The 142421-nt window shown below is 43.5% G+C and overlaps 6 protein-coding genes across 7 annotated transcripts; 1 reads left to right on the forward strand and 5 right to left on the reverse strand.

Moving 5' to 3' along the window:
- Nucleotides 1–204: 204 nt before the first annotated feature.
- On the forward strand, nt 205–34133 carry Taf15 (TATA-box binding protein associated factor 15). Its single transcript, XM_059271356.1, has 16 exons — nt 205–330; nt 8952–8991; nt 11677–11728; nt 11847–11931; nt 12014–12116; nt 14278–14468; nt 16123–16243; nt 24426–24460; nt 25057–25089; nt 26502–26611; nt 28571–28700; nt 29961–30053; nt 31721–31802; nt 31908–31996; nt 32119–32668; nt 33807–34133. Exons 1-16 carry the CDS (start codon nt 324–326, stop codon nt 33844–33846), a joined length of 1761 nt encoding a protein of 586 aa, XP_059127339.1. The 5' UTR covers nt 205–323; the 3' UTR covers nt 33847–34133.
- Nucleotides 34134–39175: 5042 nt separating this feature from the next.
- On the reverse strand, nt 39176–49859 carry Heatr9 (HEAT repeat containing 9). 2 transcript variants are annotated; one of them, XM_059271358.1, is made up of 15 exons: nt 49642–49859; nt 48363–48412; nt 46730–46911; nt 46323–46449; nt 46078–46134; nt 45815–45871; nt 44736–44793; nt 44232–44362; nt 42607–42789; nt 42125–42214; nt 41908–42027; nt 40726–40799; nt 40269–40320; nt 39835–39921; nt 39176–39623 (listed from the first exon to the last, which is right to left on the reverse strand). In XM_059271358.1, the coding sequence occupies exons 1-15, from the start codon at nt 49727–49729 to the stop codon at nt 39255–39257; spliced, it is 1725 nt and encodes a 574-aa protein (XP_059127341.1). In that variant the 5' UTR covers nt 49730–49859; the 3' UTR covers nt 39176–39254. The 2 variants fall into 2 exon arrangements, with proteins under 2 accessions (XP_059127341.1, XP_059127342.1); XM_059271359.1 differs by lacking the exon at nt 39835–39921.
- Nucleotides 49860–54571: 4712 nt separating this feature from the next.
- Ccl5 (C-C motif chemokine ligand 5) lies at nt 54572–60773 on the reverse strand. The gene is made up of 3 exons (XM_059269584.1): nt 60652–60773; nt 59209–59320; nt 54572–55039 (listed from the first exon to the last, which is right to left on the reverse strand). Exons 1-3 carry the CDS (start codon nt 60725–60727, stop codon nt 54952–54954), a joined length of 276 nt encoding a protein of 91 aa, XP_059125567.1. The 5' UTR covers nt 60728–60773; the 3' UTR covers nt 54572–54951.
- Nucleotides 60774–98896: 38123 nt separating this feature from the next.
- On the reverse strand, nt 98897–102468 carry Ccl16 (C-C motif chemokine ligand 16). The gene is made up of 3 exons (XM_059269928.1): nt 102399–102468; nt 99400–99520; nt 98897–99008 (listed from the first exon to the last, which is right to left on the reverse strand). Exons 1-3 carry the CDS (start codon nt 102466–102468, stop codon nt 98897–98899), a joined length of 303 nt encoding a protein of 100 aa, XP_059125911.1.
- Nucleotides 102469–112152: 9684 nt separating this feature from the next.
- LOC131917060 (C-C motif chemokine 9-like) lies at nt 112153–115369 on the reverse strand. The gene is made up of 4 exons (XM_059270698.1): nt 115294–115369; nt 113135–113197; nt 112587–112695; nt 112153–112267 (listed from the first exon to the last, which is right to left on the reverse strand). The coding sequence occupies exons 1-4, from the start codon at nt 115367–115369 to the stop codon at nt 112153–112155; spliced, it is 363 nt and encodes a 120-aa protein (XP_059126681.1).
- A 3688-nt stretch (nt 115370–119057) lies between these two features.
- Nucleotides 119058–124550, reverse strand: LOC131916276 (C-C motif chemokine 6-like). The gene is made up of 4 exons (XM_059269585.1): nt 124391–124550; nt 120602–120664; nt 120181–120289; nt 119058–119849 (listed from the first exon to the last, which is right to left on the reverse strand). Exons 1-4 carry the CDS (start codon nt 124464–124466, stop codon nt 119735–119737), a joined length of 363 nt encoding a protein of 120 aa, XP_059125568.1. The 5' UTR covers nt 124467–124550; the 3' UTR covers nt 119058–119734.
- Between the last annotated feature and the right edge of the window lie 17871 nt (nt 124551–142421).

A 142421-nucleotide genomic window follows, 5' to 3' on the forward strand; every position in this document is an offset into this window, starting at 1 on the left:
GCGGGCCCGGGCTCCCTCCCCTCCCCGAGCCCCACGAGGGCATTGGTACTTTCCTTTCTCAGTTCCCTCTCAATAATGGTACGGTCGCGGAGGGGAGACCCGGGAGGGACTCCGGGGTCGGCGGACTGGAGTTGGCGTGGAGCCACCCCTCCGGCTCCGGCGCGGTGGTATCGCCCGGCGGGCGCTGATTGGCTGCCGCGGTCCCGCAGTCGGCCTCGGCCCGCCGCGCCGCCCTCAGACCAGCTCCGGCAGCCGCGCCGCCTGGCCTTTCGTTTGCCTTGTTCTCCGCGGGCCGTGGGGGCTCCGCGCCGCGGCTGTTAGTCATGTCGGGTAGGTGACTCCTCCAGCGAGCAGCGGTAGCGGCGAGAAGGGGTCCGGCGGGTTCGGGCCGTCTTCCCGCCCACCGGAGGGCGGCGAGGGCTAGCCTCCCGGCCCCAGGGAGGCTCGGGGGGGGGGGGGGGCGGCCGCGTCGCCGCCATGTTGGAGCGGAGGCACACGCACGCTCCCAACGCTCTCTGGCTACACATCCCGGCGGCGGGAGCGCTCTGGAGCTCTTGTCTTTTCTTGACCCTGCCCTTGGAACCCGAGGAGACTGTGCAGCTCCCCGGGGAGCGGGGTGTGTGTGTGTGTGTGTGTGTGTGAGTTGGGGAGGGGGGCGGAGGCCCGTCCACACCATCGTAAGGGCGGGGGAAGCCGAGATCTGAGCATCAGCCTGAGGACTGGGGCTTCTGGTCCTCCGCTCCGCCTCAGATCTCTCAGCGAGGCCCCTGGCCGGTCGTCTCGCCGCCTCGTTCCTCAGCTTCCCCATCCGAGAAGTGGAGCTGGGCCTTCCTGACTCACCCATTCATCAGGTGGGGGTCTTGGGCTCTGGGAGCCCTTTTCAAAGCACGTTGCCTTACACGAAATCGCACTTCACAGGTCATTCCCTCTGCTGTAACCACCGGGATTGATTGGGGTTGGGGGTGTTTGTGTACTCGGTTTTCACCTTTGTACTCCCTCCTCTACTTGTTAATCTCCTGAGCTTAAAAGCGAGCCTTGACAGTTACTGATGAGCACTATGAGGTCTTCGTGGCATTTCCCTTGAAACAGAGACCAGAGGAAAGACGGCGTCTTCCTCTAAGTGATATTTATAGAGGCCACTGATGTGTGGAAGAGAGGCATTTACCCCTCCCGGATTGGATCCTGTTAAACCAGAATTAAAAAGTCCTCTTGATTCTAACAGTTCCAGTCGATCACACAGGGTCCTTTATTGGGCTACGTTTACAGGTGGCAAAGACAGACCCAGATATCCACTTGATCTTAGAAGCCAGCATGAGTTTGTACTTTACTTCCGAGAGAAGCATTGCCTAAAGCCATATGGCTGAGATGAAATACGCCTTTTGGTAATTTTACATTTACTTATCTATTGGAGACAGGGTCTCATTATGTATCCTTGGCTGGACTGGAACTCGATATGTAGATCAGGCTGGCCTCGAACTCACGGATCCACCTGCCCCTGCCTCTCAAGTGCTGGAATTAAAGGCATGAACCACTACATCTGCCAGTTTTACACTTCTGTTAATTGAAACACCTTTTAAAAGGGTTTCCCTAGTCTACCCGGTGTGTGTGAGTGTGATCAGAGCAGAAACAATTGGAGAAGATTGCAAATGAGCAAGAAAGACTGGGCAAGGGAATGATAATCTTTCCTTAGATTAGCATTGATACTAAGGAGCTCGAAAGCTCTGGGGAGCAGTGATGGAAAAGGCTAAGCTGCATTGAAGTTAGCTCTTCAAATTCTGTTTTAATTCTTTTTCAAGCAAGGGACTATTCCAAAGTAGACATTGGTATGTCTTCTACCAGGTATATAATTTGTCATGATATCTGATAAAGTTCCAGAAAAATATGTACAAATGCTTCCTTAGGAAGGGTTTGTGTTGGTTAACTATGACTGTAAAAAATATTAAAGTGCTACCCTCATGTATGTATTTACCAAAATCCAGTGCAAGCAATGATCAGTAAAAACTTGGGATCGTTTGGAGAGGGTCTTCCAGTGTATCTCCAGGCTAGCCTTGAATTCATCATCCTTAACCAGCCTTCTGAGTGGAATTACAGGCTTGCTGCACCTTGTCCAAATGGTGTTGGTTTTTAATGTAATTATTCATATAAGACAATGACATTTTTATAGGACTGGGTAGTTTCAATTTAGAATTTAAGTTTAGAGGCTTAAGTTAAAATCTTTTAAGTTCTTTTTAGTGTTATATTCAACTTGTTTTATGATATTTGTATAAAATATTTTGACTTTTGTATAAAAGTAATGCTTTTGACTTGTTTTTTAGTGCATGTTTAAATTAATAAACTTAACAGAATAAATCCCCCCCTAAGCAACTAGTATCATTAATAAGTTACATTCTTTAAACATTCCAGACTACACTTAGAAATTTAATTGACTCAACTAATCCATATGCTTGCCGGGTCAGACTTACAAACCTATTAAAATATAAGCATTTGGGCTGGAATTAATGCTTAGCACACACAAAACTTAAGGATTTGATCCCCTGCATCAGGGGAAAGAGAGGGATACATAGCATTTTGTCAATAAGTCAAAGTTATTGTCAGTCTGACATTCAAGAATTTGCAAAAGTAAATTACCAGAGCTTGTGAGTTAAAATCATGAGTAAAATACTAGTTATGTATAAAATAAAGTTAAGCTATTTCTCATTTTGGCAATTAGGACAGATCAAGATATCTTATCCTCTATATACACCTCAAAAAAATGAGCAAAAATTTGGGGACCCATGGTAAAAGTGAAGTGAAGCCAGTATGATATGCATAGAGCTATTTAGGCAGTTATCCTACAGAGTGTAGGTCTTGTGTAGAGTGGTTTTATTATCTAAGGATGGGTGATGAAACCTTGGACTGTTAGCCAGATAATGGAAACTGAAACCCTTATAAATCTTGGATTTACAGATTATAGATTTGAAGGACTGTGTCCTTCAGTGAAGAAATGAACAAAGGAAAAAATCTTAGTGTAAGCCATAACGAGGAAGCTTAGACACAGCATAATCTTAGAAGTTGTAACCTGGAACCTCTTACTTCCTTTTAGGTACTCATTTAGCCTTTAGGAAACCATAAAATGATTTAACATAAAAATAAAAATCTGGGCTGATTAACATTTTTGGGTTCCTGGTTTAAAAAAATAATAAAAACAATGAAAAACTGGAGGAATTCTCACAGCATAGATCACAAAGAATCTGAGGAAATCCAAACCTTTCAAAGGTGAGTTCATGGTAAAAACTGTACACTAGGGACAGGTGTCAAAATGAGTCAAATGACAAACTGGATTAGAGCAAATGTTTTTAGGTTGAAGATTAAAAACCTAAAAGAATGACTCAACTTTAAGGCCAACATATTATGTGGAAAGGCCACATAGATTTGAAAAAGGAATAAAATATAATTTTAAAAAACTGCATTAATGTGTGGGTGTGTACCTGTGAAAGTCAGGACAAAGGAATTCTTTGCTTTCACCATGTAGGTACAAGATGTTAGACTCAGGTTGTCAAGCTTATGTCAGGCATTTTTACCTACTGAGCCATCTCACCCTTCCCCTCCCCAAAAGTGGGAAAAATGAAATTACAAATCTAGCAGAATTATAAATGTAGTTGTCTGTCTTTCAAAACTCAGAAGGAGGCCGGGCGGTGGTGGCGCACGCCTTTAATCCCAGCACTCGGGAGGCAGAGCCAGGCGGATCTCTGTGAGTTCGAGGCCAGCCTGGGCTACCAAGAGAGTTCCAGGAAAAGGCGCAACGCTACACAGAGAAACCCTGTCTCGAAAAACCAAAAAAAAAAAAAAAAAAAACTCAGAAGGATAGAGATGAGATGAAAATGAAAGTTGTTGGGTATGGTGGTACATACCTCTCATCAGCACTCAGGAAGCTGAGTTGGGAAGAGCTCCAGTTTTAAACCGGAGTGAGCAACATAGGAAATTCTTGACTTAAATTTTGTTTAGAGAAGTTGAATTGTTTTTTGTTTGTTTTGTTTTTGAGACAGGGCCTCATTAGCTCTAGATGGCCAGGAGCTCAGAGATCTACCAGCTCCTGAGTGTTGGGATTAAAGGCGGACAAGCCCAATGAGTTGTAATTTTTAATCAAGCATTAGTTTCAAATATGATGCCTAAAAATAATTTCAAGTAATCTATAAAATTACAGATTATAATTTAATAACCCATAAAAACAATTTTAAGAGTGGCCCTGGAGCTGTGGCTACTGCTCTTGGCACAGAGAACCAGGGTTGGTTACCAGCACCTACATCTTAAAGCCCACAATTACCTGGTATCTCCAGCTCTAAAGCATCCTATCCCCTTTTCTGTCTTGCATGCATGTGTGCATACTCTTTCACACATATACACATAAATCTTTTTTAAAAGTTTTAAGAGAATAATGTTTAGAAGGAAAATAACCAATGACCTTGAGTTTCCTACCAAATAACCTGGCACATAGTCATACTGATCTTTGCTAAAAGAATTAATGTGTAGAAAGGAAAAGGAATAAAAATTGCAAAGAAAATGAAGGTGAAGATTTTGATTGACATTAAGATAGTAAAATCTAGATGTTTTAGTGGAGGTTGTTAATTTTGAATTTTGTCAGGAAAATATGCAAAAATTTAGTTATAAGGCCATGGAAATAAAATGTAAATAAAGCAATAGTAAGAATGTGGCTAAAGAAAATGAAAGTAGTAAAGGAGTTAAAAAGAAAAAAAAAACTATGATAGAAAATTCTAATTTGTCAGGTACAAGTAAAAATTAGCAGGAAAAAACAGCCCACCTAAAGCACAAAGGTGTTCATAGTGCTAAAAAAAATTACTTTGGTAAATGCTGTTCAGAAATAATACACGTTAAATACATTGGAGGTAAGATGGAAAGAGTAACCAGGTAAACATCAGATGAAATATCATGTACTTGAAGCTAGTGTATATGATCCTTAAAGGATGAAATATCATGTACTTGAAGCTAGTGTATATGATCCTTAAAGGAAATTCATAAGCCAGGATTTGTGGCTCCTGCCTACAATTCCAACACTTGGGCCATAAGTTGGACATACCTGGTTGCCTTGGAGTTACTGTTGCTGTGGTGAAACACCATGACTAAAGCAACTTGAGGAGGAAAGGATTTGTTTGGCTTACACTTCATGTCTGTTCATCACAGAAGTCAGGACAGGAACTCAAACAAGACAGGAACCTGGAGGCAGGAGCTGATGCGGAGGCCAAGGAGGAGTGCTATGTATTGGCTTGCTCAGACTGCTTTCTTAAAGAACCCAGGACCACCAGCCCAGGGATGGCACCATCTACAATGGACTGGGCCCTTCCCCATCAACCAATAATTTAAAAAGTGTCCTGCAGCTGGATCTTAGGGAGAACTCCAATCTTTCTCAATTGAGGTTCCTTCCTTTGAGATGACTGTGTCAAGTTGACATAAAATTATCCAGGACAAATGACCACTTGTCAGTTTGACACAAACATTGCAGTCTAGCCACAGCCTTTCCTTTCTCGTTCATCCCCAAGATCACACATTAACATCACCATCACACTATAAAACATTTTATAAACTTTAAAAGTCCCATAGTTCTTTACAAATTCAAACACTTAAAATTCAGTATCTTTAGAAGTCTAAAGTCTTTTAAAACCTAAAATCTCTTTAAAAATTCAGTCTCTTTACTGTGGGCTTCTATAAAATAAAAAAATGCTTTTTTCAAGAGGGAGAAACCAAGGCAGTTATAGTCTGAACACAGCAAAACCAAACTCCAACTGTAAATAACTCAGTATTCAATATCTGGGATCCACTCACAATCTTCTGGACTCTTCCAAAGGGCTTGGGTCACTTCTCTGGCTCCGCCCTCTTAGCACATACAGCTTGTTGTCCAGGCTCCAGCTGACTGCTCCACTGCTGCTGCTGTTCTTGGTGGTCAACACATGGTAGTGGCATTTCACTGCAATTGGGCTGCACTTTCGCCAGTAGCCTGTCCTGGGCTCTTTATGGTGCCAAGCTTCAGCTTCTCTTCATGACCCCTTCATTCTTGGCGATCCAACTGGTACTAAGGCTGCGCTTTCACCACTGGCCTCTCACAGTGCCAAGCCTCAGTTATTCTATATGACCCCTTCATGCCTTCAAAACCAGTACCACCTGGAAGCTACCAGCTTCTAGGCCACTTTCTGTGCATTAACTCTTGGGAACCTCTTTCTAGTTGGTCTTTTAATCATCACAAATTTCTTAGGTGACCAGCATCAGTTGTCCCAGTAAAGGAAAGGTTTTACTTTAGTGGTTCAGCTCACACAAAAGATCCGGCAGAGTCTTTGTTTCCCCCAGCAGCTTCCCAAGCCAGGCCTCTGTTGTCTGAATTGCCCTCAATATAATTATCTTCCAAGGTCCTGAAGAACAGCTCACTGAGCTCTTAACACTCAGTGGCTTTTCTAGTTCAAAGTTCCAAAGTCCTTCCACAATCCCAAAAAGACATGGTCAGGTCTGTCACAGCAATACCCCACTGTCCTGGTATGAATTTGTCATAGGGTTACTATGGCTGTGATGATGGCCAAAGCAACTTGGGGACGGTTTATTTGGCTACTGTCATCGAAGGAAGTCAGGACAGGTACGCAAACAGGGCAGGCAGCTCCTGGAGGCAGGAACTGATGAAGAGGCCATGGAGAGGTGCTGCTTACTGGTTTGTTTCCCATGGCTTGCTCAAATTGCTTGCTTTATAGAATCCAAGACCACCACCCACAAATGGGTGGGTCCTCCCCTGTCAATCACCAATTAAGAAAATGCCTTATAGCTGGATCTTAGGGAGGCATTTTCTCAATTGAAGTTCCCTCCTTTCAGATGATTCTAGCTTGTGTCAAGTTGACATAAAATAGCCAGTACACTGGTACACTTTGGTAATTTAGAAGCACTTCTAAATAATGAATAAGTCCAGACACAAGTCTTAAGTGTCAGGTAATCTTAACAAGGACTTACTTGCTGCCCTAAATGGCATTTATAAACTGATTTAAAAAAAAAAAACAAACAAAATAACACCTGTATTTTTATTAATGAAGTAGATATTTTCTGGTGACTGCTTATTTGTGTATCTTTAAGTTTTAATTCAGCTGAAGTCGAATTTGTAGTTTCAGAAGACTAATTACTTAGGCTAAAGTTAAGGATGTAACTACTAGATTTTCAGAGAAGGTCAGAAGATTTAAATGCTATATACTTAAATAGTTTTGTCTGAACCAAAAGGAAACATTGAGGTATTAGACTGTCCATAGAGGAATACATGTATCTTCGAAGTATTTAAATTTTAACACCCCCCCCCCCCCCCAATCTTTTTTGACTCTGATTTGGGTGGCTTTCTTTTGCTTCTTGATAGGTACATCTGTTCTCTTTATGGTCCAGGTAGATTCTGTTCTTTTCCTGTTTTCCTTTGGTTGCTAGCTGCAACTCTTAGCAGTTATGGAAATAGCTGTGGCATGTAAGGTAGTTCCCTCTCCTCCCCCATTTTATGTAGCCTGTGTCCTTCATAGAAATAATTTATCGGATTTCATTTAGTAATCTTAGGGATTTTAAAAGAAACGTCATATTTTAGATATTTGGAGTAGAATGGTGACAAATTTAATGTTACCTCTTTAAAACTGTAGTGATGTAGTTTTATATGATAACTTGATATAAATTGACTAAAAAGGAAGCTATCGATTTTACTTGAATTGTTCATTAAAGAGTTTAAGATTAGGTAAGATTGGTCATGTGGTCAATTTGACACTCCTATTTTGTAGTTGTAATATTTTACATAACATGTATCTTATTCATCACAAATTAAGGCTGTTCGTTTGACATTAATATAAACCTAAAGGGTAGAGCCTTCTCAACAATTTTTGGTGTAACTTACACTGTGAACTACAGAAGTTTATAGTCTATCCTCTTCTGCCCCCTTTACTTGACATGTTTATTTAGACGTTTTTCTAAGGTAGTTTTTGTTGGTAAAATGCAGGCTAGAAGGTGGGTATCATTGCTGGTTTATATGTCACCAATTGGCTAATTGCTTGAAAGTTTGGTAAAATCAACAGCTTTTCTTAGCAAGTCTTAGGAGACTCTTATTGATACTGACAGCCACAGTAGTCCAATACAGAAGAACGGTGTGTGGTAATGATAGTGAGTGTGATTCTGTAGATTAATCATGTCAGAGTGCATGTTTCTTCCTTTTTTGGCCCTGATTAGTTTAAACACGTACTTTTTTTTGGTTTGCTTTTATTAATGTAAAGATACATAAATGTAGCTTGAGCTTCTGAAGGGTGGGTTTTTGTTTTTTCCTTTGGAGTAGGGTCTCACTAGTCCATCCAGCCTGGTCTGGAAGTTTATGTACCTATCCTAGGCTGGTCTTGCTTCTGGCAATCCTTTTTGCCTTAGTTTGACAAGTGCTGGGTTTACAGGCATGAGCAACTACACCTGGTTGAGTTTTTTGTTTTGTTTTTAAATGATGGATTTTCACTGATGGCATATTTGTTCCCTTTCTTGCGACCACCAGCACGTACTTGTATGTAGAATAGTGGTTTAACAATGTTGTTACTTTAAAAAAAAAAAGTAGTTATTGTTTAAAAAAATATTGTGTATGTCTCCCCATACACAGATTTAATTTCTAGGTTTTCTTTTTATTTTATTTTTATTTTTTATTTTATTTTATTTTATTTTTTTTGAGACAGGGCCTCACTGTAGCTCTGGCTGGCTTAGAACTCACTATGTAAACTAGACTGGCCTTGAACTCATAGAAATCTGCCTGCCTCTGCCTTCTGAGTGCTGGAATTAAAGGTGTGTACCACCATGCCTAGCTTCTAGTTTTTCTTAATGTAATTTTTGACAGTTTCTAGCTATATTTTCATTTGTATAAACTAAAGTTAGTTTTAGGGGAAAGCATAATTTTAAATATGATTTAAAATTCTTTTTATGTGTTTTAGATTCTGGAAGTTACAGTCAGTCTGGGGGTGAGCAGCAAAGGTAAAGTATACATATGTTTTCATAATATAATGAAAGGCTGAAACTGAGAAAAATAATACAATTTTCTCTCTAAAATTTGCTGTCTGGATGTCTTAAGATAATAAGGCTAGATGTGGTAGTTCAGGCTTATAATCCCAGCACTCAGGAGCTTGAGGTAGGAGGACCGTCAGAAATTTAAGGCCAGCCTGGGCTACATAAAAAGACCCTATCTCTTAAAAGATTTGGGGGTGGGGTATAAATAAATAATTAAAGCTTGTTAATTCTTCCCCTTTAAAGTAGTCTGTTTAATAAATATATGCCTTGAAGATAAAGACAAAAACCCCCTAGGTATTGTAAAGATTTTTTTCTTTAGAAATTTTCTTTAGAAATTAAGAGAATTTAAGAATTTTTTAAAAATTTTGTTATTTTTTGATTGTATATCTGCATGTGGATATGTGCACATGAGTACCAGTGCCTCTTGAGGTAAGAGGGTCAGATCCCCTGGAGTTGTAGTTACAGACTTTTGTGATCTAAGTAATGTGGGTGCTGGGAGTTGAACCCAGGTCCACTGGAAGAGCAGGCAGTGCTCCTAACCTGAGCCATCCCTCTACCTATAGAATTTCTTAAAACTCACATCAAACAAGTTCTTAGAAAAAGCATTTTACTTTTTGATGATATATAATATGCTAATGTGATTTTAAAAATAATTTATATGGGTATTCTGTCTGCATGAATGTCTTGTGTATCATGTACATGCAGTGTCCATGGAGGCCAGAAGAGGGTGTTGGTGGTGAGCCAATATGTGAATGATGGCAATCAAACTCAGGTCATCTGGAAGAGCAGCAAATGCTCTTAACCATTGAGCCATCTCTCCAGCCCCTAGAGCATATTTTCTCCCTCCCTCCTTCCCTCCCTCTCTTCCTCCCTCCCTCCCTCCCTCCCTCCCTCCCTCCCTCCCTCCCTCTCTCCCTCTCTCCCTTCCTTCTTTCTTTCCTCCCTCCCTTCCTTCCTTCCTTAATTTTTTTTTTTTTGATTAAACCATTTATTTGAACAACAAGGACAACTGAACCTTACTGTCCTCGAGGCCAGTTAGCAGCCTCCAGTTCCAGCAGAGCTTGAGCCAGAAAACAGCACTGCACATTAAGGAAGAACCAGAGCTAGAGCAGATTTTCTTGAATCACTATGGTACAGTGTTTTGCAGTTCTTAAAAGTCCTAATATGCATCACGTATATCTATATGATGGTGGGCTGTTCTTGTTTTTGCTTACCAGAAGTGACGGCTTTCAACCTAACACTACAACTATTAGAGGCTCAATGTGAGATATTAAGAAGCATATCAGAAACAAAATTGATATGACTTTATTCCTGTAAGATTGTGCCAGCCTCTTAGTAGGTACCTGGCAAGTGTTTCTTTATTGCTTGTATTTTTAAAAGTTATGGGATTCTGAAAAAAAAAAAAATTTCAAGAATTTTAGTATTTGATTGCTCTAAAATAAAACGTTTTGAAGATACTTTTCTTTGGGTATTAAAGAGCCATATATTCAAAGAGTTAGTTTTTTGACTTGCTAGTACTTACATGATATAATTTTTAAAAGTTAAGTCTTAGGAAGGTACATTTATTCAATAACACAATGCATATTTATCAAACCACATGGCAGTTTTGATACAATATAATTTCATTCTCTGTTGGTACTTTGGATATACATATGCCTCTAATTACTGAAGCATTTAAACTAGACTTTTGTTCCATATTGTGCCTTTTCTGGGAAGTTAAAGACATTCAGTTCAAACAAATAGTATGAAGAAATTAATCTGTTCAAATACAGCTTTAAAAGCATTAAAAGTTACATTTTTAAACCAGGCATGGTAGCACATGCCTTTAATCCCAGCACTCGGGGATCTCTGAATTGGAGGCCAGTCTGGTCTATAGAGTGAGGACAGCCAGAGAAACCCTGTCTCAAAAAACAAACAAAAAAGTTACCTTTTTACTCTTTTAGATAATTACTATGGGTTTTACCATGCAGTTTTTGGAAATAGCATATTCTTAGGAGTGATTGGTTATTTTTGTTTGGAGACAGGATCTTACTGTGTAGCTTTGGCAAGCTTGAAACTTGCTATGTAGACCAGGCTAGTCTCAAACTCACAGAGGTCTGCCTGCTTCTGTCTTGTGAATGCTAGGATTAAAGGCCTGGGCCACCATGTGGTCATCAGAATGGTTATTTGTATAAACATTTTTTAGCTACAAACAACTGTATAGGCTTTTTAAGTATTAGTAATCTATGTATCTGATATTAAATAAAAACCTGTTCATGGAATAATGCTGTTCATTGCCTTTCTCTGTTTTGTTATTTATCCCAAAGCATAATTTTCTTAGTTTTGTAGCTCTGATGAAATATTATTTGTGAGAAATTTTACAGCATCACCTTGATATGAAGTTCAAGAGGTCTGGGAATGACTTCATTATGTCTTTAGTTGTAGGTCGTCAATTTGAATTCTAAGAGACGGCAGAATTGTTTAAATATAAATAGTCTTTTGAGTCACTCACTATGAACAACTGAAAAAATAACTTTTTATAACCAGTAGCCAGAAAACAGTTCAGATGTAAGCAGGACAAACACTTAAGTTTTGTTGAAGGCAGAGTTTTCATTTAAGCTTTTCAATTTCTTTAAGCATATGTCTTTCAAGCATTACAATTTTCTTTTACAGTTATTCTTCCTATGGAAATCAAGGCAGTCAAGGCTATGGACAAACATCACAAGTAGGTTGAAAAATCAGTTTTCCCTATAAATAGTTATTTTATTTAATAAGTAATAAAATTTATACATAGTTATTTTGTCTAGTAAGTAATAAAGTTTGAGTGTTTACCTGAATTTCAGAGCTATTCTGGCTATGGGCAAACGACTGATTCTTCGTATGGACAAAACTATGGTGGTTACTCCAGTTATGGACAAAATCAATCAGGTTGGACTGGTTTGTTAAATTGCTATTTTAGAGAGTCAGGAATCAGAGCCCTCACTAAATAGTATTCTTATCTAATTTTTAGGTTATTCACAGTCCTATGGTAGTTATGAGAATCAAAAGCAGAGCTCATATGGCCAGCAATCATATAATAACCAGGGACAACAAAACACGGAATCATCAGGAGGGTAAGGAAACAGCAAATTATTAAAATTGTGTTGGGCAGGCCTGCTTTGTATTTCCATTTAATTATTTTGTAGTGCTGGTAATAGAACCCAGGGCTTTGCATACGCTGCATACATACTCTACCACTGAGCTGGGTGTCCAAATCCTTCATTTTGTTTTTGTGCCACTTGGATGCATTACCTTTTAAAAATATATAGTTTTCAGTACAATCTAATATACAAGGATCCATGACTCCAGATGGGTAAACAAGTCCCATTCAGTGTCTGGTGTTCATGTCTTCACACAGCTTTTGTTTTCCCCAAGGCCTCAGTTTAAGCTGAGTCTGCACACTGATGTCCTCACCCATGCACCTCACAACCTCACTGCTTGATTCTATATAACAGGGCAACAGTGGCCTGTGCATTACATTCATCATGTGCCTGTCCTATTCTGTGCTCAGACTAAGTGATTTTATCCTTTCCAGTGGAGACTGCCCTCTGCACACAGATATCTGCAGCAGTCCTTCTTTGCCTATTGATTCTAAGTGGGTGCTATTCTTGAAACCTTAGGGTCCTGTGTACTCCCATATCAGTGTCTAACCGTTCTTGATGAGGCAGATAGAAATAAAGTACATTTCTATTTAAAATGATGAAATGTGTACTCTCCCTTTACATAAGTCATGGAATAAAAGTTATATATTTGAAAAAGTGTAAGGGGGTACATGGAGAACTTTGGAGGAAATGATGTACTTACATTAATATAAAAATTAAAAATTACTATAATAAAAATATATTTTAGATACATTTATTTTGATTTATGAGTATTATGTGTATCTGGGTACCGTGTATGTGCTTGGTGCCCACAGAGGCCAGAGGCCAGAAGAGGGCATCTAGAAGTGGAGTTGCAAATAGTTGTGAGCCACCATGTGGGTGTTAGGAATTGACTCTGGGTCCTGTGCAAAAACAAGTGCTCTCAAACACTGAGTTATCTCTCTAGCCCTCCCTCCCCTTTTTCGTTTGGAATAGTGTTTCACTATTACAATAGTGAATGGCCTAAAACTATGTAGGCCGCTATAAAATAGAAGTGAATAACTACAAGTATTATTTCATAGTGGAGTTTTTATTGTGCTCTGTTTGGTGGACTAATTCCACATTCCCTAATGTAATTGGTCCCCAGACACCACTATGAACCAACACTAGTAGTTATTCCTATTTTATAGAGGTGAAGAAGGTTAAAAGAACCAGAGCCTGAGGCCTCCAGTTGTTTCTGGCAGGAGTGACAGAAGTACTTTAGATGAAATTTAAATGGCACTGGGGAAAGAGGTGAAATCATTGGTCTTAAAGTTGCAAAAGTGCTCTAAAAAGTAGAAAGTACATATGTAAGGAGTAATATCTGAAAGTCATGCTGCATTAGGAAGATACTTTAAGCCTTATTGATAAGTTTAATCATAAGGGAAATGCTTTTATAAAGGCTGTGTGCTTGAAAGCATGAAATAAATGTAAAGCAAAGAGCAATGTTTAAAGTAGAGTTAGTGTTCAAACTATAGCTTTGTGGTGCTTTGTGTTGGGAATCGGAATAGATTGTTGTGGTATTCTGCAGAATTAGGTGTGACGGTTAAGAATTGAGACAGTTCTCCTCCTTACCCCCCTTATTGAGACCCATGTTTACTTAACCCAGGTTAGCCTTAAGGGCATGATGCTCCTGTCTCCCCAGTACCCAAAGAACAGGTTACAAATACAGAAGACATGATGTAGAAAGGAAGTGACATTGAGCCTTTCAGTATAACTAAAAAGAGAACTCAATCACTTAATGTCCTTATTTGCTAAAGAATCATACATATCACTGTATTTTGGTAGTATTTTACTTTTTTCTTTTAACTCAAGAAAGTAAAAACTAGTTATTTTGTTAATAATAATTAAAAGGGCTTGTTTTTGTTGTTGTTTTTCCCCAGTGTAGTGCAACAACCTCTCTTCTCCCCTTTGGCATCTTTTTAGTGATAGTGAAATTGTTTTTGGAGGGTGTTGCATTGATGAATTTTCATAGATTGAAGAACCAGATAATTACTGAGAGCATAGCACTAGACACTTCTGAGGTCTAGCTGACTAGGCCTTTTATATTAGTATTCTTGCACTTGCTACAGTAAACACAATTGTGTAACGTCTTACGTTCTTGATTTCTGTTTAGCCAAGGTGGAAGAGCACCTTCGTATGGCCAGTCTGACTATGGTCAGCAAGATTCCTATGACCAGCAGTCAGGCTATGATCAGCATCAAGGCTCATATGATGAGCAGTCAAATTATCAGCAACATGATTCCTATAATCAAAACCAGCAGTCTTACCATTCACAAAGGGAAAACTATAGCCACCACACACAAGGTAAGATTATAATGGCCTCTTAACTTTTTCTTTATTCCTTCACAAAATTGTTCATTGAGTTTGGTTTTACTCCTAGGATTTTACTTGTTGATAAAAATTTGGGATGACTGGACATAGTTTTGACCATCAAAACTATTACTTCTTTTTTTTTTTTAAAGCTTCCTGGAGATTGTTAGAAGGTTGTGTGACTTTTTGTTTACTGATTATATTTCCTTTGTTGTCTTAAACTCTGAGCATTTGACAATGCTTTTGTTGTCAGTTCTTTTTTTTCCATTCTTTTTTTTTTCTAGAAGGGTTTCTCTGTGTAACCACCTTGGCTGTCCTGGAACTCACTCTGTATACTAGGCTGGCCTCAAACTCACAGAGTTCCGCCTGCCTCTGCCTCCCAAGTGCTGGGATTAAAGGTGTGCACCACTACCACCCATTTTAATAATTTTTTAAGATTTATTTATTTTATATATATGATGCTCTATCTGCACGTACGCCTGCATGCCAGAAGAGGGCATCAGATTTCATTATAGATGGCTGTGAGCCACCATGTGGTTGCTGGGAATTGAATTCAGGACCTCTGGAAGAACAGACAGTGCTCTTAACCCCAGAGCCATCTCTCCAGCCCCAGTTGTCAGTTCTTTTGGTGATGGTATACTTGATTGGAAAGTTGTCCTATGCTAGCCTTCTCTAATCTCATGTAAGAAGGAACAGTCATTAATTTCTTTTGTTCCATAGCACTTTATATATATTACTGATACATAGGACTCAGACCACACCATGAAACTTGGTGACTTTTCCCCTTTGTAATGCCTTTATTGTTTAGATAGGACTTGGCTCCAAGTAAGTGGTCATTAAACATTTTTGCTGGGGAAAAAAATTATTTTGGTGGTGCTAGGAATTGAATCCGAGGGCTTTTGTATATGTTAGGTAAACATTTCATCACTGAGCTATGGCACGGGCCATATTGATAATAGAGTGAATGAGTAAAAGCAGGTAGTCATTTCCTGACTATCTGTCTGCTCAGTTTGAAAGTATATGGTGGCTGTGGTTATGCCTGACCTATGCTTGATTTACATTGTTTTGTTTTTTGTTTTTTGAGACAGGGTTTCTCTGTGTAGCTTTGGAGCCTGTCCTCGATCTCGCTCTGTAGACCAGGCTGGCCTCGAACTCACAGAGATACTCCTGGCTCTGCCTCCCGAGTGCTGGGATTAAAGGTGTGCACCATCACTGCCTGGCTCTTGATTTACATTTAATGTGTTTGAGGTGAAAAAATAGAATTAGAGTTCTGTCTTTAAGTTATTAAAATTCTTGAATTCGAAGTTTCTAGTTTAGCTTAAATTATTCCATTTGCTTTCAGATTTTGTAGTAAAATATAATCTGATGTAGATATAATTCTCAAGCACATTTCCAGAATGTTGTATGAGGCTTGCATTTTGGTGTATTTGTGTTCTTCCCTGAAGGACATACTATGTGGCTTAAGGCAACATTTAATTAGAAATGACAGTAGTTGCTTGGTGTGGTATATGTCATCCTATATGGGAGTTAGACAGAATTACTTAAGTTGAAGAATTCAAGATCAGTCTAATGTAGGGAGATGTTTGTTGCAACAACATAAAGAAATGAAGTGACAGTATTTTTGTGTGTTGTATTTTCCTTTTTATAGATGACCGTCGTGATGTGAGTAGGTATGGAGAAGATAATAGAGGATATGGCGGGTCACAGGGAGGAGGTAGAGGGCGTGGGGGATATGACAAGGATGGAAGAGGTCCTATGACAGGATCAAGGTAAGTATTTAGATACAGATGCCTTTATTTTCTCTCCTTCTCTTAGTGGTTTCCTTATTTTATTCTGGTACTTACTTTAGTTGAAGAGGCTTTCAGAGATTATGTTGTAGAAAAAAGAACAAATTAACTCTATTTTGAAATCTTTATATGTCATAAATCACTTCAGAAGAGGCTATGTTGATAGTATTTTATATGGTGTATGTTAATTTAAATACTATTAAAGCTCCTTACCATGGTTATGATTCGATTAAATTACTTGATTGGTTTTCCTGCTGGAGCTAGATTAAAACTCCTTTAAAAGATAACTCTGGAAACCAAAGTGTCTTAACAATGAAAAGTAAGTTAATCTGTATGGAAAACAGAGTTCCCTTGGGCAGGGAAAGTATTAGGCAGTAGCAGAGTATAAAGATAGATAGACATGTAAGAAAGCTTTAATGAGCCGGCTGTGGTGGCGCACGCCTTTAATCCCAGCGCTTGGGAGGCAGAGCCAGGCGGATATCTGTGAGTTCAAGGCCAGCCTGGGCTACAGAGTGAGTTCCAGGAAAGGCACAAAGCTACACAGAGAAACCCTGTCTCAAAAAACCAAAAAAAAAAAAAAGCTTTAATGTATGTCTCTCTTTAAACATAATTATTGAAATAATTAGTATATCACATAATGTTCTGTAATTTTTCTGATTGTAGCTGTAGTGTAGGAAGCCTTCAATTTAGCTTTTCTCATTGCCATTTTAAATTATTAATGTTGATTTCATGTTTACAACATAGGTTATAAAAGCTGATTTTAGCATAAATTTTTAAATGTATCATTGGTCTTGAAAATGGAATGAAAAACCAATGATGAAATTTGTAAATTGTAAATTTGTGAAATACACAGGCTTTAAAATAATTTATGTTTACTGGGAATTGAAATTGTCAGTGGCCTGATATTTAATGATATGTCAGTAGCAGTTCAGTCCTGTCCTTAGGGACTAAATGTCCCTTAAGGTGACATGAAAAAACAACTTATATATACTCTTAGTTCAAGTGAGCCACAAATTTGCTTTTATGTCTGTTTTTAATATAGTCTTTAATATTATGGGAATTCCAAAGTTAGATAATTTTGAAAATTGTTCTAAGAGACATTAAAGGCTTTTTAAAAAATTGACATTAGTTTTTGTGTTTGGTAGTCATTCACTTTACCAAGATAAATGATATTTATGTGTCTTCATTATCAAAAGAGCAGTCTGTCACCATCATTTATTAATTGTATATAAATTAACAGTGTAAAGTGAAATGGTACTTACATTTTACCTGGGAGCCTGTCTCCAACCTAAAACTGAATCCCTGAGATAACAAATGCTAGATACTTAATTTTCCAATGGAGTTGTTTTAGCTAACTGGCTATCTGGAATGCTATAAATGTTACATGTGTCATAAGTTTAATTTTCTGCATAAGGAAGTTACAATCTAATAGATTTTCTATTAAAACTGTGACTATATAATTGAACAATGGAATCCCACTTTTTAGGAGGAAGGGAATGGGTAGGGAGTTGATAAATAACATTTTAATTTGTGAATGAGCACCCAGCTTAGAACCACAGGGTTGAAAGGATGTTGAAAAATTCTTTCCTGCTGAGGGAAAAGGACCTTAAACAGCCTGAGTCGTCCCCCCACTCCCCCACCCTTTTTTTTTTAAAGCAACAAAACTTCCTTGGCAATATATTTGAGTATAATTTGTAGCTCAGATACTAATTGATGAGCTAAGTTTTTATTTTTAAATCTCTCTATACATAGAAACTATACAAAGAGCCTGTGTAGAAACCTGGTGTATATTAGGTTAGAATGATGCTGATCTTGTAAAAGTGATAGAGTTTTTTAGTAGTGACTGCTTCCTCTTCCCCCAGTAAAGTAGTTATTCACATAAAGCCTGTTTAGAAATCTGGGTGGCTATTACTCTTTGGATTGAGATGGCAAAGTTTTGGGTTTTTTGGGGGCTGGGTGGGGGGTTTTTGTTTTCTGTTGTTATTGTTGTTAAAGGTAAGATGGTAAATGTTTACCTCTTCAGACTTGCCCTTAGAGCACCAAAGTAGGCATAAATGAGTGTAAACAAACCAGACTTGTTCTAATAAAACTTCATTTAAGAATACTGAAATTAGAATTCTGGGCTGGGTGTTGTGGTGCATGTCTTTAATCCTAGGACTCTGTAAGTTCAAGGCCAACTTGGTCTACATAGAGTTCCAGAACTACTGTCTCTCAAAAAAATAAAAAATGAAAGTTCATATAATTTTCATGTGCTACCACATCTTGATGTGCCCTTTAGTTTATTTCTTAGGGTGCAGCATTGTGAATTTGACTATAAACGTCCAGTTACAAATGTTCTCTCTTGCTCTTAAAAAAGAGCACTTGGTTTTGTGCTAAAATACCAAAATACACAGGAATTTTAATTAGTCTTCAACACCACTATTTGTGTTTCTAATTATCTTAGTAGGTTGAAATTTTTATCTGTGGGGGTGTACAAGGGTAGAGGGACACAACGATTTGAAGATTACCTGGCATTAATTAGATTTATCATCTTTAAAGAAGGATCATAGTTTGAGGGTGAGGTTTGAATATGTGGTAAAGAATGGCATGTTCTTATTCTGTGATTGGTTGGCTAGAGGAAGACTTCAAACCAAAAAAGAAGCCATTGACATAATTTGAAGAGAGATATGTGAAGTTTATAGGGACTACAGGGAAAGGTCTCTTCATTGAAAAGCAATTGTTGCAAAGAGTACTAGTTTTCTTATTGTCCTCTGACATTGATAACTTAGTAGGCTAGAAGCTAAAATAAAAGTGTCTCAGGACCTTTTTTTTTTTAATTTTATTTATTTATTTATTTATTTATTTATTTATTTATTTATTTTTAGCATTGATTACTATCTAGCATAATACCTTTTTTTCTTTGTATGTGGTGAAGTTAAGTGTTTCAGGCTCTTATGGGTAAATTTCAAAGTTGTTCTGAAATTTTGAGTAGTTTCTCCCTTTTGCAAGAGAATTTTAGTTAGCTCCCTTAAAAAATGTGTATGTCCATCTAGGTATGATGGCACATGCCTTTAATCCCAGCACCTGGGAGGCAAAGGTAGATGGATCTCTTGAGTTCCGGGGCAGCTGGGACTACATAGAACCTGTCTCAAACAAAATATGTATGTGTATTGAGTTATAGGTATATATAGCTCAGTGGTAAAGTGCTTGCCAAATGGTTAAAAATGTTGGATTCTAGCCTGCTGAGGTTGTATACACCTTTAATCCCAGGCAGAGGCAGGTGAATCTCTATGAGTTCGAGGCCAGCCTTGTCAACAGAGTGAGTTCTGGGATAGCCAGGGCCACACAGAGAAACCTTGTTTGGAAAAACCAACCGACCGACCAACCAATTAATAAATAAATAAGTAAAAGTTGTCTTTATTCCCAGCACTTGGGTGTGATGGAGAGTATATATGGTCTAGCTGCGGTCTAGAACAGCACTTACTCCATAGGAAACAATGTGAATCATAAATTTGAACTATGCATGTAGTTTTAAATTTTCTAGTAGCTTCATTGAAAAGAAAACAGAAAGCCCAGAGCTGGCTCTCTTGGGTTCAGTTTCCAGGTCTGCAAAAGAAACGAAACATAGAAATAATATCGGTGAAATCAGTTTTAATAATATACTTTATTTAACCCAGTACATCTAAAATATTCCATCATAGATAAGCTATGATTCTAGAACTAGAAATTAATTTCACTTTTGACATTTAGAGCTCATTGCAGTTGAGTCTACCTACATTTAAACACTCATGCAGATATTAACTATATATTGGGCATTGCAGCTCTACAAAGAGAAGATGCTTGTCTTCTTGAAGTTAATTGATAAATCTTGATTCTGAAAGCCTTTTTGCCACACACACATCTATGACATAGAGGGAAGTCAAACAGACTATTAAGAATGATGTTCAAATTGATTGAATCATTCACTTATGATATTGTTGGTCTTTTCCTCCTAGTCCCAAAATATGTACTCTGGATTTATTAGTATGAAAACTCAGGCACAGTGCAAGGTTTTTAATTCTTTTATTGCTTTTTAACTGTCCCTTTTTTCTCTCTAAGTGAGTTTTCTAAGATAAAAGATTGCTGCGGCCTAATTCATGTCTAAGCCCAACTACTTGGGAGGTAAACGCAGAAGAATCAGAGCTTGAGCTTTAGACTGGATAACTTAGCAACATTGCTCTGGGTTCATTTCCTAAGATTGAAAAGATGGTGGTGTAGTAGTATTCCTGCCTCATTCTGTGACTTCCTAGGAATTTTAGGAACAGGTAGTTGTTGGGTTTTTTGTTGTTTTTTGTTTTTAATTATAAATTGAGAGCTTAATGTGATGGCTTGTGTTTTTATTAGTCTCAGTACTTGGGAGCACTGTCATGAGTTGGAGGCCAGCTTGGGCTCCCTTGTACTAGGATGACCAGAGTTATATAAGATAGGAAACTCTGTCTTCAAACAAACACAAGCCCCTAAAACAAAAACTTAAGCGGGCTTGGTGGCAAATGCCTTTAATCCCAGCACTCGGGAGGCAGAGGTAGTCGGATTTCTGAGTTCTAGCCTGGCCTGGTTTACAGAGCAAGTTCCAGGACAGCCAGGGATGTTACACAGAGAAACGTTGTCTTGGGGGTGGGGGGTGCGCACAAAAATTTTTTTTTTTTAACTTTTTATTTTATATGTATGGGTATTCTTCCTGCATTTATGTCTGTACACTGCATGCATGCATTGCCCATGAAGGCCAGAAGAGGGTGTTGGATCCACTAGGACTAGAGTTCCAGACAGCTGTGAGCCATGTGGGTGCTGGGAATTGAATATGGATTCTCTGGAAGAGCAGCTGGTGCTCTCAACCACTGAACCATCTTTCCAGTCCCCAGGTTTTCTTTTCTGTTGAATTTGTCTTTTCTAAATATATGATGCTATCCCATTGAAACCTCCACAGTCTACCCTAGAGTATTCTTTTCATGGTGGTTTTGAATTTGGAAGACCCATGTCTTTAAGTTTCCTTATGTAAGGATACTCAGACAATTAAGTTGAAGATGCATATGTCTCTTAAGTATTTACACTGTTTTACCTTAAAATGGTCTTGGGTAATTCTTTATGTGCACATGTTTGCTTCTATTGCTGGGATTGAAAACAAATTTGCAGCGTCTTGACTCAGCTGTTGAAATACTTTTCTGTCTTAATTTCCTTATGAGACCTTAATATGTGGAAGAAAGAACTTTGTAACTTAACAGCAAGTTTGAAAGAAACATTTGTCACAGGAATATCTTCCTTAGTACTAATGAATACTCCCTGAAGTCTTATTTCTGGAGTTAATACCATAAATCTCTTAATAAAGGGAATGTAATATAATTAATACAAAATTTAATATAATTAATATAAAATTTAAAATAATATAATAAGAGAATAGTTGAATGTTATTTGAATGTAAACATTTAGATCAGTACTTCTCAGATTTAAATATGCATATGAACTACCCAGAGCTCTTAATGAAATGCAAATTATCATTGTATGGAGCCTGAGAGCCTGAGTTTTTCTGAGACACTCTTAAACTATTTTTATGCTGTGCTTCCCTTTGAATAGTAAGGATGTAGAACCGAGTTTTGTAAAGAAAGAAACTCAATGTTTTTATATATCCTTTTAGAGGATGTACCTTTAAAAATTTTTTCTATTTGTATTTATCTGTGTAAATATTTGCCATATGGGGTGTCTGTAGACAGAAGAGGGTATTAGATTCTCGGGAGCTACAGTTATAGGCTGTTATATGCAACCGCTGAACATATGTGCTGGGAAACTGAACTTGGGTCTTCTGAAAGTAGCTCTTAACCACTGAGTCATCTCTATCTTTTGTTGTTGTTCAGCCAGGCCACATAATGACACACACCTTTAATCTCATCACTTAGGAGTCAGAGGCAGGTAGATCTCTGACTTTGAGGCCAGCCTGGTCTATAGAGTGAATTCCAGGATAGCCAGGGCTATGTAGAGAGACCCTGTCTCAAAAACAACCACCACCACTAAAATTCTTTAAAGTTATATTGTTGGCCAGCATGGAAATGAGTCTGCCTTATATATAAAATTGCATATTTTCCTTTCATTGTGGGTGAGATCAGCAGTTTTGTTGACAACAAAGCATTTAGGATTTATCTTATGAACACATAGCTTCTAGTTTCTTGCCTTCATCTTAAACACCTTAACCTCCTAAAATGGGCATGATGGCACACACCTGTGATCTCAGAGCTGGGAAGAGAGGGCTTGAAGATCCTAGGGCTGAGTTGCCAGCCAGTCTAGCTGATCCATGAGCTTCAGGTTCAGTGAAAAAATCCTATCTCAGATTATAAAGTGAAGAATGGTAGAAGACTCCTTATAGACGGATGGCCTCCACAGGCAGGCACAGTTGTACATGCCCATACATGTATGCACCATAGACGAGAAAATAAAGAAATTAAACATCATACAATTTTTAAGAAAAGTGGGCTTGATATTTTCAGTAATTCTTCTTGTCTGTCATTGGGATTCTGAGGTTCATCTTTAAGGGAACCTTGGAGTATAGCTTAACAGTAGACCACCTACTTAAACAAGCATGAGGCCCTAAGGTCAATCCCCAGTACTTCAAAAGAAGGGGGACTTTTTTCTCAATAGCTTAACCTGAGCTTTATTGGGTTCCTCATGTCGATTGCACTTGAGGAGGAAGCAGAAGTATGAAGAATACTCAAGGTCATCTTTATCTACATAGCAAATTCAGGACCATCATTAAGACCCTGTCTCAAAATGAAAATGACTAGCTTCTCTTTTTTACAGAGGTGGCAATGATATACCTGTCATTTAAAGTACAGGGAAGACTTAGGTACTGTGTTGAAATAGTGATTTTAAATACAAAGCTGTGTCTGTGAAGGACTTCAGTTTAATATTGTCTCCATAGCCTTGAACTAGCCTTATTCTCCTGCTATAAAGGTTTTCTGGACTTTACACAATTTAAAAGCAAATTAAAACACATGTGTCTGTACCTAAGTTGATTACAAGGCAAAATATCTTTATGTCAGGATAATAAAATATGAAAGAGAAAGCTTTCTCGTTTAGCCAGTAGTTTTCATTGGATGATTCAGAAAAGCCATCTGGAGTTGGGTAATTACTAGAGCAGAAGTTTGTAAGCAGATCTCTTCTAGCATCATGAGAAGATGAGCAACGAATCAGATTCCTGAAATTTTTGTGTGATTTCTTTATCAGCACCTATGTTTTAGAAATACTATGTATTTCAGTCAAGAGAAACAGACATTTATGGGATAAGGAGAATTTCTTTTTGTTTGTTTGTTTTGTTTTACTTTCTTAATTAGTATGAGCTGCTTAGATTTGTTACATAAAGCTGTGTGTACAAGGACCATTGACTTAACTGACACTCTAACTTGCCAAATAAAGTCATTCTGTGGGCAGCTGCAGTGTTGGAGCATTTGCATTGTTTAACATATTCTTGTTGCTTTGATACTTAGAGCATTTGGCAACTTGAACCTCAGCTGTGGTATGAAAAGATCTTATATTGCAATGGATAATGGAGAAGAGCAGTTTTGAGTTTTTAGTCCTCATTTTATAAATTAATTTATTAATTTTCTTTAAAATTTCAAATACTAAGACTGCTTTCATTCAGGCTCATTTTTGTTTAAATTTATGTATCACTTTAAAGAAGTTCATCTCATACAACCTATAATTTAATATCACAGCAGAATCTATACTCAGGTTTTTACATCTCCTGTTATGCTATCAAAGCTTAACTTGCTTTTTATTCCTCTGGTCTTTTAGCTTTTTCCCCATATTTCAAAAATACCCCTTGGGAAGGAAAACTTGCTCTAATTTCACATTCATCATGCTGTGCCTCCAGCTTTTTAATTTACGGTTTGAGTAGTAACCTTTTGGCTTGAGGTTTGGAAGTTGTTTTTTTTTAACATAAAAAGTATATTATAGTAAATGTGAAAAGGCAACTTGTAGAAATAAATCCTTGAGAAAACACTTAGATTGAATCATTGAACTCTGAAATGGAATTTACTGGAAAGTTAGTGGTGCTACTATTTTCCTAGGCACTCTACTTGTGACATTAAGTGTAGATTGAGCCCAGGGCTCAGCACATTAGAGACTTAAGGAAGAAATCATTTCTTCAATTTTTCCTCTGCAGTGGTGGTGACCGCGGTGGCTTCAAAAATTTTGGTGGTAAGTGCTGAGTATCCCAAAATGTTTCAGTGGAAATGCTATATAAATCTAAAAGCCACCAATATCCCGCAGATGCAGTCTAAGCCCTTTCTTACTCTATTGAGGCTGGTGTGTTGTGTGCATTACAAAATACTCTGTATACACGTTTATTTCAAAGTAAATATTAAAAGCCAAAACTGATCTCAAATAGTCCAATGGGTTTTCTGCTGCACAGTGCATTTGCATGAAAGAGTCTGACCAATGAATGAGGATTTCACTGGGTTTTGACAGTAGGTTTTTTCATTTATAAAGGTAGCTGACATGGTGTTTTTAAATTATTAGGGGTTTCGAATCAGCCTTTACAATCAGTTCTTGACAAAAGTGATATTAGAATAATGACAGAAGTGGCGGGTGCCGTCTTGGACAAGATTAAGGAAATGTTGACATTCATCTCGATTTCTTAAACTTTTAATAATAAAATTTATGTAGTTATTTTATAAACCTGTGATGGTTGACTTTGAAGGATTTGGAAGTATTGACTTTACATACTTGGATATTACCATCTTTTAATTTCAAATGAGTTGCCTTAGACAGCCTTTTCTTTTCTTCTCTCTTAGGTCACAGGGATTATGGACCCAGACCAGATGCTGGTAAGATTCTTGATAGTTTAGTTTTGCAGTTACATAATGTCAGTTTTCCACTTCTGAAAGAGGAATATGTGTTTGGAGGAGTAAATACTAAAGGGAGATTTAATGTAATTTAATGGTGCTACCATATTAGGGCAATTTGATTTCTTAAAAAAAAATACCAAAATATAAAAATTCAGGAGGTCTGATTAGAAAGCTTGCTAGAGAAATTGCTGGGTTTGTGCTTTCCTCTATTGTGCTTTTTCTTATCTGAAGAAACATTCGAATTTTTGCTGTTATTAGTATTAATGCAGTCCAACTTAAGAGAAGTTTGCTATCGTAGCAACATAGAGGTTAAAAAAAAAAGATATGTTGAAAAAACTCTTTCAGCTGGGCAGTGGTGATGCTTGCCTTAATACCAGCATTTGGAGGCAGAGGCAGGCAGATCTCTGAGTTTGTAATCAGCCTGGGCTATAGAGCAAGTTCCAGAAAAACCAGGGCTACACAGAGAAACCCTGTCTCAAAAAAAACCAAAAAATAATAAAATAATAATAATAATAGTAATAAAATAAAAAGTTCTTACATTAGATCAGTAATTTTAGTAGGCATAAGAAATTTAAGTTCATGCATAAGAGAATTGTCTTTCTCTGGGTGGAAGGCACTAATTTTATGTGGCTTTTCATTTTTAGATGAATTCAAGGCTGTAGATTTGCTTTTGGAGCCTTTTGAAAGTTATGGTTTAGAGGTTAAAATCTATTTGAGTAAAAAATATTTAATATATATTGAAATCAGAACTTTTGTTTTTATTAAGATGCCAAAGTATTCTATATGGATGGCAATTTCTGAATTATCCCTTGATGGACTGAATTTTTATACAACTTTCTTACTTTGTTGTACTAATCCAAAAGTGTGCGTGTAAGGTAAGGTGTGTGTACCAGGTGCTCTTACCTTCTGATATATACAAGGCTTTTTGCAGTGAATGGGAAACCAGCAATTCTGCTTGGCTAGCTGACTTGAGAGTCAAGTGTCCAATTTGGGGGAATTTTGTACTAGAAAGCCTTTTAAAAGCATTAGTCAGTCATATGACTGTATATGATTAAAAGTTCTTCAGAGAAAGGTATGCTAATTAACTTTCTTCATCTCTTCATGAGCTGTAGTACTGGATCTGAAGAGCGATACTGTTAACATCTCCCTTCATTGGTCTATATGTATTTCAAAGTGTAACCTGCATTTTATCTGAAGTTTTGTTGTAAGAATTGATCTTCCATACAACTACTGTAAATACTTTGCATGTTTATATAAGATTTCATTTTGGTCCTTCTATTTGGGGCTTAGAAGCAATACAATACTAGTCAATAAATGGTTTTGATTACTGAACAGGAGTAGTAAAACCAAGGAATATGTACATGAAATTGATCGTAATTTTTTCCCCTTAGATTCAGAGTCTGATAATTCAGATAACAACACAATCTTTGTGCAAGGACTTGGGGAGGGTGTGTCTACAGATCAAGTGGGAGAATTCTTTAAGCAAATAGGAATTATCAAGGTAAGTAAAAAGTGTCACGCTGAAGATTTCATAATTACTAATATTCTAATTAAGATACATGCATTACATTGTGTATACTGAAGTAAGCATTATCTAAATCCTGTAATGCATGTGCTACCTCATGTCTATAGGCCTTTGCTAAGTGTCTTATTTAGGTTTCTATTACTGTGATAGACTATTCTGACCAAAAGAAACTTGGGGAGGAGAGGGTTTATTTTATTTGGCATATCACAGTCCATCATTGAAAGAAGTCAGGGCAGGAACTGAAGTAGGAACCGTGGAGGAACACTGCTTACTTGCTTGTTCCCCATGGGTGGTTTGCTCAGCCTGCTTTCTTACACCGCCCAGGACCACCTGCTCAGAGGTGGCAACTCCTTCAGTGGGCTGAGCCTTCCCACATCAGTCATCAACCAGTCTGATGGAAGCATTTTCTCAATTGCAGTTCCTTTTCCCAGATGATTTTAGCTAGAGTCAAGTTTACAAAACACAAACAAACAAACAGAAAACCTAAAGAGCACACTAAGTACATTTTATTTCTTGCTCATGTTTATCTTTCTACCTGTGCTTAAGCTTCATTCCCGGATTCTGAAATGCCAATATATGCAAACTAAAGTTATTAATAACAACTTTTTATGCTTAATGTCTGTACTGCATTAATCCATTCTCTTGTATTTGGTTTGTTGTTGTTGTTCACTTAATTGTCACTTAGTTTCATGCATGTACCTCTTATCTTGAACTGAAAAGCAGCCTTTAGAGCAGGGTTAAGTACTTGTTTGTGTTCATTATTCCTTGTTTTGGTTGTTGGTGAAATTACTCATTTTTTTTTCTTGTTGAGGAATTACTGATTTTTTTGTTTGTTTGCTTGTTTGTTTGTTGTTTTTTTTTTTTTAATTTAAACATGAAACACTCACACAAGTTCAGAGCTTTTCTTTGTTGTTTGAGATAGGGGTTCTCATTGTGCCCAGGCTAGCTTCAGACTCACAACCTATCTGCCTTAGCCTCCTGAGTACTGGGATTAGAGGTGCAAGACACCATTGCTGGCCACACATTTTTAATAAAGTAGAATTCTATTTTCTGCCCTCATCCCAGCCAAAGCCCAATGTATTCCTTAATAATAATGTTGATTTTATTGAAAGATTCTTCCTGTTTTTACAAAATATGCGTTCTTTTATGAAACATTATCCACATTTGATTTTTATGGGCTTAACTAAATTGCACATAAACAGCATACTATTTTTTAGGGTTTGGGAGTAGTTGGGTTTTTTGTTTGTTTTTTTGTTTGTTTTTGTTTTGTTTTGTGGAAGTGGGGTCCAGACCCTCACCTGTGCTAGCCCTTACAAGATTTTTTTTTTTTTTTTTTTTTGTTGTTGTTGTTATTGTTGTTGTAAAGTTCTGGCTGTTGTGGAACTCACTAGGTAGACCAAGCTGACCTTAAACTCTTAAGATCAACCTTGCCTCTGTCTCCAAAGTACTGGGATTGAAGGCATGTACCACCATGACCAGCCCCTTACAAAATTTTTATAGTTTGTTTTTCACTTACTGTAGCATGGAAAGTTTTCATTAACCACACCTACAGATAACTTCATTTTTATATTAGGTATATAATATTTTGTAGTATAGATGTGTGGATGCCTTTTTAAAAATCTTTACCTGGCTTGAGAGATGGCTCAGCTGTGAAGATCGTGTACTGTTCTTCCAGAGGACCTGAGTTCAGTTTTCAGCACCCTTGTTGGGCTGCTTACCCCTCCTGAAATTTCAGCGATAGGGAATTGGACGGTTTTGGTTTCTGAAGGGACTTGAACTCATATGCACACCACATACATACATACATACATACATACATACATATATACAAATAATTAAAAATAATCTTTGAAAAAAAAAATCTACCTGAATGATTCATGATCACTTATTCCTGAAATACAACATCAATTTGGTCATTTTTTTTTTTTTTCTTAGACTAACAAAAAGACTGGAAAACCAATGATAAATCTTTACACAGACAAAGACACGGGAAAGCCAAAAGGGGAAGCAACAGTATCATTTGATGACCCTCCATCAGCTAAGGCGGCCATTGATTGGTTTGATGGTATGCTTCATTCCTGTATTTAAAATTACATATGTGTATGGGTGTTTTGCCTGCATGTATGTCTGTGCTTACAGACATTTGCTCAGCTGGTGCAATTCTTTGGAGGCCCAAAGAGTTATATCACATCCCCTGGAAATGGAGGTATAGATGGTTGTGAGCTGCCATGTGGGTGCTGGGAATCAAACAAGGGTCCTAGAGGAGTAGCCAGTGCTCCTAACTGCTGAATATTTCTCTAGCTCCATTCATATATACTTCAGAAGTGTTTTCCTAATCTGAAAGTGAAAACATATTCTGTGAGATCATGGTTATTTTCCAGTTTAATAGCGATCAAGAATACAAGTGTGTGCTTTTACATGCTTATAAAAATGAGATGAATAGTTCATGTCTTTGCTTGCTCAGAGTGTTCCCTTAATCTTAACCTTGCACATTAATTCTAACCCTGATACAGGTATAGAAAATTGGCTTAGTTGACATCTGCCAGCTAGGCACTTTGTTCAAAACATGCTACAAACTTCCCAAACAGTGCCACAAACTGAGGACCAAGTATTCAAACATGATCCTGTTGTGGACAATTTTACATTCAAATCTGAACCTCAATCTTGTCCGCCTCCCTTCCCCAGTTTGTTTATTTTAAATTATAAACACACTAGGAAGCCCATATTCATGCATATGTGTGGATATATATAGTTAACTACATGTGTATGCACATGTACATACACCAATTCCCTTTAAGAAATAAATTAGGTCTTTATATAAAATATTAAACAGGAATTAGGAATATAGCTCAGTGCTATGTAGAGTATTTGCATTAGGCCTTGGGTTCAGTCTTCAACACTGGAAAACAAATTTTTGCCTGCATTTACTATTAAAAATATTAGATGTTTTTCTTTGTGTTTTAGCTTATGGGGAGATCTGTTCTTGTGTAGATTATGGGTTATATTTAGCACTATTGTGGAACATGGAACAGTAGTGTATTTGAGTTTCTGTGGGGATGTGTTTATTATTCTTCTGAAACTAAGCCAAGACAGTCTTATTATTTTGTCGGGAGGTAGAGGTATGATGTGGCATTGTAGCATTTATTTAAAATGCTCTCCTTTTCCCTTCTTCCTTTCCCTCCTTTTCCTTTTGGAAAAGGGGTCTTATTGTCTAGCTGAAGCTGAGACCTCAAAATCTCAGTGATCCTCTTGCTTCAGCCTGTTGAGTGTTGAGATTATAGGTGTGTACCACCTTGCTCAGCCTCAGAACTGTTTTTCTTCTTAGGAAAAGAATTCCATGGAAACATCATTAAAGTGTCATTTGCTACCAGAAGGCCTGAATTCATGAGAGGTGGTGGAAGTGGAGGTGGACGACGAGGTAGGATATTTACATTGATTCTCAGCATCGTGTAAATAAATAAAAAGGCCCAAATGCTCTACATTGGATTTGTGTCTATTCTGTCCTTGCTTGCATGGAATTACTTGCTTCCCTTTTTTATTTAAAAAAAATTATTTATATATTTTATGTATATAAGTGCTCTGTCTGCATGTCAGAAGAGGGCATCAGATCCCATTATAAGTGGTTGTGAGCCATCATGTGGTTGCTGGGACTTGAACTCAGGACTTCTGGAAGAGCAGCCAGTGCTCTTAACCACTGAGCCATCTCTCCAGCCCCATAAATTAAAAAAAATTTTTTTTTTTTTTAAATTTTGGTTTTTTCAAGACAAGGTTTCTCTGTGTAGCTTGGCTGTCCTGGAACTTACTCTGTAGACCAGGCTGGCCTCAACTCAAAGATCCACCTGCCTCTGACACTCTGCCACCTTGCACCCCCAATTAGGATTAAAGGTGTGTACTACCACCACACACGCCTGGCTTTTGGCTTTTGCATGAATGGTTTGCTTGCATGTATGTATATGCACCATGTGAATGCCTAGTGCACAAGGATGCCAGAAGGGGCCGTTGGATCCCTTAGAACTGGAGTTACAGATGGTTGTGAGCCATCATATGGATGCTGGCAGTCAAACCTTGGTCTTCTGCAAGAGCATCTAGTGCTTTTAACCACTGAGGTATCTCCCCAAGCCTGCCTTTTATCTTAAAATGAGGATGTTCCAGTAGTTAAGAAAGTGGTAGGAAAGGTTGTAGAAATGCCTTTGCAACGCTCTACAGCTGTGGTAAAGGACCTCTGGAACAATTATTTTTATTTTTTTTTTTTAATTTTTATTTTGCAATACAATTCAGTTCTACATATCAGCCACAGATTCCCTTGTTCTTATAAGTACCGCGCGCTAACCGATTGCGCCACTGGAGCTCCTGGAACAATTATTTAATTGAACCTACTTAGGTAGTTGATCTAACTTTTTTTTTTTTTTTTTTTAAGATTTATTTATTTATTTATTAGGTATATAGTGTTCTGACTGCATGTGTCCCTGCCTGCCAGAAGAGGGCAACAGATCTCATTATAGATGGCTGTGAGCCAACATGTGGGTGCCGGGAATTGAACTCAGGACCTCTGGAAGAGCAGCCAGTGCTCTTAACCTCTGAGCCATCTCTCCAGCCCTGATCTAACTTTTTAAAAGCAGTTCCTTGTGTGGGCACATGCATGCTGTGGTACACAAACTCAGTTTTTCAGGCTTAGAGCAAGTCCTGTGCCTGCTGAGTCACGCTGCCAGAGCTGACCCAGTTTTTAAGCTCCCCAGTGCAGCTTCTTAAGTTTTTTTAAAAATTGGGTCCATTTCCTCAACTTTGGAATTTACTACATATAACTGAAATTCTCAAACTATGTTGACTATTATGAAAAGTAGACTTTGAAGGGTTTTTACTGTAGTGTTTATATTGTGGTGTTTACCAGGGCCATTCTTAACATTTGCTGCATTTCTTAAGTGAAACCTCCAAGAATTAGTCTTGCTGTACTGGAAATCCATTTTGAAGGGGTCTGTCCAGGTATTAATGGGCACTTTATTCTTTTATTTCTTTCATCTGATGTTCTTTCTGTCTATTGTTAATGTCTGCTGCTGATTTTTCACTTCTACTTTATTCCCCCTCCAGGCCGTGGAGGCTATAGAGGCCGTGGAGGTTTTCAGGGGCGAGGTGGAGACCCCAAGAATGGGGACTGGGTTTGCCCTAATCCGTAAGTATGCCATTTATTTTGGTGGGTGTAGAGATATAGTTGGAGGGTATAAGGAATGATTCTGGGTTTATTGGAGACTTAGGAACATTTATTTCCCTTCTTTAGGTCATGTGGAAATATGAATTTTGCTCGAAGGAATTCCTGCAATCAGTGCAATGAGCCTAGACCAGAGGACTCTCGTCCCTCAGGGGGAGGTAGGCCAGCTTTTTCTTTAGGTAGTCCTTTAACAGCATGTATAAGGTGCTTGTCTTCTAACTAGCATTGGGGAGGCTTTGCATTAATACTGGCCTTATTGGTTTGTAATTTTACCTTGCAGATTTCCGGGGGAGAGGCTACGGTGGAGAAAGGGGCTACAGAGGTCGTGGGGGCAGAGGTGGAGACCGAGGTGGCTATGGTGGAGACAGAAGTGGGGGAGGTTATGGTGGAGACAGAAGTGGGGGTAGCTATGGTGCAGATAGAAGTGGGGGTGGTTATGGTGGAGACAGAAGTGGCGGGGGCTATGGTGGGGATAGAGGAGGTGGCTACGGTGGAGATAGAGGTGGCGGCTACGGTGGAGATAGAGGAGGTGGCTATGGAGGAGACCGAGGTGGTTATGGTGGAGACCGAGGGGGTGGCTATGGAGATCGAGGTGGCTATGGAGGTGATCGAGGAGGCTATGGAGGTGATCGAGGAGGCTATGGAGGAGACCGAAGCCGGGGGGGCTATGGAGGAGACCGAGGTGGTGGTGGCGGCGGCAGCAGTGGAGGCTACGGTGGAGACCGAAGTGGAGGCTACGGTGGAGACCGAAGTGGTGGTGGCTATGGAGGAGACCGAGGTGGGGGTTATGGAGGAGACCGAGGTGGCTATGGAGGCAAAATGGGAGGAAGGTGAGTACTCAAATGTACTTGTGATCTTTTTGCCTCAATGTTTCTAGGTTTTAGGGTTCAAGCCATTTTTGTTTTGGTTTGTTTTTTCCCTTCTTTAATCCTATTGATATCTTTCAGGAAAATGTTTAGTTCCTTGTTTAATAATTTAAAATTTTGGTTTTATTTTGTAAATTAATAAATTGGTTTTCTCATGGCTAAAGAAAATTGGGATGAAGAGATAACTTGATAATATTTAAATTAAGAGTATCATGGAGGATTTTCAACCCCTGCACTTGTTCCTTATACAAGTTTCTCTATTTGCTGTAGATAGTATAAGCTAATGAGAATTAGTTAGTATAGTACTTACATATTGTAGTGTCAAGATGCCTGGCTTCTGCTCCTCATCTTAATGTGACCTTAGACAAGTTATATAACCCTTTAGAGCATCAGTAGCCTCATCTGTACAATGGAGCAAATAATAACTAATTTGTAGAGTTTTATGAGATTATAACGGTTGCTTGCCCTTAGAAAGCATTATGTAATTGTTAGATATTACTAATAGCCTAGTTCTCATAAACTTGTGTGGCAAATACTATAGAGTGTCTTTATACAACTTTAGTTCTGGTCCCTGTGTCAGTCTCCTAACAGTCAGACATTTAGTAACTTTTCTGAGATCACGTACATAGTAAGTGACAGAACTCATACATGAAATGTGAATTTTAAAAGTTTGCTTATTCCATTGTGCCACGGATCTGTGGCATAGTAGATACTAGGATAGTTGGCATAGTAGATATCTGGAAGTATTTACAGTGGTTTTGTTAGTCCTTTGTCTAGGCAGAAAATTATTAGAGTTGATGGATAGCAAAGCCTCTTTAGGAAACTTTGTTAAGTCTTAAAGTGATGAATTAGATTTATTAAGAATAATTTTTTGAGTTTGAGGCCAGCCTGGTTTACGTAGTGAGTTCCAGGGCAGCTGAGGCTATATAGAGACCTTGTCTCAAAAAAGGAATACTTTCTTGGGATACAGAAGTAAGGTGTAGTGCCAGATTTTATAAAAAGTATCTAGCTGGTACAGGTCACCAGCACTCTAAAGAAATATCTGATGTTCCATTGGTAAAAAACCTAGAATTTAGTTTGGGTCTTTATTTTTCATCCCTAGAAACGACTACAGAAATGATCAGCGCAACCGACCGTACTGATGACTGTTTGGAAAATCCCTTTGTCTCTGACATGGTCCGTAGTGGAATTGTCAAGAGTTTGCCTGCTGCTTTCCTCATGGCCTCTTGGGTAGTGAAATTGACATTTGGGTTTTTATTGGGTGGGAGGGCTGGGGACAGTTTTCCTTTTAGAAATGTCCATTGAAATTTTCCCCTTTAGTTTCCCCCCTTCTCTTTCCTAACCCTTAAAGCTAAGTGCGTTGTAAAATATTGCCAAAATGGAAAGTGTTTTGTAATACTGCAATAAAAGCTGCTTGTTTTTTTGTGGACATTGAGTACATTGTTTATCATACTTTGGACTCAGTTACAGCAGACTAACCCTACAGAATTAAAAAACCACTATTACCTAAATAAATTTAAATATAACTTATTTCCAACTATTAGTTATTGAGCTCCTGCTTTGTTTAGAAGTGGTTCTCTGGGATGACTTAGAGTCAGAATCACCTGAGGAATTTGTCTTAAAACTTAGCAAGTGCTGAATAGAATATTTGATCTTCCAATTCACCTTCTTCTTAGTCTTCCTAACCTAATGTCTTTACCAGCACACCCAGGTCAGATCAGATCAAAACTTAGAATTTCTTGATTTCTAACTTACATCCTGTACATATGCAGGCCATTTTGATTCTACCTTCAAAATATACACTACAACTATATATACTCTGGACAGTTCTGATAACAAGCTATATTTGTCTCTTTATGACAGTTGTAATAGTGTGTTCACAAGTCTCCCTACACAGCTAAATGATTAAAGATATAAGTTATAATACTGTATGTCAGTATTTTTTAAAACTTTCAGTGACTTTACTTTTTTTAATGTTTATTTAATTTTATGTGTATATGTCTACACTACATGTACAGAGGAGCCTGTGGAAATCCAAAGAGGGCTTTGGATCCCCTGGAACTTGAGTTTTGTGAGCTGCTATGTGGATGCTGGGAACCACACCCAGGTCTTGTACAAGAACAGTGAGCACTCTTTACTGCTGAGCCATCTCTCTCCAGCCCTCTTTGAATTGCTTTATATTCTATATTGCTATATATTGCTGTATATTTAGGCTATAACCTAAATTCCTCTCCCTAAATTACAAGATCCAACAGAATTTGTCTTTCTCACCAATCTCATACTGCAATGTCCACTCATGCTTATTGTTAACCACAGTGATCATCCCTCTTTTTTGAGGGGTGGCAATACTGAACCTAAGAGATTATTCATGTTGAGCAAGCATTCTTAACACATCTCAACCTTTGGCCTATAATTCTTGGTCATACCAAATAGGCTTCTGCTTCAGTGTCTTTGCACATCTTTGTGTAGTGTTTTCAGATACTATATGGCCTACTCTTTTTTTAATACTGCGTTAGATTATAGTCTACCATTTTCTTCCTTGTTTTTCCTGGCCATTTTATCTAAAATACTGCCCCTTCTTAGTCATTTGCACATCACCTTTTGTAACATCTTCATTATACATAATTGCAATTTATGAACCAATCAATAAGTGGGAGTTGAGAGAATAGATACAATTATGCTGCGGTGGTGGCACACGCCTTTAATCTCAGCACTTGGGAGGCAGAGGCAGGCGGATCTCTGTGAGTTCGAGGCCAGCCTGGTCTACAAAGCGAGTTCCAGGAAAGGCACAAAGCTACATAGAGAAACCCTGTCTCGAAAAACCAAAAAAAAACCCAAAAAACATTTAAAGCTGCCTAGAGCAGTTGTTTTCCATGTTAGCTGTTAAAAAAAAAACTAGAAATTTTTGAAAATAAAGATATCTAGACTTTATTACAAACATATCTGAATGAAGCCTGGCCATTTTTAAAAGCACCCAAGGTAACTAGTTTGGGCAAAACAGTATGTAGGGAGAGGAGTTTAGGACAACTCAGACACACATTTAAAAGATGAGTAGAGAGCCGGGCAGCAGTGGCGCACGCCTTTAATCCCAGCACTCAGGAGGCCGAGCCAGGCGGATCTCTGTGAGTTCCAGGAAAAGGCTCCAAAGCTACACAGAAACTATCTCAAAAAACCAGGGGGGAAAAAAAAGGTGAGTAAAAGAGGATCCTGAAACTAGGGAATAACCTGTGTGGCTAATGGGGCCTTTTTTCACCTCTTGTGCTTTCTTTCTAGCTTCATAGCCTATACCAATACTCACTCTCACTTACATACATTGTGAACTTGTACCTACATATGAGAAAGAACATAATTTTTGTCTGAGTTAATATAATACTGGGAAAAGTGAATTTCAAGATGTGAAAACCTGATATGTGTGGTGGTGCGTCTAATCCTAGCACTTGGGAGGCTGAGGCAGGAGGTCATAAGTTCAGAGCCAGCCTGGGCTACATATAGTATAAAATTCTTTCTGAAGATGATAGTATTGAGGCTGGAAAGATGTTAGTTCAGCCCTGAAGATCACTTGCTGCTTTTCCAGAGAACCAAGTTCAGTTCCCAGTACCCAACCTCAGGTGGTTTACAACCACCTCTTAACTCCAGCTTCAAGGGATCTGATACCCTCTTCTGGGTTCCACAGATACCCTCACACACTGGTATTCATTTACACACAAAAAAGTAAAAAATACAGTAATGCTCTGGATTACATATTCTCACCACCCCCTTGTTTTTTAGACAAGATCTTTCAATGTAACTCAAGTTAGTCTGAACTCTTCCCTTTCCTTAGCCTCGAAAGTGCTGGGTTTATAGGCATATATCCTGACACATCCCTGATATCTATCTGCTCATTGGAAGCTAATAATAGCCCTTCTGCACACCAAATCCTGACAGCTAAATGTGTGCAGACATTGCCAGATGCCCTGGGGGCAGAGTTGCCCTTTTTGGGAATTACTGTCTTAGTAAAAGTTTTGGTAGAGAATTGAATTCTGAATGCAAAGTAAAATAGGATAATTATAGAGAGACACCCCCCAACAGTGTGGCACAATGTTCAAAGACAGTAAAGATGTTTTTTCCTTGGCTGTTCTTGTAGTTTTTGGATGAACGAGCAATGTAATTCTTATTTCCCTGGGTTTCAACAGCCTCCAGACACAACCATTTTGTTATTAACTATATTGTTTAAGCTTTCAACTAGTGTAAAACCCTGCCCAGATCCCCAACCCCTTTTTCCTGTATTTATGGTGTCTTAGGAGTCATGTCTTATATTACTCAACCAGATAAGCGGTCTCTGCATGGTAACATCTTGATCCTAATTTCACCCATCCTCAGAAGAAGAATTGATAGCACTGAGCATAAATGGCTTCACACAGCACCTACCATCTGGGTCTGTCACCAGTGTGTCCGAGCCTTCCCATTAGCTCCGCTCAGAGTCCCAAGATGCCTACTCAACCATCACAGTCTATTAGAACTGATACTAGGACATCAAAATGCCACACACCCCTCTGTAACAAATCTTTGAAATGGGATCTCTGCATGCTCCCTAATAGCAAATAAAGGCTATCTACAAGCTCCACTTCTTCAAACATTGTCATCTCTTTGCTTATCTGAAATCTTGTCTTGATATAACCACTTGCCAAAGCTCTCAGATGTTGATCATTTATTCTTTGTATTGTCACCACCATACTGCATTAAAAAAAAAAAATCAGTGTTTCTCTGCCAGGCTGTGGTGGCACACACCTTTAATCCCAGCACTCGGGAGGTAGAGACAGTCAGGTCTCTGTGAGTCCGAGGCCAGCCTGGTCTACAGAATGAGTTTCAGGACAGCCAAGGCTACACAGAGAAACCTTGTCATTGTTTCTCTGAAGGTCCCACACTGCAGCCAGCTACACTACCTTCAACTCCCTCATTTTTTCTCCCTCCTTTTTCTTTGACCACTTGTTTTCTTTATTGCTGTAGATAGCTCAGGCTAGCATTAAACTCAGTATCTATAGGGCTGTAGATACGGTTCAGTGGTTAAAAGCCTTGTTGCTCTTGCAAAGGACCTGGCTTTGGTTAAATCATAAAACAACTATGTACAACAGACTGACCTCGAACCTACTGTTCTCCTGGTAACCTCCCAAATGCTGGGATTATGGATATACACCACCATACCTGGCAACTTTTTAATATGGTTTTAGCTTGTTGAGATTGGTGGAGTAGGTCTTGTTGACAAAGAGCAATCCAAATGTCAATAGAAATAAGAGAAAAACTAAGGCAATTTTACAGAGTTAACAGGGTCTTTTAAGTGAATGATGGTGAGGTAGGTAGGCAGCAGAAAGTTTGATTGACTGAAGCTGAGTATCAATCAGCACTAGTCTGGGATACATAGCTGGATGCTGTCTCAAAAATATTCTTTTCGAGATTTTTTTTTTTTAAAGGCTCAGCCTGACAGCTTGGATGCCTGGGATCCATATGGTGTATGGGGAGAACTGACTTTTCCAAGTTCAGCTATGGTGTGTGGATTCATATACATACACGTATAGGTACTCACGAATGAATGAATAAAATTTAAAAGTTAAAATTCTCACCATTTTAGAGAGATGAATGAGGTTGGGGCAAAGTTAGTAAGAAAATGATCTGAGAAGCGAACTTCCCAGCATCTTCTCCTTACTTTCTTTTGGCAGAGGCCCAACTCTAGTTTTGTTGCCAGATTCTGGGCACTAACAAGGGACTTGATTTAGGGAAGTGTCCTACTTTTTTTTTTTTTTCCAAGACAGGGTTTCTCTGTGTAGTTTTGGTGCCTGTCCTGGATCTCGCTCTGTAGACCAGGCTGGCCTCGAACTCACAGAATTCCGCGTGGCTCTGCCTCCAGAGTGCTGTGATTAAAGGCATGCGCCACCACCGCCCGGCTCTTTTTTTTTTTTTTTTTTTTTTTTTTTTAAATTATTATCAACTTGACACAGTCTTAGTCTCCTGGGAAAAGGAAACTTCAATTAAGGCATTATTACCTAGATCTGATTGGACTGTGGGGATGTCTGTGGGGGAATTATGTGGATTCCAAATTGATATAGAAGGGCCCATTTCACTGTGGGTGGTATCATCCCAGGGACATGTAAGAAAGCTGGCTAAGCATAAGCCTGCAGGTAATGTTCCTGCATAGTTCATGCCTTCAAGCTCCTGCCTTTAAATTCCTGCTCTGACTTCCCTCACTGATGGACTGTGACCTGGAAGTATAAGCCAAACAAATCCTTCCCTCCCCAGAGTTGTTTCTGGTCATGGTATTTGTCATAGCAAGAGAAGGAAGCTAGAACAAGAGGAAAGCGTAGCCACAGAGGAAGAACTTTTGGCTCTGCCCTTCCCTTCTTGCTCTGATGAAAGGAAATGACTGCATAGAAAGAACACTCAACCACAGGAAGGCGTCTGTCTGTTCCAGTGCAGCCTCAGCAATAGTGCTTTAGAAGCTAGGTAAAGCAACAAGTATTTATTCATGGAAGAGAAAACAAGAGTTATCAGGAAACCATCCTGAAGGAGACAATAGGAATTAGGCCCAAAAAACAAACTTATTTTGAGGCCTCACCATGTTCCGGAGTTGTTCCCTGATTTTTGGCTCCCAAGGGCCTGTGGCTTCTGGCCTTTGCTTTCTTGGTTTGGAGAAATAGAATGAAAAAGCAGGCGCCTCTTCCTTTTTGCCTAGCTTGTTGCACGTCTTTGCGATGAACAAGGGGCTCAGCTTAGCACTCCGAAAGTCTTTGATACATAAGTCATCTAGGCTCTCAGGCTCCTTCCAGCGGAACCTTGTAGGCTCTACCTTTGAGGCCTTCGGTATGTCATACACAAAGAAAACTTTATTCTGCAGCTTATTTTGGATCCAGGGGTGGCTTGAGGCCCAAACAAGTAGTGTTTCTTGTATCTGCATGGAAACAAAGACCCTGGAGTTGGCTCACTGTGGGCTGGGGCTGGGAAAGGAGGTAGCACCTGAGTGGAAATTCTAAGACATGGTTACTATGGCCCCAAGGAATTAAGCCAAGGGACAGTGTCTAAGGACTTTTGCCCCAATTCCCCACTGTTGACTGCACAAATAGGAAGATGAATGGGAGGGGTTTGTGACAGGAATGACTTACACTCTTCTTCACAGCCTGGGTCTCTTCTGCATCTAGCATGTCCAGCAGCAAGTGGAACACCTGCTGATTACGGATCCCCAGGGCACCCTGGGCGGAGAATGAATAAATCTGCCTAAGTAGCCAACCCCAGAAAGGGGAGATGCCCATTCTTTCCCATCTTACTCCTTTGAGATGACTCTATGACCTACAGAGAGATATGGTTTCCCTTTCCTTGGCTTTGGGGATTTAGTTCCCATTATCAGCAAGTCAAGACCTTTTCTGTAATACCTGTTAGCATCCTTCAAGGCTTGAACCTTCAATAGAACTAGAATTCTAAAGTAAATAACCTTCCCAAACCACAGTTCTTTCTTATCCTCAGTAACTGACAAGCCATTTTCTCCCCCACCATCATCAATACACATCAAGTATTAAGTCAGAAAAAATAGCCTGCTTACCAAAGAGATGATTGCTTCCTGGCGGTCACTGGCATCTGGGCTCATCAGTTGCCTGTGTAGAAGGGAGTATGTTGTTCAGTTATAGGAAAGGGAGAGTGAAAGGGAGGCGGTTACATCGCAAGCCCGGAGTGAGTCGGGCGTGATGAGTGCTGCTAATTTCCTTTCCCTCTCTTGTTTCTCAGATCAGAAGCTGCGGGGGGACAGATAGTGTAGTTTGCCATGAATCACTAACATGATGATCAGGGTTTGATCGTCACCACAACTGTTGGCCTTTCGAAACTTCCCTTGGGGTTATGGTACAGTTTTATAGTAACCCTGAGTGATATTACTACCTTTTTTTAAAAAAAAAATAAAAAACCAGATAAAAGCCTAGAGTCAGAGTGGCCTGCCCAGAAGTACAGATAAGGTTTTCAGCCAACCCTTCTGTTGCCTTCTGGCCCTATCTAGTCCAACTCACGCCTCCATCAGTTTCATTATTAAAGGCTTCATCTTGAGAACTTCTGCTGTTTCCGACACAGCCTGCCTCATTGCCTGCAGAGTGGGACAACAGAAAGAGAATGGAGGCTGTACCATTGCAGTACTTCATACACCGCTATTAATTCAACACTCAGTTTTTGTTACAAAAGGCATCTGCCTTGAGCAACTGCATGGGCAAAGGACAAGCCAACAGGCAATTACAGTACTCTGAAAGGTGCACATAGGATTTCCTTATTCAGTTTTGGGTTCTGGGATGTCTTCCTGGAGGAAGCGATGCTTCGGCTTGTCGTTGAAGGAGGAGCGGAAGGATGGAGTGGAGGGGGGGTAGGGCTTCAGGGGCAAATCGGGATATAGCCACCCTAAGCACAGCTGGTATGTGGCTCTGAGCAGGGTGGTGCACACCTGGAGCCTCAGCACTTGGGAGGCAGAGGGAGGAGGACTCTGAGTTTGAGGCCAGCGACAATGAGTCTTCAAAGAATCAAGGCCTGGAGACATAGCTCAGTGGCAGAGCATTTGTCTACCATACACAGGGGCCTGGGTTTGATCCTTGGCACTGGAGGGAACAAACTGAAGAGGCCAGTAGGGCTTGAGACGGGACACAAAGTAAGTGAGGGCGCTGGAAACCACTGAGAAGTTTCGTGAAGAGGAGAGACAATCTCCATCTTAGAACAGTGGAAATGCTGCACTTCCATCAAGTAAAATGCAATGGGTGTGGGAAAGGCAGGACTGAGTCTGGTGACTTGGGGAAGCTCCCCCTAGGAGGTGCTATATGGACCATCCTTGCTTGTCACATCTCATGTTTGCCCACAGGGTCCTCACACTTGTTATGTAGCTGAAACTGGCTTTGAATTCCTGATCATCCTGTTCTACCGTCCAAGTGCTAGGATTATGGTTGTGTACTACCACACTGGGCTTGGAATAGTCTGGAAAAAGTAATAGCATTGCCATAGGAAGAAAGGAGAAGAAATGAATACAGGAAGCAGTTTGGGTGGCATTTTTGTACTGAGGAACTGCTTGACCAGACAAGGTAGATTAAAAACATGGACTACATGAGAGGAATAGGGGAAAACCAGTGTGACACTAGGGTGTGGGGTTTGTTGGAAACCACCATCTCCAGAGAAGAAAAAGGAGACAGATTTGGGCCTGAGAGCTATGGTCTCACTAGGAAAGGTTCGTTGTGTATCTTCCTCTTGAGCAGGTCAAATGTGAGTTCCTCCAGCCCCTGTGCCTGGATCTTTTCCAGCCCAATGGTCTTGAGCATCTGGGTAGCTTCAAAGCGGTCCTAAGGGAAGGGACAGGGAGGTGTGAAAGATGATATATATTTTTCCCATCCTCCCACTGTCCTCTTCTAGTGCTAAGGCAGGTAGCCTAGAGCTTACGTCAAGGACGTCAGAGTGTAGTTGTTGCAGAATGGCCCTGGTGACCGCAGCTGAGTGAACATTCATCATCTTGACCAGCATCCTGAGTGCCTGTGAAGGATGGGATGGCAGCAGGGTACCGTGTACCCAGAGGTGTGTTGATAGCCAAGCAGACTTTAGGGCTGGGCCTAGAAGTCACTGGAGAACCGGGAGAGGGTGCTTCTTTCTGCCCCTTGGCCTTTGGAGTAAGAGTACAAGTGGGTGTGTGCACACATAGATGAACACTCATACCAATTATGTGTACAAGTGGTACAAATGTGCACACTTATTTGCCCATGTGTCCCCATAGTCATATATTTACATATTAATAGACACACAGAGAGCTGTGCTGTGCCCCGAGCTGAAGCTTGTTTTCTTTGGGATGTGATGGTAGGCCCATACTCCACCCGAGACAACACTGACCACTGTTTTCCAAGCACTTCCTGGCTTCCTGCCTCTCGTACCTTCATCCTCTGAGGCATGGGCCCTTGGCCCAGACATAGCAGCAAGAACTCTCGGACCATGCTGTTACCGGGCCTCAGGAAACCCAAGCACAGGGCTGCCTCCAAGGACACTTCATTCCATGACTTGTCTATCAGCTTCTGCAGCACAGGCACCAGCTTTTCCTCATTTCCAATTTCAGGCCTCTGAAAGGGAAACGGTATTGAACCGAGCAGCAGGGGGCGCTATGTCTCCATTAATTTCATGTTTTCTTTTTTGAGATAGGACCTCATTTTATAGGTGAGCCCAAATTCAGGATCTTCTTGCCTCAGTCTCACAAGACCTGGGATTTCGGGCACATGCTGCCATCCCTGGCTCAGGCTTCATGTTTTCTAGAATATTGCTTTGGGCTATTTTTCTCTAAACTAAGCCGAAGGCGGTCACATGGTGTTTGCACTCTTTCCCTTACTTTTTGCTGTTGCCTGCTCTCTCCTAAGCCACAACTCTTTAGAGTGGACATTTTTCCTTTTTTCTTTCTTTTTTGAGACAGCATTTCTCTGTGTAGCCCTGGCTGTCCTGGAACTCACTCTGTAGACCAGGCTGACCTCGAACTCACAGAGATCTGCCCATTAGGAGTGAACTTTTTGAAATGCAAATTACATTTTGGTTAATACTTTTAATAGTCCCTTATATAGAGTAAGAACCCAGGTACTTAAAAAGTCCGCAAAGCCACATACGGTCTGGTCTGTTAACTGCTTTGAGTAGACCTTCACTTCCTGTTGCTTTTCCTATTCTGATTCCACTGAACACCACTGGCTTTTCTTGATGATCCTTGACCATGCCAACGCTGTTCCTGCCTTTGTGCTGACTAGTCTTTCTGCCTGGGACACCTTCTCTCAGGTATCTGTAAAGCATCTTGGTGTCTTGCTCAAACGCACTGTTCATATTGGACCTTCTCTGTTCATATTGGACTTTCTCTGTCTACCATGTCTGCCACAGCCCATCCTCATCCCTACTTGGCAGTGTTGGTGCTCCTTCCTTTCTCCCACCACACCTGTGACCTCTAACATACTATATACTTTCATAATTAAATGATTTTGTGAGTCCCACAACAAAGGCAGGGTGCTTTGCCTTTTTTTTTTTTATTGTTTGTTTGCTTTTTGATGATCCCAAGGGATCCACAGTGCCTGGCACATGGTAACTGTTTAATATGTATTTGCTGAATAAATGGATGAGTAATGGATTCTTTTTCACATGAAGCGCTGTTGGAATGAGAGGATGAGGGCTGTAAAGGGGGAATAAGTGAGAGCCGTATCACTGGACTCCCTTGGTTTCTGTTCCTTCCTGACAGAAAAGCTTGCATCAATGGGCTGCTTTAAACGTGATGGTAACGACGGTTTCCACTTAAAGAGCACAGGCAGGCTGGTTTCTTATAGAATCTCATTCAATCCGTTCAGCTTTGCAGAGCTTGTCTAGCTGTGAGTATGTCAGCCTATACTTTTGTTCAGCCTTAGAGGGAACTCCACAAGGACAGTGTCTTCTATTAAATCTAAGAGTTAGGCTACCTTCCTCTGGACTCAAGTCCCAGCCCAAATCACCAGTTACCTTGACCTTCTCTGCCCCAGTTACAGATTCTCTTCCCAGTCACCTTGCTATTAGGCACAGCAGCCCAGGAGTTCAGAGCGACTCGTAGCCCCACCAGGGCCTCTCTTTTTTTACTCTCATTTTGTCCTGTCAGCTGTTTGATGAAAGCGTGGATCACAGCCTTGTCCAAGCAACCTGGACAGGGAGGGTGCTGAGGTCAGGCCAGGGCCTCCAGGATTTCTCCTCTTTGTAAGGACCCATTTAATGCCAATTTACTCTTAAGACAGGCGGTCCAAGTACTGGTTTCCAAGAGTGTTACCCACTGTATCAGAGAGCTGGCTAAGCATGAATGCAACTTGTAGAGCCTTCCCTGTCCCTCTCTCAAATCTGTTTTCCCTTTGCATCCTAACTTCTCTCTGCCCAACAGTACCTAGTAAGGTAGTTCCCAGACCGTGCAGAATGCTAGGTTGGAGTAGGGTCATACCCACTTCCCTGCCACCCACACCCATAGAAGAAAGTGGCTGCACTTTTATACCTCCCCAACTCCCTACAAAGCGTAAGAACATACCTAGGATGGCCAGGGCTCTATAGGCCTCATCCTTCACTTTTGCTGAACCAGTTCGGGCCTGATTTAAGAAGGAAATAGTGAGAACATACCCAAAAGGGATGGATTATTAAAGCTTTAAGGATTGTGTCAGTGTAACTTCTACAAAGCAGAAATCAGAGAACTAGTGGTTTGTTCCTGCTCACAAAGAGCACCCAGGCAGGATGGTGCAATGGGAGCAGCACCGAGCCAGGGAGTCAGCTTCTGTGCACATCTCTGTGTGGTGTCTCGTAGTCACTTGGCTTGGGCAAGCACCTGGATTCTCAGAGCTTCTGTTTGTGAGACACTATTCACTTTTCTGAGAGTTCCGTGAGATTGTAGGTGTGACTATAAAGAATAATTAGGGCTCAGGCTGGGTGTGGTGACTCATGCCTGTAATTCCAACACTTTGGTCGGGAGGCAGGAGGATTGCCCATGAGTTCCAAGCCTGGGCAACAGAGTAAAACTCTGTCTCCAACAAATAACAACAACACAACTGGCCACCGTCAGTAATGAAAGCAGGGATGCTTAGCTTAACGTATGTAAGCCAGGAGTGATGTTTTAAGTCAGGATGAACTCAGTCCCAGGGTGGTGTATGTTTCCATGTGTGGTGATAGAACTCAAGGGCCTGGTATATGCTAGCCAAGGCTTTACTACTGAGCTCCCTGCTCGGTCCTTAGTGTTTCAAGACCGAGTCTTGCTATGCAGCCCAGGCTTGAACTCATGTAGCTCAAGCTCTCATGGAACATACAGTCTTCCCGCCTCCACCCCCTGAGTGCTAGGATTACAGGCATGAGCTGCTAAGCCTGGCTGCAACTCCAGTTCTTTTCTGGCTTTTTAGTCCAAAATATTTTCATAAACAAGGAGGATCTTCAGATTCCCACTCTCCTCAAGCTGCAGTCTAAAGAGGCCACAGGCACAAGATGGGGACTTCACCACACAACAATGGACCTGACCTTTCCTGGTACTTCAGGAAGCCTTATCTTGTGCCCATGCTCCCACCTTCTATAGACCTCAGACCCTCTTTCCTCTTTCCCTGAATTCCATGCAGCCCCCAGACTCACCACCTGCCACAGTGCTTCTAAGACAAACTTGTTATTGATGCCCAGGGTCCCTAAAGCCTGCAGGAAGAGGGATGGAGAGAAGAAAAAAAAAAAGAACTTGGACACCAGCTCAAGAGTTATTGTCTTCTGGACACCACTGGAATTTATACCTGGGGTGTCCCCCGCCCCCCCCCCCCACCATCCACCTCTAGCTGCTTTTTTCCCCTTTCCATCTCAGTTACCACCCCTGGACGCTGCCCTCCCATCCCCTTGCTGCTTCTCACATAGGCTGCATAGCGCTGTTCATCCTCTCTTGGAGATTTCAGGCTGTTTGTGAGCTCCTGCTCATCCAAGGTGGGCCAGTTGAATAGAAGAAAAAAGCAGAACTCCAAATTGAAAGGTGTCCAGGCAACTGTATCCCCATTCTCCCTTCCCTCCATTTGGCGGAGGACGACTCAGGGCTGACGGGTAGGTAAAGGGATCCACAGGAGAGGAGTGTCCACAGTCCTTGTCCCGCCACTGTCCTGACCTTTAGTCTTTGCCACTTCAGGTGGTCCTTGGTGGGATCTAACGGTCCTGTCACCAACTTAGGCTGTAAAGTCAGCTTGGTGATAGAGACACGAAGGTTTTTTATTTGGGCACTGTCTTTGAAGTACCTGTATGAGAAATTGCACAGACAGCCATGGTCCCTTTCTTCCTCCCCTCTTCAGGTCCCAACTGTAGCTGTGCCACAGAGTCTCAGAGAAGAGACCAGAGAGAAAGACTGATGTCAAAGAGGACTCAGTGATACCCATTTGATGGAGTTGCCCTTCTAGAACCCCAGGCTTCTCTCTAGCACCCCACTTGTCCCACTCTGGCCCAACCCATCCTGATTCTTCCTCTCTTTTCCTGGAGGCATTGTACGGTGTGAAGAATGGGGAGATGGGCAAAGCACACCTTGGGAGCTTCCTCCTTTTCCAAAACAAATTCTTTGACTCTCGTTCCTTGCGTTGATCAAACAGGGTGCGCCAGTGTATGAAGATATCAGGGTTCTTATCACGGAAGCAAGGAGTTGAGTTTGGCCTGCTTGGATGCACCCTCCAGCGCTCTGGACTTGGGGGGAATGCTTCCTTTGGCATCTGGTGGGGAGAGAAAGTGGCAGAGCCTTCAGAGGGCTCTCCTAGGCCGTTACTGGAGTGCTAGGGCCAGAGAAGGGCTATTGGAGGGAGGAAAAGGAAACATGAGAGATAGCACTTTAAGCCTCTCATCTAGGCTGGGGCCACAGCTACCATGTCCCCCATTATATGGCTTAGGGAAGTTACTTCATTCTACCAAGGCCTCAGCCTTCTCTGTAAAATGAGTCTAATTACTTGTTCTGTTCCTCTCCCAACATAGTCATGAAGCTCAGACACACTCTAGATCTTGAACAGATTTGTGGTTTTTTTTTTAAAGAGATTTGTAAATTGATCTGAGTTAACAATTTGAATCAGCTACTGCTTATTCAGACATGAGCACCTACCGTATGTTACATAGTTCTCCACCTCCATGAATTTCATAGGCTACTTGAGAAAACAGGCTTCCTTCAAGTACTCTTTTTTTTTTCCCCCAAAGATTTATTTATTATGTATATAGTGTTCTGCCTGCATGTATCCCTGCACGCCAGAAGAGGGAACCAGATCTCATTACAGATGGGTGGAAGCCACCAACCACATGGTTGCTGGGAATTGAACTCAGAACTTCTGGAAGAGCAGCCAGTGCTCTTAACCTCTGAGCCATCTCTCCAGCCCTCAAATTCTCTCTTAGCTGTGTGGCTACTCTGCTGCGTGTGTTGCTGAGACCACATGTAGGGCCTTATGCGTGTTAGCTCCCAAGCCTTTAACTGCGTGGTACGGTTCTGACTGTAGCAGAAGGGTTCGTGTGGGCCAGTGGTTTTCGGAGGATCTGGCCACGATCCAGCCATCTTCCAGACTTTTCTATCTTTACAACAGATCTCCCTGGGCAGTAGGGAACAATGGGTTTCAGCCAGGAGCTCCCAATGTAGTGACTGATAGGAACTTAAGGGTTTTCTGTGATTATCATGACTTCAAATCATGGAATGTTGACTTGTAGAAATAGTGTTTCTTTGTTTAGCAAAGCACAAATAAAGAACTTCAAAAGGCTGTCAGCTTAAATTTGGATTTCAGGTAATGAATAAAATATTTAGGACATTTATATATTTTTTAAAAAGTCCCTTGCATTTGTTTATGGGATATTGAAATTTAATTGGGCAGTGTGTGTTTTATCTGGCAACCTCAGGTAAGGATTGCTGCATTAGCAAAATGATTCCTTTTAGCAAGCACTCTGCATAGCCCAGGCCTTACAGACTTTGTCTCATTAGAAACTCTACACAAGGGGGCAGGCACTGTTGACCTGTAATGAGGAGACTCTGAAGGCTCACTCAGAGAAGGAAAGTAACTTGCCCAAGATCACACAGCATTAATGGCAGACCCACAGGGGAATGTCAGTAGTTCTGTGAGCTAGCTTGACTTGGGAGGGAGTTTGGTGCCCTTCCTACTTTGACACAGCTCCTAAGGTAGCAAAAGCTACTTACCTTGTAACAGGACAAAGGCAGGTGAATGGGAGCCATGGCTCTTCTGTATTCTGGCAGGAGGAGCAAGGATATATGTGTGGTACAGATAAGACAGTAGTTTTAAAAGGCGTTCATTTGTTCTGCAGTTAGTAAATACTAGCACTAGGTATCTCCCCAGGACCCAGGGTGGCACTTCTGCTCAGTGCTCTGTAGGCTTCCTGTTTCTGTGCCCGAGAGCCTCTCAGAAATGGTCAGGAACTTCATTTCAACCAGATCCCCAGGTGCCTTCCATGTCATTGACATTTAAGGAACACAGGACTAGTGGAGTGTTGTCAACCCTGGTTGCATATCAGAATTATTGGAATGCTAGTTGAACATGCCTAGGCCCTGTATCAGACTAATCTGAGTCAGATTTGTGGTGATACAGCCTAGGCATTTTGGGGAAGCTCTCCTGGAGATCCAAAAATCAGTTAAAGGTGATAACTGTTGGTCTCATTCACTTTCTCAAATGTGAATGTGCAATAAACTCATCTGTTAAACTCAGCATGTTAAAACCCAGATTTCTGGGACTCATTCTCCTAGTATCTGATTCTCTAGGCTTTGATCTGATCATTCTGGGACATTTTGAGAACCACTGGTCTAGCATTTGAGGTAGAAATTCTGGTCTGTAGTGATTTACAAAGGGAAACTAATGTGGAAATACACACGGGCAGTATGGCTGAGAGGCACCCGAGGGGCTGAGGATGAGATATTTATCTCCTAGAGAAGATGATCCAGACCAAGGCTTGCATATAAGCAAGAGTTAGCCAGGTGGTGGTGGCGCACACCTTTAAACGAAGCACTCAGGAGGCAGAGGCAGTTGGATCTCTGAATTTGAGGCCAGTCTGGTCTACAGAGCGAGTTCCGGGACAGCCAGGGCTACACAGAGAAACCCTGTCTCGAAAAATAAAAAAAAAAAAAAAAAAAAAAAAAGCTCATCAGAAAAGTCAGGGGTAAGAGCAGGGGACTTCGGGGAGATGTTATGCAGAGAGCTGGAGGTGTGAGAGTTGGTGCGCAGAGCAAGGCACAGGCATGGGAGAAGCTGGGGACACACAGGTGTCCCGACTTGAGATAATCCAGTAAATCCTACTGAAGAGAGACGATGCAGGGCTGTGGGGAGCCATCAACTGTTCAAAGGCTCGCCCTGGCCTTTCCCATGGATTTGCTAAACCCAGTGCCAGTGTCTGGGGTAGGGTCTGGGTAGCTAGCTTTGCTTTCTCAGGCCCCGCCCCTGGCTCCAGGCTTCCCATCCCTTCCTCACTTTTGTTCCTGTTTCGATATTCCAGCCATGGGTAGTTGAACATTGGCTTGGGGATTTGAGAGAAATTGTCCTGTATTTCGTGGCCCATCGTGTTTGGTGTAGGCCAGAGGTGAGCTAGGACAGCCAAACACTCAAGGATGTGAAGCCAAGGGGGCACAGCTTGACACGGCCCTTCTTCCTCGAGCGCAAGAGAAAACAGGGAGGCACTGGGACTTCCAAGCGCTAGGCAACCAGGTTGCTATGGAAACAGAACCCATTTCCATTGCTGAGCCCCACTGCCGGCCTCTGTTGGCCTGCTGGCTGAGCTGCTCACTAAATTTCATTTCCCTAGGCAGAAAAGTGGCAAAGCCACACATGTCTGCTCGACTCCCGTGACTTTGGTGGGGCCACAAAGTGTTTGTGAACCACCAAGCTCAAGTCAGCCCATGTTAGGGGCAGGAGTTGTTCACAGGATTGGTCATCAGGAAAACGACAGGGATAGAGAAAGCTCTTTTAAACGCATCCCTCCCTGCTGGTAGGAGGTTGTGTGGTAACTGTACGGTAAAAGGGCCAGCCAAAGAAACACACCCTGACCAGAGCCAAAGAAACACTTGGGCCCTGAAACCAGAGCCAAAGAAACACACCCTGACCCTGAGATCAGAAGCCAATTCACTGACCCTAAAACCAGAGCCTAAAGGTTAAAAAGGGCCAGTGAAAGAAAAACACCTTGGCTCTGAAACCAGAGCCAAAGAAACACACTCTGCTCCTGACTAACTTTGCACAAAAACCAACCCATCCCTGAGCACAAAACCAACCAACCCCTAAGCACGAGATCCAGCCAGTCCCTGAGCTTGTCCAAACTCAGGGATTGAAATCTGACCAATTCTCACCCTGAAAATTTTCACCCTGGAAAAACTCCACCCCTAAGAAGCCCTAGATAAGCCCTGTCTGTGCCTGTTGAGTTGGCTGCCGCCTTTTCCCACCCTGGCAGAGGCAGCCACTCTCCTGGATTCCCCCCTCCCAATAAATCACACAGATGACAAGTAACAATGTCGGTTGGAGCCAGAGCAGAGCAGAGCAGAGCAGAGCAGAGGGAACAGAACTGTAACACTTTTGCTAGGGAAATGTTCCCCTAGCAGAGCAGAGTTGTTAAACTCCAGGGGATCTGAGCAAAGCTGTAACAGTTCTGCTGGGCCAACCCTCTCCTGCACAGGTAGAGTTGTGACGTTGGGGAAACCTTTCCCTGGAGCAGAACTGTAAGCTGCTGTGCTTACAGTGACTTTGTGGTATTCCTTGGCTCCCATCCAAGCTGCAACATTTACAGTAAGGAGCTGCTGTTCAGATCTCTTCTGATTGTTTATGTAGTTCCATCTACCTTGTCACCTTTTCCCTTCCTTCCTACCTGACTCAGACCTTTCAAATCCACAGCAATGCTACGTCATTTCTGCAGGCTTTCCTCCCCAAGCTCCCTTCCCTACCTGACTCTGATGTAATCCCTTTCTTATTCCACCCCAGTGTCTAACAGTACTGGCATGTAGTAGGTCAATGTGCAGCAGGAAGCCTACTGTGTGTCTTTTCTTTTCTGGTGCTGTGATTGAAATGCTCTGACAAAGGCAACTTAAGGGTGAAAGGGTTTATTTTATTTCATAGTTCAGGTTACACTCCATTATGACAGGGAAGTCACAGCAGCCTGTCAGTCACAGTGAGAACACTTTGTGCTCACCACACTTTCTTCATTCAGTCCAGGGCCCGACCCATGTGATGGTGCTGCCCACATTAAATGAAGATCTTCCCATGACTTATAAACTGACCAAGGGGCTGGAGAGGTAGCTCATCAGTTAAGATCATTAGTTGGGTTTGGTTCCCAACACCTACATGGCAACTCACAATGGTCTCTAAGAACACACATGGTGCACAGGCATGCAGGTAAACACTCACACACATAAAATAAATATAATTTTTAAATTTATGTTTAAAAAAAGAAAAAGAGAAATCCCTTCCAGGTATGGCCAGTGGCTTAGTTGATTCCAGGCTCATTCTGGGTTTCTCTGTGTAACAGCTCTTTATGTCCTGGAACTCGCTTTGTAGACCAGGCTGGCCTCAAACTCACAGAGACCCTTCTTCCTCTGCCTCCAAAGTGCTGGGATTAAAGGCATGTGGCACTACCACCAGGTCAGACCCATTGAGTCTTGACGACCAAGTTAAGGTTAGCACTTGATGCTCTTGCAGAAGACCTGAAGTTCAATTCCCAGCACACTCATGGTGGCTGACAACCGTCTATTCCCCCAGTTACAAGGGATCCAGCAGGCACACATGTGGTGAACATACATGCATGCTCGCAAAACATTCATACACATAAAATGGAATAAACAAATCTAAAAAATTAAAAATATGGATCATTGAGTCATCAGACTTAATGTAAGTAAACTGACATGATATGCTTTTATGTGCTACACAGATGAAGATAACATTACTCAAATGGAATTCCTACCAAAATTACTTCATCTAAGTCTAATTATAAGGAAATAAGCAAATTTAAATGATAAAATACAATCTAAACATCTAAACAATTTCAGGACCAAAAAAAAAAAAAAAAGTTGGTCAGGTGATGTAGCACACACTTGTAATCCCAACCTGGAAGTTCAAGGCCAGTCTGGGCTATGTACTGAGATCCTGACTCAATAAACAAATGGTTGGGTGCTGTGGGATGGTCTGTATTTCAAATGTGTTGCTAATTAGTCAATAAATAAAACACTGATTGGCCATTGGCTAGGCAGGAAGTGTAGGTGGGACAAGGAGGAGAATAAAGCTGGGAAGTGGAAGGCTGAGTCAGAGAGACACTGCCAGCCACCACAATGAGAAACAGCTTGTGAAGATGCCGGTAAGCCACGAGCCATGTGGCAAGGTATAGATTAATGGAAATGGATTAATTTAAGCTGTAAGAACAGTTAGCAAGAAGCCTGCCACGGCCATACAGTTTGTAACCAATATAAGTCTCTGTGTTTACTTGGTTGGGTCTGAGTGGCTATGGGACTGGCAGGAGAGAGATTTGTCCTGACTGTGGGCCAGGCAGGAAAACTCTAGCTACAGTTGGGCTTGGTGGGTCAGCTGTGTAAGCTCAGCACTGGAGATGGAGGGGATTATGAGTTCCAGGCCGCCCTAGTCACATAGGGAGTTCCAGGCAATTTAGGGCTACATAGGAAACCTTCCCTCCCTCTCCCCCGCCCCACAAAGCCAAAAAAGTGTGTTAAAGAACACTAAAAAGGCCAGGCATTGTAGTGCATGCCTTTAATCCCAGCACTCAAAAGGCAGAGGCAGGTGGTCAGGCCACCCTGATTTACATACCAGTTCCAGGCAGTAAGGGCCATACAGTGAGATCTTGGGTTTTTTTTTTTTTTTTTTTTTTTTAAATAATACTAAAAGGTTATTCCACTAAATACAGTGCATGTACTGAATTAGATCCCCCCACCCCCACCCGACCCACACAAGGTTTCTCTGTGTAGCCCCAGCTGTCTCAGCACTCCATCTGTAGACCAGGCTGTCCTCGAACTCAGAGAGAGATCTGCCTGCTTCTGCCTCCCAAGTACTGGGATTAAAAGTGTGTGCCACCACTGCCTGGCCTGAATTAGATTCTTAATTTAAAAAAAATAGCTGTAGAGGGCATTATTGAGATGGTGGGAGGGTGTGATCATTAATATTTGATGGTTGTGTTTTAGAAAATAATAGTGTCATTAAGTTTCCTGTGTTTTGCACTTTGTGGTTATATAAAATGTTCTTGTTATTAGTAGATAATACTGAAACCCTCAGAGGTATAGTGGTATTGCATATACAGCTTCAAATGGCTCAGAAAACAAAAAAGTATATACCAGAGGAAAAGGGAGAATTTTAAAAATTTGTTTATAAATTTTTGTGCTTAAAAAAATTGTAAATTGAATATGGGGAAAACATATACACATTTGTATTAGATCTAGTGGGTTTAGAAACTTTTAAAACTTGTTTTCCTTTTGTTTGTGGCGCTTTGGGCAAATTCCATCTTACCATGAGTTTTACTAAGTGTTGAGCTTGTGAGATGGCTCTGTGAGTAAAGTTGTTTGCTGCACAAGCCTGGTTACCTGGTTACCCCTGGACCCCACAAGAAGATGAAAAGAGAAGATGGAACCCACTCACATGTACGCCATGGCACATATGTCCGTTCCCCCAATCCTGTGTGTGTGTGTGTGTGTGTGTGTGTGTGTGTCTGTGTGTCTGTGTGTCTGTGTGTCTGTGTATCTGTCTGTCTCACACACATAATTTAAAAATGAAAACAGTTTTGTACTGTAAACAGATCTATATTAGTGCCCACCCTAAGGTTATAAAGTGAAAGAGGGTGATGAACGTGAGGGGCTGAGCCAATGCTTGGCACATAGTGCTCAGCTAATGTTAGCTACAACTATGACTACTACATCTGTTACCTATATGTGTTCACCTGAAGGGACCCATCGATGGGAAAGATGCTGGTACAGTTGGTACAGTTATCAAAAACCTTATCTAAAATAACGTAGGCCTCTGAAATTGTCCTTAAGTCCTATTCTAGGGACAATAATAGTGTTAGAGGAACCCACTGGAGATAAGGTATGGGTCAGGCCAAGGTAGAAGGGTCAGTCAGTCAAGCCTGAGGAAGCAGGAAGGTGTTGTGGCAGGGATCCAGATAAACCCTTGGAGACATATAGGTTGTACATGATGATACTCAGATTCCCACCCTAGTAGGTAAGTCCCTGGTTATTTCAACAGCTTTGCCTATCTATGCTCGATTTTCAGAGGCTGTTGGCTCCCAGCCCTGCCAACTACACAGGCCATACCTCCTCAATTTGATGTTGATATGAGGTGTGTGCCTAGATCTCCGCATGCCTCATACTTGTAGGGAAGAGGGTTCCTTAGGAAGAAAATCAAATCAGAAGCCAGCTTTGTCCTTGCATCAGAAATTTTAATGAAACGCTGATTTCTTGGGTTTGCTGTGCAGAGCCTGTGAGGGCCTGGCATGTGAGCATTTGTATGTGGGGTTTCCATTTTCCTTCTTTTCCTGAGAGATACTTGGACTTCTTTTCTGGTCCCAAAACCAAGCTGAGAAGCCTGAAGCTCAGAGTCTGGAGCCCTCCTGTTGTCATGGGGCGGGGCCTCAGTAGACCTCCAGGCTCTAGGAGAGGACGCTGTTAGAATCTCTATGGTATGGTAGCATCTCTGCACCCCTAGGAATGAGTGGGAGCAGGGGGTTGCTGAGCGGCAAGCAGGTTAGCACTAGAGTGAGCAGTGACGGGTAAGTTATACAGAAGCAGGCTCAAGAAGGCCTCTCTTCTACTTCATCTCCAAATAGTTGATGTATTCCTGAACCCACTTCTTCTTTGGGTTGGCACACACTTGACGGTTCCTTCGGGTGACAAAGCTGTAGGAGAGAAAAAGAGGTGGACAGTGGGGCGGCTTTTGGTGTCAGGAAACTGAAAAGCATACAGGGAAATGGTTATGGGAGTTGGGGAGGGCTTTTTCGTAGCTCAGGACTGTTCTCTTCCTTTTAGAAGACATTTCTTTTTCTGTTGGAATTAAAGGCACTAAGCTACAGGCAGAGTTTCATTCATGTTAATTCCCTACACACACACATACACACACACACACACACACACACACACACACACAAATCTGGAACTCAGCACTCAGCATTGAGCAGGGCAAGCACTGGCCTTTTCTTGGCCCCTTCCCTTGCTCCAGGCCTTAGGCTGAGTGCCGAATTCAAAGAAGTGGAGTATTGGTTGGATTTAAATCAGAACCTGAGTTGAGGAAATTAGGAGGGAACCCTAAGACTGGCTAGTCGCTCTTCTCAGCACTCCCAGCCTGTAGCTAGGGCTCCAAAGACCAGGATAACAACCCCTGCAGTCAGGATTGATCCGGCTTCCTCCTTTGTGTAGTGTGTGATACCAAAGAACAAGTCATCTTGGCTAAGTCTCCCCTCCCTCCCTCCCTCCATTTTTGGGGCCCTTTGCTCAGCTGACTTCCCTTTCTACCTGTCCCTTCAGAGCAGGTGTCCTCAAAGACACTGTCCCTTTTGAGTTCTCGTCTTTCCAGCTCTGGCCCCAGGCCTGGCATATAGTTGATGCTTGGTGAACACTTACTGGATGAATAAGTGGATGAATGAATTACATTCATTCCTAACACACACACACACACACACACACACACACACACACACACACACACACAATTTAGAAACAGGTTGATACTTCTTTATACCCATTTTGTGCTAGGGAATGGTCTAAGGACTATTATTCTCTCTGTGACCTAGAGAAAATAGTGCCTTAATTACCCTCTTTTGGAACTACCTCAGAGAGGCTGAGGGGCCCCAGTTGACCAAGGGCCATAACTAAGATTCTAACATGGCAGCTCTGTAGCCAGGGGTGGCCAAGACAAGGTGGCCTAGCCTCTTTTTATTGGCAGTCCCTGGACTCTCTCCTCAGCCCTTGGCTTGCACTCCACCCGACATCTCCACAGACAGTCTCCTAAAACTTTGCTTGGTTCTTCCCTCTTTACAGTTTCCCCTCTAGACCTGTGTTGTGGAATGTTACTTTAACTAGGTAAAGACGTGTTACATTTGTTTGTGCTGTGGACTATTACTCTAACTATGTAAAGGTGTGTTACATTTGTTTCTGCTGCATGTGTTTAATTATGTAAAGATGTGCTGCATTTGTTTCACCTTGCCTGCCTGAGGCACCTGATTGGTCTAATAAAGAGCTGAATGGCCAATAGCTGGGCAGAGAAAGGACAGGTGGGGCGGGGGGAGGGGGAGAAAAGAAGTGGGGCGGGGGGGGAGGGGGAGAAAAGAAGAGAAATCTAGGCTTGAGGGAGAAGAAGGAGGAGGAGGAGGAGAGAACAAGGGAGAAAGAGGGACACACCCGGGGCCAGAAGCGAGGCAGCTGCCGGACAGACAGACAGACAGACAGACAGGAGAAGCATTGAAAGTAAGGTGTATACAGAAGGAAAGAAAGGTTAAAAAGCCCCAAGGCAAAATGTAGATGAAGAGAAACAGGTTAAGTTATAAGAGCTAGTGGGACACGCATAAGATATGGCTGAGCATTCATAACTAATAAAAAGTCTCCGTGTCTTGATTTGGGAGCTGGTTGGTGGCCCAAAAGAAAAAGCCTGTGACAGACCTGTACACCTGCACACCTCTCCATCTCTGCATCAAAACCTCAGCATCGTCCTTATCTCTTGCTCCTCACCATAAATCTCTTACCCTGGCTGATTCAGCCTCCAAAGCTCCCGACTCTTATTTCTTCTTGCCTCTGGGTACCACTCAGCCTACGATACCTTCAACAGCCTCTTATCTAGATCCCTTCTTCCTAGGCTTTCCCTGTCCCAGGCCATTTTACTCTTGCCAGCTCTGTTTTTCTTCAGTTTTCTGAGACTCAAGGTGCTCTCTGCTCTCCTGCCCATGTCCATATAAACCAAAGTAGAAGCCTGTGAACATGTTCTGGGATACACCCCATCCTCCATACACACTTCTCCTAATCTCTCCACTCATAGCATCTTTTACAGTCATCACCTCTGAATCGCCTCCCTTACCCTTGAAGACACAACCCCTCCTCCCTTTCAGTAATGATTTAGAGGGTGCTTTCGTCATTCTCTGTCCCACGTATCACTCTTACTAAATAAAATCTCCATAGCTGAGGATGGCAATTTTATTCATCTCTGCCTGCTCATAATAGGTGCTTAAGGGATGGTTTTAAAAAATACTAATTTTTAGAGCTAAATTTAGTAATGCTAAATTTAGTAATGCTAAATTTAGTAATGAAGTATTAATATTATTCTTTCAGTAATTCACCAGGACCCAAGTTCATCTTTGCCAGGGTCACAAAAATCTTTGGGTTGGGGCTGGAGAAATGGCTCAGCGGTTAAGAGCACTGGCTGCTCTTCTAGAGGTGCTGAGTTCAATTCCCAGGAACCACATGGTGGCTCACAACCATCTATAATGAGATCTGGTGCCCTCTTCTGGCATTCAGGAGTACATGCAGGCAGAACACTGTATACTAAATAAATAAATAAATCTTTAAAAAAGTTTTTTTGGAGCCGGGTGGTGATGGTGTGCTTGCCTTTAATCCTAGCACTCGGGAGGCAGAGCCAGGCTGATCTCTGAGAGTTTGAGGCCAGCCTGGTCTACAGAGCGAGATCCAGGACAGGCACCAAAGCTACATGGAGAAACCCTGTCTCGAAAAAAACCAAACCAAACCAAACCAAACCAAACAAAAAAAGTGTTTTGTTTTTTTAATTAACACCCTTCAATCTTTTATTGTCCCATTTTCTTCTTTTACTTTTGGATTTATTTTCTGTGTATATTTCATCTGCATATATGTATATATGTATGTGTACCATATGTGTTCCTGGTGCCTGAGGAGATCAGAAGAGAGGGCACTGGATCCCCTGAACTGGAGTTGCAGATAATTGTGAACCATCATGAGAGTGCTGGGAATTGAACCTGGATCCTCTGCAAGAGCAGCGAGTGCTCTTACCCGCTGAGCCATGTCTATAGCCCTCCATTTTCATTCTGTAAATCATTAGCATCTTACATTTCTTAAGCTACTGTCACTAATCACTTTGTTTTGTGGCAGGAAGAGGGAGCCCCAGAGACAGACAGACTCCATTCCTCTTTTACTGTGCAGCATTGAGCAAGTCAGCAAACGCCTCTGGAAATCAGTTTCATTACGTGGAGATACTTGTGCATACTGGTCAGGGCTATGCGTGATTTAGAGACAGCTCAATAGACATTTCACCCCAGTAAGTACTCCCTGTGTGGTGGGGATTATTATATTTCCCCAAATCTGTCCATATGCGTACTGAAGGCTGAATCTCATTATAACTTCTTAAATGGATAGGATTTTAGATTTTATTTACTTGATTGAAATTAGGGCCCTGACCTTGACCCATCCTGATCTTGACTCATCCTGTCCTTGACCCTGCCTAGTTCTTCAGAGGATTAGCTGAGCTGGATCGGGTGTGAAATATGGAAACTTTGGGCTCTTAACTGGAGAGGAATGATGGAGTGGATTCTTCTCCCAGACGTTTCAGCCTGTGCTCAAATAAGAGCTGCGCCAGCAAAAGTTGGTGTCCTAGGAACTGTGTTTGTCAGGGTAGGAAGGATCCTCTAAGGCAGTGGTTCTCAGTCTTCCCAATGCTGCAACCCTTTAATACAGTTCCTCCTGTTGTGGTGACCACCCCCCCAACCATAAAATTATTTTTGTTGCTACTTCATGACTGTAATTTTGCTACTGTTATGAATCATAGTGTAAATATTTTTGGAGACAGAGGTTTGCCAAAGGGTCATGGCCCACAGACTGAGAACCACTGCTCTAAAGATACTGTGTCTAGTTCTTTTTACGTTACAGTTGGGGACTCTGAGCTGGAGATGAGGAGCCATGGCTCTTTGAGGAGCTGAGGGGGTGAGTGGGGCGTGATAGAGTACACTCTTCGAGAAAGATCATGGCAGGGCTACAGTCAGGGCATGGTGGGGGTGGGGTGCGGTGGTGGCTTCTATACCCCAAAGAGGAACCCATGGGGGCTAAGACTCACACGACTGCAGAGTTGGAACACTTGCTGCTGGTGTAGAAATACTCCTTGACGTGGGCACGAGGCAGAGCAAGGGAGAGGTAGGAAAAGCAGCAGGGAGTGGTGTCTGAGCCATCTGGGAGAAGGAAGAGAAGAAGGAGAGCTTTTTATTAATTGCCAGTTACACTGGGCACTGTACTGGGCCCTTCACATGATTATCTCCAAAGCAGTGTCTGTTGTCATCCATCTTGGCAGAAATGGAGGCTCAGAAGACACCGTGGCTGCAGTGAGGATTTGAACAGATGCTTGAAAGGATCTGTCCAAACCCATGTGGTCCTGGAGTCAAGCTTGTGCTTTGCCCTCTGTACCACAACCCCTGCTGGGATCCTTCTCTGCTCTGGGCCCTCTGCCTTGTTCTTTCAGCTCCCCTAGTGGAGTCAAAGCTTAGTTTCTTTGATGCGTAAAATAAGATCTAGGGAAGCACCCAAGGCCAAGGTTTTATAACTTGGCATTCTAAATAGGGCCTGAAAGTGCCTCTAGCATCCTGGGGCCTGGCTGGGCTGCAGTGAAGGTCCCCGGAACAGAGAAGCTCTCGGTGGTCACGTCATTCAAGACGCCACTAAGCGGCACACTTGTCATCCCCACAGCAGAGCTGTGCTGCTTGTCTTCCCAGCCAGATAGGACTGGTTGTAGTATCAGTTTCCACACTCTAGCAGTGTGCGCCCTTAGACAAGAATCCCTCTGCTTGGGCCTCTGCTTCCCACCGTAAGTCAAGAACAGCCACTGAGCCGGGCAGTGGTGGTGCACGCCTTTAATCCCAGCACTCGGGAGGCAGAGCCAGGTGGATCTCTGTGAGTTCGAGGCCAGCCTGGGCTACCAAGTGAGTTCCAGGAAAGGCGCAAAGCTACACAGAGAGACCCTGTCTTGAAAAACAAAACAAAACAAAACAAAACAAAAGAACAGCCACTGAAAGACTAGTTGTATCAAATAGGATGGCTCAAGTCAAGGAATTTGCATGATGCCCAGCCTGTATTGGCACTTAGTTCTCTTTCTTTCTGTTTTTTTTTTTTAAAGCCCTATTTCTTTTCTATCTATGAAATGAGAGACTATCACACCTCAGGCACTTTAAAAATTATTAGACATTTCTTAGAAGCTATGCTGGTGACAGATATGAGTCAGTCATTTTTCAAAGTCAGCTTGAGCTACCCTACCTTACAGTATGCCCAGCACCGGTTCACACTTAGGGAGTACCTGCAGAGTTCATAGTGTAGACTTTAGAGACACAGAAACGTTCATCAGGGGGTCCTGCCATAATGTGGCTTAGCAATTTAGCAGGGATGGCAGGATCTCAGTGTCAATGAAATATAGAAATGTGCATGGGGTTGAAGCAGTACACATACTATGACTGAAAAGAGAGGGAGGATGGGGTGGGCATCTAGACAAGGGGTGAAGGTGGTCAGAACTCACGTGGGGAGGCAGATGCAGGAGCGCAGAGGGTGGCAGCAGTGAGGATGACCGTGAGAGCAGCTGCGGAGATCTTCATGGTACCCGGGGCAGAGGCTACAGGAGACACAGCATCCGTTGTCTCAGGATCCTCTGCAAGGATGCTCTGCAGCTCAGGCAGACCTTTTAAAGGGAGGCAGGGCAGCAGAGGAAGTGCCCCCCTCCCCTGGACTGGGGGAGTTTCCACAACAGACACCAAACACTAGCTGCTGTCATAAATGAAAATACACAAAATGGAAAAGAAAAGTGAAATCACCTTCAGAAGTGAATGACTCTGCCTCTACTACCCTACAGTCCAAGGATGACTTATTAGCTTCCTCTGGCCAAGCACAGTGGGGCATGAAAAATCCCTTCCTCTGCTGCATCCTCAGATCTTCTTTCCCAAGCAGGCCCTCCCCAGATAGCAGGGAGCTGCTGCCTTAAGGCAAATGAGGGTCAGTTAAGTTAAGGTCAAGACCTACTGATCTTCACTTGGCAACTTTCCAAGTTCTAGCTGGAGCTTGATTTTTGTCTTTCTGTTTTGTCCATGGAAGGATATTTGTCATGGTCACACTATATCAGAAACATAGAACACACTTGTGCCTTTCTACAATGTCAGGCTTTATTGATAACAGTAAGTTAACAAAGGATAGTGGATTTGTTGACAGTAATTTGCCAAGTAATTCTGATTCCCTTGATAACCAGGTAGATATAGAGGTATCTACTGTGTGATCTGAGAGTTAATATTAGTAATTAAGGAAGGAATAAAAGAATCTGTGTCCTGTCTGTCCATCTATTATCTATCTATCATAGCTATCTTTATCATCTATATATCTATCATCTATCTATCTAGGAGCTAGGGGAACTGATAGAGAATCCCATAGGTTGCAAAAGAGTCTCTATGGGATTAAAGATTAAAAACTTTTGAGATCTGCTGGAGGTGCCTACTGCAGAATCAAGCTTCAGGATCACAACTCAGAGCAAACCTCAGAGGCTAGTCCCAGCTAGACTCTGGAGCAAAATGTAAGAACATGGATGCTGTAGAAGTGAAAAGGGAGACTAGGTCCAGATGGACAATGGACAAGCAATGAATGGCAGGTCCAGGTAAGTGAACTAGTGGATGGTAATTCCAGTAGGCCACGGCACAGTGGGAATGGATCTGAGCTCAAGTTCTGGGACAGTCTGCAATTCTCTGCCTGTCAGTCCTTTGCCACACATACCATGTGGCCCGATGACAGGCTGGTGGAGGCTGTCACCCTCATGTTAGGTGTTCTGAAGCCAGCTGTCCTGTGTCTCACTTTGGTCCTATATCTGTAAGTCTAACTGGTCATTAAAGAATGGGGACTCCTTGAACCACGGGGTTAGAGGTAGGACCTCACTCCATTCCAAAGGATTTGGTGCATCATCAATTCAGAATTAGGGAAAATTTAGCCAGGGGATGGGGGCTGAAATTGGTTTCTGAATAAGAGATAAATATTTATCAGCAGTGACCAAACTGAATATTGAAAAGAGTAACCACATATTGAAAACACTCTTTCTTTTCTCTCCTCTCCCTCTCCTCTCTCCCTCTCCTCTCTCTCTCTCTCTCTCTCTCTCTCTCTCTCTCTCTCTCTCTCTCTCTCCTCTCTCTCTCCTCTCTCTCTCCTCTCTCTCTCTCTCATTCCTTTTCATTTTTCTTTTTGAGGCAAACATCTTCTTTCTATGCAACCATGGCTGGACTAAACTTTTTATATGGACGAGGCTGGGCTTGAACTTACAGTAATCCTCCTGCCTGTGCCTCCCGAACACTGGGATTTACAAATGTGTACTACCACATCCACCTTGTAGTCCCAACACTTGGGAGGCTGAGGCAGGAGGATCCTGAATTTGAGCCTCTGAGGGGGTTGGTTCAAGTTTAAGGAGGTTAAGTGTGCAGCTTATGGCCATAACTTGCAATGATAGATCTCACTGAATTAGTGACCACTTTCTACCGCCCTTCATTGTTTCTAGAGAAATCCAGCAGCTCTTGTTAAGGCTCTGAGATGAAGCAGAAGGGAGACAGACAACACATATGTAAATATAAACTCCCCAGTTGTGAACCACCTCTGCTCTGCCTTGTCTCTTGTCTTTTGTGTTGAGAAAGAAAGTGCTCACACTGTGATTCAGGTTGACCTTAAACTTCTCCATTCTCTACAGTGCTGGGATTACAGACTTGTCTCTTAATTCTGTGTGCATAGGATCTTTTACAAATTTATTTTCTTTTATGTGTATGTGTGTGTGCCTGCTGACAAGTATGTACACATACAGTGTACATACTGACAAGTATGTGTACCATGTGTGTTCAGTGCCCTTGGAGGCTGGAAGAGGGTGTAGGATCCCCTGGAAGTGGAGTTACAGGCAGTTGTGAGCTGTCCCATGTAGGTGCTGGGAATCAAACCCAGGCCCTCTGTAAGAGCAGCCAGTGCTGTTAACCGCTGAGCCATCTCTCTAGTCCTGAGCACAGTATCTTATCATGTTTGTCTTCTGTATCCTTCCCCTTCTTTTCAGTGAATGTTTTGGATAGGATAGGTACTAAATCAGCAGTGAGTCTTAATCATTTCTATGGCACATCCACTAAGTACCTGGGCTGCCTAGAGCTGAAAATCCAGATCTCTTATTTATTTTCCATTTTTTAAAAAATAAAACAATGTACATTTATGGTGTATTATGAAGTTTTGACATGGTGACATGTTTACAGCAGACATATGAACACACTTGTCTCCTCATACAACCACCGCTTTGTATTTATGTGGTGTGAGCATCTGAAATCTCTCAGCAAATTTCCAGCACCAGACATGGTGTGACCAACTGCGGTCGCCACGCTGGGGTTTAGATCTGCAGACGTATTCACCCTGGATGGCTGCAGCTTTGTGTACCCCCGGAACCCCATCCCTCCATGCCTCCACCTCCCTGCCCTTTATAACCTCAGATCTACTCCTTGTTTCCTAAGGCTGCACATATTCGTGAAGCCATGCAGCAGACAGTTCTCCCTGTCCGCTCTCTGTTGCTTATTAGTGACTTTGAGCAACTTGCTATTTCCTTTGGTTCTCAGTCTCTTCCTCTGTGAATTGAGAAACTGCACAGAATCCATGTTGGTTACTCAAGCCATTTAAGATATGATGAAAGCTGTGATCTTTTTTTTTTTTTTTTTAATTTTTAGAGACCTGGACAGACATATTTGCGGGCTTCTGAGTCATTGGTGCCAGCTCTTATCAACCCTCACACCTTCAGTGTGTGTTTACAGATGCCTCTCTGATAGGCACACAGTCCTCCAGCCATGGGCTACCCATCCCCCTGGCCTGGCCTGGTCTTGATTTTGTTTTTCTTCTCTCATTGACTCTTTTCCCAAGCTGAGCTGGCTTTCAGCCCAGTCACACTGATGTTATGAAGCCAGTGGCAGCCAAAGAAAATGAAACCCCATTTCACACGAATTTCAGGGCTTTAGTCAGATTTTGGGGTTTCCCCATGACTGTGTGGGTCAGTGTTTGGCTCTTCTGGCCATCCCTGTCAAGTATTCAAAGCAGGGAACATCTAGTTTCTAGGCATCTGGGCTCCCAGGAAAGCCAGAAGCAAAGCCATATGCAAATTGGAGCGTGCTTTTTTTTTTTTTTTTTTTTTTGGTTTTTCGAGACAGGGTTTCTCTGTGTAGCTTTGCGCCTTTCCTGGAACTCACTTGGTAGCCCAGGCTGGCCTCGAACTCACAGAGATCCGCCTGGCTCTGCCTCCCGAGTGCTGGGATTAAAGGCGTGCGCCACCACCACCCGGCTGGAGCGTGCTTCTTGATTGGATTCCTTTTTCCTTCCTTACATCTGGGACAGCAAGTTGCTGGCTCAGGCCTTCTGCTTCCTGAGGGCCCTGTTGGACAAGGTGCTCCAGTGGTGAAGGCATCGGTCCTTACCCCTGTCTCTAAGGCCTGCTCTCATAACAGCTCCAACCGCATTCAGACTCGAGGCTTGCAGCCTAGCTCCGCCAGCTCTTCTCACCTTCACCACACAGGACAGTGGCTCTCAACAGCCTCGTGCTTTCTGCAGCTGGAGACCACATGTGGTGTGTTTGTTGACGAGAACTGTGCCCGGGTCATAGAGGAGCCCTGACAAGCAAGGGCCGTGGGTCCCAGGCCAGGGTGGTGGAGAACATGCGTTCTTCCAAAATTGCTTATCAACAGATAACTTTAGGTCCTCCTCTTCCATGAGAGGAGTGCATTTTCATTGTTTTCTTCTGCACGTTGCTTCGAGAATTCCCTTTCTGGTTTCATACCCCTGGTGAAATTCTTTATTCTTTACGCTTCAGGAAAGTTTATTGCGAGAGCACAGCCCCTCAGTTCTGCCGCCCCTCCCCTCCAGAAGGAAGTCTGCTGGAGCAAGGCAGCCTTGAATTTGAAATCAGGTAGCACTTGCTGCCTCTGTACCTTTTGTTACAACTACTCTTTGGTTTTTCTTATGGAAACTATGCTAAGAACACCCAGTCCTAGGATACCCAGGGTGACCAAATGGAGGCAGTCAGGAAATGCCCTATTTCTGGCTCTCAGTGGATACTTAGAAACCCAGTCCCCAAACCTCTAAGCTCCAACATCTCTTTCCTTACTGTTCTCTCCTTCCCAATAAAGAGTTCATGTCAGTTGAGACGTTGGAGGCACAGGGTGAGAAGTGGAGAGCAGAAAGTGATGCCTTATTAACTCCAAGTCCCAGGCTAGACCTTTAAATCAGCTCCAAGACTCAGGCTAGACCACCCTTGAATGATTATTCAACCTAGGAAGAAACCAGCCCTGAATACTCGGCCTGTAGGCCCTGACTCTTCTTCCTTCCTGGCTGCCCCGCCTCCACAGTCCAGCACACAGACCACTTTTAGACAGTTTGACAGACAGGCTTATAAAGGAAATGACAAAAGTTCCTAGGTTCTGTTCCTTTTTTGATCTGGCCCCGGAAAGTCCCTTGTTCCTTATGACTTTCTTCCAGGCTCACAGATGGGCATCTCTGATTCCTGGTTTTTCCATGCTGCCTCCCCTTCTCCCCATTGCCCACCCACCCCTCAGCACTGAAGTCTTGAGAGTCTTCTACCCTCAGAACCTCCCTAGGTCTGTAGTGTTAGGAATGCCAGGGTGGGTAGGGAAGTCCCCTTGGGGAATTTCATCAAGTTGTAGTTTGGAAATTCTACAGTTTAGTCATTTTTTCCTAAACATCCACTTTGGATGAGAGGCGAGCAAGGGACCCGGATGTAGGAGGCATAGATTTTGGTCCCAGTTGAGTGCTAAACCTAGCTGTGAGATTTGGCAAAGCTTTTGTGAATCTTGGTTTCTTCAGCAGAGAAGTAGAGGTGTAATGGTACCACCCTGAGGCCCTTTCCTTCTCATTTGAAAAATAAAATAGTGGGTGATTTCTAGTGCATTGGAGTGATTTAGAACTGGATGCTCATTCCCATAAAGTCAGCACATAGTATTCCTCCTGTGGGTGAGGCTGGAAGGTTTCTTTGCACCTTCATTTTCTGGGGCCTGGAGACTCACTGTACAACTCAGCTTATGTACCCCTTCCACAGGCAGTTCTGTATTCCTCTGCTGTGGGATGGTCTGTATGTCAAGTGTGTTGCTGATTGGTCAATAAATAAATCACTGATTAGCCAGTGGCCAGGCAGGAAGTATAGGCGGGACAAGGAGGAGAATAAAGCTGGGAAGTGGAAGGCTGAGTCAGAGACACTGCCAGCTGCCATGATGACAAACAGCATGTGAAGATGCTGGTAAGCCACGAGCCACGTGGCAACTTATAGATTAATAGAAGTGGGTTAATTCAAGATAGAAGAAGTAGATAACAAGAAGCCTGCCACGGCCATACAGTTTGTAAGCAATATAAGTCTCTGTGTTTACTTGGTTGGGTCTGAGCAGCTGTGGGACTGGCGGGTGACAAAGATTTGTCCTGACTGGGGGCAAGGCAGGAAAACTCTAGCTACATTCCTCCATTTACCCATTGTGCCACTCAGTCACTCCCCCACTCCCAGCCTCCACCCATCCATCCTTCCATCTACTCAGTCACCTCCACAGCTCCTATCTGCTAACATGCATTGTTCATAAATGGGCAAAGCCATGTTTGTTGACTCAGTCAAGAAGATGATGTACCAAGGTGAGTGGAGTGGTTTATAGAAAGGTCGGAACAGAGGAGAAGCAGCTTGGAAGAGGGGCAGGTGTCAGAGTGCTTAACTGGATACGCTCTAAGGATTCCCAGTTCTAGGAGAGGAAGAACCAGCTTTGTCATTTGCTTACTGGGAGGAGGCACCTGATTTGTAGGACCCTGGGAAGGAGGGGTGATTCCACAAAAGGGTGCCAGGGTAACAGTGAGACTGAAACATGTATACTGTGTAGAAAAACTAAACAAATAAACTAACCAATACCCCACTCACTCACCATCCCGGTATCCATCCACTCCCATCCATCTATTCATCTGCTTTCTTAGCCAGAAACTCCACCTTTATTGAGTGCCCATCATGTTCCAAAAGATGAGCTAATCACTTAGATATAGTAAGTTTGCTTTCTGTTACTGTGATAAACACCACTACCAAAGTGACTTGGGGAGGAGATAGATTATTTTGTCTTACAGATTATAATCCATCATGAAGGGAATTTAGGGCAGGAACTCAAGGCAGGAACCAAAACCAAGACCATGGAGGAGTGCTGCTTACTGGCCTGCTCTCCATGGCTTGCTCTGTTTGTTTGTTGTGTTGTTTTTTGTTTTTTTAAATATAGCTCAGGACAACTTGCCTAGGGGTGACACCACCGGTAGGCCTCCAGTGAGATCTAGGATCTCCTCATAAGGAATTCCTCAACAGTTAAAACAGAGATGAGGACACAGGGAAAGAAATCTACACACATGTATTTGTGTACTTGGAGGGGGTGTCTAAAAGTACACCACTAGAGACAAAGCTGTTGTTCTAATCTTAGCTAGTCTTTTAATAAAAAAAAAAAAAACCCAGAGCCAGATATCAGGGTGAAAGCTGAAAGGTCTGAGAAGCAGAACAGCCAGCCACTAGTTCTTACCTCTATGAAATCCTCAGCCTAAAGAGAGTGAATTCCTGTTTCCTCACGCCTTATATACCTTTCTCTGCCCTGCCATATTACTTCCTGGGATTAAAGACATGTGAGTTCCCAAGCAATGGCATGAGATCTCAAGTGCTGGGATTAAAGGTGTATGCCACCACTGCCTGACCTCTATGTCTAATCTAGTGGCTGGTTCTGTCTTCTGATCCTCAGGGCAAGTTTATTAGGGTACATAATATATCACCACATTTCCCCCTTTTTGTCTAAAATAATAAAAGGTTATAATTAATATAAGAAAAACTATATACAATAAGTATATGCAATGTATATAGTCAAGTATTACATTAACAATGTCCAGTCCATTAACATTTGACAGATTCAGAGAAAATACTCCATTATTTACCCTATTTTAGTGAGTCCAAAATGTTGTACCTAATTCACTTTCTATCCTAACTTGTATTACCAACTGAAAACTATCTTTTGATGTCTTTTAAACTTACACACTTTATACATCTTTAGTGAGTTTCTTTTCTGAATTTGTGAACAAGGAAAACTATAACTATCTAATCTTCAACCCCTTCAGAGATCCAAGAAAGAAATAATATTACCTAAGTAAGCAGGAAGTGCAAACAAGCAAGTTCCAAAATATGTGAGAAATGACAGAAGCCACTGGCTGCCTGGACAGTCACCCAAGATTTCTCTGCAACGTTGGGGCATCCATCTTCAGCCTATAGGCCTAGCATATCTGACAAACTCATCTGTGAAGCAGAATTTTCTAAAGAGCCTTCCTACCTTGTCTTGGCAAGGTTTGTCAGTCCTTTCTTTTGTGTCCTGCTTGTCCATTTTGGACAGCACGCTATCAGCAGTCAAGGCAAGGGCATTTTCTTGCCCAGTGGCTAACTTTTGCAAAGGAAGTTTTACAAAGAAAGTAAACTCCAAATGGAATTTCTTCGATGCCCATCATCTTCTCTGAAGTAGATTGGTGCTGCCAGGAGCAGACATGTCTCATAGTCATAAAGAAAGGAATCTATGTAATTAAAACATCTTAAATGCCATATTCTGCAGATCTCTGAAGTACTTGAAGACGACCTGTTTATCTAAAATATATTTCTGTTTGATCTTGAAAACATACAAGTTTGATTATAATAGGTGACTAAATACTAACTTGTATTTCTTTATATCTTAATTAGTTGGTAATAGTAACTTTCAAGGACTAGCAATTTGCATTACATTGTTAAATGAGCTGTATAGGTACAATACCTTAAACAAGATTAGAAATATATATACAGTATTTTCTAACAAAATCAATCTCAAATTTGTATAAATATGCATAATTTGTATACAATATACAAAAATCCAATCCAATGTAAAATATTTAAAACTAGTAGTTGCTTTTTAAAAGCAGATTCAAGAATCTATTTATCTTATCAGAAAGCCACTTCATTCTAGGTATGGGGCAGTAAGAGATGAATGTATCATACCACCAGAAGGTTGCTTATCATAGGGAAGCCCAGAATGAAGCTAGGATTCAGCACAGAGTGGACAGGGTGCACCTCACCTTTCACATTTATAAAATGGGAAGAATGAACATAAGAATCTCTTCCTCAGCTGCCTTAAAGCACTGCCATGGAGGTGAGATGAGTTAATGGATGTGGAGTCACTGTCCAAGGGGCAAAAGGAGAAACTGAGTCACCATAGTTCCAGGCATTCCCAGAGTGGCTCCGGTGTTGCTGACTTTTGCCACACACTCACTGTCCACCACCTGTCGGTGACACTGGAGAGGATTTGTGAAGTGGTTTTGATCCTTGGGTAGGCGGCATAGAGCGTTCCGGACTAGCCACCTAAGAGAAGTGGATGAACAAAGCTCTGGGGGCCTAGGGTGTGCTGGGAATGGCAGCTGGGTAAGGATGTAGGTGTGGGATTGGGCTTGGTCTCTTGTGGATTCAAATGGCCTCAGCAATTTGAACTCTGAGCCTTTTGGGAGTCCCCCAACTGTTTCAGCTCATAATAGGAAGGAGCTGGGTTCTCCAAGTTGTAGCCAAGTCAACACAGGAGCTGATGTTGACAGGCCTGTGGTGAAGTAGCTGTGCATGAATTCAGCAAGACAGAAGGAGGCAAAAGTAGGGTTTGTTAGACACAGTGCAGTACAATAGGACAAAGCAATAGAGAGAAGCTATTGGCACAGAGGGACTCCAAGGGGTATTTTTATTTTAATTAAAAAAAAAATTGTACAAGTACAGCCTCACTATGTAGTCATGACTGCCGTGGAACTTGCTATGTAGACCAGGCTAGTCTCATTCACAGAGATCCATCTGCCTCTGCCCCTCGAGTGCTGAGATTAAAGTCACGCGCCACTATGCCTGGCTGCTGTTATGGCAGGGGGTGGTTCTACAAGAGCAGTTAGGCAGCATTTCAATGTTACAGTATCCTGGAACAATTGCAGCTGGAGCCTATCACGATTAATGATTAACCACAGCCTGGGCTTGATATCCTTGTCCTGAGTTCAAAATGGGTCAGCATCACCATGCATCCTAAAATAACGTTCACACTTTGCAGCTAGGGTTCATTGTGGTTAATTTTCTGATGAGATAATGCCTGCTCACACACCAGTGGCCTTGCTCTGAGACAGACCGCTTCAGTAGCAAAGGCAGTCTCTTTCTGAGGTGAGAACAGCTCATCTGAGACCACTGAGGGGGCAGTGCATAGATTCTTAGAGGAATTGACCTTGGATTTGCAGGATTTGGGGCCATAACTCCCAGTAAGACAGGTCACCTCTCTGACCTTCTCTTCTCTCGTCTGTGAAATGGGCAGCTAGATCATGGGGAACGGCCTGTCAACAGCTCTGGCTCATCTTCACTTGATCTCTGATGGGTTTCTGGCATAAGCACAAGCCTGCCTGGCCCTATTCAGCTAATCTCAACCAGCTAACCATCTTTTTTCACAGGAAAAACATTCCCTTGGCTGCCCTTCATTGGTGGTGAGCTCTACATTGCTTCACATCTGTGGAATTTGGCACAATCTGCTAAACATTTGGAAAGAGCATATTGTATTAATAAGCACTAGGAACCCTCCTTTCGGGGATTTATCTCTCACTTGTATTCACACATCTACAACTTACTCTTTACAGGATATCATGGTTTCTGTTAATGAAGAGGGGAGACAGCTTAATTGTCTATCACAAAGGACTGATGAAATCATTCTGGCACTTGCATATGGTGGTATGTCAGACATCACCATGGGAAGGAGGCAGATCCCACATGCAGAAGTGGAATGATCTGTAGGAAACAGGAAGTGTAAGAAGCAGGAGGGGAGCCGGGCGGTGGTGGCGCATGCCTTTAATCCCAGCACTCGGGGGGCAGAGGCAGGTGAATCTCTGTGAGTTCGAGGCCAGCCTGGGCTACACAGAGAAAGAAACTCTGTCTCGAAAAATAAAAAAGAAAAAAAAGAAAAAAAGAAACAAGAGGGGAAGAAGGCTGGTACAATTTACTGCAATGTGTGGGTATGCTGGGGTAAAACTGACAAAGCAAAACCAGGAGGAGAGCTGAGGAGGCAGCTCAGTGGGAACGCGGGTATAAGGACTTGAGCTCAGCTCCCAAATCAAACAGCTGTGTGTGATGGCGTGTATTTGTACATGTGCTGGGGGGGGGGCTGGGGCTCACTGACCAATCAGCCTAGCCTAATTGGCAAGCTCCAGGCTGATGAGAAGACCTTGCCTCAAAAAACAAGGTGGACAGTATCTGAGAAAAAACACCTAAGGTTGATTTTTTTTTTTACCTCTGCACACGTTTGAGCATACATGTACCCCCCCAACACAACATACATGAACATGTGTATGTACACACACACACACACACACACACACACACACACACACACAGAAAGAGAGAGAGAGAAAGAGAGAGAGAGAGAGAGAGAGAGAGAGAGAGAGAGAGAGAGAGAGAGAGAGAGAGAGAAAGAGAGAGAGAATATTACCTATCATTAAAAACTAGTAAAGGTTACCTTCCTGACAAGACAGTGAAGGAGGGGAGCAGGTGGGTCATGGCAGGAGACCCCCTTCCCTTATGTACCATTTTGTACATTTAGAATTGATATCATCTGAAACTTGTTGGTGCAAACCTGTAAATCCAGCACTTAGAAGGCTGGGTGGGAGGGAGGATCACACACTGATAATCTGTCTCCAAAAACAGAGATAATGAGAACACCCCCCTCTCCCTGCCAAGCCCCCCAAACAAACAAACAAAGGAAGAACTTCATGCCAGGTAAGTGTTCGAATGTCTGATCATTTTACGAAGTGATGGCCAGTGTTAAAGTATGAGATTCAACACAAAGCTTTTTTCAGGCCTCAGAGCTCACTGAGTCCTCTGAACAGACCCGGCTGCTCAGTAAAGGCTCCCTGAGGTGGCCTGACTCACTCAGGGCCTCTCTATTCCAGCCCCCTCACCTCAGTCCTCACCTCACCCTTTGCTGCACCAGGGAAGTGGGCTTTTAGGACCACACTTAAAATAAAACAGCCTAGCTCTGTGCCTTCCTCTCAAAGAGCAAGGGTCAGGGAAGGAGGGAGGGTGGATCATAATCTTCTCTGACTGAGGGTGGTGTATAGGAAAAGAGCAGTCCCCAGAGTTGTGTGACTTTGGTCACTGCCTCTGAAGCTTCAAAAACTCAAGAAAATGCCATGTTCCTGCTAGGCAGTTCCTCATATATAAAATGGGATGTTTTTTCCTTGGTGCCTGGGAAGAGGAATGGTCATTTTATGTGATGCCTGGCACACAGTAGGGGTTTCATAAATAAAGGCACATGTGCTCTGTGGCCTCCGTAGTGCTGAATAGAGAATTCCCATGGAGCTCAGTCCCAGACCCAGAGAGAGACCCAGCTGCTCTCAGCAGAGGCTCTCTGGGATGGTGTGACACACAGAGGCTCCTCCCTGACTCAGCCCCTCACCCCAGACCTCATCCACTCTCCCCTGTACCAGGTAACATACTGTATGAGCATTTCCCTTTCCATTCTCACAGTAGGTAGTATTATGTTCCCCATGCCACAGGCAAGATGACTTGGGTCTGGTTAGCACAGCTACTGAGTCAGCAGCCCAGTGTTAGTTTCTGTTTCCAACTGTCCTCCTGTGAGCTGGGCAGTAACATGACTGCTGTGTCGGAAATGGGGACAGAAAGTGGCAGGAAAAAAAAAACAAAAACAAACACAGGCTGGAAGAGGGAAAGGGGGTGCAGAGGGTCTTGGATGACTGAGGACTTTCACAGAATGTCTCTGCCATTGCAAGGTGTCCATAGACAAGACTCAGCCAAACCAGAGGGATTTGGGGCTTTGCTGGAGGGGGAAGAGCCCCTCTTCTCTGAGGCTTCCAGGAGCTGTCCAGCAGTGAGACGCAAGAGGCAGGTGGGAGCCCAGCTAGTCCTGCCCCAGCAGTCGCAGCAGGGAGAAGAATAGCAGGCCAGGGGTAGGAAGTGTGTGTGTGTGTGGGGGGAAGCCACGGTGGGAACACCTCTGCTGACACCTGCCTTCCTCGTGGGCCTCCATCCCAAGTCACATGGTCCCAGGGTAACGACAACAGTAACGACAAATGACAACCAGGCGAGAAAGCACAAATACAGAGATTCAAAGGAAAATATACAAACCACTGTAAGAAACGTAAGGGTTGGGGCTGGAGAGCTGCCTCGGCAGTTAAGAACACTTGCTACTCTTGCAAAGGAACTGAGTTCGATTCCCAGCACCCACAGAATGGCTCACAACCATCCATAACTCCAGTTCCAGAGGATCCCATGTCCTCTTCTGACCTCCATGAATGTCAGGCACACACATGGAACATGGACAGACATGTAGGCAAAACACTCATACCCATGAAATAAAATAAATCTTAAAAAAATACAAAGGGCCGGGCAGTGGTGGCGCACGCCTTTAGTCCCAGCACTCGGGAGGCAGAGCCAGGCAGATCTCTGTGAGTTCGAGGCCGGCCTGGTCTACAGAGTGAGATCCAGGACAGGCACAAAAACTACACAGAGAAACCCTGTCTCGAAAAAAACCCAAAACCAAATGAAAACAAAACAAAACAAAAAACAAAGGATGCAGAAGTGCACATAGTCATAGCAAGAATCTAAGTGTGTATACTTGCACTGACAGGAAATGAATGTTTACTCCCATAACTTAATTGAATATACGTTTTCCCTAGTATTTTGAGGGCCTGGTGGGACACCCATGTTGGCCTTTCTGGGCCATGTTTAGATATTTGGGTGCTCATAGGGCTGTCTGTGTCCACAGATTCTTGTTGAACTACCATTCCCACAGTAAACATGGCTGTGAGTCTGTCTGCTGGCTTTCTGGTAGTCTGTGGTTCCTCTTGAGAAAGGAGATGGTTCATCAGTCTGGGTGGTCCCTGCAGCCCTTCCTATCTGGGCCTTCCGGTCAGCTGGGGTATACACGCAACACCTGGACCCCCAGCCCACACCACGATCTCCTCTTGGATTGGAGGACATCTGCTTTCTTTAATAATTCTGGCAAAGATGTTGTGTGTTTCTTCTTTGGTCCTTCCTGTCAGGGTACATAGGAAGACTCAACTCTACTCTCTGCCTGCCTCACGAACCCCAAGTGTGCTTGAGTAACAGAAGAGATAAAAATAGGAAAATACCATTTCCTACCAGAGAAGAGAATGACAGAGCCCGTCCTCTGACAAGGAGTCCTTTCCCACAGCTGACCCCACAAACAGTGTGTCTGCCTGCACGTGAACTTGGCAACCTGTGCTAGTCCCTGAGAGGGAGCACTCCGCTACCCCAGAGGCACTTCTCCACTGCTCCCTGACACCCTCCTCCCCACTGGAAAGATGCTGTGTTCTAAGCAGTGGACCTAGCAGAGCCCACAGAGCTGGGTTCACCAGCCTTCCTGTGTCTCCACAGCCTAACCGCACCCCAAGGAAGACACACAGACACCACCGTCTTTACTTTGTCCTGTGCAGATAACCACAGCTACTGTGAGTTCATGAGTGCCATGACTGTGTCATACAGAAGACAGCATTTCACAACACTCCCCCCCACATCCTTCTGCTCTACGTGCTCCCCTCCCTCCTCTTCCACGAGGCTCTTGGAGCCTTGCCGGGATTGATACATATGTTCCATTTAGGACTGAGCACTCCACAGTCATGTATTCTCGGTGGTTTGACCAATTGTGAGTCTCTGCCTTAGCTCTCGTCCACTGCAAAAAGAAGCCTTTCTGACCAAGGTTGAGAATAGCACTACTCTATGGGTATAAATATAAATATTTAGAAGGCAGTTTGACAACATGAGCATCCTGGAAAACAACTGCAGTAGGTTTCCCACTACAGTCTGTGATCTCCCTAGCCATAGGATTTAGAAAACAAAAAATAAAATTATTTTTTATTTTATGTGTTTTGTTTTTTTTTATTTTTTGCGAATGAGTGTTTGCTTACATGAATGTCCGTGCACCACGTGCATGGGTGATATCTGAGGAGGTTAGAAGAGGGCATACAATCCCTCACAACTGGAGTTACAGATGGTTGTGCGTTGCCATGTGGGTGCTAGGAATCAGACCTAGGTCTTCTTCAGTAACAAGTGCCCTTAACCATAGACCCATTTCCCCAGCCCTGCCCTAGGTGTTCTGTGTTACACGGGTCAGTGGAAGAAAGAGAGTCAGTCACTCCAGCATGCTTTCGGCTTCTCCAGCACCAGCAGAAAAGTTAGCTTCTGATGAACTGACTGCCTCATGGCTTTACAAAAGCCTTTTTATTCTTGCACAAAGACACTGTCCAGCAAACCAGTTTCTGCACATTAAAACCTCCATCTGGAGTCGTTTGAAGGAACCAGTACCTAAGCAGTTCTCAGCCATATGAGACTTCCTGGCTTGCCAGGTTAGTCTCAAGACTAAGTTCTGGAAAGGTTCTGAAATTCCTCTAGGAAGAGCAACTCAGATAACAAGCACCCGACTTTAAACAAAAGGTTATTTCAGAGCTTAGGTGCTAGCACTCGGGAACTCATGCTAGATGCAGTGGATCTTTCACCACACATAGGAGTTCGAGTGGGTTTACAGTATCCGGAATGAATCCCCTTCTTAGAGTAAGTCTAAGATTCAATCAGAAAGCTGATGGCTGCCCTATAGCACCATGCCACCAATGCACCAATGGGCACATCATTCAGTGTTCAGTGCCAGGTAAGACTATTGATGTCTTTTCTGCCACAGTGGAAAGCTAGCCGGTAGGGAGGAAGTTTCCAGGTTAGTTCCTTATTTATTTCTCTATGTACCACAACCAAACTTTATAGTGTCTTTGGCAATAGGATCTTGCCATCTAGTAGTGGTGGCCAGACAGGAGCGTTGTCTGGGTTGTTTTGAGGGCCTATGGGGCCTCCCTGATCCCATGCCCAGCACTGAGATTTCTATTTAATAACCCGTGTCTTCTGGAGAAAGCACTAGTATTGATTACCGCCCCCCCAGGCCCCCACAACCCCTTTTACAATCTACTTTTAATCACTGTTTCTTCTGTATGTTGCCCGGGTTTTTCCTCCCCACTAAAGATGGACTTACTTCAGGCAGAGGTTGGTGAAGCAGACAGAAACTCAGGTTAAGTTTTTCGTTCTAACTCAGCCAACCCTAGTAAGATTGAGTTTCTTTCTCTGTCCCTTAGGATGTGACTCCATCTGGCCTGTGTGTGTCTGGAGGCCACATCTGGAACTAATCTTTCTGGTGAGTCAGGTTTGGCAAGTCTGGGAGACAGACACTCCCACTAAGACTACGTGCCGGGCAGATACAGAGCAGTCCCTTTTCACTTGAGGGGCGAATGTGGGGCAGGACACACTTCCCTTCACGACCCTACCCTTTTTTTTCTCTCAGAACACCACCAGCCAGTGTGTGGGCACAGATCTGCCTTCCCTGAATGGTAGGAAGGGACATTAGATGGCTTAAGTAACCAGAATGAAATGGCAGACGCCCCAGGCTTGGGTGTCTTCTGGTCTGGCTGTCACCTGGATTTTTCTGTTGGTCCTCTCTTGTATTGCTGTCTTGTCTTTTGTCCATCTCTTTTACTTTCTCTCTTCCTTTCTCATACCTTCTTGCCCACATCACACACCCTGGAGCTTTGTTTCTCCCCCCCCACCCCCACCCATCACATGTATTAAGATTCCTTTCTTTCATTTACCTTTCATTTAACAAAAGCAACCCCCCCCCCTTTTAAAAGCGGTTGGGATTACTGGAGGATCTTTTTCATCTTCCTCATCACCTTCAGATGAGGCACGCCAGTACCAGGCCCGAACCTGGACCCATCACAGCTGTTTCAGGCACACTTCTGTGATTTTAGTGGAACTCACTGGGAAGAAAGAGATGGCGGCATTTTAAGTTACTACGGAAAGTCAGAACCACAGCCACTCCAGGCGGGAGACCTGGCTGAGTTTCAGCACTGACTGTGTCTGAAGTAAAGATTTCCTTGTCAGATCCCAAGCACATGATGCCACCAGTGTGTAGAATACATCCACCTCGATGGTGGAGAGCATTGCATTACTCAGTACTTAGATGATTTGCAAATGTCATTTAAAGATGAACTCAGTAAAAGTTTTGCAGTCTTACTAGATATGAAGCAAGGGATACAGAAGTCATCTTGTCCTTCCTCACACCTTTTGCCCTGACCTCCCACAGCGGGACTTGCAGATTTCCTCACGCAGGTTTGGTTGCTCCTTGTGAAGCATTTCAAGGCTGACTTGAAAGACAGCTGTGAGTGGTAGTGAGCCTTTTTAAAGTTGGCCGTGGTTGGCCACGGATGGCAATGCTCCAGTACACATCCTGGGATGCACATTATACAGCTTCCTTCCAAGTACCTAGTGCCACACTGGCATGTAAAAGATACGTTGTAAATACCATTATTACCGTTACCATTTTTCTCACCATTGACTCCAGTTAAAGAACATGGACTTGACTTTGATCTTTTGAGTTCTTGTTACAATTTTTAGTAACTGAGGTCTGGATTGCCCTGAATTCTTTAAAACAAAATGGGTGGTGGTGGTGGTGGTGGTGAGATGGCTCAGAGGTCAAGAACACTGATTGTTCTTCCTGAGGACCCAGGATTCAATTTCCAGCATCCACGGAACAGCTCACAACTGTCTGTAACTCCAGTCCTAGGGGATCCGATACCCTCCTCTGACCTCCACAGGCTGCTGGCATGCACGTGGTACGCAGACATGCATCCAGGAGTTCTAGGTGGTTCTGAGCCATAGAGATGGGCACTAGGAACCAAACTTGCATCCTCTGGAAAAGCAGTACTTGCTCTTAATCACTGAGCCATCCCTCCATTCCCCTTTGCCCTGAGTTCTGACTCTCTCCTTTGATATTTGTAGTCCATCTATCAAGTGTATATACCATTTTCCAAGGCAGAGATTCTGGTCTTCTCTCTTTTATAAGAAACCTTTTAAAAAGATTTATTTATTCACTTCTATGGTGGTATTTTATTTGTACTGAAATGTGATTTTAATTGTATGTTAATAAATAAAGTTTCCCGGGGGTCAGAGCTATTAGAGCCATAGCAAGAGCATGGCGGTGGTGGTGCACGCCTTTAATCCCAGCACTTGGTAGACAGAGCTAGGTAGATCTCTGTGTGTTCAAGGATACAGCCAACATTGGAGACACACGCCTTTAATCTCAATACCATAGAGGACCTGGAGGACTGTACATACAGGCAGTGACGAAGCAGTCACGTGTTGGGTTTACAACCAATGAGAAGGCAGAACAGCTAGACTATATAAAGACATACACACAGGAAGTAGGCCCCCTTTTCGGAGAGCTCTCTTGGCTGAAGCAGGAAAGGTAAGGCTCTTAGTTCTGACCTCTTGGCTTTCTTCTCTGAATTGGCTCTGTGTTTCTTATTTAATAAGACGGTTAGTTACATCTACACACTTCTAGTGTCCCGTCTAACTTTTGGGAAAGTAGACAGGTAAGGTGTGACAGAGAGGTCTAGTTTTATTGCCTGCCTCACGTCTACCAGCCTAATTAGCTGAGAATCATCAGTTCTTGGCTGGTCTGTAATCACCACCATTATTCTTCCTCTTTCTCCTCCTTTTAGGTGAAGTCAGTGCAGACTCTTGATGATGACAATCACAATAACTCTAATAATAAATACAGTTAGTAAAATCTATGGTTGAATGTGGTGGGGTGCAAGCCTTTAATCCCAGCACTCAGGAGGCAGAAGCAGGTGGATCTCTGTGAATTCAAGGCCAGCCTAGTTTACAGAGTGAGTTTCAGGACAGCCAAGGCTATACAGAGAAACTCTGTCTCGAGAAACAAAAACCAAACCAAACTAAACAAACAAACAAACAAACAAACAAAGACTATAGTTGAAATTGGCCAAGTATTGATTTGCTGCTCCAAAGACACTACATAAATATTTCAAATAGATCATCCTTTTTAGCTCCTAAAAGCCTTGTGGCAGGGGTGCACAGAAATTATTATTTCTGTGTTATCAACTATGTCACCAGTGCACACTGAAGTTAATTAAATCAAAGCCACATGTAGCTAAAACTGTGGTAATGTGCTCTGTGGCAGACATACTTTGTCTTATTTAAAATAAAGCAACCCATTTGAGATATTGTTATTATGCTTCTTATCTACACACAAACTAACTGAGATGTGATGCATGCACAGAAAATAAGTAAATAATAAATAAAAAAATATTAAAAAAGAAAAAGAAAATATTAGGCTGAGCAAACCATGAAGAACAAACCAGTACACAGCATTCCTCCATGGCCTCTGTATTGTCTTCTGCCCCCAGGTCCTGACCTGACTTCCCTCAGTGATGGAGTGTGACCTCAGAGCTGTAAGTTGAAATGTGGTGTTAAGTTGGTGCTTCACTATCGATTAGGTTTTCTAATATAGAGGTAAGACACTTTTATATATAGTTTCTTTTGTAGAGATGTGTACTTTCTTCTCCATTGGAGTTTTTTCTAGGCCTATTGTCTCCCCAAATAATAAGATCAAAATAATCCTCATACCAAAATGTTTGGGATGGCATACCCTGGAGTGAGAGGTCCTGAACCTCGTTTATATGTATTCCAACTTCCTTTCACAGCCCTGTCATTTAGAGGCTATTTTTAAGATTGGAAACAGTGAAACTGAGAACGCAACAGATTTTTCCAGGCTCTTACTTTGTGGTAAGTAGATTAGTGCTCCGTTTATCACCCTTCTCAGCAACCGGCTAATACATCTACACCTTTTACCATACCACCCCATGATATAATATTTCATTTGTGATTCAAGGCTCCGCTGTGACACTTGGTTTGGTCAGTGATACTTTTGCAGGTGAGACCAAGCTTTGGCTAGAAAAGCACACACACAGGTTAGATTGCATCTCGAGTGTCTCTAACATCACCACAAAAAAGATATGCCTTGGCTAGCCCACTGTTCCAGGAAGATGAGAGACACAGAACATCCTCTCAGAACCCAGAAAGTGGAAAACCATCCTGTTAGTGACTAGACTGTGGTAGACCTCAGTACCAGCCAGCTGCGAAGTTGAGAGAAAACTGTTTCTCTAGGATCACATTGCAGCCTAAACCATGTTGCTTACAGGCAAGCGATCACTCAGTGCCACTAAGCCTGGTGACCTAAGCTCCCAAACCCGCATGGTGGAAGGAGAGAACTGACGCTTGCAAGCTGTCCTCTGGCCTACATGTGCGCACTGTAACACCGGCCCCAGCCCCTGCCATAAATAAATCAACAAGTGTAATTTTAAAATTTAAAATGATAGAAGAATAAACAAAACACCTTGTAACAATCTCTTTTGAATGACTGCTATTTTTCTGTTTCTTTTTTGAGACAGGCTCTTGCTAGGTATCTCAGGCTTTGAACTTGTGATCTGCCTGCCTCAGCTTCCTGGTGGAGGATGAATGCCACCATGCTTATCTGATTACCGTTTTCTTAACTACCATTTTCCCCAGCCTTGACTAGTTCCTTCTACTTTCTGGATAAAGGTAATTGCAATTGTTATTAAATGAATTCCAGCTTCTTCTTATTCCCTCAAAATATTCAGCAAAAGCCCAAACTGTACAAAAGCCCCTTGTTACTCTATGCTTTGGTGACTTACACCTGCTGCTGTGAATAGCCTGTTCTGGAGTAAATAGAATCAAGCTTTGTTGGTGTTTTGGGGGCAGTCTTTATCATATGAGCTCTTTTAGGCACAAATAACAGAGTTTAGCCATTTGGTCACATTCAGTTTAGACCATGCGACCTGCCGTCAGTGAAGTGAATCCTTGTTGTCTACTGAGGTTTCGCAGTTGCTGGGTCCCGATTTTATGTTTGAGTGATGGGGCTGGGATTCAAACTGAGGTTAGTGAGATATATGGCTGCTGTGTTGTGCATCAGTGTCTTCTGGGAGATGGGTACAAAAGCAGCATATCACTCTCTGGCTTCCACCCTTGCCTAGGCTGTGTTTTTTGACTTCTGTATGTAACTAACTCCACATGACCATTGAGACTAGAGCCTGATCTGGCATGGCAGGTCACTTGGCATTTGGTTTCTTGGATGAGCAAAGCATCAGCACCTGATCTATGTTTTTAATCCCCTAGGAAGGTCTGTGGTAGACTTCAGATGTGAGGGTGACTTTTCACATTTATTTATTTATTTATTTATTTATTTATTTATTTATTTATTTATTTATTTATTTATCTATCTATCTATCTATCTATCTATCTATCTATCTATCTATCTATCTATCTATTTGTATGCTACAGCATATGGAGGTCAGAGAACAGTTTGCAGGTAGCTGATTCTCTCCTTCCACTGTGTGGGCTCTAGGGATCGAACTCAGGTTGTTAGGCTTGGGGCAAGTGCCTCAATCCAGTGAGCCATCTCACTGGCTGGATTTTTGTTTTTTTACAGTAGCTGTTTTAAAATCCTTCTCTGCTGATGCCATTATCTGATTCACCTCGGATCTGGCCTCTGTTGCTTGAGGTTGGATCTCATTTCCTGTTGAGTCAGTTTGTATTTGTGTCTTGGACACTATGACTATTAGGTTGTTCTGACTCTAGACTCTACCATACTGCTCTGATGAATTTTCTGTCTTTGTTTCACCAGGCCATGAGCTTGGGTTCAAACTGCAAACTGTCATGGTTAGCAGCTCAGATCTTAGTTTAGTTCTTTAGCTGCCAAATGCTTTTAGTCTAACCAAATTTGTACGGTTCAAGGGCCAGCCAGAAACTTGGACTGAATTTGTGCAAAGACCTTGGGATTCCCCTCTGTTGGCTTTTCCCCTTCTGTGGTTCCCCTCTGTGGCCCAGGCTCCTTCCTTTGGTCTGTTGTCCAGAAATACCACGTAGTTTCTATTGGGTTTTAATGAACCATATCCATCCTCAATGGCAGCTTCAGTTGACCTTATGTTACTAGAGATTTTTAAGGTCAAAGCCTGGGTTCTGGCCACCCTAACAAGTTGTCAAGAGGCAAGTCATAGTGAAAAGGAGAGAAAGGAGATTTATTCAAGTGTGGCCACCATGGAAAGAGATTAGTGACAACTCCTCCCAAGTTCCTTTTTTTTTTTTTTTTTTTTTTTTTTGACAGGGTTTCTCTGTGTAGCCCTGGCTGTCCTGGAACTCATTCTGTAGACCAGGCTGATGTTGAACTCAGAGACCTGCCTATGTCTGCCTCCTTGAGTGCTGGGATTAAAGACATGCACCACCAGCGTCCGACCCAACTCCTTCTTCAGGGTACTGACGTGTGGTTTAGATTTGAGTAGAGGACAACAGATATTGGTAACTAAGCAGTCCTGCTCAAGGTGTGGTCTGCCGCATCATGAACCCATCCTTGGCTCCTGTCTGGCTTGCAAAGTGGCCTGACAAGTTGTCAGAACCGGGAGGAAAATTGCTCCTCAGTGGCACCAATCTTCAGATTTCTCTCCCCGCTGCCTCAGATGCCTGGGGATATTCCAGTTCTTCAGGTTCATTATTTCAGTCATCTGATCGCCAAAGGGAGGGTGTTCTAGTGCACTTCCTTGTTGCCATAAATAAACACACTGAGCAAAAGCAAGTGGGGAAGAAAGGTTTTATTTTAGTTTTCAGTATAGTCCATCATGTAGGGAAGCCGGCAGGAGCTGAGGCAGGAGCTTGAAGCAGAAACCAATGTAGGACCACTGCTAATTGGTTTCCTCTCTGGCTTACTCAGTTAACCTTTTATAGCCCAGGCTCACCTGTCTAGTGATGGTGCCTACCACAGTGAGATGGGCCCTCCTGCATCAACAAGCCATCAAAAAACAAAAAACAAAACAAAACAACAACAACAACAAAACCCACCCTACAGACATGCCCATAAACCAATCTGTCTGAGACAATTCCTTAACTGAGGGTCCTTCTTCCCAGGTGCCTCTAGTTTATGCAAGTTAAAGAGATATAAGTATCTCTTTCAGACACGTTTTATTTGTTTATTTATTTATTTATTTATTTATTTATTTATTTATTATTTTATTGAGACAAGATTTCACTTTGTAGCTCTATCTTTAGATTATCTTTGCTTGGGGCTGGGGAGATGGCTCAGTGGCTCATAGCACTGACTGTTATTCCAGAGGTCTTGGGGTTGATTCAGAGCACCCACATGGCATCTCACAGCTCACACACAGCTCACAACCATCTGAAACTCCAGTTCCACACAATGCCCTTTCCTGGCCTCCATGGTACACAGACATACATGCAAGCAATGTAAGGGCCAAAGTTAACCTGTAAGCCCGACTTATCTGAGGACAGATAACTTCCTAGAGTGCTAGAGGCTATTGTTTATGGAAAACAACAAACCACATGTTTTCAGTTCCCTACATTTTTTTGACTCAATTACCCTGGATGTGTTTGATCACATGTAGGCGGGAGGTATGCAGGCAGGAAGATGTATGCTTGCCCCTGATTGAATGTAGGAGGGAGGTACATAGGCAAGTACGTCAGGATACATGCTTGCCCCTGATTGGACCTGATGGAAAATACGGTGGCCTCATGGTTTTGTCTTTTTAAGCCTCTGCAAAATGTGACTCATCGCCATTTTCTGGGAACCCAGGAATGGACCTGGCCATCATCCTGGCCAATATTTAATTAAAGCTTGCTTCAAATTTGACTCAAAATTATGGTAATGGTCTTATTCTCGCCCAGTGGGATTAACAGCAAAGTACTCATATGCATAAAATAAGTCTTTTTATTCTATTTAAAAATGTTTTTATTTATTCTTTGAGAGTTTCATACAATATATTTTGATCATATTCTTTCCCCTCCCCCAGCCCCTCTCAGCTCTTCCCTCATCTCCCACAGAGTCTGATTTCCATTGAACAAATACTCTCAAGCATGGGGCCTGCCCTGGAGTGTGGCTGACATGCCCAGTGTCACTCCTCTGAGGGAAACTGACTTTCCCTCTCCCAGCGGCTATCAACTGTGAGTAATTTCTTGGCTAGGGGTGGGACTTCGTGGCCACTTTTCCTTCCCTGTGTTGGGATTTTCATCTGGTCTTGTGAATGCCGTCCCAGTCCTTGTGAACTCCTAGGTGCACCTACTCTGTCCTGTCTGGAAAATGCTATTTCCCGGAAGCCACCCCCCACCTCTGGCTCTCCCAATCCCTCTGCTCCCTCTTTCCCATAGGTCCCTGAGCCTTGAGGGGAGGAATGTGATAAAGACATCCTGTGGAAGGCTGAGCACTCCAAAGTCTCTTCCTGTCTGAAGGGCTCTAGCAGGTCCAAGCATGGCAAACACAACACTGACCGGTTTTGCCTTTTACCTTCTCCCGCTTACATTCCTAAAGCTAGCCACCAAGGTCGGTTCTCTTATTTGGCCACTTCCTCCTCCGAAGTCTGACCACCAAGGTCCAGCTATTGAAATATTGAAGCTAGCAATCAAAAGCCTCCTTTTGGCTAATTAACATGCCCAATCAAAACAAGCCAACTCATCCTAACACGGGGTTTCCTCTTTTCCCTTTATAAACTGTCATTTTTCCTGTGAGCCACATCTGTTATCCAGAGGCAGTCCTTTGTCCCCCCAGGGCAAATATCCCTCCCCCTCTCCCTTGTTCCTTTTCCCCTTCTCTCTCATCCTCTGTCTCCCATCTTTGTCTCTTAGTCTCTGCCCTCTGTCCCTCTGGGGCAGATACACCTTTGTGCTGAGAACTTGGTCGTGGTGTGTCCTGTGCCGACTCCAGTCTTTTCACTGTGTGCACGTTGTCTAGATGTGGGTCCTCGTGCTAATTACCATCTACTGTGAGAAGAAGCTTCTCTGATGAGAACTGAGTGATGCACTAATCAATGGGCATAGCAATATGTCACTAGGACTCATTTCGTTTCTGTTTATTTAACAGAAGGGTAGTAATAGGTTTTCCCGTAAGTCCATGACCTATCTAGTCTCAGGTTCTTAGCCTCATTAACAGTGTCAGGTATGGCTTCCATCCCATGGAGCGGGCCTTAAATCCAGTCTGTAAAAGGTGGCTGGACCCTTCCATAACTTTTATGCCCTATTGCACCAGTCGGCGTATCTTGCAGGCAGGTCGTTATTATAGCTCGCAGGGTTCGTAGCTGGATGAGATCAATGATTACTTTTCTCCCCCAGTAACATGGCCAGCACCTTTCAGCTATGAATACTAGCCAGATGAGTACCAGTTTCATCTCTCCATGTTCTATGCCATAAATATGTGGGGTCCTCAGCAACGGCACCTTACTATTGTAAAGGGTAATCAATAGCATTGGCATTAGCCTGTAATCTATGGGATCCCTTTGGCCAACTGCTCAAAAAGATGCAACCCATTCCTGACTCCGGGGTTTTTATTTGGTAGCATGTGATGCCTGGTTGGGGTATTATCTCCTCCATTATATGGTATCTCCACTTCCATATATATATATATGGAAGATTCTATAGTAGTGAGTTTCCATATGGCCTCTTTTTTGTTTTGTTTTGTTTTTTGAGACAGGTTTTCTCTGTATAACAGCCTTGGCTGTCCTGGAACTCCCTCTGTACTCTGTAGACCAGGCTGGCTTCGAACTCACAGAGATCTGCCTGCCTCTGTCTCCTGAGTGCTGGGATTAAAGGCGTGCACCACCACATCTGGCTCCATGTGGCTTTAAAAAAGATATTTAGTGTTAGTTATCCCTCATGCTAAAAGCATGACAAAATTAATAGGAAACAAGGCTTTAAATTATTGTTATTTAAAGTTAGTCCCTTTAAAATTTTACTAAAAGTAGGTTAGCATTCACAGAAGTGTCTTCTTAGATCATTTTCACTTCTGCCGGTACACTAAACACACACACACACACACACACACACACACACACACACACACACACACAGAGGAATTGCTGTATGTCGGCTGTTAACTTCTACTTTCAATGACCCTCCAAAGTCTAACTGCTTCTGTATTTCAAGTTTCTCAGTCATATTTTCAAAACTGCTCTTCAGAGTTTATTGCCTTTCCTTGCATAACGATCAGTTAGTGAGGCATTTTAGGTGCTTGGGTCTCTGGGCTGGGAAATCTAATCCAAGGGTGACTGGTGAATCAGGACCTTAATGAGGCTCTGCTAGCGTTACCGTTCTTGGAGGGTCTTATCAGATGGTACAAAACTGTCCTTCTGCCATCTTCACCATCACTCCCACTCAGCTTCAGTAGGTTTTATGGAAGCTGATATGTCAGTGTATGGTCTGTCTACTCACTCAAAGCTCAGCTCTATGAGAGCAAGGTTCAATCTCCATGTCCTCAGTTTAGACCAAAAGCCTCAGTTCCCCGACAAGGAGCGAATGCAGGGAGAGGAGGGAAGGTGTGGGTAAGAGGAGATGCCTGGGTAACTGGACATACAGACACACTGATGTTCTGTAACATGAGTTTGCGAGCCCTTTAAAAAGAAACGAGTGGATGAAACCTGACTGTGTTACTCTCCTGATTGTATCAACAAATTTTCACATTCAGTGTTACTCATGTTAGGATGAATAAGGAAAATCACTGCAAAGAGGAGTTTGGATTTCAATTGTATTTTGACAGCATTATGTGTGGCTCTTGAAATTCAAAATTTTAGTTCAAACATAGAAGCAAATGGGGAGGGTGTAGGGGTTGAGATTAACCTGGAATTCCTAAGGATTTTGTGACAACAGTAGGAATGTTAAGTAAACAATTATTATTTTTCATCTGTACTATTTCATATTTAATAATGATGTTAAAGAAGTGATAGAAATTAATCCCGTTTTTAAAATGTTTAGAATTTTATTGACAAGAATTTAATATAAAAGTGTGAACTTACTATAACTGATACTCAAAATATACAAATACTTTTAGTAAAAGGTGGCAGAGCTATAAATAAATAAATAAATAAATAAATAAATAAATAAATAAATAAATAAATAAATAAATAAAATAAAAAGAAACGAATCGTCATGGCTTTTAACCACTAGGTGGCAGTAACTCACCAATTTCCCCAGGATTGAGTTAGTCCTAAATCAGCTCCAAATCCTTCCTGTCCTTCAAGACAAAACTTAAAATCGTGTGGTGGCACATCTAGACCCTGACCCCTGGCTTGCAGCCTAAATGGCAGCATAACAATGACTCCCATGCCCCACCCCAAAGCTGTGAATCTCATGATAGATGCTTACTGAGCCTGCCAAATATCAAGGGCTTGGATAGGAACAGTCAAATGAAAAGAAGCAGCTTGTCCCGACCAAGGGAACCGGGCAGCTGGGTTCAGCTGCCTTGATCTGTGCCCTGAATGCAATGGATTCACTTCTCTCCTATGCATTTAAAAACGGGGACAGGTCCCACATTATCCTTAGAAGAACTGAGAAAATTATCAACTCAAAATTTCTGTGCTCTGTGGTGCACAAGAGAAACCCCATGTTTAGGGTCTAGAGGCAAAGACTTCCTGTCGGGAAGGGTCAAGTTCTGAGAGTGTGTTCAGAGCACCAGGGTGTGGCTGCTCATGACATGACTCCTTTTCCACCAGCTTCTCTGTTGTTATAGACAATGTGGGGAACATAAACCACCCTGTGCCTCTGTCTTCCCTTACCAGTGAGTACCTGCTAATAAGCAGCCTTTCTCTGGGGAGGGTGCCTGGGAGTATGGAATCTGCTGTGAGTGGGGCATGGGACTAGGCACTTCACACATGTGAACCGGTACTATTCTCCATAAACCCACAACTGAGAGTGTCTCAGGCTCCATTTTACAGCAATGGCCCCTGAAGCCTAGAGAGGCAGAGTACTTTACACATCAATGTACACGCATGCTGTACATTCTCACATCTTTAAAACACTCCCTGAGCCCGGTGTGGTGCCATGAGCCTGCAATTCTAGCACTCAGAAGGAGCACTGAATGAGGCAGGAGGATCACCAAGGCCAGCCTGGGCTGTGTAGCAACAGTCTATCTCAACAATCCATACCAACCAAACATCCCCCTTTGAACCCCTGTCTGCTTCTGGCTCTTGCTGAAGTTTTGTTTCATTTCGTAAGAACATCTTAGTGTTCGTAGCGCTGGCCCAGCTTCCACAACCCCATTCTCTTTCCCACCCCTTTGGTTGGGCTTCTGTCAACACTGCTGAACCATCTCATCAAGGTCACTGGTGAGTTTCAAGTCACTTCCAGTGACCATGTCTCTCTTCTTCCATAGGTCAAGGTAGTGCCCACGAGACTCCAAGGTTCTGTGCCTCATACCACCCCTCCCTTGGCTCCCACACCATCGTACTCTCCTGATATTCCTGTCTCCCTGGCCACTCACCCACTCTATTCTTGTGCTGACCCTGCTCTCCATCACGACATGTTCAGATGCTCCTGGGTCTGTTACTCATGACACATCCTTCTTCAATGACCCCACCCCTTTGCTCCCAATCTCTCTTGTTCCAGTTTGACTCTTTCCTGGCCCTTCAGGCTCACATAGTCCACTCTCTACTCAACATAGCTGCATGGTCAAGCATTTCCAAGTTAACACTGTCTGGGCAGAGTTCCTAAGGCCACCCCCTAAAGGCTTTCCCCTCCTTTCTCTAAAGGACACCAACACCCACCTAGTCTTAAACCTGTCTTTCTCGGTGTGTGTTTCCAGTTGTGCCCCTCAACCATTTCCCTGATTTCCTCACATCCCTTTACATCATCTGTCCCTCTTTGGTCCAAGCACCATCCCCTGTAGGCTGGATTGCTACAGGAGTCTCCTAACTGGTCTCCAGGTTCTGCATCAATCCATCTCAGCACGGCAGTTAGTGCTGCCATAGACAGTTGTATCAGGTGATACGGCAGTGGCTTTCCAGCATGCTGGAGATAAATTATTCACACCTTCCTCTCACTCACACAGCTCCACCACCCTTCCTCCGTCCTCCTCAGTACTATACTGCTGCTTTTTCATGCCCTACTCATTGTACTCCTAAGTACCAAGTTAATACTTCTGCCCCAGGGCCTTTGCACTGGCTCCACCCTCTGCCAGGAAAGCTTTCTTCCCTCAGTTCTCTCAGAGATATTCCCCTCATCTCATTTAGCCCTTAGGTTAAAGATCATCTCTTCAGGAAGGCCTTTGTTACCACCCTCTTATGAAGTTCACCAATCCCATCCCTGGCTTTTGAGACCCGTTTGTAATTCTTTTCATTTTCCCAGTTATAATAGAACCCAAATCTTCCACACCATGCCTGTCAGTCTTCAAGGACTTACATCATAGTTCTCAGTTTCTAATTCCCTGTTTTGGGTGCCGGCCATATCTCAGATCATGTGGTGCTGTAGGTCAGAGTTATCTCTCTTGCCTCCTTCCCCTAAACCTCTCCTGTCAAGTATGCCGGGGCCAGAGAATTGATGGGATCTCTGAGGGCCCCAGGGAGCAAGGTGTCCTTGCTGGTCACTACACAGTCTCCAGTTTCTTTCCTTGACCTTTTCTCTCCTTTCCCTTAGATCCCAGGGCTAACCAGTTTCTTCTCTAAGTCGACTCAGGAAGCCTTCAGAAGTTTCTGCCCTAGTCAGTACCCACATCCTGGAAGGGGAGTTTCTTAAGTGTGGTTGCCAGTGTGCTTTCTTGACGGTGTTTGTTTCACACATAGGATCTTGTTTGGGTTTTTAAGAGGATGGCAGTGTTTTCTACTTGCTTGTAATGCTTGTTCCAGACCCCATGTTCCAGACACCTCGATGTTGCTTCAACTCCATTTTTTTCAGATGAGAAAACCAGGCTCAGGGAGTTGAAGGCCATTGCTCATAAGTGCTGCACTCTGGGGAAAATTAAAAGTACTTTCCCCTTTTATTTTTGTGCATTGACTCTTCAAAGCCTTTCAGCAGGAATTGGAAAATAGCTGAGTAGAGGCCAAGCCCCAGGCAGCCCACACCATGGGACAGAAGGCCTCAGGTTCAAGTTCAGGAGTCCCTTCCTTTAGCCAGATGAACCCAGTCTCTTTCATGCTCAGATGAGGCTCAGGTTTGCATAGATTTGAGATTTCATTTGTTTAAAATATGCTTTCAGGAGCTGGAGAGATGGTTCAGTGGTTAAGCACACTGGCTGCTCTTCCAGGCGTTCTGAGTTTCAATCCCCAGCACTCACATGCTGGCTCACAACTGTCTATAATGGGATCTGATGCTCTCTTCTGATGTGGAGATGTACATGCAGACAAAACACTCATATACATAAAGTACATAAATAAATAAATCTTTAAAAAATAAAATATGTTTTCAGAGTCGGAGAAGGATGGGGACTGATATGTTCAAACAAACCATATATATGTATGAAGTTCCCAAAGAATGAATTTTTAAAAATGTCCAGCCTTCCAGTATCAGATGTACTGCGGTGGTTTGAATGAGATGTCCCCCGTGAGTCTCAGCGTTTGAATACTGGGTCCCCAGTTCTTGGTGTTGTTTGGGGGAAGCTTAGGAGATGTGGCCTTACAGGAGGAGGTGTGTCACTGGGGGTGGGCTTTGAGCTTTCAAAAGCCACACACCATTCACAGTTAGTTCTCTCCACTTCTTGTTTGTGGTTTGAGATGTGAGCTCTCAGCTGCTGCCCTGACACCTCCACCAAGCTATCATGGGTCCTCTGGAACCATAACCCCCCCAAATAAATTCTTCTTTCTATAAGTTGCAATAGTCATGGTGTTTTTATCACAGCAACAGAAAAGTAACTAATACATGTACCCATGACTTACAGTGTGTCCTTGGTCAGGTTTCTTTTGCAATGAGAGAAAACTCCATCCTCATTCTCTTAGTTTCTTCTCTTGTTGCTGAGTGTGATAGTTTGAATGTAATTGGCCCCCATAAGCTTATGGGGAGTGACACTATTAGGAAGTGCAGCTTTGTTGGAGTGGGTATGTTCTTGTTGGAGGAAGTGTGTCACTCTGGGGGTGGGCTTTGAGGTTTCATATGCTCAGGATACTGCCAGTGTGTCAGTCGACTTCCTGTTGCCTGCAAGATGTAGGACTCTCAGCTACTCCTCCAGCACCATGTCTGCCTGCATGCTACCATGCTCCCCACCATGATGATAATGGACTGAAACTGTAAGTGAGCCACTCCAATTAAATGTTTTCCTTTTAAGAGTTGCCGTGGTTATGGTGTCTCTTCACAGCAACCCTAACTAGGACACTGATAAGATACTCAGACAAAAGCAATTTATGGAAGAAAGGCTTTGTTTTCACTCACAGTTAAAGGTACAGTCAGTCATGGCAGGGAAGTCAAGGACAGCAGGAGCCTGATGCAGCTGCTCACATCACATCCATCATCAGGGAGCAGAGAGGGAGGAGTGTGTGCTGCTGCCCAGAGCCCTGCCGAAGGAATGGTACCCACCCACAACAGAGTCTTCCCACATCAATTAAAGTAGTCCAAACCAGCCAACCAAACCAAACACAAAACCCCACCGGCATGTTCAGAGGCCCATGTCCAGAGGATTTTAGATTCTGTCGAACTGACAATGAACAGTAACTGTCACACTGACCTGGAGTCTGTGCCCTAAAAGAAAGTCACACTGGAATAATAAGGCCTATTTGCTAAGCAACTACTAAGTACTTCTTCACATGGCTTCTTACTCCCTCCAACACTGAGAGGCAGGTTATTATGGGTCCATTTTAGAGATTAGGAAACCAGGCCTTAGAAGGACTTAGTATGTTTCCAAAGCCTCACTGAAAGTGGCGGAGCTGGGATTTGAATCTGTATTTGCCTATGTGAGTTTGGATCCAGTGATTTTTAACTGCATTGTATTTATTTACTATTCTGTTTTTATGTGTATAGGTGTTTTGCCTTCATCTGTGTCTGTGTACCATATGCTTGTCTAGTATCCACAGAAGTCAGAAGCGGGTGTTGGACCCTCTGAGACTGGAGCTGTCTTCTGGATATTGAACTCACAACCTTGGTGCTCTTAACCACTGAGTTACCTCTCCAGCCCCTAGAGACAGTGATTATATTTTGTTATTTTATTTTATTTTGTTTTTTGAGACAAGGTTTCTCTGTGTAGCCCTAGCTGTCCTGGAACTCCCCCTGTAGACCAGACTGGCCTTGAACTCAGAGATCCACCTGCCTCTGCCTCCCAAGTACTGGGATTAAATACATGTGCCACCACTGTCCTGATGAGACAGTGATTTTTTTTTTAATAAATGTATTTATTTTACATCAGACCACAGTTTCCCCTTCCTCCTCTCCTCCCATCCCCCCTGCCGCCCCACTCTGTTCCCACCTCCCAATCCACTCTTCCTGTTTCTGTTTAGGAAAGGGCAGGTCTCCTATAAGTATCAACAAAACATGGCATATCGAGTTGCAGTAAGACTAAGTACCTCCCCGTGTAGGAGCTAGTCAGTAATAAGTCTGAGCGAATGGCCAAGCAGTTATAAATAATATTAAGTCTCTGAGTGATTATTTTATAAGTGGCTGCAGGTCTGTGGGGGATCCAAGAAACCTTCCAACTACAGGGTATAGATCTAAACAGAGAATCCTCAACAGAAGAATTTCAAATGGCCAAGAAACACTTAAGGAGATATTCAACATCCTTAGCCATCAGGGAAATGTCTCTGACTCTTTTACTGGCTTTTGGGACCCTATTTCCCATCCTGGGTCACCTTGCCCAACCTCAATATACGGGGAGGTACTTAGTCTTACTGCAACTCGATATACCATGTTTTGTTGATACTTATGGGAGACCTGCAAATCGAAACGACTCTGACATTCTGTCAGAATGGCTAAGGTCAAAGCACAAAGGATGTGGAGCAAGTTTGCACTCATCCACTGCTGGTGGGAGTGCAAACTTGTACAGCCACTTTGGAAGTCAGTGTGGCGGTTTCCCAGAAAACTGGGTGTCAATTTACCTCAAGACTCAGCTATACCACTCTTGGGCATATACCCAAAGGATGCTTAAGCATACCACAAGGACACTTGCTCAACTATGTTCATAGCAGCTTTATTTTTAACAATCAGAACCTGGAAACAACCCAGATGTCCCTCAGCCAAGGACTGGATAAAGAAAATGTGGCACATTCGCACAATGGAGTACTACTCAGCTGTTAAAAACAGGACACCAGGAAATTTGAAGGCAAATGGATGGAACTAGAAAAAATCATGAGTGAGGTAACCCAGACCAAGAAAGATAAACATGGTATGCACTCACCAATGTGTGGATATTAACTGTAAAGGATAACCATGCTACCATCCACAGACCCAGAGAGGCTAGGTAACAAGGAGGGTCCAAGGGGTACTCATGGATCTCACTGGGAAGGGGAAATAGAGACCATCTCCTGGGTGGACTGGAGACAGTGATTTAAAACCATGTCCCTGAAGTCCAGCTCAGTCTGTTGGCAGTAGTTAGTTATGTGTATGTTATACGGATTCTCCTCAGAAGCAAATGTGTGTTCACATGGCCCCTCTGAAGGCCACTAACATTTGTAAAGATATCCTTGGGATACCTGGTTCTCCACCCTAAATCTTCATGGTGGCAGAGAGGGAACAGTTGACCAGAAAATGTTCTCTATATTATCCAGAGTTACTTCCCTACTTTCTTTCTGTTCCAACTTACAACTCTTGTTTTTGTGAGGCTTTTTTTGTGTGTGTCCCCACCCCTCGCCTCCTGAGACAGGGTTTCTCTGTGTAGCCTTAGCTGTCCTGGAACTCACTCTGTAGACCAGGCTGGTCTTGAACTCACAGAGATCCATCGGCCTCTGCCTCCCAGAGTGCTGGGATTAAAGGCATGTGCTACCATTGCCCGGCTGTTTTATGTGTGACCTTTACTCAGTTACTTTCTTACTCCCCCCCACCCCTCCCGGCTGTTTTTATGTGTGACCTTTACTCAGTTACTTTCTTGCCTTTTTTCTGTCCCAACTTATTGATCTTGTTTTTATGTGTGAACTTTACTCACTTAGGGTCAATCCTTTGGGTCACATGAAAGTAGAAAAAAAAATCAACAATATAGATTTTATATTCTACTCCAGGACAACTGGCCTCCTGTGTTCCACAAAGCTGGTAGTTGTATAAGATACTTGCAAATAGGTTTATATGAGTGAAGTCTTTAGAATGAATAGGACTTAAATAACCCTATTATAGGAATGAGGAAATGTGTGAGTTGAAAAGATGAGGAATAACTCTTCAAAACACATAACCAACCAAAGTCCTTCTGGCCTGGGAGTTTCTGGCAAGCTTTATATTCTATTCTGGGTGGGGTTTTGCCTATATATATATATATATATATATATATATATATATATATATATATATATATATATATATACAGTCTCAATTAGGTCTCCAGGTTGATAGCTAACTTTGAATTCCTTCAGTGAACAGGGGGAAAGGACAAGGCTATTTCAGTACCAATCTGCCAGTCACGGCCCTGCGCTTCCTGTTTTCAGTTCCTTCATATTCTACAGGACTTTGAACTTCAGTTCCCTGAGTTTGACCCTGGTACTGGCTAAGGACTCTGGTACTTTTCCTGACTTGGGTGTAGACTCTCATACTGTATTGGCCCCTATGTTGATCTGGCCTCACCCTGTGCCTAACTGCAAATAAGCAGCCAGACCTGACTATATATTGATTTTGTTAGTGATTATGTAACTATCAGGTTGTGAGCTGGGGCAGGGGCTGGATGACAAGTAGCTATAACCCTTGAGGTCTGATAGAGCATAGAGCAGAGATAGATAAGTTCCTAGGACAAGATGCAGGAGCTCACATCTCAGGGAGGGACAGAAGAAGTCAGTGCTGGTCCTTGGATGAGGGTTGAGGGTAGAGTCATCCACTTTACCTGTCTCTGTGTCCCCACCTGGATGTAGTGGTAACTAATACGCCATTATATACACTAAGATGCTTTTGCTACAATGATAGAAACTAAGATTCACTGATGAACTATGAGTAGTATTTTAAAAAAGAGGGGAAGGGAGATGTGAGCCGGGTGGTGGCCCCACATACCTTTAATCCCAGAATTCAGGAGGTAAAGGCAGTTGGATTTCTATGAGTTCGAAACCAGCCTGGTCTACAGGGCGAGTTCCAGGACAGCCAGGGCTCCATAGAGAAACTCTGTCTTGAAAATAAATAAATAAAAAATAAAAAGGTGATGTGTGAGAGTTGAAGTCATGTTTTAAGTTTTAATTACTGTGCCTAAGGCATCCATGAAGTAAAAATTCCTCTAACCTATAAGTCCTTTGTTCAAGGATAGATACTTCCTGAAATGCTGGAGGCTGTTGTTTATGGGAGATAACAAGCCACATGTTTTCACTCCTTTACATGAGTTTGTTTGATTCAACTGCACTGGATGTACTTGACCACATGTAGGTGGGAGGTACATGGGCAGGAAATATGTCAAAATGCATGCTTGCCCCTGATTGGACCTGGTGGGAAATAAATGGCCTTATGAGTATGCCTTTGTAAGCCTTGGCAAAACTGACTTGTGGGCATTTTTGAGAACCCAGGAATGGACCTGGCCAGTCTGTTGTGGGATGTCCTGTATGATGTAAATATATGTTGCTATGATTGATTATAAATAAAACGCTGATTGGCAGTAGCCAGGCAGGAAGGATAGGGTAGGTGGGACAAGGAGGAGGAGAATTCTGGGAGGTGGAAGGCTAAGACAGGGAGACGCTGCCAGCCGCCACCATGAGGAGCAGGATGTAAAGTACCAGTAAGCCGTGAGCCACGTGGCAAGGTATAGATTAATAGAAATGGGTTAATTTAAGATATAAGAACTAGATAGCAAGAAGCCTGAGCCATTAAGCCAAACAGTTTAAATAATATAAGCGTCTGTGTGTTTATTTGAGTCTGAGTGGCTGCCAGCCCAGGTGGGACTGGAGATAACTCCAGCTACAAAAGTCCATCATCCTGGCCAATATTTAATTAAAACTTGCTGAAAATTTGGCTCAACATTGTGGCAGTGGTCTTATTCTCACCCCCTGGGATTAACAGAGGCTGCAGGTCCATTGATAGACAGGCTGGAGAAACAGACCGTAGAAGATACACACCATAGAGTATTTCCAGCTTTAAAAGAGAGTGACATTCTGATGAATGCTACAACATGGATGAACTTTGAAGGTGGGAAATTGCTTGACATAAGGCAGTCATAAAAGGAAAACTACTACGTAAATCTACTTCCTGGAACAGTGAAGTTCATGAAGACACAAGGTAGAAGGATGGTTACCAGGACTGGGGAGGCAAGACTAGTGACTTGGTAATCAATGGGTACAGAGCTTCCGAGTGAGATGATGAGACAATTCTGAGATGAGTAGAAGTAATGTCTACACAAACATGTGAGTATACTGGACTGTACATGCAAAAATGATTAAGACAGAGAATCTTATATGTATTTGAATACACATGCAAAACCAAACCAAACCAATGAATGTTATTCCAGAGATGCAAAATGCCACCATGGCCTCATAGGATTTTTATTTTTATTTTTTTGTTTGGAGGGATAATTGTTAAGATGCTGGGAGAATATCGTGGAACTAAAAGAGGAGCTGAATCCCCAGCTTGGAGCAAGGCAGGACAACTCAGGAACTCCAGGGCAAGAGCTCATAGGCCAGTGGTTCTCAACCTGGGGGTCGAACAATCAGATAGCCTGCATATCAGATATTTACATTATGATTCATAACAGTAGCAAAATTACAGTTATGATGTAGCAATGAAATAATTTTATGATTGACAGTCACCATAATATGAGGAACTGTGTGTAGTAAAGGGTTGCAGCGTGAGAAAGGTTGAGAAGCACTGTTAGACTCTTCCTGTAGGATGTTTCCAGAAACCGCTCAGTGCTTCTAGCCTCTGCATTTCCATTCTTTCTGGGAGAGTCTGATTGGCCAGCTGGGTCAGGTAGATGAGCTTGACCTAGGAGGCGTGGCCAAGTCTTCCAGCACCGCCCCTTTGAAGCAGTTATGAGTTGTTTAGCAGAATTCAGTTTCTTGGTCAGTTCTTAGAATCATTGCTTCACCACATCATTTGTTTCTTAATCGTTTAACTTCAGCTGATTTGTTTTGTTTGCCTGCACAATAGCATTTTGGGAGGAATGTTGAATTCTGTTGGAGTCAGGTCGCTGCTGTTGAGCTGAAGACAGAAGAGGAAAGGGGAAATCTAGTCCATGTCTGTCCTTGTGTGATGGAACTCCCTAGCCTCTGTCCTGGTTTTATGGAACTCCCTAGTCTTTGACCTTGACAAAGTTATTAAGGTATTGTAAAGAAACCCACAGAAAAAAACCTTGAGATTAAATTTCTCTTGAGTTAGCAAAAATGTTAAGAATCAAATCAGCAAACAACATTTATTGTAAGCATGAAGTGTTTATCCCCAACCTGACTTAATGCACTTTTCCTGTCCTGCATTGGTGGAAGGTGGATCTGTGCCTCTTCTGAGTCTGCCATTCTCTGTGTGCATTCCACCCCAGGAAGATTGAGTAAGGAGGGTACAGCAAGACTTCTACAAAGGTAAAAACTGCTAATGTGGGTATTCTCATCCTAGCCTGCTAAAATAAAATTACACACACACACACACACACACACACACACACACACACACACACACATTTTTTTTGAGACGGGGTTTCTCTGTGTAGTTTTGGTGCCTGTCCTGGATTCCTCTGTGTAGACCAGGCTGGCCTCAAACTCACAGAGATCCACCTGGCTCTGCATCTCGAGTGCTGGGACTAAAGGCGTGCGCCACCACTGCCTGGCTAAGTTATATCTTTTTAAAGATAGGAATTATGGGGCCTGGAGAGATAGTTGAGTGGTTAAAGGACACTTGCTGCTCTTGCAGAGAACCCAGGCTCAGTTCCCAGCACCTACATGGTGGCTCACAACCATATAATTCCAGTTTCAGGGGACCCAAGGCTCTCTTCAGGCCTCCTCAGGCCACCAGACACACATATACATGCAAGCAAAACTCTCATACACATTAAGTAAATAAATTGAAGATCAAAAAACAGCAAATAATAATGGGAGAAAAAAGAGCCAGGGAAAGTATAAGATAGATAGAAAATTCAAGAGTTCTATGAGGCTTTTAATGGGTCAAGGTACAGAGGCTGTCTGTCTGTCTGGGAATTGGAACACACAGAAAACTGGTGGATTGATGTGAGGCAAGGAACTGAGCTCAGAGAAGCAAGAGAAGGATGAGAAAGGTAGAATACATTGTAGAAGGTCTGGATATGGCCCAGTGGTTAAAGTGCTTGCCACTCAAGGATGTGAACAGGTGTTTGGATCCCCAGAACCCACACAAATGCCCAGTGGGTGTGGTGGTCTACCTGTAATTCCACCCTCAGTTGGTGGAGATGGGATCATGAGCAATCTGGCTAGCAAGACTAGCATATCAGACTCTCTGTGTTTGATTGAGAAAACTTGCCTCAGTGAGTAAGGTGGAAGAGTGGTGAGGATGATTCCTTATCCTTGGGCTTACACACACACACATAAAAAAGAGTATGTTTTAGCTAGGTATGGGGGCACATACCTGTGATCCCAGCCTTTAGGAGGCCAAGGTAGGAGGATTACTGTGTTTGAGGCCAATATGGGCTAGATAGGGACTTGAAGGACAGACTAAGATATACACATAGCAAAATCCTATCAGAGAAAGAGAGGGGAGAGAGAAAGAATATGAATCTACTTTCTACTTCCCCTAACTTTGACATTTCTTTTCAGGACTGAGACAATTCAAAGAATTGCTCTTTATTTTGGCCATTGGTTAAAATAGTCTGCTCCTCTGCCCCTGGCTGTGACGTTGCATGGCCATGTTCTCACAGGCTTTCTCCTCCCTCCCCTAAACCTAGGCTTCCATAGAAACATAATCATCAAGAACTGAGGAGCTGGGACTGACCTCTGATAACCGCAGACTAGGCTAAATTCTTGTGAGGCATCAAAGGTATTTTGGGATCCTTGATGTACTCTTTGACCCATTCCTCATTAGGGTTGGCACAGACTTCTAGGTTCTTCTTGGTGACAAAGCTGTTGAGACAGAGTTAGACTGTCATGAGCTGTGGTACTGGATGGGATGTTCCTGCAACTAGCATAGCTCATGTTTTCTAGAGCCCACCTTTGCTTCTCTGTATGGGTCCCCCAAGGCCTCTGTGGCCTTTAGACCCGACCTTCCCTTCTTCCGGACCTTACCCGCTTAGACTGGACACCCAGGCTTGGGTTTTATAATGGTGGTAATTTATTGAGTGACATAATTTTAAGTGGCAAAACCAAGGATTAAACCCAGACCCCGGAGAGCTGAAGCCCAATCCCTTAGCCACAATCCAGAGGAGTCTAGGATGGAGACTTCTTTCCTGTGCATCCCATTCCTGCTCCATTTCCCCCTCCCATCTCCGTGGAAACATATGTGGGAAATGCTTACATGATTCCTGGCAGGTGGCAGCTGAGGGCCTCTTTGTATCCCGCCACCCGTTTCTTTGGCAGTACTTTCTCATAGTACTTATGGCAGCAGTTGGGTACAGGTTTTATCGACTCAGGCATTCCTGAAGGAGTCACATTGTGAGTTGAGTCAAGGAGCAGAAAAGGAAGCCATGGTGCTCACCTCCCTCTTCCATCCGTTACATCCCACTCCTATGATGAAGAAAATGTCCAGTCGCAGGGACTGATGATAGCGTGATGGGTAATGGGGAAACTGAAAAGGATGTATGCACAGGGACATGCATGTGGCACCTTTAGCCTCTGAACTGAGTGTTATCAGGTGCAGCGAGCAACTCAGACGTTCACATTTGCCAAGGAACCGGGAGGAGTTGGCTCACTTCTATTTCCTGTTGTTCAGATTAAGCAAATAGGAACTGAGGTCGTGTTACATGCCAGGCTCTATGGGGTTAAAACACGAAGAGCCTGGAAATTGCAGCCAATGAAATGGGTGCAGCTTATTATTTAACTAATTCTGGCATCATAGAAAGACACAAACACATCCACCGGTGTCTCTTGCATCTCTTACTCAGGACGACTGTCCTCCCTGCCTCTACCTTTTGATACTATAGACCAGTTATAGGGTAAAGGAAGCAAAGAGTTAACTACAACTGCATGGGGTCCACTAGAGAACAGATGGGCAGGAGATGCCATGGGAACAGAGTGAGGGCACCTAACCCAGGGTTGGAGCTGAGGGGAAATCTCCAAGCAGGTGGTGGGAGCCTAAGTGGGTTCCCAGAGGATGAATAGGAGCTAGACAGAGGGTTTGTAGGATCTGGAAGAAAGCAATGGGGGAAAGCCTGAAGGTGTGTGTCTAGTGAGTGCTGAGCAGCTGGAGTAGCTAGAAAACAAGAAAGAAAGAGGGAGTGAGAAGAGATGAAAATGGGGTGGGGGAGGACAGGTTACACTCCAGCCGAGCTATGGTGGAGTCTGGACCCCATCCTGCAGGTGTTAGAGAGCCTGAGGTCTGGGAGAGCGTGAGAAGGTGGGGCACGCAGGATGACTGAGAGCAGATCGAGGGCACGTGATCCAGGCCTCAGGTCAGCTTGGATCAGAGTCTCGAGTAAAGGAATTTTTTTTTTTTTGGACACAGGGTTTTTCTGTGTAACAGTCCTGGCTGTCCTCTGTAGACCAGGCTGGCCTTGAGCTCAGTGATCCACCTGCCTCTGCCTACCAAGTGCTGGGATTGAAGGCGTGCACCACCACCGCCTGGCATGGAATAAAGGATTTTAATCATGGGCAATTTCTTAATTTCTCTGGGTTTTAGCTTTTCCCTTAAATGGTGCAAAATGATGTATGTGTTTTTTTTTTTTCTCCCAAGTGCTAGGATTAAAGTCGTGTGCAACCACCGCCTGGCATAAAAAGATATATATGTATGCATATATGTATGTATGTATGCCAAAGACAGCACAAAGACACTTTTATCCTAGAGTCATGATGAAAATGTTTGAGAAGATGCCCAACTCAAGAGCCTGAAATACAGAGAAACTCAATCCATGACTCATATATTTGAGAAAAAATGGTGGTGACTACTTGCCTTGGAAGTAGCTGTTTCCCTTCTCTGTGAGGCTTGGCTGGGTACTGGCCTTGGCTCGTGGTTGCTGTTCTTAACCATTTCTAACTACTCACCAGCTGAGGATGCGATCTAGGCAGTCAAGCCGGAGACCTTCCCTTGCACCCAGACATTCAGAACACAAATCTTTTTGTCATCTTATCTCATGCCTGGGGCTGATGACTAGAGTCAGGAGCCCCATCTGACTGACTCGGGCTTTTGTCAGGCCATTGTCTCTTCCTCCGAGCCTGGACCCGCTGCTCTGAGATGACTAACTTTCCCAAAGGCCACCGTGGCCTCTTCCCAACCACCAGACACACATAATTCCTGCATAAATGACTGCGCATAGTTCCCGTCAGTGATCCTCATGGCTTTGATTATCAAATCAAGGTTTGCAAAGGTGGGGTCATCCTGAGAGTCCATGGACACACTGCACATTGCACTTGACCTTTGTTCCTCTCTGTGTCTGCACGGGTGGAGCCAGGCCAGAGTCTGTGCTTAGGGCAACCTTAAAGGCAAAAGTAAAGGCTATGGCGGCCTAAAGCAGTAGCTGCGTAGAAGGGCTTAGTATTTTTGTGCCTCCTTTGTTGCCAGGGACCCACCAGTGATGGCAGAGGCAAAGGGTAGGAGTGACCAAACGCTGTTCTCTGTAGGTCCCAGTTCCCTCTCTTTCCACAGCTCCACCACTGTTAACCCCTTTCATTTTTTCTGCAGACTTCATTTCATCTTGGGGGTGGGGGGAAAACGTTGGGGTAGAGAAGGGAGTCATAGATCCTCAAATAATATGCTTGATCACTCCTTCGGGACTCAGTTTGATTGTCCAATAGCTCCAGCAATGAATGCCAGCACTAAGAGGCAACGCTATCTAGGTTCAGACATCTCATTCCTAGACTTAGAACCAGGGATAGCTTTGTCTTTTTTTTTTTTTTTTTTTTTTTTTTTAAAGAGACAGGGTTTCTCTGTGTACTTTTGGTACCTGTCCTGGATCTTGTTCTTTAGACCAGGCTGGCCTCGAACTCACAGAGATCCGCCTGGCTCTGCCTCCCGAGTGCTGGATTTGAAGACATACACCACCACCCGGCTTTCCCCATCCCCTTTTATCATATGCATTTACAATTATTTCCCTAATACTTTCTTATTTCCCTCCCAAATGATTCCTTCTGATCACAAGATCCCCTAAGGAGATGTGCCTTGGTTTCCTAGACTCACCCACCTTTAGAATCTCTGGTCTCGACCAAGCCCAGCTCTACTAACAAGGAGAAATGGAGGGCAGCTGCTGGGCTCGAAGGGGCCCCAAGACTAATGCGACCAGAGACCTGCACCTTTGGCACCACCCCCCTGCCACCTGTCTGTGCTCCCTTCTCATCTCTGGCTTACAGAAACACGTGACTCACTCGGCCGGGATGCTGTACTGAGGATGGCGAGGAGGAGGAGGAGGAGGAGGCAGGCCAAGGAGACCTTCATCTTCTCGGCGGGGTGGGTAGTGCAGCGCCAGGGCAGAGCTGAAAGGAAATGCCTACCCAGCAGGCCGTCCTCACTCTGACTGCTCAGATCTCTGGACTCTGACCACTTCGGAACGGGTGGTGGAGGAGGAGGTGGTGCTGGCTGAAAGAGAACCTGTGGCGTCCAGAGCTGGTGCACGGTTCAGGGCCGAAGGATTGGAGTCTGCATCAGAAGGTGAACGGAGGTCTGTGTGACAAGGATGTTCTGTCAGTGAACTTGCATGCCCTTCCTTGTTTAGTAGTGTGGTGGTATGACCATCCACTGAGGCCACAGACATTTAGAGAGTGTAGTGAGTTGTCAGGGCCATAGTAGGAGGTGGATAGGTTGTACCTAGAACAGAGCCTTTGGTTTTCTTTCTTTCTTTTTTTCATTTTTCTTTATTAAGAAATTTTCTACTCACTCTACATACCACCCACAGATCCTCCCTCCTCCCTCCTCCCACCCCCTAGCCCTCCCTCCCAAGCCACCCCACATCCCCACATCCCCCAAATCAAGGTCTCCCATGGGGAGTCAGCAGAGCCCGGCACACTGAGCCTAGGCAGGTCCAAGCCCCCCCCCCCAAGGCTGCATAAGGCATCACACCACAGGCACTGGGCACTGGGCTCCCAAAAGCCTGCCCATGCACCAGGGATGGATCCTGATCCCCCTGCCTCAGTGCCCCCCAAACAGTTTGAGCCAAACAACCGTCTTCTGTATCCAGAGGGCCTAGTCCAGTCCCATGGGGGCTCCACAGCCACTAATCTAATACAGTTCATGGGCTTCCACTACTGTGGCCGGTCATCTCTGCACATCTTCCCATCATGATCTCAACGTCCCCCCAGCCTGCAGAATCCCTCCTCTCTCTCATTGATTGGATTCCCAGAGCTCAGCCTGGCACCTGGCCGTGGATCTCTGCATCTGCCTCTATCAGTCCCTGGATGAAGAGCCATTGATTTTCACTATGTTTCCTACCACCGTCTCTGTTGAGGTGGGGGGAGGACTGAGGGGTGCCTCAGTTTCCCCTCGGTGATTGGCCTTTGGAAAGGGTAGAAAGTGGGTTAGAGAGAGTGAAGATTAAGACAAGGACAAGGTCTAGTGGCCAGTGAGGAGAATATCCCCCATCTCCAGTCCAAGAATGCAGAAAGGAGCTTGCACTCTCCCATGGCACAGATCCCTGGGACCCCATTTGTGTGTGTGTGTGTGTGTGTGTGTGTGTGTGTGTGTGTGTGTGTAAGTGCACATGTGTGTGCAGGTGCCCGCAGAGGCCAGATGAGGGCATTGGATCCTCAGGAGCTATATTCAGGGCATTGAGATCTTCCCAGTCTGGGTGCTGGGGTGTTCTAGAAGAGCAGGAAACATTGTTAATTATTCAGACATCTCTCCAGCTTCTGGAGCAATTTTAGCTGCAACTAGCTAATGTCTCCTGAGTACTGCAAGTACACTCTCATCCAGCTGTATGGCTGTGGCCAACTGTGTCCACAGAGGACACGATTTAACATGATGCATCTGCCAACCAGCTTATGAGGTACCTAGTTTGCCTTTTGCTCCTATGGTCTGGGCTCCAGCCTGGTGATCTCCATAGCATCCTTGTTCCTTTTGTTGTTCCAGGGACCAGTTCGAAGGCAGCATCCAGAGAAGTGGAAGATGCAGGCAGTTTCGCTGTGAATGGACTGTGAGGTTTAGAGGCACAGGTAAGTGTTTCAGGAGATGAACAATGGGAAGCAGGGGTAGAAGAGGGAATGTGCACACTCTTAGGGGCTTGGCTTCCAATAAATGCACTTGGTCCCTCGTGGGCTCAGGGCAGGCAGTGGTAGAGGCAGCGACAGCTTTCTGTTATGGTAGGGTTCACATATGTTGGGACCATTCCTTGATCACTGGAAGGGTCTAAGGAAGCCTGGCTATATATTTAGTATTCTGGTCCCCTTGTGACCCTTGCCTTAGCCTACAAAACCTCATCTGTAAAACTGGGACCAGAGAAGGGTGGTTGGTAGATAAAACTTGCAAAAGGTACAGAAATGGATTACCCTTCAGATGAGAGCTTCATTGTCAGGGGAGAACTTTTTAAGGAAAATTGTTAACATCGTGATCATGCCATAGGCAGTGTGAAGGAGTCCTGAAGGGAGGTTGCGGTTGGGAGAGACTTCAGTACCAGGGACAAAGAGAACTCCTTGCTCTTATAGGCTTCTGGGAGGAGGCAGGGGAGGTTCCCCATCATGTGACTTAGCCTATGCACTAGGAGTCCTGGAGGTTCTCTATAGGCCTGTGGGGGGGGGGAGGTCAGGAAGGCACTAGATAAGAGAGTAAAGCTAAGCCAGGGTATGGTGGCGAATGTCTTTAATCCCAGGACTTGGGAGGCAGAAACAGGTAGATCTCTGTGAGTTCAAGGCCAGCTTGGTCTGTGGCGGGAGTTCCAGCCAGTGCTACATAGAGAGACCTTGTCTTGGAGGAAAAAAAGGGGAGGCAGTAAAGCTACAATTCAAGGTTGCCTTGGTCAGGGGCTTGGGCTGGCCTGCTGCAGCAGCAGCATGGGGGCAGGAGGGACTGCAGGGCCAGAGCAGATGATGTCCCCCAGCTTTGGCCTCCAGATGGACGGTGACGATGAGGAGGAGGAGGAAGGAGACAGTGGCTGCAGAGACTTTCACCCTGTAGGAGCAGCTACAGGGGGATTGCTGGTTTGCTAGGGATTCTGAGGCTCTCAAGGGGAGGGAATGTTGAGAACTGATCACAGAGACTAAACATTTTTGTAAATAAGAGGCAGAAAAGCGGTGATACCTTAGCAGTTTTACATCCTGTCTACTTGCTAAGGGTGGCTTGAAGAAAGCTCAGAGAGCCAAGATTTAAAGAAGAAATTGCTTCCCATTTCCAGCGGCAATAACCCCTCTGTAGCAATCCCTTTAGTCTTTAGGTGTTTACTGTGTCTGTAGGGTGGAGGACAGTGGCTCAGACTTAGCCAGAGATCTCAAGGCTGCTGTGTATTCTGTACTCAATTCTTGCTCTAAGCCTGGAAGCAAGGCCACGTGGAGCTTGATGACTTGATCTGCTCATCTGGGATCTAGTGAGATGAGGTCTGGAATCCCCCCAAGTCAGGAGAGGATTCCTTCTGTAATGGCTGTGGTATATACTTGCCACTGCTCCTAATGGTTTATGATTATCAGCCTGTTTAATCTTTACAATAGCAGCTGGGGAGACTGAGGCTCAGATACAAAGCCTTTGTTTTAATAGTTGGTAAGTGAAACTGGGGTTCAAAGTCAGGCAGTTTGAAGTCTATGAGTTTTAAAGAAATACGGGAGCTCCAGGTTGGCTTGGATTCTCTACAGCTAGTCCTTAGTTGTAGCTCTTCCTGAGCTTAGGGAATGGGGACCTTTAGGGTCTTTTCCTGCTTCTGACTTTGTCATAGAGAGACTTTGTTTGGAACCATAGAGAATGCCTAATAAGGATGGATATCTGGTTTCAATGAATGGTGATGGCCTAAAGCTCTATGTTTGAAGTACCTAAGTCTATGTCCTTACTGGGGTAGAAACCCTATAGCTGATGTATGGTTTCTGTTACAGGGTAGCTTATGTGCTGTGTATTAAACTGGCCATTTATTGAATGAAGCAGGGTGGGGGTGGGTCTCCAATAGGAACAGTGAATTGTTCCTGTCCATACAATGATTTGGATGCAGGACAGGCTCTACCTCTGCAGACTCTGAGTCTAGTGGCCTTTACCATGCTGTTCTTGGGGCCACTGCAGTTAGGGGGTTGATTAGTTTCCTCTCCTTACCTGGAATAATTAGTGATGGAAAATCTATTCTTTATCATTCTCACAGAATCTAGCATATAGTAGGCTGTCCTCCCCCACCCCTCTGTTTCTATTCCCTCCCCGCCCCAGTGTATGTGTGTGTGTGTGTGTGTGTGTGTGTGTGTGTGTGTGTGTGTGTATCAATGCTGGGAATCAAACCAAGGGTTTCATGCATTACAGGTGAGAATTTGCCACTGAACTACAACTCCTGCCCTAAATACATGTTTTTTAAGAGAAGGAATAGGGCTGAAGAGACTCTTGGGTAAGGCGATAGACATAGAAACCTTGTGTGAACAAATGGAGGATTATTTATAACTAGTGAAGCAGAGGGTCCACGACTACTGTACTACCAGTCAAGCTACTTCTGTCATGCTACACTACCGAATACTTCTTCACGCCACCAGTGAGCTTTCCTCCATGATCTCATTAGGAACCTACTGCTGTAGGCACAGCAGTTACAATCACTGGGGGTATGTCTGGCTAATTGCCAGCATGGACACTCTCTAATCTAACCTGGTGCTTCCTTTGTCTAACGGCCTACAAAAGATGCCATTAGATGCACCCTAAGTACATTTCTATCTCAAAGGGATTCTTGGGGACCACTGTTTCTAGGGACTGCCCACCTCACAGCCACCTCACAGCCTCTCGCTGACACTGCTGATGCACGAGGTGGCCTGACGTACATCCACTGCTAACCCTGCCTGAGTGGCAGAAGCCTGTTCCAGACCAAGGTGTTAGCCACCCTTCCTGTGAATCACCACCAGTCATCTCCATGACGGAGTGAAGGCGCAGCTCTGGGAATCTGGGCACGAAGCCTCCACGACTGAACACTAGATGTAGACTGTAGAGTGCAGACCCAAGCAGGGTAAGCCCTGAGAACAGGGCTGTGAACAGGTAGCTGAGCATGGTGGTGCACACCTTTAATCCCAGCATTTAGGAGACAGGTAGGTGTATCTCTGTGAGTTTGAGGCCAGTCTGGTCTACATATCGAGAAGTTCTGGAACAGCCAGGGATCTATAGTGAGGTCTTGTCTCAAAACAAACAAACAAACAAACAAACAAACAAACAAGAGACAGCAACGCAACAAAACGGAAAATGAGGATAAGAAACCTGAGCAGGAATCTACCAGTCAGAGAAGACAGTTTCCCTCCCCTACAGTTCAGGCTGTGATAGGGGAGGGCAGTGCTCTTCCTGCACATAGAAAAAAGACAGTTGGGTAGGTCTACCACATCCCTTCAAAGCCCTGCCTGTGGGAAGTCCACATTCTTAGTCACAGATGTCAAGTTTTTATCTCCTGAGGGGAGAAAGGAACCCAGGCCAGGAAACTCTAGTCGGAAGAAGTCTGTACTTACAGAATGAATGAAATAAGGAAGTAATTTCAGGATATAAAAAAATATAATTAGAAAAAGGGATAGAAAAGGAAAATCAAATGGAAACAATGCAGGAAAGCTTCGTCAATAGACAAGATCATATAGAGGGTAGGAGAGCTAAAGTAGAGGATTGGATTACTCACTCAAAGTTAATGATAGTTTTTATTTGTTTGTTTGTTTAGTGTAAGAATGGCACATGTGAGGTCTTTGGGATTTCATAGAAAAAACAAATCTATGAATTATGGACACTAGAGAAGGAGTCATGTCAGAGGCATAGAAAACATTTTCAGTAAAACTGTAAAAGGAAATTTCCCAAATTCTTGGTAACCAACTAGGGAGAAGCCTGGCCAGGTACAAGAGACAAACAAAACACCAAGTAGACAAACAGAAAAAAAGAAAACCCCACATCACATCACAGTCAAACCATCAAAGATACAAAACAAAGAAAGCATATTGAGAGTCACAAGGGAGGACTGATATGGAAGCACAAAAGACCCTGGCTAGCAAAAAGCATAATGCTGGGGTTATTACTATATCCAACTCTGTAGTATAGCAGTAAAAATGGCTCAGTACTGGCACAAAAACAGACAAGCAGGTCAATGGAATAAAATAGAAGACCCAGATACAAGTCCACAGAACTACAGATAACATGCTAGTTATATGTAAATATTTTTATATATATTATATACATTGGAGAGAAGACAGCATCTTCAGCAAATGGTACCTGGAAAACTGATAACTGCATATAGAAGAATGAAACTAGGTCCTCATCTCTCACCATGCACAAAAATCAACTCCAAATGGTTCAAAGACTTTAACATAGACATGAGTCTGCTGGAGGAAATATGGGATACACTTCAAGGCATAGGGATAGGTGAGGACTTTCTGATTAGGACTCTAATTGCTCAGGAAATAAGGCTGATTATTGACCAATGGGACCTCATGAAAGCCCTGGCTTTGATCACTAGCATTGCACACACATGTGGTGGCACATGCCTGCCAACCCAGCAATAAGAAGGTGGAGGTAGGAGGCTCCGGAGCTCAAGATTATTTTGCCTTTCCATGGCTTGGCTTATTTCCATGCCAGTTGGTTTGCTCTGTTGCTGATGCTGGTGATCCCTTCACTGGTGGCAGAACCAGTGTTTCCAAGCTTTCTTTATGGACTAGGGATCAGTGGCCCTCCAGGAAATTTCCGGGATTCTAGCACCAGATTTGGACTACTAAATCACCTGCCTTGTGGACTGAGTTAACAAGGAATTGTCCCCAAGAGAGAGACAGCTATTGTGGGACTACTCTGTCTGTCACCCAACTTCAAGGACCAAGTAACTACCAGGTTCTGAGCATCTAAGGTGTATTTAGCTGTTGTTACTGCCCCCCACCCCCACCGCCACCACCGCCACCACCGCCACCGCCGCCGCCGCCACCGCCGCCACCACCACCACCACCACAGGGTTCCTCTGTGTAGCCTTGGCTGTCCTGGAGCTCTTGATATAGACCAGGCTGGCCTAAAACTCAGAGATCCACCTGTCTCTACCTCCTGATTAAAGGTGTGGGCCACTACATCGTTACTATTTTAAAGCTCACTTAACAAATTCATACACACACACCTCAAAGATAAGGACTCAATCCCTCTGAATTCCTAAAATGTCTAAAACTGTATTTTCAAAGGAATAATAATAATAATAATAATAATAATAATAATAATAACAATAAAACAATTGGCTTTGGAATTTGGCCCTTGTATTAGATGCTAGACTACAACTAGAGGTGTCTGCAGTATTCTAAGAAGTCTGAATGTATACCTTTATATTCTTCCAAGTCGTTCTTCAAAGGTAAACAAAACTGCTGGGATTTCAAAGTCCTCCAAAAGCTTATTCTTCCTATCAGTTGTAGGTGTTTTTGTTGCAAAGCAGTAGAAACTGACTCTGGTTGATTTAAGCAAAAAGAAGATATTTCTAAGATTTGGGGTCATGCACAGAGTTGTTAGGAAGGCTTGGGAGAGGCATAGAAATCTATAGAGATCAGTTCCAGTGCAGTAGCCCGATCTGCCCCAGCTGGTGTGGACGCTGCCCCCTCTGCTGGGCACTGCAATTAGTGGTACTGTTGGTCTTGAGGTGTGTGAGCTGCCTCGTCTGGGAGCTGGTGTATCATCGCTGTCACAGAGCAAGTCCTTTCTTTTTGCACTTGCCTATGACACTGGTGCCAGGCTGGAAGCTCTAGAAGGGAGTATTAGCATGGCCACCCAGGGAGTTGAACGTTCCTGGCCTGGATCCCACTGGCACAAGGGAGAGTGTTTGCCTTGTCATCTTGTACAGAAGGAGGAAGTTCAAGGGGATAGTCTAACATAATGAAAAAGGAGCCCAAGGGAGAGATGCTGTGAGTTGCCTGTCATGGGGGAATGAACTCTGGCATGTGATAAGGAGGCTTTCCAGTATGACAGGCTTTTGTTTTTGGCAGGCATAGCATATTCTCTCTGAATCAAATGCAAAGTTAGGAGGTCTTGAAAGAACTTTCCCTAAGAGGGAAGTAGTTACCATAAAGTCCATGGTGTGACTGGAAACAAGGAATAATATTAAAACAAAACCCAGATTCTCTGTTGGCTAGTAGAAAAAGTTATGGGGAAACCAAAGTCTATATGAGACTTTTGATGGATCACAAACTATAACAGTGTGGCTTAGGCAAACGGGGACTAAGAAAAAGCTGTTTTCTGAAATCCTAAAGCACTTCATCCCAGACTTGCAGGGATGGCTCAGCCAACAGAAATCAATAAATGTAATCCACTACATAAATGGACTCAATGACAGAAGCCACACAGTCATCAGCTCTTCATGATGAAAGTCCTGAAGACACTGGAAATACAAGGAACGTATCTCGATGTCATGAGGGAATAAACACAAGCCTGTCGCCAATGTCATGCTGACTGGAGACAAACCTAACCAATAAGGCAAAGGGGCTGTGCAGTAAAAACTTTAAAACCCTGAAGAAAGAAATTGATGAAGACCCCAGAAGATGGGAAGACTACCCATGCTCATGGTCTGTAGGCTTAATATTGTGATTTGGTAGGCCATCCTACCAGAAACAATCTACACATTGAATGCCATCTCCATCAAAATTCCAATGCAATTCTTCACAGAATTTGAAAGTAACAATCTTAAAATTCATATGGAAACAAAAAAAAATCTTAGATAACCCAACAGCCCTGAACAACAGAAACACTGCAGAAGGGATTATCATTTACAGAGCCATGGTAATAAAACAGCACGATGCCGGTGCAAAACAAACTGATCAATGGAATGGAACTGAGGACCCCTTCAAACAAGGACTAACTCCACAGATTTTTAGATCAATGTAATGGTTCCCTCAGTAAGTAATGTACGTCTTTTATATGAAGTCTACCTTGGAATAAGCTGTGTTCTTAGAAATTTAAAAATTATACCATGATGTCTTTTTTTTTTTTTTAAAGATTTATTTATTTATTATGGATACAGTGTTCTGTCTGCACGTATCCCTGCAGGCCAGAAGAGGGCACCAGATCTCATTACAGATGGTTGTGAGCCACCATGTGGTTGCTGGGAATTGAACTCAGGACCTTTGGAAGAGCAAGCAGTGCTCTTAACCTCTGAGCCATCTCTCCAGCCCCCATGATGTCTTTTGTTTTGAAGAAAACAGACAAAGTTATGTGATTCCCCGTTTTCTCCCTGCTGGAGATTCAAATAAAGTGAGTGAGACACTCCCTCCCCAACAGCCCAGTTTCAATCCATGGTCCTACAAAACTGAAGAACAAGAGACAGGCAGACCTGTGACTGCATGGACGATCTTTATTAGGGGGCTTACTGATCTAGGGGTAGCAGGAAGATCAGCTGGGTCCCCCCAAAGACAGGCATATGTATAGGTTAAGGCAGGATTTATTTCATCCTAGTTGAATGTATCCGGCTTGCCTTAAGCTCATGTTAGAACCAGGCACATTCCCAAGCCCCACAGACCACTCTCAGTTTATCCATTTATAATCTGCTGGGAAACTATGCAAGAAAACCCAAGAGTTATTCATTCTGAGGCAATCATGGTTACAGCTCAAGGTGGTGCCAGTCATGTCAAGCTGAATTCATAAAAATACTGTAAATACTATTAATTAAAGAGCAGACTAGGGTATCAATTCCCCTGGAATTGGAATTACAGCTAGACTGAGCTGCCATCTGAGTGGGAATTGAACCCAGGTCCTCTGGAAGAGCAGCCCATGCTCTTAACCGCTGAGCCATCTCTCCAGCCCTTGCCCTCTTGTCTTAATTAAATGTTATGTGTAGTCAGTGAGGTCAGCATCAGGCTTTTCAGGCACTTCTCAGTTTTCAGATCACTGGGCTTGGCACAGACAAGTTCCCCCGGTGACAAAGCTAGATGTGTTGCTCTAAACCGGAACAGGAAAGTAAATGTTTTTATATTAATAAAAAACAAACGCTGAGAGCCTCCTAGGTGGTCACTGGGGAAGGCAGAAGAAAGTGGCTGGCAATACATGCCCTCCTCAAACAATGACTTGGTTCCCAGGTCTTGGGTTTTGCGTCAGGCGTTTTATGCACCCCTGAACTCTTGGATCACTGGGGTTGGCACAGACCTGGTTCCTCTTCTTGGTGACAAAGCTGGGGAAAAAGGGGAAGAAAGATTACAAACAGAGGTCTCTAGTAAATAGAGAAGGGGAGCCCCATCCTCTGGATCCTCCCATTTACACTCAACAATCTGTTCTTTCTAGGAGATGACTCAGACTACTTCCTCTCTAGGGTCTTTTCTAGGCCTGTGAGATTCCCTAATGGAGTGACTCAGGCAGTCCCCTTCTCTACACTCTGAAGTATCCTCTCCACCAGTGTCCAAGGATGGTGTTTTCCTGGATATCTAGTAAGTCTTTTAATATCCCAGAGGCTTCCTTGCTCCCAATACACAGTGAGTGAACTTGACACTTACATGATGCCTGGCTTGAGACAGCTACCACTGGTTGGAAAATAATATACAAATCTTGAACACTTGATCCATGAGGTATAGAAGAAGCAGCAGTCTGAAGACTCTCCAAAGCCTGTAGGAAGAGAAAGCGCCATTCAAGGGCCAAGTCTTTGCTCTTAAGAGTGCTGTGGGTGGAGGGGGTCCCAGAGCAGTACCAGGACTTAGGGGATGCTCTCTCCTCGCCCTGCCTCATTGTCATCTCCTTTCACACTCTGTAATGGGCCTAAGGTGGACCATAGTAAGGCTAGGAGCATGTCACCTATAGGCAATTTCTGCTCCAAGTGGGCAGACTCGGTGCATAGAGAAGGGAATACTGGAGGGAATACTCATGGCCCATCCTGATCTTCCTGGGAATGTTGCTGGAAATTCCTTAACATCCCTAGTGATTTCTGGAGAGCATCCTCAACCACCCTCATGACGTTGTTCTGTCCTATCATCAAGGAGGATGATGCTCTAGGGCTGATGGGCAACCATTTGGTACTTCTCAATACAAGCTGTAATGAAATATTTACCCAGGGGAAGCACGTCAGTTTCAAGTCCTTCCTTTGCCTCCAGGACTTCTTTTGTCTCTGTTGCTGGAAGAAACAGAGTGCAGAGAGCAGCATCATTGTCTCAGCATCTCCACTTGCTGCCACCGCCCCCATTCTCGCCAAGACAGACAGGCTGGGCCCCCATCACACGCTTGGGTTCTAAGGTCTGTCTCTGGGCCCATTCATCCCTTTTGGTGACATGAGATTTTTCTGAGATTGTTTGAAAACATCCTGCTGATAAAGTACTAAAACTGAAGTGTAAATGTAATACAGTGACATTAATGAAGTGTCTACATACAGTGGAACACTCACAGTTCATGGTACATTTTTCTGCAATCTTTAGGAATTTGGAAACTGCATGTTTTTCCTCAACTCCTTTGGGGACACAAAGACCCTTGAAGTGAAATGAGGCTCCTAATAGTCTAAGTTTATATAAATGTCTGATGAAGGGGTGCTCTGCAGAAATCATCAGGGATGTTACCAGTATATGGTATCCAGCAACATATCACTTTTTAAAATCTAGAAAAATCCTGCATCCCCAAATAAATCTAAGCCCAAAGATTATTGCTAAAGGATTGAGAATTTGCATTGTGCTAAGAAAAAGCAACTAACCCTTTACATCATGTTCTCAATAGTTGCATATGAATAATGGGTAGTAAGGTGTATGACTACTTTTTTTTTTAACATGCTTGATGTGATGTGGGTGGGCTTCCAAAACAAATCTTAAATAGCATTACCTTTTCTTAAACACATCATTACTAATCTACCTCTTAATTTTATCCTTTACTGCTTATATAGTCTTAAGTTATCAAAGGCTTCTCTGTCTCAGTTTTCTCATTTGTAAATTGAGCACAGGCATAATAATATACAAGGCTATGCAAAATTGTTTGTCTTCTGATTTTTTTCCTACAAGAATGGTGAATTTCTATTTGTCCGACCCCCCAGGAATGCTGGAGGAGAAATGAACCAGCATCTGTAAGACAGAACAGTAGCTGCCCGGCAGAGAGGGAGTTCTAAATAAACCCTTGTGCGAGAAATAGGATGGCTAGGCGACTCTACTAAGCGTATTTGTTTTCTGCATCCTATGTATTCTGACATACTTAAGATCTTGACAGCGGGGAGAGGTTAACTGCTTCTTAACAGAGGGTTCAAACCAACTCAGGCTGAGTCTTTATCTCACCCTCAACGCCGTGCTGGCGTTTCCCTTGCCCTAACTCTCTAAGTTAGACCCTGGGCAATCAGAAGCCATCCATATATTCAAAGTCTGCTAGATTTCTTCAGGCTAGGAAGTCTCACCTGTACCCTGCACTGTCCCCTGCCTCTTTCCCAGTATCCCTAATAAAGAACTCAAAACGAGCTTCTCTACTTCTATTGCTTATACCTCCTGACTCAAGTCCAGTATTCTCCTTGGCTTGTTAGGGTATAGTGTACTCCTTGTCTTGGAAAAGTTAAGGAATACATCTTTTATTTTATAGGACCTCTCTGTGTTGAGCCCTAGTTACCTCCATAAACTAAAATATCATAGCTTCAAATGAGACAGTGACCTTGGATGAGCCGTTTGCCTCGCTGGTCCCAAGGCCTTAAAAAAGGATGGTTTCATACTCACTGGCATCTAACAGTTCTAGCATCACAGAACTCTGTTTATTTTCACAAATTTACAATTTAATTACAGTTATTTTGAGATAGCTAAAACATTAGCTAAGATGATCTTAAGCTAGCAAATAATTCTAGCTATGAAAAAGGAAGATATTGTTTCTCCAAATGGAAGCAAATCATCAGTGTACCAGGATCCGGAGCAGTGGTTCTCAACCTTCCTAATGCTGAGGCATTTAATACAGTTCCTCATGGTGTGGTGACCCCCCAACCACAAAATTATTTTTGTTGCTACTTCATAACTGTAATTTTGCTACTGTTATGAATCATAATGTAAACATCTGATAGAAGAGTATCTAATATGTGACTCCCATGAAAGGGTCGCTACTCACAAGTTGAGAACCACTGACCCAGAGGCTACAGACAAAGAAAGGTCTATACTTTGGTGCAGTTTCTAAGTAAACGCCCTTGCTCTGTCGGGGATAGAGATTATTCACAGCAGTCCATGCTGCCCTTCTCCCCAGACTTCCAGTTCCCATGGTACTCACCATGTATGATCTGGGCCTGGAATCCAAGAGCAGCTGCAAGAAGGAGGAAGGAGAAAGGAGTAGGAAAAGACTTCATCCTCCCGGTGGGCAGAGCCAACTGGCCTTCAGACTGCTCACTGTCCCCTGCCTTGCCTGGCTACTTATAACAGTGAGAGGACCAGGAAGTCCCAGGTTACAGCTCATAATGCTGTGCTTTGACTACACGATACTCAACATGCTAATTCCAGAAGAGGGAACGAGGCTCGGAGTACAATGGGAAGTAGAGGGCAAAGGTGACCCGGGGCTTTCCAAACTGTTCCAATTGATTCAGTCAGAGAGAGTAAATATTTCCAGGAGGATTTCTCCTCCCAGGAGTTTCATTCAATTCTTCAGCACTGACCACAGGGTGGGAGTGGGGGGTCCTTCCAGACCTCCGATGAGGGATTAACTTGGAGGATACTTACTTATTTCCAGTGGACCGAGACATATAGATTATAAATGCAAACTTATATGTCTTACTAGAGATATATAAAATTGATGTCGGGTCCCTCTTCATTATTTTTCTTTATTTTTTAGAGATTTATTTTGTTTTATATTCATGAGTGTTTTGCATGCAGGTATGTGTGTACTACATACATGCAGTGCCCATGGAGGTCAGAAGATGGTGTTAGATCTCCTGGAACTGGAGTTACAGATGTTTGTGAGCCACCATGTGGGTGCTGGAAACTGAACCTGGGTTTTCTGCAGGAGCAGCAAGTGCTCTTAACCACTGAGCCTACTCCTCAGCCTCCTTAGATATTTTTTAATATCCTTTAACTCAAGAAGAAAAATCTCTTTAGAATGTCTATCAGGAGAAACATCTAAGGCTGGATGTGGTGGTGCTCACCTTTAATTCCAGCACTTGGGAGCCAGAGGCAGGTCTGTCTCTGTGAGTTTGAGGCCAGCCTGGTCTACAGAGCGAGTTAGTAAATGTTTGTTGTTTATTTGTAGTTTTATTCCGATGTGGTCAAATAAAATAGGAAGGGAAGCCTAGAAAGAAAGCTCATTGGTTGAGAGTGCTTTTTGCTTTTGTAGGGGACCCAGGTTTGGCCTTTTGAGGTTCGTAAGCCTGTTCCTATCATGGGAAGTTCTTCCATTCGTCTTCAATTATGACTGAGCACTTTGCAGGTGATAGTGGTCTGGACTGGAGGTTGATGTCTCCCAAAACTTGAAGACCATACCAAGCTCTTCTGTTCTTTAAATTTTCTGCTGAAAACTGTTACTCTGATGGGCTTGTCCTAATGTGTGACTTGGTGTTTGTCTCTTGCTGTTTTTCACACACCTTTTTTTTTGTGTGTGAATATTTAGTGGTTTAATTATATATGATAAGAGGAAGTTCAGCTCTTGTGTATTTGGTGTTCTAAATGCCTCCTCTGTTTGAATTGATGGGTTTTTTTTTTTGGCCTGGTATGGGGGAAATTTCTGCTATGATTTCATTGGAGATGTTTTCTATGCATTTGGAAAGGAGTTCTTTACCCTCGTTTACTCCTGTGATTCTTTTTTTTTTTTTTTTTTTGGTTTTTCGAGACAGGGTTTCTCTGTGTAGCTTTGCGCCTTTCCTGGAACTCACTTGGTAGCCCAGGCTGGCCTCGAACTCACAGAGATCCGCCTGGCTCTGCCTCCCGAGTGCTGGGATTAAAGGCGTGCGCCACCACCGCCCGGCTTACTCCTGTGATTCTTAGATTACCTTCTCCCAGTGTCCCGAATAGCTCAAAAGTCCAACTCATACATTTCCATGAATTCATCTTTGTTCTTGTCATATTCTAGTCCCTATACCTTACCTTCAGGCTCAGATATGCTGTCCTTCCATTGGCTGATTCTACTGGTGAGGCTTTCTGTAGAACTTTTAATTTGACTCACTATATTTTGGATCTCAGTAGCTCACTATGGTTTTTCTTTAGTGTTTCTATACCCTCATTGAATTCCACTTTCATATCATGTATCATGATATTTAATTTATTTAATTATCCTTATTTAATTCAGATGTTTGTTTGTATTCTCTTGGGATTCTCCTTTTATGCACGGAGATGGGAGAGGACCAACTGAGCTGTAGACTCTTGTATTTCCTATGGTTTGTGCTGGTATTGAGTCTGTACTGGATAGGTGTGTGACATCCATCTGCACGGTCTTTTGCTTTTGCAGTTCCCATTCGTTGCAGAGCAGAGGTTTTGTGGGCCTCATAGGTTTCCTTCTGTGGTCTGGGCAGATTCTTTCATCCTCCTAAGACTTGACAGATTAGGGTGCTTTATGTTTTATCTGGAGGGTATTTCCCAAGTGTGTTGGGAATGTGGGAAGAAATCGCAGCACTGAGGTTGGTTTGAGCAGAGGACCTGTCTTCATACTTTCAAGACCTCTTGAGTATGAATCACCCTGCTGGGGGAATGCCACTGTGGGTATCGTGTTGGTTACTTTAACTGGCAATGTGCTATAGCTTAGAATCACTGGGGAAGAGAATCTTAAGGAGGAATTAGCTAGATAGGGTTGATCTGTGGGCATGTGTATGGGGGATTGTCTTGGTTGTTAATTAAAGTGGGAAGACCTATCCTGAATGTGGGTGGCACCGTTTCAGGTGCTGAGCCCTGGACTGTGTAAGAATAGAAAAAATTGGCTGAGAACTAAGCAAGCGAGGAAGGAACACGCATGTGTTTATTTCTCTCGGTCCTTGACTGTGGATGTGCAAACTCCTGCCACAGTGACTTCCCTGCTATGATGGCCTGTGATTTGGGTTGTAAGCTAAACTAGATCATTTCCCTCCCCATGCTGCTTTTTGTCAGTATTTTGTACATTCTTGGAACTTCAGAGGCCTTGGGCCTATGGAGGCAGTGAACAACCTCTGGCTCTAGGATTTGATCCATCCGCCTGCTTCAGGCTCGAACTATCAAATCCAGGGTTATTCTCAGTTGATGGGATCTGTTTCCTGTCATCGAGGGCGGGGCTATCTCTCTTATGCACGTCTGAATGTGAGCTAACCTCCCGTGACTTGAACCTTCAGCTCATGAGTGTCCAGCCCTCCAGCTCTCCACAGCTCATCAACTTCCCTCCCCCAAAAGGTTGTGGTGAACCAAGTTATGGCTCCCCAACTGGTAGATGTTCCCTGGCCTCAGGAACATCTACCAGTTTTGAATAACTCATAACTCAGTTTGAATAACGGATTTTATCTCAGGATGGCGCCTGACTGTTGCCCCTCTACCCAGGTGTGTGAACAAAAGGTATTTTTCTCCACTACTGACCCATCCAAATGAGGAATTACTGCCGCAGCAAAACCTATGACTGGATTTGAGCCTCATGAGAGGTGCAGGCTTGCCCTGTGACTGGAAGCTGTCCCCTCTGCCTACTGGGGAACAATGTGGGGTAGGCTGCATTCACCAGTTACTTCCCTGCATGGGGGAGGGGTTATTTTCTGCCCCCCATCCCCCAGGGTTCCTTTCACTCCTTTCCAGGGTTCTGAAGCTCCTCTTAGCTTTCTTTCTGGGATAAAGCATTTTTTTTTCTTATTTTGATCCTCCACTTGACTTGCTTGTTCAGAGGTAGCCTCTAGTCAGCCATTTTTACCCTCAAATGTGTATTTCATAAGAGCATAATATTGTAGCAATACAAAGACTATCAGAGTAGGTAAAGAGAAGGCTTGAGTTCATGGCTGATGTTGCCTTTGTTCCTCAGCCTCTCAGAGGCCCCTATCATTCCTTAACCCCACCAAACAGAGACAAAACCCAAAGACATTTTAGCCAATTTAATGGTTCCCTCAGTAGTGGGTAAAATACCTCTTTGATATGAAGTCTACATTGGAATAAGCTGTGTTCTTAGAAATTTAAAAATTATACCATGATATCTTTGGTTTTGAAGAAAATATCCAAAGTTACATGACTTGCCCTGGAAATTCAAGGTGAGTGAGTGGGATAATTTCTCCCCAATAGTCCAATTTCAGACTGCCCCGTGGTTCTGTGAATCTGAAGAAAAAGACTGACAGACCTGTGGCTACACAGATGCACTTTATTTTTTGGTGGTGCTTACTGCTCTAGGGTGGTAGGAAGAACAGCTGGGTCCCCACAAAGTTGGCCGTATGTATGGGCTAGGGCAAAACTGACTCATCTCGGCTCGATGTACCTGGTTTAAGTTAGTATCAGAACCAGACACATTTCAAAGCCCCCAAAGAGTGCTCTAATTGTTTATCCATTTATAATCTGCTGAGAAACTATGCAGGAAAAACTCAATAGTTACTCAAAGACAATCATGATGGTTACAACTCAAGATGGCTCTAGCCATGCCAAGCTGAGTCCCTATAAATACTGTTGACTACATGAGCCATTTTAATCAGAACAGCAGGATAAGTCCTTTAAATATCTATAAAAATAAATGCTTAGAGCCTCCTAGGTGGTCACTGGGGAAGTCAGAAGAAAGTGTCTGGCAATATATGCCCTCCTTCTCAAGCAATGGCTTGGTTCCCAGGTCTTATGGTTGGCTTCAGGCGTTTTATGCACTCCTGAACTCTTGGATCACTGGGGTTGGCACAGACCTGGTTCCTCCTCCTGGCGACAAAGCTGGAGAAAAAGAGGAAGAAAGATTACAAACAGAGGTCTCTAGTAAATAGGGAAGGGAACCCCATCTTCTGGACCCTCCGAGGCTCCACTCAACAATCTGTTCTTTCCAGGAGATGACTCAGACCACCTCCTCTCCAGGGTCTTTTCTAGGCCTGTGAGATTCCCTGATGGAGTGACTCAGGCAGTCCCCTTCTCTACACCCTGAAGTATCCTTCCGCTTACCTGGTGAGATCCAAGGATGGGTCTTTTCTGGAAGCCTATCCACTAGGTCATCTAGGATCCTGGAGGCTCCCCCTCTCCCTCCCACACAATGAGTGTCTTTGACACTTACATGATGCCTGGCTTGATGCACCCACCACTAGTTGGAAAATAGGACACAAATCTTGAACATGGGATCCGTGAGACATAGGAGAAGCAGCAGTCTGAAGAGCCATGAACGCCTGTAGGAAGACAAAGGGCCACTCAGGAGCCAAGTTGTTGCTCTTGAGAGTCCTGTGGAGGTCTCATGGAGGGTGAGAAGGCCCAGGATTCAGGACATGCTTCTGCTCTAAGCAGCTTGACTCAGGGCACCCAGGTCATATGGAGAGAGGGCGTCACTGGAGTGAGTCCCCATGGCCATGCTGCTCTTTCCAGAGATGCTTGCCAGCCTCAGGGCCCTTCCATCCTGTTCCATCAGTAGGGGAGGTGATGTAGTAGTGATACAGTTCACTATCCACCCAATCCTTTAAAATAGGTCATATCTGGCCATTTACCTTGATGAATTACTGGAGGTTTAAAGTGATAAATTTCACTCCTCTCTTCTTCTAGTATTGTTTCTGGAAGAAACAGACAAGGCGAGGGAAAGAAATTTGTGGTTGGTAGCGTTATATTAGCCCCTCCATTCACCATATATCCCAACCTCAGGTTTTGGTAAATGAGGAATGATCTTGCCATTCTGCCCAGGGTGGCCTTGAACCCTCAATTATACAGACTTGGCCTTTTGAGTGCTAAGAGTACTGTGTGCACCAACATGCCCTACTCCCCTTCTCCCATCTGATGGCAGGCAGGCTCTGTTGCTGGATCTCTGCTAACCTATCTGGGTTGAAGGTCTGCCCCAGGCTAGTGTGTATTTTTGCTATGAGATTTTCCCCTGCCTTGTGATCCTTCAAAAATATTTTAGAAATAAAAGCATTCTGTAGATTCTGAAATCCTAAAGACCAGCTGCAAATCTAACACAGGTAAGTTAACTGAAAGTGTATTGTGTGATAGGTCACATGTGTCTACACATCTGGAATCTATGGGACTCTAGAAACAAATTTTCTAGCAACCCATTTGGTGGTATGATGTCCTTTATAGTGCAGTGAAGGTTTTTTGTTTTTGTTTTTGTTTTTACTTTGTTCCATTAGTACAAAGATACACATATATTATAGGAACGTTACTTTGTTTGATTACAGTACACTTTCTAGATCAGATCTAGGATAAGAAACAGCCAGGTGTGTGAGTGATGTGGGTGTGCATGTGGAGGTCAGAATACAACTTAATTTCATGGATTAGTTCTCTTCTTCCACCTTTATGTAGGTTCTGGGGTCTAACTCAGGTCATCAAGCTTTCTTTACTACTGAACCAACATGCCAGCCCCATGTAAATATATATTTAATTTTAAAATATTTTTGCTTATGCATTTTCTTGTTTTTATATCCCAACTGAAGTTTCCCCTCCCTCCTCTCCCCCAGACCCTCCCCCATCTACCCTCTCCCTCACAATCCACTCCTCCTCTGTTTCTCTTCAACCATTTAAATAATTTTTAAGTGTCCAGTTAAATGGTATCAAGTAATCCAAACTAGTGTGTAACTACCACCCCACCCACTCGTAACTTCTCCATTCTGCAAAACTGAAATTCAGAACCCATTAAATATTACCTCCCATCTGTCCCCCTCTCAGCTTAGCAGTCATCACTTTACTCGCTCTGTGTGATTTCTTTTTTAAAGACCAGGTGTTGCTGTGTCACTCAGACTGACCTCAAACTCAACCCTCCCACCTCAGCTTCCCAGCAGCTGGAATTACAGGCGTGCACCACCGTGCCTCTTTTGTCTTTACGAGTCAACTTCTTTAAGCATGGGAACGGAACCAGGCAGCACCTGCCCGTTGTGACTGGCATATTCCACTCACCATACCAATTCCTCAGCGTTCATCCATTTTTGTTGCACACACCAGAATGCCCTTCCCTCTCAACACTGAGTAATATTCCCCTGCAGAAGCATCCCAGTTACACTTTACTTATCCACTCATCTGCTGATGGATAGGTAGAATGGCTCCTCCTTCTGTGTGGTGTAAATAATTCCACTATGAACATGAGTGTATCAAAATTTTTCCATGTATCTACTCTGAAATTTTTTGGTCAATACCCAGAAGTGAAATGGTTGTGTTATATTAACTTATTAAAACTCTACTTCTGTATTGCAAAGCTCATGTAGCGCCAGAGATTCCAGATCAAGTATTCTAAACCTGCCTTATTGGGCAGATGCACCTCAACCAGCCCTTCCTTCCTCCCTTTCTGCCTTCTTCTCCCTCCCTCCCTTCCTCCCTCCCTCCCTCCCTCCCTCCCTCCCTCCCTCCCTCCCTCTCTCCTTCCCGTCTTCCCCTCCCTCCCTCCTTCTTTCTCCTTTCTTTTCTCTCTCCTTCACTGCTCTCTTTGATAACTTGAAATTACGTTATCCTAGCCAAAAAGGTAGCTTTTTTTTTGTTGTTGTTGTTGTTGTTTTTTGAGACAGGGTTTCTCTGTGTATCATAGCCGAAAAGGTAGCTTTTGTTTGTTTTTCAAAACAGGGTTTCTCTGTGTAGCTTTGTGCCTTTCCTGGAACTCGCTTTGTAGACCAGGCTGGCCTTGAACTCACAGAGATCCTCCTGCCTCTGCCTCCCAAGTGCTGAGATTAAAGGCGTGTGCCACCAATGCCTGGCCCAAAAGGTAGCTTTGAAAGTTGATATTTAAGCTGTGTGTGGTGGTGTGCACCTTTAATCCCAGCACTTGGGAGGCAGAGGCAGGCGGATCTCTCTGAATTCGAGGACAGCCTGTCTACAGAGCCAGTTCCAGGACCCCCAAGGCTACACAGAGAAACCCTGTCTCGAGTTGCCCCCCACCCCACATAAAAAAGTTGATATTTAGTGGCTGGAGAGATGCCTCTGCTTTTGCAGAGGACCAGAATTCAGTTCTCAGCACCCATGGCAGGGGGCTTATACCGTGTGTAACTCCAGCTCCAGGGGATCCAGCACCTGGCCTCCAAAGGTATCTGCCCACATATGTGCATGCCCACACTCAGACAAAAACATGCATGAAAATAAAACAAATCTAACTAAAAAATTGGTATTCACTTCTTATATCAAAACATAAATAAATGCTTTTGGCAGCAACTCATCCAACAATTGTTTTCCAGTGTTTTTAGCTTATTCCTTTTGTTGAGTTGGTCTACCACATTTGGAGCGGAAGCAGAGTGGAGTGGAAACAGAGTCAACCATGGAAAAATGTCCTGAAATACAACTGAAGCACTAGAGACTCCTTCTTGTCATCATCCCCTAAGCAACAATATAATGAGTATTCACTGGCATTTAAATTGTTTGAAGTCTTACGAATGTCTAGAGTTTTTTACGCACAGATGAGTATGTGCATGGCACAGGAAATCTGTGGATTTTGATATTCACATGGGGTGGAGGAATCATGACGCCAGGACACCAAGAGATGGTGTAGTCAGCTTGGCTTACATAAAGGAGGCCATGTGGATACATTGTTACGTGTTTCACCTGTTCTAGGTGGAGCTTGCAAAACGCAGGAAAGATCCTAAATGACTGACCACACCTTTTTTATACCCCGTTCTAGGATAGCTTCTACTCCAGTTCCACCGCTTACCAGCCTTCATCTTAAGGCTTTGACTTCTATGATTCAGTTTTCTCATTTGTAAAATGACAGCAGTCCCAGTAATAGAGAAAAAAATATAAAATCACCAATAGTCTGCTGTTTTCCCCTATGAAAAAGGCAAATTTCCATTGTTTAACCCCACAGGCTTGTTAGGAGGAATCAATGTGCTGACAGCCGTAAGACAAACAGAGCGGTAGCTGTCCAACACACAAGAAGTGCTGGATATGCATTTGTCAAACAAAAGAATAGCATGGCTAAACGATTTGGGGTAGAGTTGATTACCCGCCCATCTCACTTCTCCAAAATGATAGAGTTATTGGAGGTGGTGTCTGATACTTTATTTTGTAAGTCTGCTCCCCTCAGACTTAGAATTTCATTCCAGTTCTTTGGAGTTAGCACAGTCAGCTAACGAAACGTATCAAACGTAATTGCTTCCCCAAATGAGACCCAGCCTCTGTGCCTAGTTTCCTCCAGGGTCTAAAGGCTGCAGACAGGCAGGTCTGTAACCTGATGCTGTTTATAAGTAAATCCCATCACTATGTCAAGGATGGAGGGTATTTCCAGGAGGGCAGTGGCCTCCTTCTCTGTCCCCTCTCCAGTTCTGAAGTTCCCATAGACTTGCCCACTGGGTGAGCAGGCTCAATGAACTCACCGTGTATGATCCCAGCCTGGGATCCAATGACAGCCACAAGTATAAAGAATGAAATGGCAGTCGCCGAGTTCCTCATCCTCCTGAAAGGCAGGCCCAGCTGTTCTGAGGATTTCTGCTCACTGCTCCCTGATGCACTGGTCTGCCCTGGTATTTATATGCTAGGAGGATCAGGAAGTCTCAGGGTAGAACTGAGAATGCTGTTCCTGCCTATATAATACTTGACATGCTAGTTCTGAAAGAGGGAACAAGACTGAAATGGCAACAGGAAGTAGAAGACCAAGAATGCAACAGGAAGTGGGTGCAAAGGTTACGGTGGGCTAGAAAGCCAGGGAAAAGAAAGGGATGTGGGACTTCTTACTCAGAAGTCTTCTTGAAGACTGAGGCCTGCTGGTGACCACAGCTAGTAAGTGGTGGAATTAGGGTAGGAGCTAGCCTGGAAGTCAGTATGGAAAAACATGATCATTTGGGATCTTTCTGGTTTTTGCAAGCTCCACCTAGAACATGTGAAGCATGTACAAGTGGAGAGTCAAGAATTCCAGCATAATTAGCAACAAAAAAAGTTGCCTATAGAGACAGCACTCCTTGTATACAGAGATATTTTAAATAAGAATGTTACTGTAGCAATGGATTATGCTGCTTATATACTTATTAAATAGCAATGAACTGTGTTCAGTAATATTTGACATTTAAGTATGGACTAATTCCCTTCTCAGATGTGAATGTGGAATTTTTCTGAGAATCTTAGAAATAAGACTAAATTTCATTATAGTGAAAATGTATCTTAACTTCCTTGTCTGATCCTCATGACCTAAGGCATTACCATACCAGCTGCAATCCTACCCAGTGTACCCCAAGAGCTGCTCTGTGATCTCATTTACTGAAAAACAGAAGATAAAACTCTTAGCAGCCCTTGGGGATGTAACTTCAGAGGCCGCCAAAATCATGTGTGGCTGTCGTAACAACTTAACTCTAACTTAACGGTGACTCTCTTAGGAAGCCCAGGCTATACCTGAGTGTGTACTGTCCATTTCCTAAGTGTCTCTGTTCATACTCATATTTAAGTTTATGCTTAAAAAATTCTCTTCTTAATAAACTCCAATCCTAGGGCCGGAGAGATGGCGTAATTGTTAAGAGCATAAACTGCTGTTGCAGAGGACCGGAGTTCAGTTCTCAGCACCCACAATGGGGAATTTTCAACTGCCTATAACTCCAGCTCCAGAAGGATTTGACTAATGCTCTGGCCCCTGTGGGAGCTTGCACAAGTGTGCACCTCACCCACACAAGACACAATATAGACACATGATTAATAATAGTAAATAAATCTTAAAAAAAACAAACCTCCAACTCTGCTTCATATTGCCTGCCTCTGAAATTCTTTTATGAGATGCAGTCAAGCTTCTCCTGTGCTAAGGTCTCCAAAAAGAACTCTCCAGACAGCTGGGTGGTGGCACACACCTTTAATCCCAGCACTCGGGGAGTGTGGGGGGGTGGGGGGGGAGAGGCAGGTGGATCTCTGAGTTTGAGGCCAGCCTGGTCTACAGAGCGAGTTCCAGGACAGTCAGGGACGTTACATCGAGAAACTCCGTTTCAAAAAACCAAACCCAAACAAACAAAAAACAAAAGAGCCAAAAAACTCCCCAGGCTGGTACAGGTAGCAGCAGGGAGCTGTGTGTCCAATTCATACCCTACTACCTACTGCTACTGACATCTTTCCTGGTGACTGCAAAGGGACCATGTCTGAAGCAGTGGTGGTGAATTTCCTTGACAACCACTTCGCTCCTCTGCTCTACCCTTTCGGCTTACACATCACTCTCATTTCTTTCTCTCTGTTTCTGGCCAGAGACTCACACAGTGTTTGATGAGTAACACTGGCCTTGAAGACAAGCATCTCCTGGGAACCATTCGTACTGCTCTCCTGGTCAGATGGAATAATCAGGGAGGTTCGAAAGGACACCACTCTAAGGACCGTTCTACCAGTAACTTGCACCACTGTATGGCCTCTGGGAGAGCCATTGGAGACCCTGTTGGTGTGAACTGACCATGCTGTGACACCCAGAGTCCCAAACCTCGTTAAACAGTGTGTGCTGTATCCGAAACACACCAGGAAAGGCTGTTTCTGTGTGTGACATGCTCTAGCCCCTCCCTTTTGGATCCTGACATCTTCCCATTAGTCCTCTCAGATGTTGCTAGTTTGTCTGTTTTCTGTGAGCCTAGTCACCTCAGGTATAGGGAACTGGGCAATCTCCTCACCAGTGTTTTACAGCCAAAATGTTCTTCTGCTGAAGATTCTGATCCCATTTTAATTCCAGAGTCTCACCAGAGGATGCTTTGAGGCTTCTAGAACCTATCAGTGCCCTAACAGGCAATTTTAGACTCCGTAGTTCTCCTTTCTTGAGAAGGTTAAAAGCCCATCTGTTGAATGTAACTGCAAAGAGACATAGTTCAGAGAAGGTCTCCAGGGAAGCCTGAGCAGAAGTTCTTCACCTGCGCTTTTGTCTGTTCACGACCCTGAGACAGGTTGTTAGATTGTCCAGTCCAGGTTGATTTCCTTTAGAAACACGAGCACAGGAACATAGTTTAGTCTCGGAGTAAGTTAAAAAGTGGGGGACTGTGGCTCAAAATAATATTCAGTAAATTTTACTCTTTAAAGGCATCACCTCTCCCTCTGTAGTTCAGCATTTAGAACAGGAAAAAGGTATTAAGTTCCGCTCAAGTGTCACATTTTAGCTTTCACTGGCTGTCTACCTGAGCCCTGTCGATAATGAGCTTAAGCTCCATGCTGTTGAGACACATTCTTTCTAGCTTTTGTTATTAAGGGTTGTACATGTGGAGGCACAGACTTTAGACTAAGGATTGTTTAGTGCCGTGGAGGAAATAATCAGGCCTCACAGATGATAAACGTCCATGAAAGCTACGGAATCTTTGGTCTATTTTTATGTACAGCTGATCATGTGTGCCGTCTGCGTGTGTGCTGTGTTTATGTATTATTTACATGGCACCAAACTGTCTTAGAAGATAAATGATTGTCCGTGTAAACAGAAGTGTTCAATTAGGTCAAACTCTTTTTAGCTCGTAGTCTGACAGGACTTTTAGAAGAACACAAGTCCTGGCCTTGGCAGCCCTGGCAGGTTTAGCTTGGCTACTGCTTCTCATTCACCAGTTAAAGAGATGAGTTATGGTGAAAGTCAAAAAGGGGGGACTAATACAGAGGGTCAGTGTCCCCGGGTTCATCTGGGGACTGACGTGAACTTTAGATTTAAATAGAGAAGGGATTCAAACAGTAGACAAATAGGTTTGTGTAACTCGGCAGTCCCCGTCAAGCTGTGACCTTGTTGGTTTTCCCCTGTTCTGGTCCTGCAGTGTGGTTAAAATAATTCCTTATTGCTTGGAGGGACAGCTGGCTTTCAGGGGGTAATTGCTCGTGTTCCAGGGTGTGGCCCACTTTCACAGATGATTGCTCTCATCTGGAGCTGGGCCTGTTGGGTTTTATTCTTCCTGGAATCCGAGGCTTTGAATAATAACTCCTCTTTGTACTTTCAGTCTTCCTGGAGTGGTTAATGTGCTCACCTGTGAGATAAGTCGGTTACAGAGAGAAAGGGGGACAGATACACAAAAGGAAGGCTTTGTCCTGCTGTGGGCTGCCTTCTGGGCCCAAATAAAGCTGATGCCTTTTGACAAAAGCAGTTCCTAAGTGCCTGTGGCAGTAGCATTAAAATCCCTGACAAATCCATTAACTTACATTTGTTAGAAGGAAAAACGTAGTGTCTTTAAGCTATTAACATGTTCTGCCTATGTTACAGATATGGCTTCATAGGTTTTCACAAAAATATAGTTATTAAGAAAGAAACATTTTCTAAACTTTGTAAAAAGAAAAGAAAAAAAAGCAGAATTATCAAGCATGAAAGAGAGAGATGGAAGGCTGTAGGTTTAGAAATGTATGTTGGGTAAAGAAACCTTAAAAAAAAAGGAAATGCTTTAGGTAAATGAGGATTTTAGGTAGTAACTTTGACCTAAAATAAAAGGATTGTTCCAAAATGAAATAGAAAGGAGTGTGGACAAAACCAGAAAGTGTAAGCACATTGCAGAAGTAAGTTTAAGTAAGTGTAATGAAAAGATCTTTTTAAAAAAAATCTATTTTGTCAGTTGCTCTGCAGGCAGACAATGGGACCCCAAATCAACTTTTAAATTTGTCTTTTGAAGTTTTCAACCACAGAGAAAATTTTATTTGCAGTGCGAAATGCCCAGGGGAAGCAACTGCAGTCACACCGGTTGACGGCTTTAGCCCTGGAGAATACCACACTTCCCCAGGCAGATAAGTACCTGCCCCCTCAGAGAAGCCCCAGGCCAAGAGGATTCTAACAGACCCATGGGTGCCACAGCTGTTGTTAGCCTGGGCACTGCAAGGGTCTAAGAATCCCAGGGCATTACCTCCTCTACTAAGCAGGCAACTACGGTAAGGGAGGAGGCTGTCCCACTTCCCAAAGGGAGGATGGATCTTCTGAAAGTGTCCAAAGTGAATTCCTCTTCAAGCCCCTGCAGGCAAACACTGAGGGGCCTCAGGTGACTCCTGATACGGTAGACAAAAATATCAATTTTCTGGAGTTGGAGAGGTGGCTCAGTGGTGGACCTGAATCTGGTTCCCTACAACCACCTGGCATTCCAGTTTCAAGAGACTGGACACCCTCTTCTGGAGTCTGGGGCACCTGCCCTTATCTCTCCACCTACATGAAATTAAAATGTGATTTTTCTTTTCAACACTGGCCTTTGTTGTGTCCCTCCACTGTTACTCAGGACCCCAAGGAAGCATGTGCAGTAACTAGTGTCAGTGGACACACATCAAAGTCAAAGGTGTCATTAGTGTCAGTCCTGGCCTTGGGATTGCCCTAAAACATGACCCCTAAGAGTCCCACACAGAGCCAGCAAAGGTGGCTTAGCAGGCAGAGGCCCTTGCCACTCCAGCCTGATGACCCGAGTGTGACCCCCAGATCGCATGTAAAGCTGGAAGGAGAAAACCCATTTTACAGAGTTGTCCGCTGACCTCCACATAATGTGCCATGGAATGCACACACACACACATGCATAATAATAATAGTGGTAATAATAATAAATTTAAAATTCCAAATAAACTGTATGGTAGCTGGGATGCTTACAAACTGTGACAACTGCACCATGCTTTGGGGCCACACATGGGTTCTGAGACCTCTTATCCATAATCATTAAACACAGAAACAGGAAACAGGCCACTCCACAAGATCAACTCACTATGAATGGTTCGGGGGCCACTCAAGAGAGCAAGAGGATCTTCCTCAACAACTATTGAGAGACTTCATGACTCATAGCACCTCAAAAGACAGTCATTGACTGTCCTACTCACTTGTGCCTTTGAGGAAAAAAAAAACAAAATTCCACAGTCCAAAAATGTCATATAGGCCTATGTTTTCCTTCTCTTTAATAACCCAAGAGCTTAAGCAAAATTACCACCTTTACATAACCTAGGACAGAGGACAAGAACATTCCAAGGAAAAGGTTGACAAGCAGATTTCACTTAGATACTCCCCTGTCAAGGGTACAGATATCTTCTGATGGAGGCTGGTGCTTTTTCAGGCTGGATACAGGCCTTACTGCGCTTCCCCCCACAACCCCACCCCCTCCCACCCCACCCCACCCCTCCGCCAAGCCGTGAGGAACTGAAAGGCTAGCAAGGAATCCAATCCATTGAGTCTCCACAGTCTCAAATGTGTCTTGAAGATAAGGCTACTTATACTTGAAAACTGTTCAAAGAAACTTAAAAATTCTTCTCAAGCAAGAGAAAAAGACACCTTAACCTCTTAAATGCAAAAGGAGCCTCATTTGTTACAGCAGCCTCACTGTGCGTTGCTTGGACTCACATCGATGTTTTTCTCTTAGGCGCTCAGTGCACACTTGGTGATTGTAACCTCACACAATTTTCCCCTTTGATCAATCCCGCCATGGGATTCCTTCTTGTAATTGTCTCAGTATATAGTGAACACAGGATAATGGGGGTAGTAGGTCCTCAGTACTCTGAGATTCACACATTCAAATTAAGGCCCTGCTGTTCTTGGTGCTAATTTTGGGATCAGGCATAACAATCACTTATTGTTTATATGGCTTGATATCCAGCTAATCCCCTCTCTTCTAGATTCCCATAGAAGGACAATCCAAATTTGCAAGCCCAGGTCCTTCCTGTATTCCCTTCCACTTTACACCACACAGGCTGAGACTTAAAAAAAAGATCGTGTGTGTGTGTGTGTGTGTGTGTGTGTGTGTGTGTGTGTGTGTGTATGAACATGACGGTGCCCACAGAGGTCATTGTGTCTCCTGAAGCTGGAGATACAGGTGATTATGAATCACCTCGTGTGAGTGCCAAGAACCTAGCTTCCATCCTTTGTAAGAGCAGCAAGCATTCTTAACTGCCGAGTCGTCTCTCCAGCTCCCCAGTTGAGACTTTTGAACTCTTCATAGGCAGGTTCTACATCCCTGTTCAGCAGTGAAGAAGCTAAGAAAATGGTTCTTTGTCATCAACTGTTAAGATTGAAAGCTCAAAGTCTCACAGGGGAAACTGAGATAGGATAGACAAGGTAATTTAAGGAGAAATAGAAGAGAAAAAGAGAACCTCACTGTGGAGTCTGGTTGAGACTTTTGCCAGCAGAGAGGCAAGAATTCCAGCGCCATTGAAAGTTGTCGTGAAGACTGCCTACACAAAGGCAATATTCCCTGTGTATAGAGATACTTCAAATAAAAATGTGTCTTACGGACCCTGTGACCCAAAGCTTTACCTTATCTACTGAAATCCTACCCAGTGTTCCCCAGGTACTGACCAATGATCTCATTCAGTGGAGAAGGAGTTCCTTAGCAACGCTTTGATATGTAACCTCAGAAGCTACCACAGATAGACATCTCACTACTACTCTAAGCCACGCAAGCCTGACTCACTGGAGAAGTGTCTGCCCACACTTGAGAGTGTACTATCCTTCTCCTACATGTTCATCTTCCCGTTAACAACCAGGCTTAAATTGATGTTAAACTTCTTTTTTTTTTCTCCATACATTTTTTAAAATAAATCTATACTATATATTTTGACCATGTTATCCCCTCCCCCAATTCCTCCCAGAATCCTCTCCACCTCCCTATCCATCCAACTTTATGTTTTTTTTCTATCTCTTTCAAAACAAACAAGAAACAAAATAAAAAACAAAAAGAAAAGAAACACAAAAAACAAAACAAGCGAATATCAATAAGACCGCTTCTCCGCACTGAGTCAGCATCTGAAGACTCAGGCTTGTGTCCATGGCTCCCACTCCCACAGCTTGTATGAAGATGACTTGACAGTCTGTTTGGAGTTCCTCAACTGTCCTAATGGGTACAGGCAGAGGAGATATTTTAAGGAGAATTCCCTTCTCAGAGGTTCATTTAGCCTGAGTAGTTCTTTTCACTTCTTTAAGACGTGACCAACCCCACGTTCCCAGCAGCCAGTACGCCTAGGGAGGCCACCACAGGGACTCTCTCATTTGTAGACCTGGCCTTGGGGTTCTTGTCACACTGTCTGTAGATTATATTCTGTTTCTCCTTTTGTCTATATTCCACATCTGATTTATAAACAAATTTTGACTTGGCCCTCAAAAACATATCTAAAATTTTATTTCTCCTTGAAAGAAAAGCTGTTTCTTCTGTAACTGGAATGCCAGAGCACACCACTGCCTGTCACTTGCAGATTCCAGTCAATAGAGACAAGAACCTAATCTTTAAAACCGTGCTTTGTGGGGCTCAAGAGTTGACTCGGCCGCTAAGAATACCTGCTGCTTTTGCTGAGGACTGGAGTTTGGTCTCAGAACCCACATTCGGTGGCTCACAACTGCCCGTAACTCTAGCTCCAGGGGATCTGACTCCCTTTTCTGGCCTCCATGGGTACTGCATACGTGTGGCACCCCACCCCTCCATACATACACACACATAAATTTAAGAAATATTTTTAAAACAGTGCCTTATTCAGATGATCTGAGAAGATAGTAGATTAACACCCTAAAAAAAGACCCCAAATATGCATTTCTTATTGCGTCATAATGTCACACTCCTGAGCACGGCCTCTTCCTCCCCTTGGCATGAGCCATCCTTGTCTTGTCACCAGAATTATTGCAAAAGTCCTCCACCTTCTCTCCGCCTCTTCTTCTTTCTCTCTTATCAGCATTGTGGCCACGGCGATCCTGTTAGAGTCACAGATCAAATGAATCCTGTGTGAAATCCTGCAATGGACTTAAAAAAACAAAAACAAAAAACACCCATCATTGTGCAGCCCAGTCTTTATGATAAGCTAACATCCCTAGCCATCCCTGTTTGGTCTGTTTTCACAACCTGTCACCCTTCCCTGCCTTCAGAGGGTCCTGATCATGCAGGCTGCTCTGGTCTGTGACTTTCCATTTTCCCTGGCTATATTGTTTGATTCTCTCTCAAATACTCTCAGGCATGCCTGCTTACCTGCTCATCTCACCATTATTTTAGTTAGTCATTACTTAACCAAGCCATCTAACGATCAGCTCCCCTGCCTAGCTACCAAATTTCCCTATATATTTAACACTCTCTAATGTGCTACATATTTTACTTCTGAAGCTTCTAATGGCTGCCTCTCCTGCATGGCTCTCTGCGGTTCCCCTGGCTCTCTGTACTCTGGGTATCCCTGAAAGCAGAGCACAATAACTATTAGGTGCACTTCGTTGATGTGGGAAATATTTCAGGGAGCAGGGATGGAGGACTGAACCAGTTTGGGGGATTTGTGCCAGGCTGGCCTTGAACTGATATCCTCCTGATACCAGCCGTCCAAGTGCTGGGACTATCCTCAGGGGCCACCATGCCTAGCTGGGTTTTTAAAAAGAGGACTGTGAAGTTTCACCTGGGAGAGTGAAAAGAAACACATTTAGCACCTTTTTGTTTGTTTGTTTGTTTGTTTTACCCATGTAGTACTTTAAAAACATAGCTCCAGGGGCTAGAGAGATGGCTCCATGGGTAAGAGAGCATACTGCCTTGCAGGGGTGCCTAGTGTGATTCCCAGCATCCACGCTGGGTGGTTCATAACTGCCTGTGACTCCAGCTCCAGGGAATCTGATGACCCTGGTCTCCATGGGCACTGCATTCTTGTATACACACACACACACACACACACACACACACACACACACACACACACATAAAATAAATAAAATACTTTAAAAATTATAAAGCATGACCACAAATTCTTAGACACACCTCGTATTGAGCAATAGAGCTTGTGTCTTTCCCCTTGAAATCGAGAAGACTTATGACCTGTTTAATCATCAGAGAATATCACATGGCCTCTGAGGCTCGTTCATAGAAAGCCCTGGGAACATCAGCCTCTGTCACTGGAATACTCAGTCTTGATGCATTCACCTACTAGGTAAGGAGGCTGCCTAGCTTGGAGAAGTCACATGCTTGGTAGAAGGTAGTTCTAAATGAACGTGGCCTTCAAGTCATCTCAATCTATCTTCTAAAACTGTGAGTGGGGAAGACTCTAGATCTACAGGTCCCACATTTTGATGAGGAGCCTAATGCGGCTACTGAACACCTGAATGGTGCAGTCCAGATCAAATTTCACTGAAAGCGTGACCTCCATACACACTGGGTGTCAAAGACTTAGTACCTCACCTAAAATGTAAAATATCTCAATAATTCGGCACACTGATCATATACTGAAGTGGCGATATATTGAATACGCTACATTAAATACAATATTATTAAAAATGAATTTCATCTGTTTCTTTTTACTTTTTAAACTATAGCTGCAGGAAGTCTGAGTATGTGGCTCAGTTGGTAGGACGTGCAGGATTGACACTTCAGCATCAGGTAAAACTGACACGGTAGTCCATGCCTGTAGTGCCGGCACTCAGGAGGTAGAGTTAGGAAGATCAAAAGTTCAAGGCTAGCTTCTGCTATATAACAAGTTCCTGCCCAATCCAGAACTCATGAGACCTTTCTCTCTCTCACACACACAAAGAACCTACAACAATTACTCGTGTAATTTGCCTTAAAATTTTACTGGGCAGCACTGGTCTAGAAAATTCCAGTTGCCAGTCATTTGAGTCATTTCTTGCTACTTGAGCCTTAAGTTGGGACCCGATAATCATGAAGCAGAGACAAGGTCCATCCCGCTGTGCCCTGTGGGAACTTCTTTCCCACTGAATGGATGAGCATGAGCATCCACTGCCCTTTGGGTGACTTGTTTCGTGGAGAAGGATAAGGGATCCCTCACCTTAAGTTCTCCATACTTCTGGTTTGTTCACACATGAATGTTGGGCATGTTTCTGAAGGTTTTCCATCTCAGTATCAGAGAAGCCCTGGGACAGGAAGGAAGAGTTAGGAATCACAGGCTGAGGCAAGGCATCTCTAGGAGGGTCATCTGAGTCTAAGAATACGCATGACTGAGGCATTGGCTTGTGGTATCAATGGGAGGAGATTCATGATTGCAACCCACCCTGCTTCCCTTTGATAGGTTATGGTCTTTATTATGTCCGATCTTTCCCTAAGCCTCCATCAGGTTGGATGCATTAGTTCTACCATGTTCCGGGGGACCCAAATAGTGGATTTGCCTGCCCACTACCTTCTACCCAGCCCAAGAACTCTAATCCAGTAGGATCTAATGCCATGAGGAAAAAAAAAACTGCAAATAACCCCTGGGAAGAGAAGGGCTAATTCCATGTCACTCTTACTGCCTATGTGTGCTAACAGTGGAGATATAATAATACAATTTGCCAGCCTTTCTTTGGAGCATGTACTGCATCCCAAACTATACGCTCCCATTCTGAAATTTATGTTATTAGCTAAGTTACCAACACTGTGTTGCAAGGTACTACCCTCCCAGCCAAACTACCACCATCCTTACGAAATCAGCTGTGCCTACTTTCAAGACTTCATCATGACAGAGCCTGTGGACTGTTAACATTCCTTCCTAGAAGGAGAGGGCAGGGAGGGTCATTGTACCCTCACCCGAGTATCCAGATACTCCTCTTAGCCATTTGTATGCAATTCTTCAGACTAAGGGAAGGGAGATCCATCCATGAGGATGTGGGGAAGCCAACATCCATGCTGAGTGAAGACTTCCCAGTGTGGCTGCTTTGGGGTCACCCACACTCCTGCCAGAAACCCCTCACCCCTGCTTTCTGAGTAAGCCCAATAAACTCATTGGTTCCCCAGGGTAAACTGCGGTGGAATTGTACTTTGGCTTGTCATTGGGACCTTAGAATCGATGCTGCAGGCCTTCTAGACATCCCAGTACGAGTTGTTTACTGTACTTGTTTCAGAACGTTGCCTAGCGCACCCCACAACTTCTGCCTTTACAGAAATACCAAATATCCTGTCAACATAGCCCTTACAACATCCCATGACGTGATCCTGCACAGAAAGTGATCTTATAACATTGCGTGGGAGTACAGGGCAAGGGTCAGAGTATGTGAATCAAAATGTCCCCTCCTTGGGTAGCCTACCATCAGACCTGCTGTTAATCTAGAATTTTTCTTCTAAAAAAGATTTATTTATGTGTGGGAGTGTTTTGCTTGTGTGTATGTATGTGAACCATGTGTGTGTGTGATGCCTGTGGAGGTCAGAAGAAGACCTTAAAACCCCTAGAAATGGAGTTACTGTGAGTTACTGTGTGGGAGCTGAGAACCGAACCTAGGTTTCTTGCAAGAGCAACAAGTGCTCTTAACTGCTGAGTCTCCTCTTTAGCCCTTTATATTATTATTTTCAATTTCACCTCTCATTCCTTTATTATTGGTCCATACAGTATGTGTCTGTGTCACTGATTTGTCACCAAGCCCCAGAATGGCTGTCACAAGTACAGCTCCCTGCAAAGGAAAGGGGCTGGCTGGCACTGGGTCTTCCCTGTACAAGCTTCTGTTCCTCGAGTTTCCAGTGGAGCTACCTCAGGTGCCTGAGCTCATTGGAGGAATCAGGAATTATACAGAGGCCGCCAAAGATGCCTGTGAAAGGTAGAGTAGAATGGGAGTCAAGCCAGATCTCTGAGATGACGTAGCAAGAGCTCTCCCTACTAGGCATTACCTATATTAAACAGTGACACTGTGGCCCGAACAGTTCTTCCAGCTGTGAAGTCAAAAGTGCTGGTGAGAAAAGTTCCCTTGAGCTCAGAATGTCGTCCCAAGACAAGACAAGGAAGTCTCTCTCTCTCTCTCTCTCTCTCTCTCTCTCTCTCTCTCTCTCTCTCTCTCTCTCTCTCTCGGGCCATGAGCCACTGTCACACTCTATGGGAAAGGAGCCATAAGCATGCAGGCTTTGGAACCCTGTACAGCAGGACACATCACATAAGGGTCTTGGTTCTAAAACCCTTCCTTACCAACAGGTGAAGAACCCTCACAGACTGAAGGATTAGTCATTTGTTCTTTCTACATACCTGTGTCATTCGACACCAGGCCAACCCCGTGACCATGTCTATTACTGATGAGGAAGAATGGAGCATCACCCTCTATTCTTTTAGATGGGTCCACTAGCCATGGGTTACCAAACTTCACTACTGAAGTTGATCCTCCTGTCCCTCTTCGAGTGAGTGAAGTGCTGTTCTGTCCAGGGCCTGCAGAAGCAATGTTTTTCTTGACAGTCCCAACAACAATAAATTCTGCAGTGGGTAGACATCCTGAGACTGCAGTTCCCGCCTGTGCTGGGCTCCAGGCCTTAGGGAACTCCTCCTATCACAAACATACTGCCAGCTATTGTAACAAAGTATCTGAGAAAAGCAACTTAAAGGAGCGAAGGTTCCTGGGCTCACAGTCTCATAGGCTTCAGCCCATGCTCAGCTGGCTCCATGAGTCTGTGGTGAAGCAGGCCATCATGGCAGCTGAAGCATGTCCCAGAGGATGCTGCTCACCTCATGGTGGACAGTAGGTGGAGAGGTTATGAGGAGTGGCCTGAGGACAAACTATACTCTTCAAAGACACCCCAGTGACTCCCTCCAGTGAAGCCCTACCTCCTAATTGTCCATTAATCTATGAATTCTTTAACGATTGATGAGGTTAGTGCCCTCATGATCCAATAATTTTAGTAGCATGACTTGCTGTAGACCAAGCTTTCATCATATGAACTGTTGGAGGGACTCCTCATAGCCTCCCCCCAACACCCATGCATAACAAATGTGTCAGGGAGTACAAAGGACCCAGCACTCAGGTCTGTCACAGCAGGCCTCAATGTCCACTCATCCTCTCCTGGGATAAACAAGGAAATGCTAGCACCTTGACCATCAGTGGAAATGCCTGATGGATGCTGTTTCTGGGTGGTGGCGATGCATGGCTACTGTAGGGTGTGGTGGTATTGCGTTCCCCGAAATATTGTGCACCCTAATAAATTTATCTGGGGTCAGAGACAGAACAGGCACAATATTAAACATAGAGGATAGGCAGTGGTAGCACACGCCTTTAATCCTAGCATTCCAGAGGCAGAAATCCATCTGTTCAAGGATACAGCCAAGCTTGGTGACTCACGCCTTTAATCCCAGAAAGCCAGCCTTTAATCCCAGGGAGTGGTGGTAGAAAGCAGAAAGGTATATAAGGTGTGAGGACCAGAAACTAGAAGCATTTGGCCTGGTTAAGCATTTGGCTGGTTAAGCATTCAGGCTTTTGAGCAGCACGGTTCAGCTGAGAGCCATTCAGATATGAGGACACAGAGGCTTCCAGTCTGAGGAAACAAGATCAGCTGAGAAACTGGCAAGGTGAGGAAGCTGTGGCTTGTTCTGACCTTCCAGCATTTCACCCCAATACCTGGCCTCAGGTTTGATTTTATTAACAAGACCTTCTAACAATTCATGCTACAGTAGGGAGGAGCTGAAAACCTGGGGTGGGAAGGTTGCCAAGGAAGCTGTCTCACCTTCCAAAAGGCAGGTATGAAGTCTCTCCTTGCTCACTGGAGACTTGTTCCCTTGGGGCACTCTCTGCTCAGTTATCTTCTTTCCGTGTTCCAATCTATGGAGAGAAACTCACAAGTCAGGAATGTACATGCAGAGGTCGCAATATTAAGCAATCATTTTTTGCTCTTAAATTGTGCATTAGCTTTATTTAACCTGGGAGCCTCCTTTTGGATTCTTGCCCTGGACCATGTAGAGATGGGACCAGGCCTGGCCAGGACCTATAAAGTTAGGGTGGCTGGTAAGGAGAATCCTTGGGCCACACCACTTCCCATCTGTCCTTACCACAAACCCTAGTGGTTAGAAGTCATCAGGTGCCATTTCTTCCTCGGCTGTGATCTTAAGTGACCTGACCGTTGCCTAAGGAAAGCTTTCTTCAGTAGTAAGGGGAACCATGGAGCTAACCAAGCCATCTTCTTGTTTCTCTTGCTATCTGTAAGTCTGGGCTCAGGCCTTCCTTAGAGAGAAGCAAAACAAATCCAAGCAGGGCGTGGGTGGTGCCTGCTTTTAATCCCAGCACTTGGGAGGCAGAGGCAAGCAGATCTGTGAGTTCTGGGCCAGCCTGATCTACAGAAGGAGTTCCAGGACAGCCAGGGCTACACAGAGAAACCAACCCTGCCTCAAAAAACTAAAGCCAAAACAAACCAAACAACAAACAAACAAACAAATGCAAGCAGACTCTCCCGACAGAGGCCCACACTTGCTGAGCTGGCCTGAAAAGAATAGATGTTCATCAACTTTAAGCCACCAGACTTCAAGGTGATGTATTTTGTAGCCACAGCGAACTGATCATCCTCTTTGGTGGCTGTGGAAAATGGATTTGTCTTATCTGTAGGTTGGCGAAAATGATGGTTTCTCATTCAAGAAGTCGCTTTCTGCTTCAAATGAAGCCAGGGCTTGCTACAGTGGGACCACACAAATGTTAGCAAAGATGCTTTATTCTAGTTCAGGTAGAGATGGAGAGGAAAAAGGACGTCTCTGCATCCAAAACTGGGGAGCATTAGTGTCCAGTATGTTTGTGTGTGTGTGTGTGTGTGTGTGTGTGTGTGTGTGTGTGTGTGTGTGTGTGTATGTATGTATGTAAGCCTCCATTTCTCTGGGATAAATGTTTAGAAGGCAATTAATACTTGACATGATCACAACTCTTTAAGAGCTGTTTTGTGAAGTGGTAGGTCTGTGTGTTTCTTCCGGTACCCTCTGTACTCTGAAGAGACGTGGTTCACTTTCCTGAGGAAAACTGCCCATGCAGTAATTATTTTCCAAAGCCACACCCCCACCCCAGCCAGTCACAATGCCTGCTTCTTTGCTGTGGCATGGACCCACTTCCCAAGTTGGATGGTAGGGGATGCTTTGGGGGCAGTTTTTTCAGATTGTCATAAAGGGAGAGCTGCATTGTTTGAGGCAGTGAAGGTTTGTTGATAACGATGGTATCCTGGTCAACCTACAGATGCACAAACGAAGCTGACCCCAGAGTTCTGTGGAGAGCTTGCCTTGAGCTTCCCACGCCCATACCACCCCTGTTATTCTGAGAGTATGAACCCATAAACTAGTTTTCCCTTAGTGCATTTTGAGGGTGCTTTATGGGGTATGAAATTAAAACTCAAGGAGCTCCCATTTCCCATTCCTGGGCTCTCTCCTGGTCCCTGCTCAGGGTTCTGATGCTTCCATTAGTTCTGAGATTCTGATATTGAGTCTATGCTGTGGCCTGGAGCCCCATGGCCTCCTTGGGTTCTGGACAGTTGGAAGTCAGAGCAGAGCTCAGATGAGAACAGAATCCAGAAGCATGGGTAAGAGCAGAGAGGGAAGATGTTTAGAATAAAATTCAGGGCAGGGCAATCCCCAAGGTCCAACAGAGGTGAGGAGTGGGGATAGGAGACTCAGTTTCCCTCTCCTGCTGCATCCTAAGCTGCGATGTAGCTACTGGCATTTGAGTTGCACTTATGTGCATGTGAGCTGTGCAGCTGCCTGTGTTCTGCTCTCGGCTTCATAGCATGGTTAACCATTGTCTTGAAATCCTTAATAGTATTCGAAAGGGGGCTCCATGCTGTCATTTTCCACCAGGTCCTGCTTCAGATCAATGTGTAGTCATGGATACAAGTGCCATGGAGGAGGCGTCCATGTGTTGGTCTTGGGTGATGAAGCTGGGGAGTGAGAGAAGATTAGTTGAACTGCACCAGGGTTCCCATGTTCCTTAAGGGGTCCTGGAAATTGACCACCTGGGCTGGGTCTCTTTTGAGAGGGCTGTTCCCTGCTCCTCAGGACCTAGACACACCCAACTCAGTATCATTCTTTTCATCATCCCTCCTTGACATGGTTCCAGGTTCCTTCTTCTCCATGCAGGCTTTGCCCAAGCTAAAAGCTGCCCTGCCTCTCACTTTGTCCATGCCTGACAGGTGTTCAGAAGTCTGTACACCCGCTGGAAAGTACCCAGCACTCCCTGCTGTCCCCAGATCCTATTATCAGTCCCTTATCAGTCCCTGAGGACAGCTTGCAAAGCCAAACTTACCTCTCTAAAGACCGTCATTGTCCTGATATCATATCTTGTTCTTGATACAGCAATTATTTTAGTGATAGTGCCACTTATTAAGTTCTCACTCTGCAAAGGTCAGAACCAGGGTGTGGTGTGAATCAGCAGTATTGAACACCAAAAAACAAAAAACAAAACAAAAATAAAACAAAATCCACTTGGTAATCCAGATAAGCAATAGTTTATTGCAAAGTGATAATTAAATGCAACATTTTAAAAGTGAGAAGATCATTGCTATAAATTCATGGTGAACAAAATATTTAAATAGTTTAATATTTTGTTAAATAATGAACTTTTTTTGTTTGTTTGTTTTTCAAGACAGGGTTTCTCTGTGTAGTTTTGGAGCCTGTCCTGGATCTCACTCTGTAGACCAGGCTGGCCTCGAACTCACAGAGATCCACCTGGCTCTGCCTCCTGAGTGCTGGGATTAAAGGTGTATGCCACCGCTGCCCGGCAAATAATGAACTTTTGAATTATTTAAATAATAAAAATAAATAATTTAAATAATGAACAAAGTTTTAAGGTAAGAGTGAATCACTAGCAGTTCTATTCTGAGCCATACAAGAACTTGAGGCAAAAGGAAACACCAATTCCTATAGGAATATTCATCCATTTTTGCTGTGGAATAATCCTTCTGTACATTGCGAATATGCATTGCTCTCATTGGTTAATAAAGAAGCTGATTAGTCCATAGCAAGGCAGGATAAATTTAGGCGGGGTAATCAGACTGAGTATACTGATATAAAGAAGGGAGGAGCCAGGAGATATGCCAGCCAGGGCTCTCTTGGGGTGAGGAGAACGGGTCAGGTGGCAGAAAGCGGAAAGCGGTCCCCATCCGCCTTAGGAAAATGGAAGCTGGGTCAGCCGTGGATCTGCAGCATGTCTACCTTGCTTTGTACCAGTGAGTCTGTTTCCCAATTGCACCCCTTAATAAATACACACACACACACACACACACACACACACACACACACACACACACACGCCTCTCTGGGCTCTCGTCTCACCCCCGTTAACTTTTCTACCAATCTTTTCTTTCCTGTCCTTCTGTTGCCCCAAAATTTGCAATGTGCTTCCTGGATTTGGGCCTCCGGAAGTCCAAAGAGGAACAGAGCAGAGTCCCTGATTCACCCAACCCGTCCTTGCTCTGGCATTAGAATTCTCTAATAGACGTAACTATGATTTTCTAAAGAGTAAAAGCCTCACCAACTCTAAATTCAGTTTGGAGACTGAATTTTGTGATCTATACGTTCCCCTTGGCAGCCAGGCAGGATTCAGGGGATGAGGTCCCCGCCATAGAATTTCCTTATGCCTGGAGAGCCAGGTGCACAGAGAGGAACGTTACACAGTCCTGGGCCTGGTTTAACTTCATCTGGGGTTGGGATTTACAAGATGTCATATCAGGCAGCGAGAGACAGATGTCAAGTGAGCAGCATCCTCCATTCCCTGGCACCCCTGTACCCATCAATTAGTTGGTCCTTTAATAAAGAATGTATCTGAACTGGGCAGTGGTGGCCACGCCTTTAATCCCAGCACTCGGGAGGCAGAGGCAGGTGGATCTCTGTGAGTTT

The sequence above is a fragment of the Peromyscus eremicus genome, chromosome 8a (genome assembly GCF_949786415.1).
Source record: "Peromyscus eremicus chromosome 8a, PerEre_H2_v1, whole genome shotgun sequence".
In the NCBI taxonomy this organism is placed as follows: domain Eukaryota; kingdom Metazoa; phylum Chordata; class Mammalia; order Rodentia; family Cricetidae; genus Peromyscus; species Peromyscus eremicus.

Coding starts and splice junctions, on each gene's coding strand:
- Taf15 (XM_059271356.1), top strand. Junction 11,932..12,013: donor TTATGGACAAAATCAATCAG/GTTGGACTGGTT, acceptor TCTAATTTTTAG/GTTATTCACAGTCCTATGGT. Junction 32,669..33,806: donor GGAGGCAAAATGGGAGGAAG/GTGAGTACTCAA, acceptor TTTCATCCCTAG/AAACGACTACAGAAATGATC.
- Ccl16 (XM_059269928.1), bottom strand. CDS start 102,468: ATGAAGGTCTCCTTGGCCTGCCTCCTCCTCCTCCTCCTCCTCGCCATC. Junction 99,521..102,398: donor CAGTACAGCATCCCGGCCGA/GTGAGTCACGTG, acceptor TGACTCCTTCAG/GAATGCCTGAGTCGATAAAA. Junction 99,009..99,399: donor TGCCACCTGCCAGGAATCAT/GTAAGCATTTCC, acceptor CTGTCTCAACAG/CTTTGTCACCAAGAAGAACC.
- Heatr9 (XM_059271358.1), bottom strand. CDS start 49,729: ATGGGCCACGAAATACAGGACAATTTCTCTCAAATCCCCAAGCCAATG. Junction 46,450..46,729: donor AAAAGGAGGAAGCTCCCAAG/GTGTGCTTTGCC, acceptor TTTCTCATACAG/GTACTTCAAAGACAGTGCCC. Junction 40,321..40,725: donor ATAATGAAACTGATGGAGGC/GTGAGTTGGACT, acceptor CCTTCTACACAG/GCAACTGATGAGCCCAGATG.
- Ccl5 (XM_059269584.1), bottom strand. CDS start 60,727: ATGAAGATCTCCGCAGCTGCTCTCACGGTCATCCTCACTGCTGCCACC. Junction 59,321..60,651: donor TCCTGCATCTGCCTCCCCAC/GTGAGTTCTGAC, acceptor TCCTTCTCCCAG/ATGGCTCAGACACCACTCCC. Junction 55,040..59,208: donor TGTTCCAACTCTGCAGTCGT/GTGAGTCTTAGC, acceptor TCTCTCCTACAG/CTTTGTCACCCGAAGGAACC.
- LOC131916276 (XM_059269585.1), bottom strand. CDS start 124,466: ATGAGGAACTCGGCGACTGCCATTTCATTCTTTATACTTGTGGCTGTC. Junction 120,290..120,601: donor ACCTCCAGTAATTCATCAAG/GTAAATGGCCAG, acceptor GTCTTCCTACAG/GCGTTCATGGCTCTTCAGAC. Junction 119,850..120,180: donor TGCATCAAGCCAGGCATCAT/GTAAGTGTCAAA, acceptor CTTTTTCTCCAG/CTTTGTCGCCAGGAGGAGGA.
- LOC131917060 (XM_059270698.1), bottom strand. CDS start 115,369: ATGAAGTCTTTTCCTACTCCTTTCTCCTTCCTCCTTCTTGCAGCTGCT. Junction 113,198..115,293: donor CCAGGCCCAGATCATACATG/GTGAGTACCATG, acceptor TGTTTCTTCCAG/CAACAGAGACAAAAGAAGTC. Junction 112,268..112,586: donor TGTCTCAAGCCAGGCATCAT/GTAAGTGTCAAG, acceptor CTTTTTCCCCAG/CTTTGTCACCAAGAAGAGGA.